We start from the raw sequence: 139,249 nt of genomic DNA on the forward strand, positions 1-139,249 counted from the left end.
TCTGCAAACAGCCTCAACCCTCGCCCAGTTTTCAGGAAACACGTTGACCCTTCACACAGCTAGTTATCTGGCCAATGGAAAGTCAGATGTGTTTCATATCTCTATGTAGCCTAGTGTTGTTGCAAGAGGAAGGAAGGGACAGCAATTACATACTGTACGCTGTTTGTGTACAGTTTGTAAGAGTGTGCCGGATACGTATATTCAATAAATAGAAACACAATCTATTCACCTCTATTAATCTGTCACGGAACAAACCTTTGTAAGTCTGAAACAATTCATAATTGCAACTTTTAAAATGTATTGTGATGTTATTTGAAAACAAAAAGTGTAGACTCTCCCGTGAAATATTATCTTACGAGCCCTTTCCCAGTTCAAAATTAAAGAAACATAGCAAAAAATGTATTAAAAAGAAATACAAAATAGTAACAATAACGAGGCTATATAGAAGGAGTACCGGTACTGAGACAATGTGCTAGGAGTACGAGGCAGGGCACGTGATTGAGGTAATATGTACAAGTAGGTAGGGTAAAAGTCACAAGACAATCATGACAGATAATAAACAGAGTAGCAGCAGTGTGCGTGAAGAGTGTGAAAGAGTGTTAAAGTGTGTCTATGTTTGAGTGTGTGTGTGTGTGTGTGGGGGGGTCATCAATATGCATGTGTGCGTTTTGTGTGTCTGAGCGTATATGTGTGTGTGTTGAAGTGTCAGTGTACTATGTGTGAGTTTGTGGGTAGAGTCCAGTGAGTGTGCATAGAGACTGTGCAAGAGAATCAGTGCAACACAAAAAAGTGGGTCAATGCAAACAGCCATTTGATTAACTGTTCAACAGTCTTATGGTTTTGGGGGTAGAAGCTGTTCAGGAGCCTTTTGGTCCCAGACTTGGCGCTCTGGTATCGCTTGCTGTTCGGTAGCAGTGAGAATAGTCTAGTCTATGACTTGGGAGGCTGGAGTCTTTGAAATGTTTTAGGGCCTTCCACTGACACCACCTGGTATAGAGATCCTGGATGGCAGGAAGCTTGACCTCAGTGATGTGCTGGACCATACGCACTACCCTCTGTAGCACCAAGCAGTTGCCATACCAAGCGGTGATGCAGCCAGTTAAGATGCCCACAATGGTGCTGCTGTAGAACCTTTTGAGGAACTGAGGGCCCATGACAAATCTTTTCGGTCTCTTTATGTTGGTGTTGGTGTGTTTGGACCATTATAGGTCCTTCGTGATGAGGACACTAAGGAACTTGAAGCTCTCGACACGCTCCACTACTGCCCCATTGATGTGAAGGGAGGCGTGCTCGGCCCTCTATTTTCTTTAGTCCATGATCTTTGTCCTTTGCTGACGTTGAGCGAGAGGTTTTTGTACTGGCACCACACGGCCAGGTTTCTGACCTCCTCTTTGTAGGCTGTCTCATTGTCGTCGGTAAACAGGCCTACCACCGCCGTGTCGTTGGCAAACTTAATGAGTATTGGAGTTGTGCGCATTAACACAGTCGTGGGTGAATAGCAAGTACAGGAGGGGACTAAGCACACACCCCTGAAGCGCCCCTGTGTTGAGGGTCAGTGTGGCGGATGTGTTGTTACCTACTGTCACCACCTGTGGGCAGTCTGTCAGGAAGTCCAGGATCCAGTTGCAGAGGGAGGTGCTTAATTGCAGGGTCTTTATCTTAATGATGAGCTTGTAGGGCACTATGGTGTTGAACACTGAGCTGTAGTCAATGAACAGCATTTTCATGTAGGTTTTCCTTTTGTACAGATGGGAAAGGGCAGTGTGGAGTGCAATAGAGATTGCGTCATCTGTGGATCTGTTGGGGCGGTATGCAAATTGGAGTGGGTCCAGAGTGTCTGGGATGACGGTGTTGATGTGAGTCATGACCAGCCTTTCAAAGCATTTATTGGCTACAGATGTGAGTGCTACGGGGCGATAATAATTTAGATAGGTTACCTTGGTGATCTTGGGCACAGGGACTATGGTGGTCTGCTTGAAACATGTAGATGACAGATTGGGTCATCGAGAGGTTGAAAATGTCAGTGAAGACACTTTCCAGGTGGTTAGGGCATGCTCTGAGTACATGTCTTGGTAATCTGCCTGTTAACCTGGTTAATGGTCATACTCGCATCGGCTACGGAGAGCGTGATCACACAGCAGTCCAGACAAGCTATTGCATAAAAAGGCATTTCGCGTCACTGGGCAGCTCGCGGCAGGTTTATCTTTGTAGTCCGTGATAGTTTGCAAACCCTGCCACTTCCGACGAGATTCAGAGCTGGTGAAGTAGGATTTGATATTAGTCCTGTATTGACCCTTTGCCTGTTTGATGGTTCGTCGAAGGGCATAGCGGGATTTCGTATAAGCGTCTGGATTAGTTTTCCAATCCTTGAAAGCGGCATCTCTAACTTTTAGCTCAGAGCGGATGTCGCTTGTAATCCATGGCTTCTGGTTGGGATGTGTACCTACAGTCACTGTGGGGACGATGTCGTCAATGCACTTATTAATGAAGTCGGTGACTGATGTGGTAAACTCCTCAATGTCATCGGATGAATCCCGGAACATATTCCATTCTGTGCTAGAGAAACAATCCTGTAGCTTAGCATCAGCTTCATCAGACCACTTCTGTATTGAGCGCCTCACTGGTACTTCCTGTTTGAGTTTTTGCTTGTAAGCAAGAATCAGGAGGATAGAGTTCTGGTTATATTTCCCGAATGGAGGGCTAGGGAGAGCTTTGTACACATCTTTGTGTGTGGAGTCCAATCAAAGCTCAAGTAATGTCAATTTACCTCAAACATATCTGACTGTCAAAAAAGTGTTTAAATGTCATACTTTGTACATTGCAAATTAGTCCTGATTATCTGATAATCCCTTGCAAACCACACTATTTCCAGGTAGTAGGGGATGTCTATGCTTTACGACTGTGATACTTAACGACTGTACTGTATGTGAATATACAGTGCAGTGCTGTGTCTATGTGTGTGTGTGTGCGCATGCATGATTGCCTGTGTGTGTGTGTGTAGTTGACCATGAACTTAATGGTCTCTGTGGCGCCAAGACTCACACTCTCCACTGGGACCCTCTATTAGCTGCAGGCTGCAGGGCGCGCACACACACATACACACACACACACACACACACACACACACACACACACACACACACACACACACACACACACACACACACACACACACACACACACACACACACACACACACACACACACACACACACACACACACACAACCCCTGGCGATGAAATCATCCTCTGGCTGAGCACATACTTAAGTGTGCCCTCCCTCTTCGAGGAATCCTGGCTTTCCTCTCTCTTCTCTTTTTACTTTGACAAAGTATTTTTCAGGCAAGGTTTTAGCCGTTTAAGGCAATAGTTTTACTGTGTGCATTGGAAACACTAGAGGCCGAAGAGAAGGCTCTTGATTAGTTCTTTATTAGATTTGACACAGCACTGGATCGGCCTGCTCTACTAACCTTTTCCTCATTTCCCCATTTGTCTGTTGTCTGTTTGCTGTGTGGAGTATCACATGATAGCGCCTGAGGGAGGTCCAACGGAGAGGCGCGAGGCCGTTGTTACTGAGAACTATGGAAATGTGACTCGCAGGAAAATGTGACTTCCTGGAGTTGAGTTTAACCCTTTGTTATTATAATTACTAGATGTCTCGGCTGAAAAGGATGCCGTAGTTTATTCCAAACAAATATAAAAAATATTCCGCTTATCTGATTGAACATCTAAAAAGTGTGTGTGTTTGTGTGGGGGGGGGGGGGCCTTGCACCCCTACCCAGATCGTTCACTCAACAATCAAGAATGTGTACGTTTACTTCCCTCTCATTGGCTGTGCTTCGCGGCACACTGTCTGTAAACAGAGTGCAGAGAGGAGAAGTGCATCTCGGGTCATAACGACCACACCTCTCCTCATGAACAGACTCATGTTGGCATGGATCTTTCTTCCTCTAATGGACTCACACAGCCAAGACCCTAACTGGCTGAGTACATACTATGTTTTATGCTAGTAAATATACTAGATGTACCGCCAACCATGGCTGGCATATATTCTCCACGGATGTGGCAGCTTGCTCCGAAATTATACACTACTGCTGATTTCCAAACAGCTTACACCCATCCAATCGTTTCAGAGCTACAGGAGTGGCTATAGAGGGGTAGGGAGGTCTCGTGGTTGAATTGGAACCTAGCGTATGAGGAAATGCTCCAAGCACAACGATCGTAGATCAGAGAGTCTTGTTGTGTATCATTATTCTATTATAGTGGCCTGAGAGCCTGGTTCTTGTGTTTGTAGAACGTCATGTTGTTTATAGTGAACCCTAAAGAGACCTCCTGCCATTGTCCCTGTCTTTAACCCTTTCCGAAGCAGCAGCTCCCTCGGGGCCTGGTTAATTTAGCCCACATTTTCCTGTTTCGTCTTCATTGTTTGCCCTTCCTGAGCTACGGCATTTCTCTCTCTGTGTACCATTTAACAGGCTTTACAGTGCACCGGGTTCAGTGTCCTCAACTACGCTGCCTGCTGGGTCAGCAGTAAAGTGGCAAAATGAAATATTTTGACACTTCAGACCTGGAACTTGAGCTCTAGGTCACTGCCGCCACCTCTGGAGTGGGTGTATTACCACTCGCTGGCTTCAAACCAAATCAAATGTTATTTGTCACATGCTTCGTAAACAACAGGTGTAGATTAACAGTGAAATGCTTACTCAACGGACATTCCCGACAACGCAGAGGAGAAAGAAAATACAGAAATAATAGAAAAGTAAAACACGTAATCATAAATACACAATGAGTAACGATATCTTGGCTATATACACGGGGTACCAGTGCTGAGTCGATGTGCAGGGGTATGAGGTAATGGAGGGTAGATATGTACATATAACTAGGAATAAAGTGATAGATAATAAAACAGTAGCAGAAGTGTGTGTGATGAGTCAAAAATGTTTGTGCAAAAAGGGTAAATGAAGAACGTTAACCAAATAGCTACCCAGACTATTTAACTAATTATTTAGCAGTGTTATGGCTTTGGGGTAGACACTTTTCATGGTCCTCTTGGTTCCAGACTTGGTGCATCGGTACCACTTGCCGTGCGGTAGCAGAGTCTATGAAATTCTGTGACTTGGGTGGGTGGAGTCTTTGACAATTTGTAGGGCCTTCGTCTGACACCACAGTGGAACTTAACGTACCCCCCCCCACCTCAATGTTTGCACAACCTTTAAAATGTGTCCCCTTTTCTACCCTTTTATTTTGTTCTGATGTTGTTCTGTTTTGTTGTTACAATTGTTAATGTATTAAGAATGTTGCTTTAACTAGCATTTATTGTGATGTCTTTTCATTTCTGGATGCAACATTTACCCCCATCCTGTCACCAAATGCATAACTACAACGTTCAGCATGTTGTAGTGATGCACTTGATTTGATAACAACAGTAGGTCTATACGTACAATTGTTGTGAAGACACACAGCACCACATCCCTCAGTTACAGTCAGCTTGGTGTACTGTCTCTTTAAAATCTTGACACCCTCTCCCCAGCCCTGAGGTCATTGGCCTTCCTTAGGCCGTCTGCCAAGTGCTGTGTTACTGTCAAGGGTTTACAGAAATGCCAGCAAAGCTATTAGTCTATACTTCTTTCAACAGGCAACGGGCTGGCCAGTGTGATGGGGCATACGGAGAGGAGAGGCGAGAGAGTCTTTCATTCAATAGCTTGAATACTGATTTACTGTTGAGACACAGACAGGTGCAGTCTGCAGATGTATACTGTGTGTGGCCTACAGCACTGTATACCGCAAGGGCTGAATCACAGGGGGTTGGTGGAACTTTAATTGGGGAGGACAGGCTCATAGTGACGGCTTGAATGGAATCAATGGAATAGTATCAAATTCATCAAACACATGGTTTCCATGTGTTGGATACCATTCCATTCACACCATATGAGCCGTCCTCCCCTCGGCAGCCTCCTGTGGGCTGTATACTGTACAAGTGATACTATCATAACTACAGCACAACTAACTATGCTATGAATACTGCTAAAACTACTAAGAATAATATTACCACGAGCAACACATTATTACAACTACTTCATCGTCAGTATTATATTGACTTACAGTCATCTCCGAAAGTATTGGCATCCTTGATTAAGATGAGCAAAAAAGACTGTGTGAAATAAATTATACAACTACTGAGCTACATCCTCACTATCCTAGCAAGGGGAGAGGGTGCCAGAGTATTGAAAAGTGGGGTGCCAATCATTTTGACCTCAATCATTTTGAGAGAACAAAAGTATTACTTCACAAAATCTCTCTCTGAGCAATTGTATTAGTATATAAAATATATATAAATATAACTGAGAGAATAAAAGTATTACTTAAAATCTCTCAATTGTTGTTGTATAAAAAAATATATAAAGTTCAACTTCTTTAGAGCATACAATAGTCAGTATTTGTATTATTTATTTTATACAGTCATATTTGCTCATCTTTATCAAAGGTGCCAATAATTTCACAGTTGACTATATAAATAGCACAACGAATGAAAATCGTGAAAATAGAGCCTGTGTTGTTACACGGTAGTCGACAGTTAGTGTAGCCGAAACGCAATGTAAGTACACATTGTTACAATGAATGACACATTATCGTCATGCAATAGGCTTATAAAAACATCTCGCAGCAACGTAAAATCGATTAAAATGGCTGTATACTCAAATGATTGTGCAGAATCTCTCCTAAATCTGATGTGCGCCCCCATGTGCTTTCACTGGCTCCTGCAACACTTGTGGTCTACTGATATTCAGCAGCATCTGGTGGTAGAAAGTAGGAACTACAACTATGCTTCATGTGACTGTTGCACGATCACGAAACACCACTCCTCCAGCAATGGTAAACACACACTGGTTCTCGTTCATATACCAGAATGTATGTTGAATCGTTTTTTTCCTTATGCTGGTCCGGTTAGGGAAACTCTTATAATAGAGGTTGACAATCCAACCCTATCAGATCTCCCTCTTTCTTCTAAAAAGGATTTTAAAGTCCCCAGATGGTGTAGAGCTGATTATGTTAAACCGTAGTGTGTGTATGTGGGGGGATGTCTTGTCGTGTCCTGGTGGGGTGGGCAGTAGTGGAAGGGACAGGTTGCCCTGCTGGCAATCTGATTAACAAGTAGTGGTGGAGAGGACTAGTGGAGTTGTTGAGTGGACCAAATCCTTTGTCTGCAATCCTATTAAGAGGTAGTAGTAGTAGTAGTTGTGTGCAGTGGAATAGAGTGGAGTGGATTAGTGAGGTTGAGGGGACCTGTTTCTCTGTAGACAATCATCTTAGTGAAGTGGTCATATGAACCAGCCCACATAGCCAGGATCAGTATGAACCCCTGTGGGCAGTCACACATTGGTGGGCTAAGGGGAGACCACACTGACCACAGCACAGAGCACATCCAAAGATCAGCATCTACTTGGAGCCAGTCAAAGGTACATACGTGTGTGCATGCATGTGTGAGTCTGAGCTTGTGTTTATGCCTGTGTTGAGGGCTCTAAAGTGCGACCATATGTGACAAAATATTTGTCTGTGTGACTAGGAGTTGTATTTTGGGAGCACCGTGCGACTAGGAAAGCAATATTACACATAATAATTGTTGTGCTAAGGCATTGCTGTACCGTGGTTTCCGGGTGCCCTAGAGAAAAATATTTGATAGCGTCATGGTTGCGCTATTACTACAGGGAAAAACGGCTTGCTTCTAGCACAATCAGGTCAAAAGACCTGGCCCACAATTGATGCCGCAACATTTCTTTCTTCCTATAGCAGACCACGGACCGCATTTTACATTCATAAACCATGTCGTGGGCAGTTCTGAATTTACTAGCGCATCGTTAACCATTTGTTTACACTTTGTTCAGTCATGTTACCTCATTGGCTAGCTAACATTACCAATATATCCAAACATTTGGGGCCACAGAAAGAAAGAAAACTGGATTTATACATTTATATTTTCTGGTTCCCCTAAATTTCATGTGGTGCTCCTAACTTTAAAAAAATAATAATAATTGGGAGCACCAGTGTTATCAATGAAACATTTGAATTTAGATCCCTGCCTATGTTTGTCTGCCTACATGCATGTGACTTTATTTACATGTAAAGTAAGATTTTGTAAATTTAACTAGGCAAGTCAGTTAAAAACAAATTCTTATTTACAATGACGGCCTACCCCGGCCAAACCCTAACACGGAAGACGTTGGGCCAATTGTGCGCCGCCCTATGGGGCTCCCAATCACGGCCCGGTTGTGATACAGCCTGGAATCAAACCAGGGTCTGTAGTGATGCCTCTAGCACTGAGATGCAGTGCCTTAGACTGCTGCGCCACTCGGGAGCCCACTAAGATTAAGCACCACCATTTCAATTGAAAAACACTTTCTGTAAATCAATGTATTACATTGATGAAGGGATCATATTTTGAAATCATAGGCTTACAAACAAAAATGTGTTCTTAAGAAGGGTTCTTCCCTCCTTTTTGACACATGTCCAGAACAACCATCCACTCCTCGAACACAACCACTTTCTTTCTATGATTCCTACCCCTCTCCTCAGGACACTCATGCCTCTCCGGAAGGAAACCCTCAGAGACGTCTGGACAGATGACCGGTAAGATCTTGGTGCATGTCTTAATATACAGTACCTTCAGAAAGTATTCATACCCCCTTTGACATTTACATTACATTTAAGTCATTTAGCAGACGCTCTTATCCAGAGCGACTTACAAATTGGTGCATTCACCCTATGACATCCAGTGGAACAGTCACTTTACAATAGTGCATCTAAAACTTAAGGGGGGGGGGTGAGAGGGATTACTTATCCTATCCTAGGTATTCCTTAAAGAGGTGGGGTTTCAGGTGTCTCCGGAAGGTGGTGATTGACTCCGCTGTCCTGGCGTCGTGAGGGAGTTTGTTCCACCATTGGGGGGCCAGGGCAGCGAACAGTTTTGACTGGGCTGAGCGGGAGCTGTACTTCCTCAGTGGTAGGGAGGCGAGCAGGCCAGAGGTGGATGAACGCAGTGCCCTTGTTTGGGTGTAGGGCCTGATCAGAGCCTGGAGGTACTGAGGTGCCGTTCCCCTCACAGCTCCGTAGGCAAGCACCATGGTCTTGTAGCGGATGCGAGCTTCAACTGGAAGCCAGTGGAGAGAACGGAGGAGCGGGGTGACGTGAGAGAACTTGGGAAGGTTGAACACCAGACGGGCTGCGGCGTTCTGGATGAGTTGAAGGGGTTTAATGGCACAGGCAGGGAGCCCAGCCAACAGCGAGTTGCAGTAATCCAGACGGGAGATGACAAGTGCCTGGATTAGGACCTGCGCCGCTTCCTGTGTGAGGCAGGGTCGTAGTCTGCGGATGTTGTAGAGCATGAACCTACAGGAACGGGCCACCGCCTTGATGTTGGTTGAGAACGACAGGGTGTTGTCCAGGATCACGCCAAGGTTCTTGGCGCTCTGGGAGGAGGACACAATGGAGTTGTCAACCGTGATGGCGAGATCATGGAACGGGCAGTCCTTCCCCGGGAGGAAGAGCAGCTCCGTCTTGCCGAGGTTCAGCTTGAGGTGGTGATCCGTCATCCACACTGATATGTCTGCCAGACATGCAGAGATGCGATTCGCCACCTGGTCATCAGAAGGGGGAAAGGAGAAGATTAATTGTGTGTCGTCTGCATAGCAATGATAAGAGAGACCATGTGAGGTTATGACAGAGCCAAGTGACTTGGTGTATAGCGAGAATAGGAGAGGGCCAAGAACAGAGCCCTGGGGGACACCAGTGGTGAGAGCGCGTGGTGAGGAGACAGATTCTCGCCACGCCACCTGGTAGGAGCGACCTGTCAGGTAGGACGCAATCCAAGCGTGGGCCGCGCCGGAGATGCCCAACTCGGAGAGGGTGGAGAGGAGGATCTGATGGTTCACAGTATCGAAGGCAGCCGATAGATCTAGAAGGATGAGAGCAGAGGAGAGAGAGTTAGCTTTAGCAGTGCGGAGCGCCTCCGTGATACAGAGGAGAGCAGTCTCAGTTGAATGACTAGTCTTGAAACCTGACTGATTTGGATCAAGAAGGTCATTCAGAGAGAGATAGCGGGAGAGCTGGCCAAGGACGGCACGTTCAAGAGTTTTGGAGAGAAAAGAAAGAAGGGATACTGGTCTGTAATTGTTGACATCGGAGGGATCGAGTGTAGGTTTTTTCAGATGGGGTGCAACTCTCGCTCTCTTGAAGACGGAAGGGACGTAGCCAGCGGTCAGGGATGAGTTGATGAGCGAGGTGAGGTAAGGGAAAAGGTCTCCGGAAATGGTCTGGAGAAGAGAGGAGGGGATAGGGTCAAGCGGGCAGGTTGTTGGGCGGCCGGCCGTCACAAGACGCGAGATTTCATCTGGAGAGAGAGGGGAGAAAGAGGTCAGAGCACAGGGTAGGGCAGTGTGAGCAGAACCAGCGGTGTCGTTTGACTTAGCAAAAGAGGATCGGATGTCGTTTGACTTATACCAAATGTTGTTCTGTTACAGCCTGAATTCAAAATGGATTAAATATATTATTTTTCTCTCCCCCATCTACCAACAATACCCCACAATGACAAAGTGAAAATATATATTTTTTAATGTTGCAGCCACCACTGTGCTTGAAAATATGGAGAGTGGTACTCAGTAATGTGTTGTATTGGATTTGCCCCAAACATAACACTTTGTATTCAGGACAAAAATGTAATTGCTTTGTCACATATTTTTCAGTATTACTTCAGTGCTTTTGCTTTGCTGCAAACATGATGCATGTTTTGGAATATTTTTATTTTGTACAGGCTTCCTTCTTTTCACACTGTCAATTAGGCTAGTATTGTGGAGTAACTATAACGTTGTTGATCGATCTTCAGTTTTATCCTATCACAGCCATTCAATCCTGTAAATGCTTTAAAGTCACCATTGACCTCCTGGTGAAATCCCTGAGTGGTTTTCCTTCCTTAGGAAGGATGCCCGTGTTTTTGTAGTGACTGGGTGTATTGATACACCATCCAAAATGTAATTAATAACATCACCGTGCTCAAAGGGATTTTCAATGTATGCTTTTTTATTTGATTTTTTACCCATATGCCAATAGATGCCCTTCTTTGCAAGGTGTTCAGGAGGGTGGAATGTTACAGATATACATCATGTAGAACAGACATTACACTATTTCGCGAATAATAATAAATAATGTCAGCACAATGCATCTCAATGTCATATATGTCTTGTCCAAACCTATGTCTGAAGAAATGAATTATTAAAAAGTGTCATGATTTTTTAAAATGGATTCCACAGGTCTCAAGAAAGTCAAGATATGTCCACTCCACATAAGGTAAAAGACAATCATACCAAGTTTTAAAATACGAAAAGATACCTACAGCAGGGTGTGCCTTTGCGTACATTTTTAAGACACTTGTTGTCCATTTTACATGTCTATTTGTATTTGTGTGTGTGTGTGTGTGTGTGTGTGTGTGTGTGTGTGTGTGTGTGTGTGTGTGTGTGTGTGTGTGTGTGTGTGTGTGTGTGTGTGTGTGTGTGTGTGTGTGTGTGTGTGTGTGTGTGTGTGTGTGTGTGTGTGTGTGATTTAGTTCCTGTGTTGTGTCCGAGTCAAAGTTGGTTAGTAATGAGTCACATCGACCATTACATTCACAGGGGGGGTCCGTTACCACATGTGTACAACGGACCTGCGTTTGTCCTCTGTCCTCTAACACACCTCCTCCCCCGCCATGTTGGTTCGTCCCGTTGACGTGTCTCTGCCTTTGAAGAGCTGATGACTTTACACATAAATCCTATTAGCAACTTTCTGCTGATTGCCAGCCATTGAGTCCCAGGCTACTCACTCGCTTTATTATCTCCATTGTGTTGAATTTCCCCCCTCCCTCTTCCTTTTAAACTAAACACTTTTAGGGAAAAGAGGAGTCTGTAGTTTGTTAGAGAAGAAGTCACTGGCCACACCATGTCTGCAGAGAAGGTAACGTTATCGAAACTGTTTTGAGGTGCTTTTCTTGTCGAAGGGACGCCGGAGAGAAGGAATACTCGCGATGGGTCCTATAAAGTTAATAACATTTCTCATATCGCATTTTGATTCATTCGGATATACTGTAATGGTGTTTACGATGACTACGGGTTATATTACTTGCCCTCTTGATTGCTAGACAATTCAGTGGATAGAAAACCGGTTGAGTGATTGAGCATGCTGCTGTGGTATTGTTACAGTTCTAAAGTGGCTGGTTTATCCCAGCCTGTTGTGCGTCGTGAGTTGCCTTTGCTCACAGGAGTAGGACGGGAGCCTCCTGTTTCGTAGCGTGAGGCAGCTTCAGTTAAAAAGGACACCCTCTGGATGCGAGTCTATGACAAGGCCCCAAATCTATCATCTTAACGCAGAGTGCCAAGCAGAGGTGCATCGGGTCCCATTGGTATCACTCGGCCAGCGATCGAACTATTACACCTCCAATCGCACTTTAACCGCAAGGCCAGAGTCGGTGTCTGTTGCGTATTGATGGTTATGTAGAATTGGCCACTGGGCTGTGATGAGGCTCTGGTACATTTGTGAGGTGAAATATTTGCTGTGATGTGGGAAAGGGGGTGGGTGGGGGGGGGGGTCAATGTTGACTGTTATTCATGAAATAGCAGTCAATGTTGACTGTTATTCATGAAATAGCAGTCAATGTTGACTGTTATTCATGAAATAGCCAACAATCTATTTGATGGACATATTCAGATTTCTCTTGAAAAAAATCCATGATGACCGCTTGGTCTGCAGGCCGCTAGTGGCAGCTGGTCTGAGGTGAGGACAGAAATAGAGCCACATCTTAATCGGATTACTGTGGCCATCCATCGCTGCACTCCGTCGTCAGTCCGTGTTTAAATGAACAGAATAACAGTGACTGACCTTATTCCAGTTTTCTTGGGATGCTGTGGTAATAGTTGGTTTCTGGTCAGTTGTCACGTGAAAGGGATTGCTGGTAGTGTTGGGAGGCTGACTGACATAATACCAGAGCGAGTGAATAAGACTGATTCGGAGAAAAACTGAATGTGCTTGCGTGTTGAATAGAGTTTGGTTGGTCGGTGCACTTCCAACCCCCCCCCGAATTGGCCACTCTCTTTCCTTTTTGAAAATGAATCGGTTTTAAGAGAATGTCTTGACAGTAGTAAAAATATATAATATGGGATAATCAAGTACTGTGTTTATAGAAGTGTGATTTTCAATGTACGGTGCTTTACTTGTTTCTGTCTCCATACATTTCTGCTTGCACCTTACTGTCTTTTGGATGGTAAGTCACTCAAATCTTCATGCTCCTGCAACATTTACTATTGGCATACACTGAGTGTACAAAACCATTAAGAACACCTTCCTAATATTGAGTTATATTTGCCCCCAGAACAGCCTCAATTCGCCAGGGCACGGACTCTACAAAGTGTCAAGTGTTCCACAGGGATGCTGGCCCATGTTGACTCCAATGCTTCCCACAGTTGTGTCAAGTTGTCTGGATGTCCTTTGGGTAGTGGACCATCCTTGATACACACGGTAAATTGTTGAGTGTGAAAAACCCATCAGCGCTGCAGTTCTTGACACACTTAAACCGGTGCACCTGGCACCTACTATCATATACCCTGTTCAATGGCACTTAAATATTTGTCTTTCCCATTCAGCCGTTGAATAGCACACATATACAATCCATGTCTCAATTGTCTCAAGGCTTAAAAATCTTTCTTTAACCTGTTTCCTCCCCTTCATCTATACTGATATAAGCGGATTTAACAAGTGACATCAATAAGGGATCATAGCTTTCAACTGGATTCACCAGGTCAGTCTGTCATGGAAAGAGCAGGTGCTCTTAATGTTTTGTGCACTCAGTGTAAAAGCATGGTTCATGCAAAAGGCTGTTACGCACATACAGTAGATCTTAAACGTAGGATTTTGTCCTTACTGCACAGCTGTGTCATCTCTCTCCGGTGTCTGCCCCGCTCTCCTTGTCTCCTCTCTGACTCTTCTTCCTGCAGATAATGCTTTCTATAAGCCAAAGAAGAAGGCCGAGTCAGCCAACCCAGCCGCCAATGGTGCCGATGCCAAGCCCAAAAAGAGCAAGAACAAGAAGAGCGAAGAGCTGTCTGGAGAAGAGAATCCTGCTGTTCAAAGTATGGACTGCTCTGCACAGTTTAAATGACATATCTTCAAATGAGACCTACGCAAATGATTGGCAAAATGCTGGTGATCCACAAATAAATCATTTCTATCTGAGATAGTGTGCAGTATCCAAATGTAATGAATTAATATGGCTATCGCTCCAAAGGTATATTCATTTCTTTTGGAGGTCATCTCTCAATTCATTTTTTTTGTTGTCAAATAGGTGGGAAAAAGGTCAAGAAAAAGAAACCAGACGGAGAAAAAACAGAAAAGGAAAAAGTGAAAGGGAAAGACGAGCCAAAGAAGAAAACAAAAAGTGCGCCAAAGAAAAAGAAAGGTAAGCAGTCGGCAATATATAACTGAGATGATGCTCTGCGTGTTAAAGCATCAACATTTATTTCAAACCCAAAAAATAAATAAAAAGTCTCCTTTTCTGCTCAAGGTTCAGATACAGAAGAAGATGATGATGAGGAAGAGACCCCACAAAAGAAGGCAAAGAAAAAGACCACAAAAGAAGGTTCTGACAAAGATGGCACGGAGAAGAAATCCAAAGCGAAAGGTGGGCAGGAGTTACTGAAACGACAAGAATACGACCTGGTTTAAGAGGATTCGGTAGGAGATTTCTTTGCGAAATGTTGAGTGAGAGGAAACACTAGTCCCGCACGGCCTTACGTTGTCATCACCAAACGAGCTGTTGCACAATACACACCAGACAGAATGCAAATATGTATACAAAAATACAAAACACGTTTCAGAACATCTTTTTGTATAGCACTGGTGAGAAAATGGCATCGCTTGAGAGGTGTATTTTTGCCTCGCGCCTTTTTTTCAGATGACAAAAAAGCGAAGAAAGACACCAAGAAAAAGGAACCGGCTTCTCTGTTCTGTGTAAATGGGGATAAGGATAAGTCAGACTCCAAGAGCAAGAAGAAAGGTAAGTGTTAACACTAGCTTTACCTATTGATTTTAAACCGCTGCAATTTTAGGGACAAATAATGATCAATTTGATGGCTGACAATCTCTAACCCATCGTCGTGTATTACTTGTGTCCCACACCCATTTTGGAAGAGAACACATGGCAATAATGTTACAGCACTGTAGGTACACTGAGATATGATCATAACCTGGAGTGCATTCTCTAAAACCAGCAGCCAAATCTGATAGTGATGACAGTGAACCAGAAACCAAGTCCAGCAAGTCAAACTCAAAAAAGAAGGAGAACGCCAACCCGGCATCCATGTTCGCAGCAGGGGGAGACAAGGACAAGGACAGGGGTAAAGACAAGAACAAAGACAAGAAGAAAAAGAAAGGCAAGTGTGTTCTGCTTTAATTAAATACAGCCCAAGTGTTTGGGTGTCTTCCTGCCAGTTTTCCTAATGTTTTATTTTTCTATCAGCCAAAGCATCAGAGAGTGACGATTCTGACTCCGAGGCAGAAAAAGGGACACAAAAGAAAAAGGGAAAAGGGAAGAAGAAGAAGGTGGGTTTGTGTCTGCAAGTCCCCGTTTAGTGACTAGGGTCTCGATTCAATCCGTATCGCATAAGTTCAGCACTATAGCACAATAACAATTGGACTGTAAATGCTGCCTATGTCGGTTCAATCAGAAGTGACCTTTTACATTTCAAACGACACTATAGTGCTGAACTTCTGCGATTATGGATTGAATCGTGACCTAGGTCACAGTGTTGCTACTGCACCGTGATGGTTTGTAGGGTGGAGTATACAATGCTGCATTCTTCTGATCAGGGCTCCAAAAAAAGATTACTCCTTGCCGCATCAAACACGCTGGATAAGAAAGTCTAAGGTCTCTCCCCTCTGACCTTCTCCAATGCATTTAAGAAACCGGCAGAGAGAGAGAGGATGAAAATGTAGATAGAGCCATGTATAAATTAACCTACTGATAATCCAGTTTTTCTGTCCCACATCCAGGAGGAGAGGCCTCCATCCCCGGACATTGAGTTTGACAGCCTGGAGGAGTTTGTCCTGCAGCCAGCCCAGCAGGGGGTGACGGTCAAATGCAAGATGACCCGGGACAAGAGGGGCATGGACAAAGGCTTGTACCCCACATATTATCTCCACCTCGACAATGAAAAGAAGGTGAGGCACTCCCGGAGGTCCAATTTAGGGGTTTGTGGATCTCTATTCTGTCTGTCAATGTATTATAACCCACAAATGTGGCTTCAGATGAGTCACACACCGCTTTTGAAGTTTTGTTTTCAAAATGAATCTCAATCTGAGATGGAGCCAACGTGAGCTTAAAACCAAGTTGTGGATTTACGTTATGATATGCTTTTGAGGAATCATTGTCCAGGAGATTTATTCTGTGTTTTTACAGATCTTTCTACTGGCTGGGAGAAAACGAAAGAAAAGCACAACCTCCAATTACCTTATCTCCATTGACCCCACAGACTTGTCTAGGGATGGAGAAAATTTCATTGGAAAGTTGAGGTATCCGTAACCTATAGTCATAGATCAACACTGTAACTTGTCTATAAAATACATAGTATTACACCTGGAATCATGCATTTCATAAGCTCGTTGCATTCATGGATTGATTATTTACACTCCCATAGGTCCAATATGATGGGCACTAAGTTCACAGTGTTTGACAATGCTCTGCATCCAGACAGAGCTCTACCAGACATGTCCAATGCTCGCCAAGAACTAGCAGCCATCATTTATGTAAGGCTTTGACATTGAAGTACCCTTTATGAAGGTTTTATAAGTAGTTTACAAACTGCTAATTATTTCTGTATAGTTGAGCCATTCAATGACTCTTTAATGGGTTACAAAGGGTTATTGAAGGGGCTATAGGTACTTCAAAGAATGTTCATTATAAGATTAGAATTAGAAAATCTTATGTTAAATTGATAAATGGTGGACTCCCAACTTCCATGACAATGTAATTCCTATTTCCGCGTATCGCTCTGACCTTTGGTTGACAGGAAACTAATGTCTTGGGAATAAAGGGCCCCAGAAGGTTGACCGTCATCATCCCAGGAATGGGCAAGGACAGTGAACGGGTACCCATCCGACCTCGCAGCGTAAGCAAACCATTGTTTTACAGATGTCATTCTGCTTGTGTTATGGATGAGGATGAACAACACCATTGTCCTGATTTTTAAAGGTCTTAAATGAGCAATCTTTTGTAGGAGGCCACATAGTACATCGGATGGTCTCCTTTCACCGCAACATTCCTCGTTGTCCATATTGTTAATGTGACCAGCCACACTGCTGCGTTTCTCCCACATCCCTCTTCCTCAGGACAACAACGGTTTACTGATGAAGTTCCAGAACAGAAAGATGGACAATCTGATCGAACTCCACAACAAGACCCCCACGTGGAACGACGACACGGCATCACATGTGCTGAACTTCAACGGCAGGGTCACACAGGCCTCCATCAAGAACTTTCAGATCATCCACAGCAAAGATGGTGAGAAGCTGAAAAATCATCCACAATCATAACATTGTGTACATATTGCTTATTTCTAGTAACTATCATATACAATACCGGTGGATGAAATTCCAAGAACAAAATAAGGTGAATAAGGTTGAATAAAGTCAAAGCTCCCAAATACAGTATATTTTCTGGGAGTTTTTTTGTTGCAACAAATGTAAATGTATAACTGTGTGTACATTGTTATAATTTATTTTATTTTTCTAGAGGCCTATATTGTGATGCAGTTTGGACGAGTAGCAGATGATGCTTTCACTCTGGACTATAGCTACCCCATGTGTGCGGTGCAGGCCTTTGCCATCGCTCTATCCAGCTTTGATGGCAAAATAACCTGCGAATAACAGGAAACCATGGGCCCCTGTGCCGCCTCAAGCTGCTGCAACTCGTTATATTACACACTACCAGAAAGAAGAATTTCCTTCACCACTCAACATCAGTGCAAGGTACACAGAAGGATGGACGTCCTAGACGAGATGGGAATCCAAGTGCATTTGATAACACATGGACTGCCTTCTGGGATTGTTTGGTTTGTTTGCGTCTCATGCACAGGAGGCTGCTGAGGGGAGGGCGGCTCATAATAATGGCCCGGAACTGAGCTGACGGAATGGCATCTTGAAGACAGCTTGGCTGTCAACGTTGGTAATTAAATTTTTGCATCTGAGCTCCTAGAGTGTGCGGCTCTCTTATTTTCAGGAATGGCATCAAACACCTGGAAACCATGTGTTTGATACCACTCCACTAATTCCACTCCAGCCATTACTACGAGCCCGTCCTCTCAAATGAAGGCGCCACCAACCTCCTGTGGTCTCATGATAATGATAATCATAAACTTTTCTGGGAACAACGTTACTTTGTCCATAGGAGATCCTTGCTGATGCTGCATGCAAGGCTGAGCACTTGAGATGTGGTGTGCTTTGGCATTACACCATTTCAGTTTCGGGGGATGCAGACCAATTGGGGGATGAAAGTAACATCTGAAGACTGAAAGCCTATCTCCCTCCCATCTACATCAAGGATTGTCCAATTCATGAATGTCCAATTCATTCTGTTCTATTCCGTTTGGAAGGCAAATTCAATCATGTGTAATCTCAAGTCCATTGGTAGAAAAACTGGGTCTACGTGGACTTATTTAGGCATACTTGTTCTTATTATCAGTAGGGTTACGTTTGTTTCCATGCATTGTGTTATGTCAACATTATGAAATTGACCTTATTTTAGCTCGATGTGTGCTTATCAGATGTCTACTGTATGTTCATGTTAGGGATTTTTATCACCAATATTATGACAAATTAGAGGTTTCATTGTGAACACTTAAGCGGCAGTGGCACAAGGCAATATGCTTGTACCAATTGACTGTCGACAGTCAAGTATTTTACTAATCTCATTTGCTGTTCTCATTCCACTCAAGCAACAATTTTGTTGTTCTGATACCTGCCTTTTTATGTTCTCTCTATGTACAGTTGAAGTCGGAAGTTTACATACACCTTAGCCAAATACATTTAAACTCAGTTTTTCACAATTTCTGACATTTAATCCTAGTAAAATTCCCTGTTTTATGTCAGTTAGGATCACCATTTTATCTTAAGAATATGAAATGTCAGAATAAAAGAGAATGATTTATTTCAGCTTTTATTTCTTTCATCACATTCCCAGTGGGTCAGAAGTTTTCATACACTCAATTAGTATTTGTTAGCATTACCTTTAAATTGTTTAACTTAGGTCAAACATTTTGGGTGGCCTTCCACATTAAGTTTGGTGAATTTGGGCCCATTCCTCCTGACAGAGCTGGTGTAACTGAGTTAGGTTTGTAGGCCTCCTTACTCACGCACACTTTTTCAGTTCTGCCCACAAATTTTCTATAGGTTTGAGGTCAGGGCTTTGTGATGGCCTCTCTAATACCTTGACTTTGTTATCCTTAAGCCATTTTGCCACAACTTTGGAAGTATGCTTGGGGTCATTGTCCATTTGGAAGACCAATTTGCGACCAAGCTTTAACTTCCTGACTGATGTCTTGAGATGTTGCTTCAATATATCCATATCTCTCCTGCCTCATGATGCCATCTATTATGTGAAGTGCACCAGTCCCACCTGCAGCAAAGCACCCCCACGTTTTGAACCAGACTTGTGGAGGTCTACAATTTCTTTTCTGAGGTCTTGGCTGATTTCTTTTGATTTTCCCATGATGTCAAGCAAAGAGGCACTGAGTTTGAAGGTAGGCCTTGAAATACATCCACAGGTACACCTCCAATTGACTCAAATTGTCAATTAGCCTATAATTTTCTGGAATTTTCCAAGCTGTTTAAAGGCACAGTCAACTTAGTGTATGTGAACTTCTGACCCACTGGAATTGTGATACAGTGAATTATAAGTGAAATAATCTGTCTGTAAACAATTGTTGGAAGAATTACTTAGGACATCTACTTTGTGTATGACACAAAAGACTTGCCAAAACTATAGTTTGTTAACAATAAATTTGTAGAGTGGTTGAAAAACTAGTTTTAATGACTCCAACCTAAGTGTATGTAAACCGAGAACTGTATGTTCTCTCTTAGGCTAGATTCTGACTTTGTATGAATCATGTGGACAAGAGACTTATATTGACAGCTATTGACAAACATAAGGCTCCATTATTGTTGATTTGATAACGATTCTTAATGAAGGTAACAATGCATTTCAGTGTCTTGCGAACCAAAGTGCAGGCTTGGAGATAAATTCATTATTATTTGAGCATGTTATCTGCAAATAAAGTATGACATGTTTAAAACAAATTCTTACAGGATAAGCGTATTGTTGCACAAACAATTTTATTTTACACCTGCTACATTAGGTTGCACAAATCCAAAAAATGACGCTGTAGTTTACTGTGCATTTGACAGCCCTATACTAGTGTTTACATTAAAACTAATTGGAAACTCAATGCTAACTGTGGCCTGCAGTGATTTGACTCTTGCTTTTGTCTGACATCAAAATATTTGTAATTGGAAAATGTTTTTTTTATGACGAGAGAATTGGTTACAAATGTATCAGCTGTTGGTTTTCTAGTTGTGGACTATGGAGTGAGATGTTTCTTTATTCTGTAAATATGTCTACCTCGATCTGTGCATATTCAGCATAACTCACAAATAAAACTGGTTATGAATTAATAAAAATATCTGTAAATATGTAAACATGTCACTATAAACAATCTGTGGATATGTAAAACATTAAATAAATTAAACCATAACCGTGAATACGTAAAACGATTTAACAAATGTTCACAATAAGTCATGAATAAATCGATCCGTAAATATATTCAACATAGCTCACAAATAAAACGATAATTTGTTCAGAAATCTAACCCGGACGATGCTAGGCCAATTGTGCGTCGCCCCACAGACCTCCTGGTCGCGGCCGGTTACAACAGAGCCTGGGCTCGGGCCCAGGGACTCTGATGGCACAGCTGGCGCTGCAGTACAGCGCCCTTAACCACTGCGCCACCCGGGAGGCCCATTTTCAGCAAACTTAACATGCGTAAATATTTTTAATGAACACAAGATTCAACAACTGCGACATAAACTGAACAAGTTCCACAGACATGTGACTAACAGAAATGGAATAATGTGTCCCTGAACAAAGGGGGGTCAAAATCAAAAGTAACAGTCAGTATCTGGTGTGGCCACCAGCTACATTAAGTGCTGCAGTGCATTTCCTCCTCATGGACTGCACCCGATTTGCCAGTTCTTGCTGTAAGATGATACCCCACTCTTCCACAAAGGCACCTGCAAGTTCCCGGACATTTCTGGGGGGAATGGCCCTAGCCCTCGCCCTCCGATCCAACAGGTCCCAGACGTGCTCAATGAGATTGCGATCCGGGCTCTTCGCTGGCCATGGCCATGTCTTGCAGGAAATCACGCACAGAACGAGCAGTATGGCTGGTGGCATTGTCTTGTCCAGCGACAGTGAGCTTGTGCCCATGGGCGACGCTGTTGCCAGTGATGTCTGGTGAGGACCTACAAGCTCTCAGTCCAGCCTCTCTCAGCCTATTGGGGCGACAGGGTAGCCTAGTGGTTAGAGTGTTGGACTAGTAATCGGAAGGTTGCAAGTACAAACCCCCGAGCTGACAAGGTACAAATCTGTCATTCTACCCCTGAACAGGCAGTTAACCCACTGTTCCTAGGCCGTCATTGAAAATAAGAATTTGTTCTTAACTGACTTGCCTAGTTAAATAAAATATTGCAGACAGTCTGAGTACTGTTGGAGGGTTTGTATATTCCTGGTGTAACTCGGGCAGTTGTTGTTGCCGTCCTGTAGGTGTGATTTTCGGATATACCGATCCTGTGCAGTTGTTGTTACATGTGGTCTGCCACTGCGAGGACGATCAGCTGTCCATCCTGTAGCTCTGTCTTTTTTCTTTTGGTGTTTTTCAGTCTGTAGAAAGGCCTCTTAGTGTCCTACGTTTTCATAACTGTTACCTTAATTGCCTACCATCTGTAAGCTGTTCGTGTCTTAACAACCGTTCCACGGGTGCATGTTCATTAATTGTTTATGGTTCATTGAACAAGCATGGGAAACAGTGTTTAAACCCTTTTACAATTAAGATCTGTGAAGTTATTTGAATTTTTACGAATTATCTTTGAAAGACAGGGTCCTGAAAAAGGGGCGTTTATTTTTTTGCTGAGTTTATGTTGAAATATTCAACAAATTACTTTAGAATTCATGTTAAATTCGACCGTTGGGGCATGCAATGGGAGTGTGGGCTTTCGACATCAGCCCACTAGCCAAGCAGCTAGTGTTGGACTACCGATAGCTAGCAGGTGATCTCGTCAGGTGTTTATGCGAACAACCAAAGTTAACGTTAGTTTAACTAGTTCATTGTTTATTCAGGAATGTGTCAATTATGAAGCACCTCACAGTTTTAAAATCCCGTATTGGTGATCTTTCAGGGACTCTTTCTAGACTGGTGCGGAGGTAAGAAATTGTAACATTATCTGATCAAATGTTTTTCGGCTTCATGTAGGTTTGCTTGCTAGCTAGCCAAGTCATTTGTTGTGCATCCTTAGCTACATGAATGTTGTTTCCTTGTCAATACATGCATTCCGTGTCTGATTAATGCCAGTTCAATTCCTCTGTATTGTGTTGCACTGTTGGATTGAGGGGATGGGCAATGTTACCAGTTAAAAGAATGGCCAGGTTATTCTACTCATAAGGTCAAATGTATTAACCTGACAATAATAACGTGAGAGTTTAATTGTGTACCAATGCACAGGTCATGTTATGATGATGGTTCAAGATAATCCAAATAATTGTTTGGAAGACAATGTTTTGAAGTACGACATGACCAAACGTGTGACGACTTGATCAACCTTCAGAATATGTAAAACTGCACAATGATGGCACATTAAAAGTGCAGACACAATACATGAACCAATTCACACACCCCGTCATCCATCCACACACACCGGGAAGTAGTTTTAAAAAAGTTGTCAGGAAGAGCAACTGTGTTATTGGCTTGGGTTCCAGCATGTGGTCCTCTTTCTTGCCTCCTTTTATTGAGTGACTCCTGTTTTATACAAGTTTGATCAAATAGCTTAATAAGATGCTATTTCAAAATGCCTTGTCCTGTGTAACAAGTGGTGTGTGCTGCCCAGTTGACGTCAAACTCAATGTTATTATTATATTCCTACTGTTCCCAGAGCGGTCCATTCTGAGTCGGCCTAGCACCGGGACCCCGCTTGGCTGGTTTTACCACTGACCAGCTGCTTTTGGACCCTACTGAATCTCCCCGCTAGTCAAGCTCCCGTTTCTTTCAGGCCCTTCCTGAGTCGTTCGATCTGACTGCTGACTCAGCAAAGGATCTATAGCGGTATTTCCCAAACTCCTGGGGACACCAAGGGGTGGACAAATTGGACATTTAAATAAATAAATAAATAAAAATCCGTAGCACGACTACACAACTGATTCAAATAATCAACTCGTAAATCTAGATTTGATTATTTAAATCAGATGTGTAATGAAGTCAAAAACTAAATTCGCACCCCTTAGGGTCCCCAGATTAGAGTTTTGGAAACGCTGACCTTAAGAATATGATGAAATGTCATTAGTGTGGTTCGGCATATCATTTTTTGGGATGTTTTGCTCATTGTGTAAAAGATGGGCACAGTCAGACAGGATGGATTCCCCTATATGGATTGATTATAGGATTTATAGAATATAGGATGGATTCAAGACCAACAGATTTCCATGTGAATATTCTAATATCCGCATAAATAAAAAAAGATGCACATTTTCCCACCTGTGGTGTGTTTCCACCAAACTGATTTGCTGCAGATAAAAATCAGTGTGTGATGACGTAGTGTACACAACATTTCCTTTTCCGCTTAAATGTTCATGTACCGAGCAATAATTGAAGTTCAATGTGTTTACATTGCATTTTCAACTCGAACGATAGTTTTGTCACAGAATCTGTTGCGTTAAAGAGCTGTGAAATATTTGTACATATTTACAGAGTATGGTTTGATTTACGAAATATTCCAATATAATTCACAGATCATAGTTTTATTTGTGAGTTATGTTGAGAACATACATATTTACAGAATAAAGAAACAAATCTCACTCCATTAAGAACCTTGCATTTAGGATGAAAAAAACTTGTGGGTTGAAGATCCTGAGAGCGAGGGGGAAGGTGTGTTCTCTGCCCGAACCTGCTCTGGCAGTTGTCCAAACTCGCAGAGGCAATGAAGCTTGAAAGACTAGGTGTTCTGGACAGATGCAGGGCAACGATGCACAGAGTTCCTCGCTGAATAGTTCTCTCAAGAGTTGTCTAAAGGAAGTGTCCATAGTTAACAGAGCGAGTTAATACTACAACGCTGTTATTTTACCCACACATTGTTGTTGCCTACACTTCACTTGTAATTTTTGGAACACGTTTTCAGGAGCAAACAAACCCTGTACCGCCAAGGCCAACAATCGCAATCATGGGTTTGACCAACAGACGGAGCTATTCTATTGTCGGATGTGAATGCTAGTACATGTTCACAAAAAGCTTTTTAAAAATGTTATGAATTATGAGCATACCTCTAAAGGGTTACATCATGGAGTTTGACACTCTTGAGATGCATAATGACATGCTCGACCTACAGTACCAGTCAAAAGTTTGGACACACCGAATCAATCCAGGTTTTTCCTAGATTTTTTACTACTTTCTACATTGTAGAATAATAGTGAAGACCTCAAAACTATGAAATAACACACATGGAATCATGTAGTAACCAAAAATATATTTCAGATTTGAGATTCTTCAAAGTAGCCACCTTTTGCCTTGACAGCTTTGGACACGCTTGGCATTCTCTAAACCAGCTTCATGAGGTAGTCACCTGGAATGCATTTCAATTAACAGCTGTGCCTTGTTATAAGTTAATTTGTGGAATTTCTTTCCTTCTTAATGCGTGTGAGCCATTCAGTTGTGTTGTGACAAGGTAGGGGTGGTATACAGAAGACTATTTGGTAAAAGACCAAGTTCATATTATGGTAAGAACAGCTCAAATAAGCAAAGAGAAACAACAGTCCATCATTACTTTAAGACATGAAGGTCAATCAATCTGGAACATTTCAAGATCTTTTAAAGTTTCTTCAAATGCAGTCTCAAAAACCATCAAGTGCTATGATGAAACTGGCTCTCATGAGGACCGCCACAGAAAGGAAGACCCAGAGTTTCCTCTGCTGCAGAGGATAAGTTCATTATATTTACCAGCCTCAGAAATTGCAGCCCAAATAAAAGCTTCAGAGTTCAAGTAACAGACGCATCTCAAAATCAACTGTTCATAGGAGATTGCATGGATCAGACCTTCATGGTCAAATTGCGGCAAAGAAACAACTACTAAAAGGACACCAATAATAAAAAGAGACTTACTTGGGCCAAGAAACACGAACAATGGACATTAGACCGGTGGAAATCTGTCCTTTCGTCTGATGAGTCCAAATCTGGGATTTTTGGTTCCAACCGCTGTGTCTTTGTGAGATGCAGAGAAGGTGAACGGATGATCTCCGCATGTGTGGTTCCCACCGTGATGCATGGAGGAGGAGGTGTGATGTGTGGGGGTGCTTTGCTGGTGACACTGTCAGTATTAATTTGGAATGGAAGACTCACTTAACCAGCATGGCTACCACAGCATTCTGCAGTGATATGACATCCCATCTGGTTTGCACTTAGTGGGACTTTTTCAACAGGACAATGACCCAACACATCTCCAGGCTATGTAAGGGCTATTTGACCAAGAAGGAGAGTGATGAAGGTCTGCATCATATGGCCTGGCCTCCACAATCACCCGACCTCAACCCTGTTGAGATGGTTTGGGATGAGTTAGACCACAGAGTGAAGTAAAAGCAGCCAACAAGTGATCAGCATGTGGGAACTCCTTCAAGACTGTTAGAAAAGCATTCCATGTGAAGCTGGTTTAGAGAATGCCAAGAGTGTGCAAAGCTGTCATCAAGGCAATGGGTGGCTACTTTGAAGAATCTAAAATATATTTTGATTTGTTTAACACTTTTTTGGTTACTACATGATTCCATGTGTGTTATTTCATAGTTTGTCTTCCCTATTATTCTACAATGTAGAAAATAGGCCAAAAAAAAAAAAACGAAAGTGAATAGGTGTCCAAACATTTGACTGGTACTGTATATTCGACCTTACTTCAGTGAAATATGTAAATTCCTCAGGAGGAAATATACAGTAATATAATATGTTAATGATACTGTTAATTGTCTGTGCACATTTCTGTGATAATTATAACAATATCATAATTATACTGTTAGGCCTATTATTATTATTATTATTATTACTTTTTTAAATGTAGCCTACGGGTTCTCATTTAACACACATAACTTTCTATTCACATCTATTCCACTTGCTTTATAACACAGCAAGTTTCACACCAAGCAATACAAGTCATCCTGTGATTTGAGCCGTTTAATTAAAAAACAACAACATTTTACTGCGTTTCAAGTGGCACAGCCAGAGAACGAAAGGCGACTTCAACGAATTATCCGCTCTTGATAAGACTTCTCTGAAATCGGTAGGATCGACACCCGGTAACGTATTTTCAAAATCGTGGGGGGAGATTTCAATAAAGTCACTGCCCCCAAGTATGTTGATTGACGTTACCCAATGGCTCCTCCCTGAAATATTTTTTTTCTTCGTTTTCCAGTGTAGTGCGTTGATTTCATACCAAAGTCATACCTAACATTCCACTTACACTGTCAAACCAGGATAAATATTATTGAAAACGATAATGCGCCCAAAAATTAAGTATCAAAATGAGTAAATTACCTTCGCTTTTGTCAGGAGGGGTGACGACCAAATAAAAAGGTGAGTAACCATTAATTTGTTCCCTTTGTTTAAGCGCTTTCGGTGAAGTTTTCATGCTGCGCTCGGTGAAGTTTTCAGATCATTGTCATTTTTTGCATTTTTTCGTGGAACTCCCTGCGTTGGGAGGGAATAAAAGAATACGGGATTGATCGCCTATATTGTGTGTGACTTTCTCTGTGTGCAGGAAATCTTTGCTAAGCTTTTAACTATATTGACCATACTCACTGACAATAATAAGCCATTAGTATTGCTTCTTTGTCAATACTATGGGACAACGACCATGTTTCCTTTCTTTTTCGTACAGCTGCTTGGATCTGGACCACTTTCCTCCAAACTTGTTCTCCAGAAGAATCAAGTGGTTATATACCCAAGAATTGACAGACAGTGAAAGGAAAATTGGAGGAATACATAACTCGACATTTTACGCGCTGTTTTGCTGCACTCCATAGGTAAGTGAATCACCGAATTTGGTAACATCGTGTCCAAGGAAAGATACGACCCCCCCAACCAATTTATAGAAGTTTAGATTTACGTAGGTCTAAAAAAAAGAAAGTTTATTTCATATTATTCTTTATCATATTACAGTAATATGTTATGTGTTCAATGGATGTTTACCTTTTTTGTTTTACCAGAAAATGGCAACACTGACAAAACAAATCTGTTTCAATCAGTTTCACGCAAAACAGATACGCTGTTGTTCTTGCTACAATTTGACATGGTCGTTTATGCGTATTAATATATGTATAAATACAACAGAGAGAACATGAAGCTATCGTAACTTCAGTACGCACACACCACTGCAGCCTCTATACTGTTGTTTACGAAATGCTCAGATTTACTTAGGACAATTGGAAATGGTTTATTTTTCATTGTCTAATCAGTCCTCTGACTGTATTCCCTATGATGAAGAGAAACAGTCAGTTTTTATTTTAATATGTCCTCATGAATGTTGTATTATTCCTTTGTGTGTATCCCTTACTGAATAATAGTTCAACAGCCAAATTAGTGCAGATTTTTAAATCAACAATTTTCGCATTAGCCAACTATTTACATTTCTTTCAACCTTTCTTTTATATGGGTAAATCATGTATAAGTAAGGGTTTTGTGCTTTCTTTGAGTTGTGGATCCTTCTTGATCTTCTCCACAGGAGCCAGTGATGTTTCACCGGAAATCTTTACTTAAATATTTAATCCTTATATTAGCATTTAAAATGGATGGATCTGTGTGCATTTAATTGTATATCTTCATGACACACCTGTTCATGGTGTGCTATTGGTTACGCTTGGGAAAACAGACCATTCTTGCTCCAAATGCTTTCCTTATTAGAGAAATACAAAAAAAGTGTGATGCTTTGCAAGGTTTATCATTTTTATTCTCTCTTAACCACCCTGTAAAACAAGTGTACACAACAATGTTACAGTCCAGTCAATGCCATTCAACAGGTAGAACAATATAATGTCTTTCAAGTTCATCACTAAGTACTGTTAGTAGACCAGCCAGAAAAGCCTGTTTAGGGTTGAGATTATAGACATTTAGGGTCACATTCAAATTGTAAACAAGCCATTCATGTTTACACCACTGTAAAGATAAGTCAGTCGCCATTTCGTCAAACTATATGAAACAATATGTCGTTCTGCCCCTGAACAAGGCAGTTAACCCACAGTTCCTAGGTAGGCCCTCATTGTAAATAACAATTTGCCTAGTTAAATAAATGTTACATTTAAATAAATAAAAAACAGTTGAAAAAGTTAAAAAGTTAAGAAATAAGAGAGAAAGTCACAAACACAAAAAAATAAAACATATTTAGAATCACACCAAATCACAATTTACGTTAGTTTATAATTGACATAATTGATCCATACAAACACTAGCCCCAGGTCATCTGCCCAACTGTAAATCTTTCAGACGGACTCAGAAGTGTCGCTAAGTTGTTGAAGCACTGCAGGCACTCCTGGTTGCAGCTGCACATTCTCTGACTCTTGAAGAGATAGACCAATGTTTGCCTATAACAGTCTCCCGTAACGATTGAAGCTAACATATGGTATTTGGTTGATAATGTGATACAAGTGTTGTCCATTAGAATGAGTATGCTATAGATAATGTAAAGGTAATATGTGATGTCTATATTGTGGCAATATGAGTTTCAGTATAGGGTAACAGTACTGACTGAGGTACATAGGCGAAACAGGTAGTTGAGTTGACATTGTTGGAATTGTTTATACCCGAAAATAGGTTGTATTCTAATAGTGCTGCCTGTTTTGTATCATATTTTTGTGCAACCAAACAAAGAAGCACGAAGGCTTAGATAGTATTGGACATTTCAGGAATGACTGAAATTTAAGGATCTATATGCACAATAAGTTAAACTGTTTATGAATTAAAAAAAAAAGGCTGCCATTAATTTCTACACTTTACTGCAAAAACATGCCGTTAGTTTTACAAGTACGTTGTGGAATTAAAAAAGGGGAATAGACTCTTGTCTCTATCCATTTTTATTGTGTTTGGGTGGTCCGTACAAAAAAAAAAAAACAGAACCCATCAGACCATACTTTGAAGTTACACATTGTTGATGTCCTGTGTTGGAAGTATAGTACCGTCCAACATAAACATTTGGGAGACTAAAGATGAATCACACTTAGATGGAATCCACAGTAGGGGTAGGGGGAAACAGTGCCACTGGCCATCCCTAGCACCTTTATTATTGTTTTGTTGCCGAGTTGAGGAGCACCATGCAGCATGGTAAAAAAAAAGAAGACTTTGCCCTCTTATCGTGTGCAGTGATGTCCGGGGGGGGGGGGGGGGGGTGGTGTTTGTCGTGTTTGCAGTAACTCTGTTGTTGTAATATGGCAAACGGACGTGGCTGTTTCTCCTTTAAGGATTCTAGCTTTAAATAAATATGTCATCGTCAGTAGGGGCAACAGTGCCACTGTCTGCCCCACGGCCGTCGTTATTGTTTTTGTTTTGTTTGACGGCGCGGTAAAAAAAGGTTTAAAAAAAAAAAGAAGAAAAGATTGCACTACATATGCTGCTGTTCTATTACGCATGTGATGATATCAGAGGAGGAGGAGGGGGGGGGGACTGTATCCTTTAACATCTACAAAGCTGGGCCAATTTACTTTTTCTGAGAATGTGGAAATTGTGTGCATGTGAAAAACAAAAGAAAGCAGTGAAAGTATCCTTTGTGAATGAAGGTACTCTAATATTAGGTTGTGATGGAGTAATGACGAGAGGGTAAATCTGGGAAGGATCAATATTCTGCTGCTCTGACAGATTCTCCCGCCGTCCTCAGTGTGTTTATGCAACATGCATGTAGCAGACTAGCGCTATGCTTTGCTCTGCTCTGCTCTCAGTCCCAACACAATCAGCTCTTTCTCAAACAAATTGCAACACTGCAACTCATACTCGGAGTTTACTCTGTGGGCTAAGTATATTTTGTTTATGCCTGGCAGCTTTACTTGTAACGCAAAGGCCATAGCTGTCTGCCTGCTCTAATGCTTTATTTGAACAATATTCTTTTAAAGTGGGTAGTTTATCTTCTGGTCTCCCTAGCTGTAGTTCCCCAGGCCATCGGTACAAACAATAATTTCATTAACCTGTTCTATCCCAGCTTAGTGTACGTACGGGCACTGGGCAGGGGCTTTTATTTCAGGACAGAAAGGGTAATAAGACAGTCAAGTGCAGATGTGAACTTACAACACCTTTTCCAAAGCTAATAATATAGGTTGATGAAGTCGAAAGTGCAATTTAGGAAAACTTTAGAAACTCTGGGGCGGGATGGTGCGGCTATTTTGTATTAAATAAACTGGGTGGTTCGAGCCCTGAATGCTGATTTGGCTGACAGCCATGGTATATTTAAGCAATAAAGGCCAAAGGGGGTGTGGTATATGAACAATATACCACGGCTAAGGGCTGTTCTTATGCACGAGGCAACGCGGAGTGCCTGGATACAACCCTTCGCCGTGTTATATTGGCCATATACCAAACCCCCGAGGTGCCTTATTGCTATTATAAACTTATATACCAACATAATTAGAGCAGTAAAAATAAATATTTTGTCATACCCGTATCTGATATATCACGGCTGTCAGCCAATCAGCATTCAGGGCTCGAACCACCCAGTTTATAACAGACCGTATACCTCGGGGGTTTGTGGTATATGGCCAACATACCACGGCTAAGGGCTGTGTCCAAGCACTCGTTGCGTTGTGCTTAAGAAGAGCCATTAGGCTGTGGTATATTGGCCATATATTGCTTAATTATAACACAGCTACTATCCAGGCATTGACTCGGACCTTCATCCATTGTGCATTGGCATGGCATGGATAATAAATGTGTCCCTCTCTTTAACAATATAATCAGGGAATGTTTTTTTTTATGTTGCCACCACTGTGGTTTTCATGGTCGTGAATAAAATGGTCTATTTGGTGTACTGCAAAAAAACATCAGAGTGACAAGCCTATAATATTTTTAAGGATTCCAAAATTCTACTTGTAAGTAGGCTTACTGTTAAAATGTGTCATTTATCTGACTGGGTTAATTGCTCTTCAGATGATATTATCTTATGTCAGACAGCATATAATTTTAAATGTTTACATTTTGTATACCATCCATTTCCTACTTTCAAACATACTTTCCTTTAAAATACTATATATGTTTTGTGTTTGTGCTGGAGAGTGCTAGAAACAACCCAGCATATCTTCACTGGCCATATGAGAGCAACTTCACTGGTTTGTGCTAAAAACCCATCAGAAGACCGGCTAATGAGCGCTGCCCATTTTGTGCAGACGTTGGTTGCCTTTTTAGCACCATTGCCAGAAGTGGTCTTCCAAATGGTGGCCACATACCCCAGAGATCTGAACAAATACCACTTGTGACTGTTGCAGACACACAGAGAGAGCCTCAGAGAGAGCCTCAGAGAGAGCCTCAGAGAGAGCCTCAGAGAGAGCCTCAGAGAGAGCCTCAGAGAGAGCCTCAGAGAGAGCCTCAGAGAGAGCCTCAGAGAGAGCCTCAGAGAGAGCCTCAGAGAGAGCCTCAGAGAGAGCCTCAGAGAGAGCTGGCCTTCACAACATATGAGTATAATATTTAACTCAAGCGCGCATAAAAAAATATTCATTTGGGTAATGTTTCATTTATAGCCATGTACAATGCACTTTAATGTGGTTCTAAGGCATTGTTAGATTTGTCTTAAGCATATGTAATGCTATCCTTATTTCCAGGATCAGAGTCAATGCACCCCTTAAGCAATTACCATGTCTTAGCCTAATTAGAATACCATGAATAAACCTTTGATTAACATTAATGCATTGAGTGCATGGGCTTGTTTACATGTTCTCCTAATGTAGTAAGGCCCTAACTAACAGATACGACTTCTGGCCTCCCTGACTGCTCAAGGGAGGAGCTTGGGAGTGGCCTAGAACAGTATAGTCTTTGTGTCCATCTTTTTCCAAATGGCTTAACTTTTCAGTTGCTCTTGTTGCAACCAATTGTTGATAGTGATGAACTTCACAAACCAACCCTCTATTGTATCGAGAGAATGACAACACAACTCTGTGGGCTCATGCTTTATGCAGCAGTAAACAGGAAGTCTATTTGTTAGTTTGTGTCTCAGGTGGTGTCCATTATGGTGTCCATTATCAATGATGGCGGCAACAAACCAGGCCTGGCTTTCTGGGATCCTGTCTTATGACTGATGTAGTGGGCATCGTGTTGGAGTGGGGCTCCAATGACTTAAAAGGGGCACTCGTATGAAGCCTCGCTCTTAATCCCTGCCTTTAGAGTGGGGAGTTGGAGGACGACCTCTCCAAAACCAAACCACACACTTACTGAAGAATTTAGAGCGTACTAAGCATCATACACATCTAAAAGTGTTGTGTAAAGTATCAACCGGGCTTCTTATGCTTTGTTAAATGAGTTGTAGGCTACACAATGACAATTCATTTTGAAAGGATGATCGCCTCTGGGTTTTGGGTTCGAAAGTTAGTTCCTTCATAAACATTTTTTTTATGTATATATTTTTTTTAAACTTTCCTGACCTCATTTTTCTTGCCATGCAACAAGTACCACATATAGATGACCCTTTATCGCCAGGCTATATGAGTAACTGTATAAGCTTTGCGCACGTCTTAACGGTTTCACAGATTAAGGCACCAAACCGCTGGCCTCACCACAGAGTGAACAACTCAGGCGAGGAGGAGAGGATGACTGCTCTGCAACGCTCCCTGGAAAATGTCTGATTAAACTGCTGAATCAGGCTGTAAAATAAGCAGTCTGGCGCGCTCTCTCCGCTTTGTGTCAGTCTTTCCTCTGTTGGTCGGCTGGATTAAAGCTGTACTCCATGGAGCTGTGAGATGCTGGGGTAGAACCTAGTCTGCAGGGTCTGTGTTGTAGGAGGACATGGATTAGTCAATCACCCGCCATTCGGGCCCTGGGTCGATGTTTTATACTAGAAGGAAGACTTTTTTTGATGTCTCATGGCAGATTGGGAAAATTTCTAACATTTGTTTCTCTTTCTGTCAGACTTGGAAATAATTCAGTTGATTTCAGCCTTTCCAATTCAAACATGCCTTTTTGTGGGTATCCAAATAGAATCAAGCTGCTTAGAGTGCGACTGCCTTACTGACTGAATGTAAGCCCCTCTCTCTGTTTCCTTCTGCCTCTATTTCGCCCTACTCTTTCCTCCTCTCTTCCAACCTCTGTCCTACACTTTCCATCTCTCGCTCTCTCTCCCCCCTTCTGTCTCCCCTTCAATTTCTCTCCCTCTGCCTCTTGCCGTGTGAGCTGTCGGTCGTCCAGCCCTCCGCTCACTCTCAGCTCTGATTGTTTCCTGAGCGCCGTGCCAGAGAGGAAGTAGGAGGAAGTTATTGGAGGAGCTGGAGAGAATTTATTAGGGGCAAACACAGACAGGGGAGAGGAGGGGGAGGGGGAGCTCCTCTAGTGCTCTGAGATGGGGCTCTCATACACTTGGGAGTCTAGGAGGGGAGGGAGGACTGGCAGTGTCTTGGCCCTCTCTACCTCAGATTTAAATCTGATTGCATACTGTAACCCAGTGGTAAAATAAGCTGCATTTGAGTAAAGAGAGAAAGAGCAAGAGTGTGTGTGGGTGCAAGCACGTGTGTGTGTGTGTGTGTCAGTTGGTCAGGGGTAAGGAACTGTCTCCAGCCCTGTGAGAGAACCGATCTCTTGGCCTGAGTGTATTTAAAAAAAACAAAAATCTGTAATCTGACCTTAGAGAGCAGCTGCTCCTTCAATCGCCAAGTCCTGTTGTTCTCCTTGTCAAGTGTGTGTTTGTCAGGCTCTGAGTGTGTGGGTGTCTCAGAGAGAGAGAGAATGTGTGCATCTGTGTATAATTGGCCCTTCAGCCATGATAATGGGATTTTCTTTGGGGTTGTGTGCAGAAAGAGAAACATATTTAAATAATTATGTGTGTGTTTAGATGGGTGTGTGCAGGGCTTAGGCTAGGGGTTGGGGACTGCCCTCGGGGGGGGGGGGGGGGGGGTACCTCTCTTGGAGGCCCTCACCAGCAAGTGTCCCAGCTGCAATAGCAGCCCTAACAAAGCCTACATTCTGACAGACAGGAACAATCTGACAAAGACATTATGATATTATAAACAGATGGGAGGAAGACTATGCAGTCCACCAACCTGTACCCATTTTGTTTTTACAGTCCACCAACATGTACCTGTTTTGTTATTGTTACAGTCCACCAACATGTACCCGTCTTGTTATTGTTACAGTCCACCAACATGTACCCGTCTTGTTATTGTTACAGTCCACCAACCTGTACCCGTTTTGTTATTGTTACAGTCCACCAACATGTACCCGTTTTGTTATTGTTACAGTCCACCAACATGTACCCGTTTTGTTATTGTTACAGTCCACCAACATGTACCCGTTTTGTTATTGTTACAGTCCACCAACATGTACCCGTTTTGTTACTTTTACAGTCCACTGACATGTACCCGTTTTGTTATTGTTACAGTCCACATTTTGTTATTGTTACAGTCCACCAACATGTTATCGTTTTGTTATTGTTAGTCCACCAACATGTACCAGTTCTGTTACTTTTACAGACCACTGACATGTACCCGTTTTGTTACTTTATTTGTTCTAAATCTCTGAGGTTAGGATTAACTTATTGTTTACGGGCATGACGGTGAGAAAAATGCATGAGGTTGAGCGAAATGCATATCTCTTCGGTATGATCCCATTCAATTTCAATGGGACATCTGCTCAGAGTGGGAGTTAGGCTACTTAGCTCTCCAATGCCGTTTGCTTCCTAGTGTCACAGTTGAGTGTTTGTCGGGGGCATTTTACACCGACTTGAAACGACTTCATGTAAAGATGACCTCATTTGATTGACAGCATTGGTTGGCTGTCCAGTCAAGGATTACTTTGGAGGATGGTGTCTGTCTGAACCATGGTTTCCTCATCAGTTACACCATTGTCCCAGCTCAATAGGCCAGACTTCTCCCTCTCAGGGGATGTTTAGTCTCTGTAAAACTATTATTTATTTCTGAAATCCATCCTGTTTGTATCGAAGTGCAACATATGAATGAAACGTTACTTTCCCACCACTTTTGGAATGGAACACGGATGACCCCATGTCATAGTGTAGGGTCTGTCATTTTTCACTTCGCCATTGCCCTACTCCACCAAATAAAAGACAAATGGATCATCTTTTGAATGCATCAGGGTGATGTCCTCATTTTATAAAACATTGGTTGAGTGTATAAATCACTGGTTATCCCTCTACAATCGTCCACCCACAGCCAAAATACACACAACCTCTACTTGTTTTCCTGTCTGTGGCAGTCTCTGTGAGGGTTTTCACATGTTGACTGTGGACAGTTAAACGCATAATATAACACACGTACTCTCAGGAGTCACATGGAATTCCTTCCTGTGTTTATACCGACAATTTCCCATAGAAGAAGAGTGGGCCAGGACATATAATGACTCAAACATATTCAGCATTACATGGGATGTATTATTATAAGCAATGCTGGGAACAGTATAGACCAGCAAACCTGCAAAGGGGCCGGTGCAAAGATATGTCAAAGTCCTGAAAATGTAGGATCTTAATTGGATCACTCTTTAGTTTTGAATTTTCTTGCACAGCAAACTTGTAGTGTATTTGAGTTTTAAAAAGGCTTTTAAAGTTTGAAATTGCAGACAAAATGTGTCAACCCCTACAGAAATGTCCAGTAATTAATAATGACGTAATAATTCACATTCCCTGTTGCTCCAGGATTATTTTCCTGCTGTAGTAAACTGGCTCAAATTAAGATCCTACATCTGTAGCTTTATGAGGCCTGGGAAAACAGATTGAGAGGGTTTCTAGGCTGTGAATGGTGGAGTTTGAATGAATGTGCGAGGTGCATAGCTCTCCACTGGTATTTACATTCCTGCTACGGCTGTACAATTAATTGAATTCACATCAAAATCACAATATTGATATGTGCAATTTCCATATCTTAACAGATATCCATATAACAATATTTTGAACCTCCACTCAGCAGTTTTAAATTTTTAATAGTTTACTCATCTCTCTCTCCCCTTCTCCTATTGGGGCTGCTTTCCACACACACAAAGCCTCACCTCCTGTCGCTCAAGCGGCGCAGTTCCTCCTCCCTGCTGTTAGTCACTATAAGTTTGCATGCTGTTCTGTTAGGTTAAATGCAGTCAACAGATCGTTCCAAACAAGAAAAATCTGCTTTCCACATTGCTTCTTAATACCATTATATACCCAAGTATTTTGATCTATATCAGAAGCCAAATCACAATATTTGGTAGATAAATTGCAATTAGATTTTTTCCCATATCATGCAGACCCAATTCCTGCTGCACATTAGAATCTGTAGCATGTTGGTCTCAGTCAGGTCTGGCTGGACCTACTCCCAGAGAGTGTGGGAGGGGAAGTCTGGTTGTCACTAGTTACCACAGCCACAAAGTTAAATGGCCTACTGTAAAAATTCATGGAAACTACAATTTGCTTTTTGGACTTAATTTAAGGTTAAGCATACAGTTAACCACACTGGTAAGGGTAGGGTTAGTTTTAAAATCTGATTTTAAGAAGATAAATTGTAGAAATAGGCTCAGTTTAGCCATTATTATGACTTTGTGGCCGTGTTAACTAGTGACGACCGGGAAGTGTGTGTCTCGCCTAACTTTGTATTCAATCTGTTTAGCGTGTCATTCAATCTTATCCCATCTGGCAACAGGTGAAATACGCCATTCATCGAAAGTCTATTTGTTTATATGTTTCTGCCTGCTTGTGTGAGTTTATATTTGTGTCCGTATTAGTGTGTGTGCTTGTGCATGATGCTAAATCTGTGCTCTCTGTTGTCAGCCTCCCATCACAGATGTGCTGTGTTTCACCCATAAGGAATCAAAGGGCCTTTCGTCTTTGTGAGTAACAGCTGATTTGATATATAGTCTATCTTCTGAGGGTTTTGAATATTTTACATTTGCGGAGCAAATGTTTAGGCGAACCAAACGTGTGCTTACATACACCCTTAAACGAGAAAATATTACCGTTTGTCCACCTTAGCCAGTAGTCACTTGTTAAACCACTGTTCCTAGGCCATCATTGAAATTAAGAATTAGTTCTTAACTGACTTGCCTAGTTAACCTCTTGGGTCGACCCGGGACGCATGCGTCCCATCTAGACATCTGGAAATGCAAATGCGCTATGCTAAATGCTAATAGCACTCGTTAAAACTCAAACGTTCATTAAAACACATGCAGGGTACTGAATTAAAGCTACACTCGTTGTGAATCCAGCCAACAAGTCAGATTTTAAAAATGTTTTTCGGTGAAAGCATGAGAAGCTATTATCTGATAGCATGCAACACCCCAAAAGACCCGCAGGGGACGTAAACAAAATAATTAGCATAGTCGGCGCTACACAAAACGCAGAAATAAAATATAAAAACATTCATTACCTTTGACAATCTTCTTTGTTGGCACTCCTAGATGTCCCATAAACATCACTATTGGGTCTTTTTTTTTCTCTCGATTAAATCGGTCCATATATAGCCTAGATATCGATCTATGAAGACTGTGATCAAGGAAAAAAAACAGCGTTTTATAACGCAACGTCATTTTTTTACATTAAAAAAGTTGACGATAAACTTTGACAAAACACTTCGAAATACTTTTGTAATGTAACTTTAGGTATTAGTAAACGTTAATAATCTATCAATTTGATTAAGGGGCGATGTATATTCAATAGCTCGACGTCTTCAAATCATGTTCAGAAATTTCTACTCCAAAACATCCTGTCGGAGACCGGAGGAAATGGGCTGTCTCTTCTTCGTTTGACCAAGAAACAAAGCCTAGGCAATTGACAAGACTGGTGACATCGTGTGGAAGCTGTAGGAATTGCAATCTCGGCTCCAGGTAATGTGGTGTCCATTCAACAATACAATACTTCGGCTTCCAAACTTCAGGTTGCCTCAAGAAGAAATGTGCGCATGAACAGCCCCCTCCCAAAATTGCCAAAGCAAACAGAAAGGTGCACAAACTACTCCAAACTTTTTTGGATGGGAAGCATGCGGATGTCTTAATGTAACCTTACAGATGTAGGATCTTAATTTGGGCCAGTTTACTGCAGCAGGAAAATAATCCTGCAACAACAGGAAATGCAATTATTTATGTGGATTATAATTTAGGGAATTTTTTTGTAGGGGTCGATGTCTAGTCTGACATTTTAAAGTGTAAATTACAAACTTTTGAAGCCTTTTTCAACCTTGAGTACACTACAGGTTTGCATTTCCTGTTGCAGGAAATTCTCAGCAACAAAAGAGCGATCAAATTAAGATCCCACATCTGTATGTACCTAAACTCCTTATGGTTTGGTGTTTTAATAATGTTAACACTGTCTAATAACTAACATTTAATAGGTTGATTGCTTTGGTCCCAGGAGTTCCCAATTATCGTAGTAGAAATAGCCATAATGTAGCATCTGACATGTTTACTTTGTAAAACCATTGTTGATCGTTAAATACACAATTGCACAGTTGTATGCAAGTGTCTCATTTCCGTTTGCTGTGTCATAGACAATTTAGACTTTTCTGCACTGTTTTACTGCATAATATTGAATTACCCAGTAACATAGTGAAACAGTCCATATAATCATAGCGTTGACAATGCCCTCCCTCTTTGGTGGTTAGCGTCAGGCAGCGTCATAGAGAGGCTGTGAGTGTGGTTGTGTGTCTCTCTCTCGCTCTGTCCATGCTGATGTTGCATTCCAGCAGAAACAATCCTACTGTTCTCCAGACCCCGAAGTGGAAGCCTAAATTGGACAAGCCGCCCCCTCCAACCCCCCCCCCCCCCCACATGTATCCCTTGGTCTCCAGTCCTTATTTGGGCAGAGACGTTCTGAGCGCTGGGCGTAGGGTTGGAGTGGGGGGGGCGTCGGGTTGACACAAAAGAGGCAGGAGGAGGAACAGTGAGCGCTCACAGCCCTTTCTTAATAAGGACATGTCTGGAATGTGAGCCTCGCTCTCCATGAGAGCTTCTCTTTCACACACAGCACAGCAGCACCATACTAAACAGACTCCTATACTATTATAGCCCATTACTCAGGGATCCTGATCGGTACTGTCAAATCCCCATGACAAAACTTAAGAAACTCAGAATCACTCGCACTATTCAACAATCTCCTCCTATGATCCTGCTTGAATGGGAAAGAGACAGCTGTGTCTTCACTACTAGGATACAGCTAGGGATTAACACTGGGACTGCCTCCAAAAAATGTACACACCATTTGGACATACTTGACCCAACATTGCTGGTCTTAAGAGACCCCAACACGTAATGGATTCCACTAGATACTTGCATGTGCATTATGCAATATGCACCTACACCTTTCTACTGCAGTGGACTTTGACTGCGGAAGTTTCTGGTCATTGGATCTGCTCATCTGGAGTGGTGTTGATGAGTTGGGGTAGATGCATAGCTGCAGCCGGATCTCGGTGGACTTCTACGAGCACTGCTCAAATTCGGCCGTGATCTCCACATTCAGTCGGCGATTTAACACCAACCTTTGTCCTGGGGGGCCCAAAGCTCTCAGGTTTACCTCAATCTCACTGTCCCTCTACCAGACTAATTAGACTGCTGAACATTTAAACTGACTACCTGCACCTTAGCACACGCCACACTTTGTTCTTATATCCTCCTAGGGACATTCAAAATCCTATTTTCCCTAACCTTAACCCAAACCCTTTACCCAACCCTTTACCCTTATTGTTGTTGCATTGTCGAGAAGGAACCTGCAAGGAAGCATTTCGTTGGACGGTGTACACCATGTGTATCCCGTACATATGACTAATGAAACTTGAAACTAGGCATTACACTTAAGTTATGGATGTTAGCTAGAAACTAACTCTGCTGTTTGTGACTAGCCTAGTGTGTTATATTCAGGCCTAGTCAGACTGGATTGGAGGGTTTTCCCTTCAGGAGGTAGAACTGGTTTTCCAGGCAGTTCTATATCCCATCATGCTTAGGGAATGAAAAATGGCAAGTTGCCCATTATTTTGGCTACCATGGCTAGAAGAAAAAAAAGATCTCAGAGACTTTGAAAGAGGGGTTTCAAAAGGAGCGTAGGGGGTTTCAAGTGTGTGTGTGTGTGTGTCAGTCACCAGATCTCAACCCAATTGAACACTTATTGGAGATTTTGAAGCGGCGCCTGAGGCAGTGCATTATACCAGCATCAACAAAACACCAAATAATGGAATTTTCATGAAAGAAATGGTGTTGCATCCCTCCAATAGAGTTCCATACACTTGTAGAATCTATGCCACGGCGCATTGAAGCTGTTCTGGCAGCTCGTGGTGGCCCAATGCCCTATTGAGACAGTTTTATGTAGGGGTTTCCTTTATTTTGGCAGTTACTTGTACATATTCTTATTGTATTGTAAAGAGGGGTAAATGGAGAAACAATGCCCATTTTCTGCATCTTTGGTCTTTTAGTGAAGAAAAATGTTTAAAAAATAAATAAAAATAAAACTTTGTACAATGGGGTAGTTGTGATTTTTAGTAAATAATACTTTAGCTTTTCTTTTCACATCTGTCTTAAAGTCCTCCGATTCATATTTCTGAAGTTGCATTGTGGAAGTTGTCAAAACAGCAACTTTAAAATGTGCAACGATGCCCTCGTGAATTTGTTTTACAGAGGAACCTCAAAATGTTCTTGCCACGTGAGGAGTTGAGTTTATACCCATAGGACCATCCCAAGTGACCTTCCCCATATTTGTCCAATGTGTATTTTTGTCAACAACTGCACAATTTCAGATATATAAAACACACGCATCCTGGAATAATGGATACTTCAGGGACGCTTGTTTCAGAAACAATACAATGCCGAAGAGGCAGCTTGAAAAATACTTAAGATCTCGGCCTGCTCTTTAGTCATGAGCCAACCACATTTGGACACAGTCCCCTAACCACAATAATTCTTTGAGGCCACTGCTGATTAGTGTGCTCTTTACACTAGGTTTTTATAGAATAGCTTGAATTCATTTGGCAATTTTAGAGACAAAGGCTAGGAAATGGTAATAATTAGTGGCTGAATTGTTTATTTATACAGATTTTATGATTTCAATGAAAACAGACAGCCGAGACCAAATTAGCCTACTTTATAAGGCAGAATTTGAAATGCACTTGCCAGCTAATGGTGATGGTGATTGTGTCGACAAGGATTACAACATACCTTTCTCATACTTTTTCGTAATGAAAGTACCAAAAAAAAGTATGAATCTGAATGCCTCACTACTGTAATTCACTCTGGATAAGAGTGCAAGCTCTATATCTATTTCTATGGGCACAAGCACTGTTCACGACACGAACTGTTCACACCCCTCTTGTTGGCGGAGAGAACATTTTCCAGGTTTAAAGCTTATTTCCTGCAATTCTACACTTTTTGTCATGGGGATCAGAGAAAATATTGCTGTTTTTAAGCTACTTGTCTTGCAATTCTCTACTTTTTGCCTTGTCTAATGTGTACTCATGTGATATTTTAATGACAAACATTACAACAAAACAAAAATTGCGCCTTGTGCATTCTACTATTACAACTTTCAAGAGGAGGAAAGCTGGACTGAGTTCCTCTTTTTTTGTGTGTGTGTGTGGGGGGGGCGCTAAATTACTAAATTGATAAAAATGTTAATGAAGGTCTCTCTCTCTCCCAGATCCTCTGACTGTGGGGCTCGGGGTCGGGCCCAGGGTGAGCCGCCACCATTGCTTCCAACGAGTGGAGTGCCAACGGTAGCCCGGGGGATGGGCTGGACGAGGGGAACGATGAGCTGGACAAGGCCATGGACGGGGACGCCGAGGGGGTGTGGAGCCCAGACATAGAGCAGAGCTTCCAGGAGGCCCTGGCCATCTACCCCCCCTGTGGACGGAGGAAAATCATCCTCTCAGACGAAGGCAAGATGTACGGTGAGTAAAACACATACGCACTGTAAAAAAAATGTATGATAAATGTTTTTCATCATCAATGTAGATGCCAAAATAAGGTGCTGTGGTTTGATTGGCTCCATCAGCCACATTGTTAATGTTTTACCTCTCAAGAGACATTCGTCGTCGTCAACCAAACCAGATTCAGTAGTTTGTCTAGTTATACCTAACATGATTCATTTAAGCTTTTAGATACAGAGCTAAGTCATTTATGTACTTCTGTACTATTTGGTGTGTAACAGTATAACTTCCGTCCCTCTACTCGCCCCCACCTGGGCTCGAACCAGGGACCCTCTGCACACATCAACAACTGACACCCATGAAGCATCGTTACCCATCGCTATTAGCGCGCACCACCGCTAACTAGCCAGCCATTTCACATCAGTTACAGGTGCGCGCACGCGCACACACCAAACTTAGTCCACGTGTTAATTTGGCCTGCATCCCTTTCTGGCTCATTCATTGAAAACGCCTGTGGCTCAATGTGTTTGGATCCCATTCCCTTCTGGAGTGAGGGAGGGAAAACACCTCAGCAGTTTGTAGTCTATAGAAAGAAACATGTTTCTTTGATGTACATTATTACTGTTAATGGATATTTGTTTCATCATTCTGATCACCACAGAAAGCTGTCATGTTAAGGCTCTAGTTGTTCTTGCACAATCCATTAGGCAAAGAAAGCTAAGTTTCCCGCCCCTCCCATACGATTGTGTCATAGGCTAAGATGTAGCCTATTTTTTTCTGAGAGTGCTCTACAGAACAAGTCTGAGCTTGTCTTCCACTGACCCAGGGGCTGGTTCTTCCAGTCTCACTAGAACACCGCAGTGGAGCTGAGCTACCCAGAAGACACAAGAGGCAGCTCCCCTCAGCTTGGTTTTCACCTGGCTTTCCTTAGAGCTCCAAACTGGTTCTTTCATCACCTGTCTGTGCCGTCTCCAGCTATGCCACCCATCATGTATTACTCTGCTCTTCCTCATCTGCAGAACAGTACATCTGCAGCCTACTGTGAATTAGGAAAGTGACAAAACCCAGTGGTGTAAACATACTTGAAAGTACTATGAAGTACTTTTTTGGGGTATTATTTATATACTTTTCCAATTTTTAATATTACTTCACTACACTCCTAAATAAAATATACTTTTTACTCCCTACATTTTCCCTGACACCCAAAAGTACTCGTTACATTTTGACAGCCCTTTTTGTCTGGTTTTCTTAATTAATATAAGGAATTAAAAAAATATTTATACTTATACTTTTGAACTTAAGTACATTTTAGCAATTTCATTTACTTTTGATACTTAAGTATATTTTAAACCAAATATATATTTTTTAAACTTTTACTCAAGTAGTATATTACTGGGTGACTTTCACTTTTACTCCAGTCATTTTCTGTTAAGGTATCTTTCCTTTTATTCAAGTATGATAATTGAGTACTTTTTCCACCACTGGCAAAACCTGCTCTCTGCTTTTGCAGCAAAACCAAGTGCCATTCATTAGACTCATGTCAGTCTAACACTAAGGTGCTTCTTACAATAAGTAGTCATGCTCACCTGGTCTCAAGAGTAGCTTTTGCTGCTTCTTGAACCAGTTGGACAGCATTGTAATGATTTTCTCAACACCATAAATCAAACCATGGAAACAAAAAAACACTGCAAAAAGCGTTTGAATCCTTCACAAGGTCCTATAGGGGTCTAAGCTATTTCCTCCACCAGTATGTTCATTAAAATCGCAGGTGGAGAGAGCGCAATTTAGGTGCTGAATTCCTCTGCATCCAGATGGAGGAATTGGCAAGTTGCTGAGTCGAATCGTGAAAGATCCAGGTGTTCGAAACGGGCTGCATTTGTCTTAAGTTATTTTGATCTCCCACTCTCTCCCTCTGATGGGTGAGGAAGAAGAAAAAAAAAAGGGCCTCGGCAGGCTGGGCTGCCGGTTTGAATCAGACAGCCAAGGAGGACCTAAAAACAAATTTAAATGTGAAATTGTCAGGAAATGCATGGGGCACGGGCTGAGATGAGGCTTATTCAGGGGGTTTGACTTCACATTCTCCTCACACATTGTTCCCCAAACCAAAAGATGTTATGTAAACCAGCCTGATGATGTCGGCCGGGTCTCCTCCTCAAGTCCAGTTGTGCAAGTCCTTCAATTATTGTTAATGTCTCAAAGTTTAATCAAAGCCTGTACCGTCAACCTTTTTAAATCCACCATTGGCTTCTATCAGAAAGTATTTCAAGACTATATATTTAGGGGATTCTTTTCATGACTCAGTTGTTTTTCTGTCCTTGCTGTTGTAAAATGGAATGTTTTCGCATGCGTCTGTCAGGAATCTAATTCTTTGGGATCTGAGAGATTTTAAATGTTCGTGGATAGACACGCACATACCTCAGATGACTCGGCTGCTACGCTGCTGTGCTAGCTGCTGCTGTGCTACCTGCGTTTCTGCACTGTTTCAGAGAACATGGAGAACATACCAGTATCATAGGCTAAGCTGGCTGGGATCTAAACAAAGCCAGAGCTCTGATTAGCTCGCCTCTCCAGGCGGGATGTGGTGTTGAGTCTGCCACCAGTTCCATTTACATCATTTCAACTATATCTGATTTGACTGGATGGCTAGCTAGCTTATGAGCGTATTCAGTGACCTGGCTATATGTCAGAGGGACCTGCGGCTAAATGCCATTTCATATTTGGCTTACTTGGTGAGAGGTTCTTGGAATATGAACGGACCAGTTTAGCACCACTTCCATGTGTCTGTGAATTTGTTTATGTATGGCCTATTAGTGATAATGCATTTATTGCAGTGCAGAACTGCACAGTTTGCTCTGACCACATTGCCATGGTTTGACCTTGGTTTGACCTTCCCCTTGAGTCTATTGAAGAAGAGACATTAATGGGAAAACAAGATGGCAGCCCCTCTCCTGGTTTGGCAGGACAGTGAGTGTTCAGAGCCTGTAGCTCAATATTGTTCGTCAGAGAACGAGCACAACAGAAGTGGCAGGTCAACCCCACAGTGTGTTTCCTCTCTTCGCAGCACAGTGTCAGGACCCCCAGTAGAGGTCAAAAACAGCGCCTGCTTTTTTCCAGTGCAGTAAACACCCTATCCAGTCATCTGAAGCCCTTCTGGCAGCGCCGAGGCATGCCCCCGTCCCTGAAGAAGCCTTCTCACAAGGCGATGACCTCAGACATCTAAATCCTGCCCTGACGTGAGGCCGGGGGAATTTTAACGATTGCACTGCGTGTAATGCTTTCTACTTCACACAGTCTCAGACTGCTAGCCTAACACCGTGGCCTCCAAAACCAAGCAAGTCATCATTATCCCTACCATTGGGAATTATATCTGGATTTTTCCACAAGGAATGTTCTTGTGGGAAACCTTGGTATTCCATGATGACTATTAACCCCGGGTATCATGTGGCGCTCAGAATTGACCAGATTTCCTCAATGGTCAGAATATCAGATGACCTTGGAATGGAAAATATAATGTGGAATATATATATTTTTTAAAATCAATAAGTGGAAAACCCCCAAAATGGTAGGAACATAGATGCCAGGCCATGGTTCATTCCTCTGTGTCTGTTGGGGCAACTGAGCACCCAGCGCATTTTAAGGGGACAGACAGGTGGAAGACAGGGATCTTTGGTGGATGAGTGTGTGTCAAAAGAAATGTGGCCCGTCTCGTTTTGTGGTGGGGCATTGCTGACATGTTGTTCACCTGTGTTATCGCTGGAGGAAGACGTTGCCAAGCCCTGAGCACACCTCCGCCTCGCCGAGCCCTGCAGCTGTCACAGCTGCAGTGCACTCTGGGTAATATTTTTTTATTTTTTTTTAAAGACAGCAAATGGGGCGCTGGAGGGAAGCTCATGTCTCTTAGTGACCTTCGCGAGCTGCCAGGAATGAGCGATGGGTTCATTGCATGCACAGAGTTAGTAGAGGGACAGAGTAATATAAGCTGCAGTGGGTGGACGAGTATTCTACACTGTGCATCGGTTTGATAGATGGGAGAGGATAGACTGACTGAGAGGGCCTGGTGTTTCCCTGTTAGCCTCTAGCTGAAATGTCAGGCATGTTCTCTGATGGCCGAACAGTATGGTAGCAATTTTAGCATTACCTCAATGTGAAAGGTGGGAGAGAGTTATGGAGCGAGAGAGAGCTTGATAAGAGACAGCAGGAGGGAGGGAGAGACAGTGTAACAGCGAGTTACCTCCGCTCCCCATCTCAGTGTTCAAGTGGAAAATTCCAGTGGACAGGCAGTAAAAGCAAAGGATAGGCGTGTCCTGGCAGGGAAGAGGTTAAAACACAGCTAAGTCAGCCTGCGGGGGCTCTGCAAACTGCACTGAGTGGGTGTTGAGCAATCTGAGAGAGCGAAAGAGCTAGAGAGAGGTGATGGTAAACAGGGCGAGGAAGAGGTGGGGGGAGATGCGATAGAGATAGGAGGGAGAGAGAGGAAGATGTACAAAAAGTCCATCCTCTGTGTGTGTGTGTGTGTGTGTGTGTGTGCGCGCGCACACACACCAGTTGTATTTCTCGGTGGTGTGTGTGCCAACCTGTCCACCACCTGACTTGGGGCCTAGGAGGCCCCTTCCCTTCCGCCTAGCTGACCCCTCTGTTTAGTCTGAACAGGCTTAGCCAGCCTGCCTCTCAAACCCAATATTCTACTTTGCAATAGTCACGTCTGGCCCGGCAAAAGACAAGCTTATTCCATGGTTTTCAACCCAAGATAGTTACAACATTTAATGAAGACACGCAGAACACAACATTTCTTAGAACAGCCTCTGTAAATTAAGCTCAAGTCCCGTTATTTTTGTGCTGACAATCTGTATTCAGTAGGGATGGCACAGATTTTTAGAAGCAATTACATGTTGACCACAATGGTCACGTTGCGTGTGCAAGCTTTGAAAAATAAAATGTACACATGCATGTTATTCAATAATTTAATCCAAACTGCTTGCGCGCGTCTGAGTGGCCAGGTTCTACTTTAGACGCTTGACGTGCTGCAAGTCCTATGATAATATAGCCATGTGGGTGATTGAAAGATGAACGAGGTCCACACCTTAAAGTTAGTTGCCAACCGCTATATAAAATCCGCAGAAGAACAAAGATGAAGTAGGAGAGATTAATCAAATGAACAAAAAAAATAACTAGGTTTCTCCATTTTATCTGTGGATTAATTGTCAGAGTAGAAAACACACGATTTTGTATGACTATATTGGTACAAATTCTACAAAGATTCAGCAAAAAAAAAAGGAACATATTCATTTCAGACAAAACAACAACCTAATGATTATCTCCCAGGACAAATTACCTAGCAACAGTCGTGTGTGTTTCGATCTGTCCCCAAATAATATAGTTGGTTCAGTTGTTTTTTGGTACTTTAACCTGCGTGTCATGAGCGCATCTGGTGGGGATAGACAAAATCAACATACCCACGATGGCGCACGCTGACGCACGCAGCCGGTTTGGTCAGCATGTTAGTTAGTTCCACTGCTCCCTCAGTCCAGGAGATTGAGAGAGGCAGTTGGGCTAAGGAGAGTAGGGGTCAGTGGGCCAGGCCAGGGGGTAGGGGGGGTTATAATTGTTCTCTCCCACCTCCTGACTGCGACGGTCAGTGGCAGGTGTTACTGTCCGTTGGGTAAGGGGTCACACACATGGGTTGTTTTGGGAAGTGAGGGGTGTGTGGTGTGTGGGCAGCCTTGATGCCAGGTGGCAGTTTTTGGCAAAAACAGTTATGGCTTTGTGTCTCCTTCCAGAATTATACCCTCAGCTGCCTCCCCCTCCCCCATACCTCCCACTCCAATACCGTCCCCTCACTCCACCCTCTCCCACAGCCCTACCAGCCAACCCTCGGACGTGAAGCCCATTAGCTTAGTGCTGTGCGCATGTGTGTCCCCGCAGTCCTTACAGGCACTGGCTGCGCTCGCAGGGCCCTGGCCAATCAGACTGGCTAGCACAGATGTGACAAGCTGGGAGGAATGCTAAGAATGCGGAGGCGCTGGGGCAGGCGTGTCCCTCCTGAGCCTGGGGGAGAGGCAGAGGGCTGGCCGGCTGCTGAAGTTTAGTGTCGGCAGAGCAGGCAGCTCAATGGCGAGAGAAAGATAGAGAGAGGCCAGCTAAACTCAGCTCAATGGAGAGAAAGTGAGAGGTTGGAGAGAGAGAGAGGCCAGCTAAGCTCAGCTCAATGGAGATAAAGTGTGAGAGAGAGTGAGAGTGAGAGAGGAGAGAGTAATTACACCAAGCAGAGCAGAGCCTAAAGGAGGCCAAGGGCCAAGGAGTGTGTGAAAAAGGCACAATGTTAGCTTTTCTCCTGTCATTATGTCTGAGGTGCTGTCTGTAGTCAGTTGGTCTGGCCTGTCACAGGGCTTTTTTTTATCCTTGGTTTGCGATGTGAAGCTTTAGCTGTCCTTTGTTCATAACCTGGACTGTGTGTGTGTGATTTAGAGAGAAGTGTAATGAACTCATGGCTGGCGCTCAGTTACTCTCAGTGAGTGAGGGAGTCATTATTCATGATGGTGCAGCTGTTGTCTCTTTCTTCCTCTCTCTCTCTCTCTCTCTCTCCTTTCACATACATATACACACACTGATGCACATTCACATCGACCCTCTTGGGGAAAATTCCAATAATTTATCTTACCAGCAAATGTCAAAATGATATGTTTTGAAATGCAGACTCCCCTACCAAGGACAAAAATACAAACTGTACTGGGCAAATCCAACAAACATGACCAGACAAGGCTGGTAAATACTAATTGCTTCGAGCATTGACAGATTCCATTGTTCTGTTGCTCTCTCATTTGAAAAACATCCAGAGAAGTTGCATTCAAATAAAAAGTAACCCTTTTGAAGCCCCTATCATCTGTCAGGACTAAAGCCTTTCAAAGCCAAGAATAGAAGGCACTTCGTTGCCGACCTGTTTGTGCAGAATGTTGAGTGTAGATGTTACAATACTTTTTTTTTTTTTTAAAGAGAACAAACACGTTTTTCAAGTACTGCGTCTGTAATTATGTGACTGCTTGATCTAAAAGTCAAACACTAATGAAATAAAGAAAAAGAAAGCTGTTGAAACAGTCAGTCGCAGTTGTATTATAAGCTTGTAAAAAAAAAAAAAAAAAAAAATACTAGCTATGTCTCAGTGGTATATAGCAATGTTCACCCACTGACTGAAAGGTTGGGTAATCTGTGTGTTCCTAAGAACCACCTTTCGGGAGCTGAATGGTGTGCTTCACCTTGTATTTTGTTCAGCCCCTGTAGATATTTAGCCGCATACCCTTTAGCTCCACCTTGTGTTTGTTGTGTAGAATCATGGGCAACTTTTATCCGGAGCCATGATAAAAGTTGCACCTAGACACAGATCTAGGATCAGTCTTTTCCTTTCCCGAATCTGAACAACCGTAGGGTGGAAAATGCTTAGCTGATCATAGATCATGCCCACTCCTTGATTATTTGTGTACCAGCTCTAGAAAAGCCAATGTTTCACAAATGAACGCCTAAAATGTGTGAATCAGATTTGTCTCTTTTGCATGCTGTATTTTTTCATGGAATTCTTCTCCCTATTCCAGGTCGCAATGAGTTGATAGCCAGGTACATCAAGCTGAGGACAGGCAAAACCCGCACAAGAAAGCAGGTATCAATATTAGATTTTTATTTTTAGAGCAATGGGCTGATAAAACCAATTAACCATTCAGACTCAAACATTTATACGGACTTCATTTTACCTCAATTTATTGTTAGAAGTCTTGAGGCTGGAGAAACTACAAGACATGTTAGATATACTGCAGATTTAACATGTAGAAACTGGGAACTAAACAAATATGTTTTGCAGTAAGAACTCAGCCAATTGTGCACTTTTAGTTTGTAGAAATGAGATTGGACTGGCTTTTGTATTAAAGACATAACACCATCCAAAACAAATCATATATATATATAAATAATGTGTATATATATTTTTTAAAGTAGCGTGTGAATTGCATTAATTTAATGTTTGAGTATCTGTATAATATTGTGTGTTTGTGTGTAAGCGCGCGAGCAGGCATCCATCTGTGTGTGTGTGTGTGCGTGCATGCTCTATGATGCTTAAAACTGTCTCGCACCCCTTTAGGTATCTAGTCACATACAGGTGTTAGCACGGAAGAAAGTTCGAGAATACCAAGCAGGTATCAAGGTAGGTGCTACCGAACGGGCTTCCAGCCAACTGTGACTGGGCATCTCTTTCCTCTTTGGTTATGGCCTCTCTTCTCTTCTCTTCTCTCTGTCTCCTTTTCTCTTTCCCTCTTGGCTCTTCTCCTCTGCAGGTTTCTAGCCATTTGCAAGTTCTCGCCCGGAGAAAATCTCGCGAGATCCAGTCAAAGCTGAAGGTATGCGCTTCTCTGCGGGCTGGGCAGGGCGGGGCTGGTCAAGGCTTTGCTTTGCGCTAACCAATTAGCTCCATTTTGTGCACTTTAGTTCCTATTACAGCCATACATGGATTGGTGCTCCATGACTAGAAAATACCAGTGGTGGCAAATAGCACAGTGCGAGACTCTCAGTCTGCATAGGAGGGTGTATGGGCTTGAGGTCACTGCATGACTCATCATTTAGGCTAACGTGTTTGGGGGAGAATCGCTACCATGCTAAAGCTAGTAGCTACCATGCTAAAGCTAGTAGCTACCATGCATGCACGGCACAGAGAGCTACAGGCTAAAAACATGGTCATCTTTTGACCATTGAAATACATCAACGTTTAGTACAGTACAAAGCTGTAAAGAAATTATATTATAGCATGAGCCGGCTTCATTCTACTGCTCGTCATGTATACAGTAACTCAGCCTGTGGGGTAGCCTAGAGCAATGCTATGAGCAGTATGATCTGTCTATGGTGAAAGGTGTTGGCACATGATGGCGTTGTCGCTACAGCTCCACGTCTGTCCCTACTGTACCTACGCCAGCCATGCTTCTGCCGATAGGCTTTCCTCAGCTCTTCCTCTGCCTTCAACCCTTCTCTCCGCTCTGACCCCAATCTCCATTGGATCTATCGGAATGTCCTCCTGTATGAGAGTTAACTACTCCAACTGTGTGCAAAGACCTAGAGCTAAATGTTATATTGAAACCTGCATGCATGTTTACACTACTAGAGCAGTATGCTTAGAACAACTGTGTTAGCTGTATACTTCTATTCCACTTCTAGACCATATGGAGTATAACCTATTCCTTCGAACCCGATTCTCCTTTGAGTTTGATGTTTCTAAGCTTCTATTCAGCAGAATATATGCCACTTGTCTTTCGTCCATTGGAGGATGGCAGGCAGGTGTTTGTTATATCAATCCTCATCCAACTCTAGGTCTGTAATCTATCCCTCAACCCGAAAACAACTGCAAACATAACACAAAGTGAATCAACGTTTAGGGGCGGCAGGTAGCCTAGTGGGTAGAGTGTTGGGCCAGTAAGCGAAAGGTTGCTGGATCAAATCCCCGAGCTGACAAGGTCTGTCGTTCAGCTCCTGAACAAGGTAGTTCACTGGTAGGCCATTGTAAATAAGAATGTTCTTAACTGACTTGCCTAGTTAAATAAATAAAAAACAATAGCGTGCCTGAGGAAATTGCGTTAAAGTGTATTAAATGAATAATTTAGCAAAAAATGCAATTGGTAGTTCACCATTTGCCTTTATTGGAAGTTTATTGGACCTTTAGACTTCTCTATTTATTAAGACAGGAAGTATTCTAGTTGACCGTATCTAGTAGAGAGAATCCCATTATTTTATCACCCCAATGTTTGGGCATTTCTTTTTCCCATGAGGGGGATATTCCCTACATTATTGTCCCTACTTGCGTAGTTCCTGTCCCATAGTTAAATTCGGCTCCCCTTTGATGTCGATATCCCTTGATTTATTCATGGCTCCTTCTAGGTTATTTAGCGATAACTATGTAAGTAATGCCATAGTTGGTATCGTGTTCTGCTCTAGTCTTTGTAGTGAGTTTAATGATATGAGATATCTGCAGCTCACAAACTAAGAACCAAAAGATATAATAAATGATTACCTGTTATAAGTGCTTATGATGTTTTATTATTAACTCGTACTATGTTCTGCCTTGTATGGGGAAAAAAAATATACATACATACATACACTGCTCAAAAAAAATAAAAATAATACATCCTAGATCTGAATGAATGAAATATTCTTATTAAATACTTTTTTCTTTACATAGACAACAAAATCACACAAATTATCAATGGAATTAAAATTTATCAACCCATGGAGGTCTGGATTTGGAGTCACACTCAAAATGAGTGGAAAACCACACTACAGGCTGATCCAACTTTGATGTAATGTCCTTAAAACAAGTCAAAATGAGGCTCAGTAGTGTGTGTGGCCTCCACGTGCCTGTATGACCTCCCTACAACGCCTGAGCATGCTCCTGATGAGGTGGCGGATGGTCTCCTGAGGGATCTCCTCCCAGACCTGGACTAAAGCATCCGCCAACTCCTGGACAGTCTGTGGTGGTGGATGGAGCGAGACATGATGTCCCAGATGTGCTCAATTGGATTCAGGTCTGGGGAACGGGCGGGCCAGTCCAAAGCATCAATGCCTTCCTCTTGCAGGAACTGCTGACACACTCCAGCCACATGAGGTCTAGCATTGTCTTACATTAGGAGGAACCCAGGGCCAACCGCACCAGCATATGGTCTCACAAGGGGTCTGAGGATCTCATCATCTCGGTACCTAATGGCAGTCAGGCTACCTCTGGCGAGCACATGGAGGGCCGTACGGCCCCCCAAAGAAATGCCACCCCACACCATGACTGACCCACCGCCAAACCGGTCATGCTGGAGGATGTTGCAGGCAGCAGAACATTCTCCACAGTGTCTCCAGACTCTGTCACGTGTACTCAGTGTGAACCTGCTTTCATCTGTGAAGAGCACAGGGCGCCAGTGGCGAATTTGCCAATCTTGGTGTTCTCTGGCAAATGCCAAACGTCCTGCACGGTGTTGGGCTGTAAGCACAACCCCCACCTGTGGACGTCGGGCCCTCACACCCTCATGGAGTCTGTTTCTGACCGTTTGAGCAGACACATGCACATTTGTGGCCTGCTGGAGGTCATTTTGCAGGGCTCTGGCAGTGCTCCTCCTGCTCCTCCTTGCACAAAGGAGGAGGTAGCGGTACTGCTGCTGGGTTGTTGCATTCCTACGGCCTCCTCCACGTATCCTGATGTACTGGCCTGTCTCCTGGTAGCACCTCCATGCTCTGGACACTACGCTGACAGACACAGCAAACCTTCTTGCCACAGCTCGCATTGATGTGTCATCCTGGATGAGCTGCACTACCTGAGCCACTTGTGTGGGTTGTAGACTCCGTCTCATGCTACCACTAGAGTGAAATCACCGCCAGCATTCAAAAGTGACCAAAACATCAGCCAGGAAGCATAGGAACTGAGAAGTGGTCTGTTGTCACCACCTGCAGAACCACTCCTTTATTGGGGGTGTATTGCTAATTGCCTATAATTTCCACCTGTTGTCTATTCCATTTGCACAACAGCATGTGAAATTTATTGTCAATCAGTGTTGCTTTCTAAGTGGACAGTTTGATTTCACAGAAGTGTGATTGACTTAGAGTTACATTGTGTTGTTTAAGTGTTCCCTTTATTTTTTTGAGCAGTGTATATACACACATTCAACAGGCTCAAAAGGAGATAAGTCATTATGAAGTCTTATAATGCATTTGAGTGCATCATAATGCATTCCACCTATTGTCTTTTAGTTAAAGTATCAAACTTTTCTTCAGGGCTAAGAACATTTTTATTTCAACATCCTCATGGCCTACAGTGAACTTTATTATTGCTGTATTTAGTATGTACTGACACAGCCTATAAGCAAGCCCATAGTCTATCAGCATATCCATTTAGGTATATGCAGTTAGATGTGTATACTAATCGTTTCTCTTTCCTTTGATTCAGGCCATGAATTTGGTAAGTGGATTTGACTTTTGCGATTTGCTTCCCCCCTGCTTGGCGGTGCCAGTGCATTGTCCACTCTGCTAATGCCCTCTGCTGGCATGGCAACCCAACCCCGACTGCTATCCCATAATAAAGAAATGCTTAGGGGGGGGAGAAATAAAATGGGGAATGTGTGTGCTTGGAACCACATTGCTGTGCATCGTACCTGATTGTGCTAAACACTGAGCAGCTTGCTTGTGCAGGGGGATTCTGCTTCTCCGGGGGCTGCGTCTTCTGAGATACACTTTCCTCTCACAAGCCAGGCCTTCTTTGTAATGCTTGTTCAGTGTCTGCTAAATACATAAACACAAGGAAGGTTTGCAGCAGAATTAGCAACCATTTCATGTCCATAGGCTCTATTGTAATCCAAGAGAACGTTAAGGCATCGGCCTCATTCAGATAAACATCACGCTTTGATTCCATTGAGCGTCACTTAGATAATATTGGAATTCATTTCAATGTGATTTTCTTGTCTAATTCTGAGGCAAAGCATTTGTAGCGCATAAGTTCAGGGAGCTTTATATTAGAAGATTCACCACCAATGTGTACTGTGCTAGTTAACCTAGGGATGCACTTACACCATTTAGTGCTCGAATCATCACAGTACATTGTAATATTGTAGAGAAAACAAACGTTGCCCGTGTTCCCGCATCTGGCCGGAGTCTATAGTCGGTTATAAACTGGGTGGTTCGAGCCCTGAATGCTGATTGGCTGAGAGCCATGGTATATCAGACTGTATACCATGGTTATGACAAACCATTTATTTTTACTGCTCTTTATCACATTGGTAACCAGTTTATAATAGCAATAAGGCACCTCGGAGGTTTTTGGTATATGGCCAATATACCACGGATAGGGGCTGTGTCTAGGCACTCCGCGTTGAGTCGTAACCTAAAGAACATCCCTTAGCTATGGTATATTGGCCATATAACACACCCTCTTGGGCCTTATTGCTTAATTATACTGCACTGCAAATCACCACTACCGAATGAAGGAACAAATTAATTAATGCAAATCACTGCTACCTGTTCCACACACGACCTGTGTTTTTGTGACTTTAATTTTACTTTGTTAACGCTAAAGATTTTGCATTTGAAAACTCTTTAGGTCAGATTTCTTCTGCTTTTACAGACACATTTCATTCCCATTTCAAGGCATGTAGTAATACTACCCAACAAGGCTAATGTAGGATATGCTGTTTCTCACCCTAGAAAATGTCAAATTCTCATCCCTGTGCAACTACACCAAAAGGCGTTGGCCTTTCAGATCCACTTTACTCCCCCCCCCCTCTCTCTGACAGGGGTCCTGATATCACTTTAATTCACAGCTCCCATACCAAATAATCGTGGGGAGTGTAGTGCAACTTAACTGTCCCCTCTGTACTTTGTGCCGTGACACTAGTTTCGTGATATTGCTATAGTGTGTCAGATACTGGATCTGTGGAAGTTGTGAGACGCACACCAAAAGTGACGTTTAAGCATTATTGTTGGGGTAAACGTACAAGTAGGCCCGAATGCTCTTGAATGTCCAGGTACAAACATGCCAAACTTAACCATATCCATCTACGCTTGATTTTTATATCTCTGGCAATTACAAATCAGCAGAACATTCCAGACAAATCAACTGCAATCTGACCAAATACAGTGCATTTGTCAATGCAGCGTTATGAAACGGAGGATTTTTTTCTATTGCAGTCGTATTTCCTATTTTGTCTTTTTCCATAATGAGAGTGGTGGCGTCAACCAGATTCTCTCAGAGACAAACTCTTTCTGAAGGATGTTTTCCTTCAAGGTCTCGGCTAAATTAGAATCATGTGACTCCTGGAATGTTCTGTTTGATTATGTGGCTTGAAAGCTTTTTCATCTGCGCATTGTTGAATGGTATAATTAATCATACCAGTGTATAGATGTTCTCTTCACGGCTTCTTTTTAATTACTGTAGCCAAGTAGTACTCCAAAACGTTGTTGCTGCAAAGTGTTCATTTTTCAAGACTCAGATGTGTTGTATGTTTATTTAAGAGCCTAATGAGAGTACATAAAAAGCTCAGATATTTTAGATTACAGTATAAATGTTGTGATAGTAGTAATAAACTGAGCAAAAAAAGAAACGTCCCTTTTTCAGGACCCAGTCTTTCAAAGATAATTTGTAAAAATCCAAATAACTTCACAGATCTTCATTGTTAAAGGGTTTAAACACTGTTTCCCCATGCTTGTTCAATGAACCATAAACAATTAATGAACATGCACCTATGGAACAAACAGCTTACAGACGGTAGGCAATTAAGGTCACAGTTCTGAAAACTTAGGACACTAAAGAGGACTTTCTACGGACTCTGATAAGTGGCTGTTCCACTGGATGTCATAAGGTGAATGCACCTATTTGTAAGTCGCTCTGGATAAGAGCGTCTGCTAAATGACTTAAATGTAAATGTTAAATGTGAAAAACACCAAAAGAAAGATGCCCAGGGTCCCTGCTCATCTGTGTGAACGTGGCTTAGGCATGTTGCGAGGAGGCATGAGGACTGGCCAGGGCAATAAATTGCAATATCTGTACTGTGAGATGCCTAAGACAGTGGTACAGGGAGACAGATCGGACAGCTGATCGTCCTCGCAGTGGCAGACCACATGTAACAACAACTGCACAGGATCGGTACATCCGAACATTATACCCGCGGGACAGATACAGGATGGCAACAACTGCCCGAGTTAGACCAGGAACGCACAATACCTCCATCAGTGCTCAGACTGTCCACAATAGGCTGAGAGAGGCTGGACTGAGGGCTTGTAGGCCTGTTGTAAGGCAGGTCTTCACCAGACATCACCGGCAACAATGTCGCCTATTGGCACAACCCACCGTCGCTGGACCAGACAGGACTGGAAAAAAGTGCTCTTCACTGACGAGTCGCGGTTTTGTCTCACAGGGGTGATGGTCAGATTCACTTTTGTTGTCGAAGGAATGAGGGTTACACAGGACTGTACTCTGGAGCGGGATCGATTTGGAGGTGGAGGGTCTGTCATGGTCTGGGGTGGTGTGTCACAGCATAGCAAGAACTGGCAAATCTGGTGCAGTCCATGAGGAGGAGATGCACTGCAGTACTTAATGCAGCTGGTGGCCACACCAGATACCGACTGTTACTTTTGATTTTGACCCCCTCCCCTTTGTTCAGGGACACATTATTCAATTTCTGTTAGTCACATGTCTGTGGAACTTGTTCAGTTTATGTCTCAGTTGTTGAATCTTATGTTCATACAAATATTTACACATGTTACGTTTGCTAAAAATAGTTGACAGTGAGAGGACGTTTCTTTTTTTGCTGAGTTTAGTTGTAACTGTTTTTGTATGACTATTAAACCAACTGTGTTTCTCTTGGGGCACTGTGAGTAGCCTAGTAGTTATGTCACGCCAGTGTACAAAACATTAAGAACACCTGCTCTTTCCATGACAGTCCGACCAGGTGAATACCTGTGAAAGCTATGATCTTTTATTGGATGTCACTTTTTAAATCAACTCAATATTAGAAAAGGTGTCCTTAATGTTTTGCACACTCAGTGTATGTACTAGGTATTAGATTGCCCCCTAGTGGTGCATCTCCCTCACCTCTCCCTTCTCGTCCACAGGACCAGGCGTCTAAAGACAAGGCCCTCCAGAACATGGCAGCACTGTCGTCTGCTCAGATTGTGTCACCGAGCCTGATCAAGAGCCAGCTACCCCCGCTGCCCCATTCCCCCTACCCCCCGCAAGCCAGGGTGAGCCCTTCTACGCTGGGTTTGAGATTTCAATGATTGCTCTCTCTGCATTGACACTATTTACAAGTATTTAAACATTATTGTTATACTAGTAATTGATGCAGGCTGTGAAAACAGTACAGTAAAGTACATTACCTGAGCAACTGATTCTGTCATCTTCGCCTTACAGTTTTGGCCAGGCCCTATCCCAGGACAACCTGGCCCCTCTCAGGAGTGAGTATGACTTAACTATCTGTTGAGTGACAGGTTCAGGTTATATGTTTGGACTGTGCGCTTGATTGATTGATTGACACTTGGTGTGGAGTGGTGGGTTCTCTTTGGCATGTTTAACGGATCGCATTTGTGCACATCAGGCTGGTTCTAGAGCTCAACCCGGGAAGGATTCCTGGGCTTGGCCGCAACAGCTATGCGTAAGTTCCTTCCTAGTCTAGCTATAGCACAAGGCAGCACTAACTCTGCTTCAGTATGCTTCCCGCTCTCATTCGACAACCAGGCCACAGCCAGCTTCACGCCCGAGAGCGAGAAGACCAATCACAATGCTGGAGTTGTGACCATTTGGAATGTAAATCACAAAGCCATTCGTGATGTAAAAACGTCACACAAAAAGGCGATTTCAAGACAAACTGGCAGCAGAATCAGTCCCTGACATCACCTAACTTTCATATTTATGTTTGTCATTCCAAATTTAAAGAAACTCTTCCATTGACTTCAAAGCATTACTTGCACACAGAAAAAGCATATGGATTTGTACGGAATTGGCCCATTGGGAACGTTGGTGTGACACTCAAGCAGCCCTCTGAAATGATGGGTGTCACAAATGAGCTGAGAATGTCCTCGTGAAGGACAAACAGGTATCAAATTAATCGATCAATCAGAGTACGTAAATAGCATCACTAAGTGTATGACGTAGTGCAATATGACAGAGTTAAGCAGGGGTGGACTTACACCTAGCTGGTGCAGCCACATGCCTATGTTGAGACACTAGTCATAACACTGTGGATCCACGTCTGTCTGACATGCCAATGAAGCCCAAAGCCACATGCCACTAGCATAACCAGGTTTCACTTGGAATTTCAATTTCGGAAATGTGTTTTTTCAACTAAGAGTTGGATAAGGAATACTGAAAAGTTTGACTCATAAATGTATAGTAACAATGATGTGATGTGACGATCGATCTCTTTCAGTATCAAACCTTTTGCACAGTCCCCATACCCAAACCTACCAGGCCCTGCTCCCCCACCTATATCAAGTGAGTATAGAGCACAATTTAATTCTCATTCATTCACGCTTCATGATTTCTAAAAATATGTTTTACACATGAGACCAGTCCCAAGTTGGCAGTAATGAAACTCAATTTAATAAATAAAATAATATTTAACCTTTAACTAGGCAAGTCAATTAAGAACACATTCTTATTTACAACGACAGCATACCGGGGAACAGTGGGTTAACTGCCTTGTTCAGGGGCAGAATGACAGATTTCGGTTACTGGGACAACGCTCTAACCACGAGGCTACCTGCCGCCCCAATATAACATACAGATCAGCAATATATCTGGTGCCTAACATTAATGCAGAAATTAAACATCTTCCCAAGACCTCTGCCGGACTGTCTCTCTCGCGCTCTGTCTCTCTCTCTAAGCCTATGAACCCTTGGCACCCCCCCTTCCCCCGGCTGCGACGGCAGTACCCGTGTGGCAGGACCGGACCATCGCCTCCTCCAAGCTGCGGATGCTAGAGTACTCTGCCTTTATGGAGGTGCAGAGGGACCCGGACAACGTGAGTCACCAAAACACGTTAACCAAAACTGTCCTATTTGCATATAAAAGCCTTTGTTTGTACGGTACACATAGTCAAGACGAGCCAGACTATGTCTAGCACTAACTCAATATGGCCAAGCTAGACTACTGTCATCGCAGCTGGTCTGACCATCTTTCTCTCCCTCCGCCCTGCAGTACAGCAAACACCTGTTTGTCCACATTGGTCAGACCAACCCTTCCTACAGCGACCCTCTGCTGGAGGCAGTGGACATAAGGCAGATCTACGACAAGTTCCCAGAGAAGAAAGGCGGACTCAAAGAGCTTTATGAGAAAGGCCCCCAGAATGCCTTTTTCCTAGTCAAATTTTGGGTGGGTAATCACTATTGTATTTATTACTGATGGTTTGACAAATCTATTTTATTATTCTTTGATCCTCACCTTGAATGCTTTTACAGCAGGGTTCCCAAACTGGCGGCCCGAATTTGATCCGTGGGTAGATTTATTTGGTCCCCCAAGTTGAATCCAGGCGAAAACTATGATCCCTTATTGATGTCACTAGTTAAATCCCCTTCAATTAGTGTAGATGAAGGGGAAGAGACTGGTTAAAGAATAATTTTTAAGCCTTGTGACATGGGATTGTGTATGTGTGCCATTCAAAGGGTGAATGGGCAAGACAAAAGATGTAAGTGCCTTTGAACAGGGTATGGTAGTAGGTGCCACACTCAACAGTTTACCGTATGTATCAAGAAAGATCATCCACCCAAAGGACATCCAGCCAACTTGACACAACTGTGGGAAGCACTGGAGTCAACATGGGCCACCATCCCTGTGGAACGCTTTCGCCACCTTGTAGAGTCCATGCCGCAATGAATTGAGGCTGTTCTGGGGGCAAAAGGGGGTGCAACTCGATATTAGCAAGGTGTTCCTAATATTTTGTGCTCTCAGAATTTTGAAAATCTGTTCAAGTATTTCCACGTACAGTATAATAGACAGGCGTGATCGTATACAAATGTAAGCAAGGTTTGAAACGTTGATGTTTTAGTAGAATATTATCTGTTTGGGCTTCTTGCAGTCTACAAATGATTTGTAATTGTGTGTCGGGCCCCCTGACCATTAGCTCAAGAAAAAAAAAAAAAAAAAAAATCAGCCTGCAGCTGAATCTAGTTGAGGATCCCTGCTTTACAGGGGAATGTGTGGTTTGAAAACATAATTGAAAAAACAGAAAAATACATCTTTCACACATTTAAACCTACACTGTCACACAGTCCCTTTTGGTGGTTTGATTATTCTAAAGTAGAATAAGGAAAAAAATACATTATTTGAGGTTTTAGGCCTGTTAGCTGAGCGTTTATCTGACTCGTCCGGTGTGACCCCTCTCTGCAGGCGGATCTTAACAGCAGTGGCATGCAGGACGGCCCAGGCTCATTCTATGGAGTCAGTAGCCAGTACAGCAGCTCTGAGAACATGACCATCACCGTCTCCACCAAAGTCTGCTCCTTCGGCAAACAGGTGGTCGAGAAAGTAGAGGTGAGGCCATTTTCAACTGGGTCTGCATTACGGTCACAAAAACAGCCGTCAGGCCGTCATGGTAAATTAGGAGGTGCACTTAAGTGACTTAACTGGTTAGATTAAGGTTAAACAAAGTGGGAATTCAATTGTGTCAATTTACTCTCTGAAATTATACGGTATATATTATACAGTTGAAGTCAAGTTTACATACACCTTAGACAAATACATTTAAACTCAGTTTTTCACAATTCCTGACATTTAATCCTAGTAAAAATTCCCTGTTTTATGTCAGTTAGGATCACCATTTTATTTTAAGAATGTGAAATGTCAGAATAATAGTAAAGAATGATTTTATTTATTTCATCGCATTCCCAGTGGGTCAGAAGTTTACATACACTCAATTAGTATTTGTTAGCATTGCCTTTAAATTGTTTAACTTGGATCAAACTTTTTGGGTAGCCTTCCACCATAAATTTGGTGAATTTTGGCCCATTCCTCCCGACAGAGCTGGTGTAACAGAGTCAGGTTTGTAGGCCTCCTTGCTCGCACACGCTTTTTCAGTACTGCCCACAAATGTTCTATAGGATTGAGGTCAGGGCTTTGTGATGGCCGCTCCAATACATTGAATTTATTGTCCTTGAACCATTTTTCCACAACTTTGGAAGTATGCTTGGCATAATTATCCATTTGGAAGAACCATTTCAGACAAAGCTATAACTTCCTGACTGCCTTGAGATTTTGCTTCAATATATCCACATAATTTCCCTGCCTCATGATGCCATCTATTTTGTGAAGTGCACCAGTCCCTCCTGCAGCAAAGCACCCCCACATGATGCTGCCACCCCCACATGATGCTGCCACCCCCGTGCTTCACAGTTGGGATGGTGTTCTTCGGCTTGCAAGCATCACCCTTTTTCCTCCAAACGTAACGATGGTCATTATGGCCAAACAGTTCTATTTTTGTTTCATCAGACCAGAGGACATTTCTCCAAAAAGTATGATCTTTGTTCCCATGTGCAGTTGCAAACCATAGTCTGGCTTTTTTATGGCGGTTTTTGAGCAGTAGCTTCTTCCTTGCTGAGAGGCCTTTCAGGTTATGTTAATATAGGACTCGTTTTACTGTGGATACTTTTGTACCTGTTTCCTCCAGCATCTTCACAAGGTCCTTTGCTGTTGTTCTGGGATTGATTTGCACTTTTTGCACCAAAGTACGTTCATCTCTTGGAGACAGAACGCATCTCCTTCCTGAGTGGTATGGTGGCTGCGTGGTCCCATGGTGTTTATACTTGCGTACTATTGTTTGTACAGATGAAGGTGGTACCTTCAGGAATTTGGAAACTGCTTTTTCTGAGGTCTTGGCTGATTTCTTTTGATTTTCCCATGTCAAGCAGAGGCATTGCATTTGAAGGTAGGCCTTGAAATACATCCAAAGGTAATTGACTCAAATGATGTCAAATGATGTCATGGCTTTAGCCTATCAAAAGCTTTTAATGGACATCATTTTCTGGAATTTTCCAAGCTGTTTAAAAGGCACAGTCAACTTAGTGTATGTAAACTTCTGACCCACTGGAATTGTGATAGTGAATTAAGTGCAATAATCTGTCTGTAAACAATTGGGAAAAATTACTTGTGTCATGCACAAAGTAGATGTCCTAACCGACTTGCCAGAACTATAGTTTGTTAGCAAGACATTTGTGAAGTGGTTGAAAAAAAAACTTGTTTTAATGACTCCAACCTAAGTGTATGTAAACTGTATTTACCTCAACTAAGATTGTTTGCTGTTTTGGGGTAAGAGTTTTAAAATATCTCTGTGTGTGAATTGCAGACGGAGTACGCCCGAATGGAAGGAGGGAAGTGTGTCTACAGAATCCACCGCTCTCCCATGTGCGAGTACATGATCAACTTTATCCACAAGCTCAAACACCTGCCAGAAAAATACATGATGAATAGTGTTCTGGAAAACTTTACCATCCTTCAGGTAACATACTGCATTGCAAGATACTAACTAAAATTTGGCAATGCACTGACATTTCAACTGTGGTCATAGGACTATAGCTGGGTGATCCGTTTTTGACCTCATGTTGTTTTGCTTTGCTAATTGATTGATTGATGATATTTACTGTCTCTCACCTGCTGCAAGACCATAGCTGGATCACGTTTCTTATCTAATTTTGACGCACTTTCTCCTTCAGGTGGTGACAAACCGTGATACTCAGGAGACCTTGCTGTGTATAGCGTTTGTGTTTGAGGTCTCAACGAGTGAACACGGGGCACAGTACCACGTCTACAGGCTTGTCAAAGACTGACCCACCCACCGTTCTGCAGGGAGGTTTGGGAATCGGCTTCCAAAGTACTGCGTGACACAATCTGTACAGTACACACAGACTGCTCAACTGCCAAGAAACATTTAAAAACGACGTTAGAATGAACTGACATGAACAGATTTTATACTTCCACACATGTTTTGGTAAAATAGGAAAAAGGATGAAGTCTCAACAGACAGGAACGGCAACTTATTAACCATATATTTAAAATGTGCTAAGACAAAGTGGGTCATATTGGTAATGACAATAAATGTACAGTAGCTTGAGATGTTTTCACTGAGGGAATGAGAAGGTGTCCAAGGTTAAGAGAGTTGTCTCCAAGGGAACACACTCTAAGCAATATGGGAATAAGTGTATAGATTGGAACGGTACAGCTACAAGGACCATTGAAGAAGAGCAAACCCAAAATAATCAAAGTAGAACTTTCCTACTGAGTGGTGTTGATAAATTAGATAGCCAAGAGCCTTTCTCCAAAGACAAGTATTGATTGATTGCCAGCCTCTCTGGAATGCCTTATTTACTACCTCTGGTCTTTAAATAAAACAGAAAGAAACCAGACAGATATAAAATGCAGAAATTAATTGGAAACTGAACATTACTATGCAGCTCACCCTTATCTAGATCCTCGAAGCACACTTCTTATCCAGGCACATTGTGTGACGGACAGAGATGGATGAAACTCTTATTTGTTTTCAATTGATGCGTTGTCATGAATGGTTACACGTTTGGCTGCAGTCCACATGTACAGTAAGGGGATAGCGCGATCAGATCATTCAGTTTCGAAACCCTTGGCTTATTGGGTCTAGACAACAACACATTTGTGCTGTGGTGCACTTAAAATATCAAGAAAGGGTGAAGCAAAAAATATGTTTATTTTCTGCCTTTAGTTATGATATTGAAATTAACTGTTTCTGTACTGTGAGTCAGTGGATGCTACAGGAATATGTGTTACATAGGAGTATTTTGGGGACGTGTTTATATTTGTGATTGACTTTAACTCGGCACAGAGACTATAGCTGTTCTCTTAGAGTGGAGGGGATTCAACACTGTTTTCTTAAAAACATGGCTTGAGAATTCGCCCGATTAGAACTTGCCAAATTGTAACTGACCAAATGTACGGGTGAGTTCAACTAATGTAAGAACTTCAGGTTCTCTTATCTAATCTCCCCATTTGAGCAATCCCAATTGATGGATTTCACATTTAGTCTGATTGTAAAACCTACATGATGTAAGAGAAGTTTATCTTTTGTAACGTAACCAATAAAAACAAAAGCTCTCTCTTATCTTATGAGCATATCAACAAATTCTACTCTTAATTTGTCAATGCCATCAGCCAATGAAAAACAGTTTTTATGTTTCTAAAAATACCTATCCTCTCTGTGCTGTGGTGTGTGACCATTGATTGTTATTTATATTGAAACAGATGGTGGGAGGGCTGGGCTGGGCTATGGGCGATGTGTTTATCCTTTGCCATGGCAATGGAGGTGTTACAAGTATTGCTGAGCTAAACTTTATACTAAAGACAAGATAACTGTCATCCCATGGATCTAGATAGGGGATAGTCTCTGCCTTGGATGGTTCACTGGGCTTCTGTCAGAAGAATTCATACATCAGACTTTGTATGGTGGATTTAGTACACCAGGATTTGAATGTCATACTTTAAAAAGCTAGACTTAAAACAACTGCTTAATCTTTACTAGCGGATGTCTCAATTGTACTTTTTTTTTTACAGGCCCCTTTTTTTATTATCATAATTCATAATTTTGTTTGTTGTTTTCTTTTGACTTTCATTGGAAGCCATATGCATCCATTGAAAACGTGTTTTTGTTGACATTGATGATGAGATATTATGTATCATAATCTGAATGGTGTGGGCAAATTTTTTTGGTTAATAGGTGGTTTACTGTGGCCTTGGTTACCAATTGTGCATTGCATTTTTTTTGTATGTTATCTTTGAAGTAAGGGGGGGGGTTGTATTATATAATCCAATCAAAAAATATGTATAATCTAACAATAAAAGACGCATTGTGCCTTTGGGGCCATTTTTCCCCAGAATACCCATTAAAACATGTTTGTAATTTGAGTGGTCAATGCAGTTCTTTCCAGATTGGATACATTGTCTCTTAACTGTTGTAGATGGCACCATTGTTAAACTGTTTAAGTCAGTGAATGTGCAATATATTGTACAGTACACTTCCCTTGGTCCTCTGTCACATTTCTAACTATGATGTAATTTCACAATTCCGTAGCCTACTTGAGGACAAGGACAAACACAAGAGTAGGCCGCCACCAACCTCCTGTGGAGAAGGCTTTATTCAGGTATATTGTCAAGATACAGTATTTTATCATATTTGTATGCACTGACTGGAGAAATCAATGTTTGACACAGCCTTTTAGGGAAAATTAATGAACCCAGATGTCTGTGCATTATGATGCTTTTAATAGGCATCATAACTAGCATTAGGCTAGTTGAGAACAAGTTCTCATTTACAACTGCGACCTGGCCAAGATAAAGATAAGCAGTGCGACACAACACAGAGAAACACATGGAATAACCAAACAGTCAATAATACAATAGAAAAAGTCTATACAATGTGTGCAAATGAGGTAGGATAACGGAGGGCAATAAATAAGCCATAGTGGCAAAATAATTACAAATATAGCAATTAAAACACTGGAGTGAAAGATGTGCACAAGATGAGTGTGCAAGTAGCAATACTGGGGTGCAAAGGTGCAAAATAAATAACAGTATGGGGATGAGGTAATTGGATGGGCTATTTTACAGGTGAGCAATGTACAGGTGCAGTGATCTGTGAGCTGCTCTGACAGCTGGTGCTTAAAGCTAGTGAGGGAGATATGGGTCTCCAGCTTCAGTGATTTTTGCAGTTCGTTCCAGTCATTGGCAGCAGAGAACTGAAAGGAAAGGCGGCCAAACGAGGAATTGGCTTTGGGGGTGACCAGTGAAATATACCTGCTGGAGTGCATGCTATGGGTGGGTGCTGCTATGGTGACCAGTGAGATAAGGCGGGCTTTACCTAGCAAAGACTTATAGATGATCTGGAGCCAGTGGGTTTGGCGACAAATATGAAGCGAGGGCCAGCCAACAAGAACATACAGGTCACAATGGTGGGTTGTAATATTGGGCTTTGGTGACAACACAGATTGCACTGTGATAGACTGCATCCAATTTGCTGTGTAGAGTGTTGGAGGCTATTTTGTAAATGACATCGCCGAAGTCAAGGATTGGTAGGATAGTCAGTTTTACGACGGTGTTTGGCAGCATGACTGAAGGATGCTTTGTTGCAAAATAGGAAGCTGATTCTAGATTTAATTTTGAATTGGAGATGCTTAATGTGAGTCTGGAGGGAGAGTTTACAGTCTAACCAGACACCTAGGTATTCGTCCACATATTCTAAGTCAGAACTGTCCAGAGTAGTGATGCTGGACGGGCAGGCAGGTGTGGGCAGCGATTGGTTGAAGAGCATGCATTTTGTTTTACTTGCATTTAAGAGCAGTTGGAGGCCACGGAAGGAGAGTTGTATGGCATTGAAGCTTGTCTGGAGGTTAGTTAACACAGTGTCCAAGGAGGGGCCAGAAGGATACAGAATGGTGTTGTCTGCGTAGAGGTGGATCAGAGAACCACCAGTAGCAAGAGCGACATCATTGCTGTATACAGAGAAAATAGTTGGCCCAAGGATTGAACCCTGTGGGACCCCCACAGAGGCTACCAGAGGTCTTGACAACAGGCCCGAGGATTTGACACACTGAACTCTGTCTGAGAAGTAGTTGGTGAACCAGGCGAGGCAGTCATTTGAGAAACCAAGGCTGTTGAGTCTGCCAATAAGAATAAAGTGATTGACAGAGTCGAAAGCCTTGGCCAGGTCATTCAAGACGGCTGCACAGTATTGTCTTTTATCGGTGGCGGTTATGATATCGTTTAGGACCTTGAGAGTGGCTTAGGTTCACCAATGACCAGCTCGGAAACCAGATTGCATAGCGGAGAAACGGTGGGATTCGAAATGGTCGGTGATCTGTTTGTTAACTTGGCTTTCAAGGACCTTATAGAGGCAAGGTAGGATAGAAATAGGTCTGTAGCAGTTTGGGTCTAGAGTGTCTCCCCCTTTGAAGAGGGGGATGACCATGGCAGTTTTCCAATCTTTGGGGATCTCAGACGATACGAAAGAGAGGTTGAACAGGCTAGTAAATAGGGGTTGCAACAATTTCGGCTGATAATTTTAGAAAGAGGGTCCAGATTGTCTAGCCCGGCTGATTTGTAGGGGTCCAGATTTTGCACTTCTTTCAGAACATCAGCTATCTGGATTTGGGTGAAGGGGAAATGAGGGAGGAATTGGGCAAGTTGCTGTGGGAGGCACAGGGCTGTTGACCGAGTTAGGAGTAGCCAGGTGGAAAGCATGGCCAGCCGTAGAAAAATGCTTATTGAAATTCTCAATTATCGCAGATTTATCGGTGGTGACCGTGTTTCCAAGCCTCTGTGCAGTGGGCAGCTGGGAGGAGGTGCTCTTATTCTCCATGGACTTTACAGTGTCCCAGTACTTTTTGGAACTCTTGAAAAAACTAAGTAAAATCATGATGTCAGTGATCTTCAGGTCGTAAAGTCGGAGCTCTAGAAAGATGACAGAGTTTCTGACGTGGAATTCCGCATTGAGTGACTGTTCAAAACGATTTTTCCCAATCTGAGCTCCCCCTTCCCCCAGAGTTTCCAGTTTTCTTGAACACACTGAAGTCGGAAGTTGGGATTACCAAGTTCTCAGTAGTTTTGAACGTGGCGACAATGAGTGTCTCTTTTCATGGGGTCATCAGTAGTTACCACAGCCACCAAGTCATAAACCTTGCCTATTTCAACCATTTCTCTTCTTAAAATCGAATTTTATACCCAAACTTAACCGCACTGTTTATCTTATGCCTAACCTTAAATTAAGCATATTTTTGTTCCATTAAATATTTACTTCGTGGCTGTGGTAACTAGTGGAAACATGCACAGGAAGCAATGATTTAAACTCCCAAAGATTACCACAGTACAAGTCAAAATACCCATAAAACTGAGCAATCAAACAGGGAAATGGTTCTAATTGTTTTTCCCATAGGGGATGTCAGAAACACTTCAAATAAGAGCTGTGTTTGGTGTAGGCTTACCCTTGTGTGACGTTTTGATAACCATGTAAAGATCTCAAGGACAAGGTGATTTTAGGCAATATATTTGCTTTGTTTACCCACAAAGAAATTAAAATTAGCTGCTAATGTGGCTATCAAAGAACTACAAATACCATAGTGATCTGGACAAGACTACCAAAGGAGACAAAGGTAAGAATCTCTGGATTAACTATCTAATATTAGCTAAATGTAGTAATGAATAAATTAGCAATTGTGTGAACTGCAAGTTTTAAATTGACACAATACCTGTTTAGGGAAGGTTTCAGCTGGAGACAACGTGCAGAAGCTTTGTGGGATTTTTAGTCTTGCAATGATGTCTACTTTAATACTAAGTAGCAGTTTCGAATGTGAAAGTAAATAGAGCCGAATATGTAACCTTTATTTCACTAGGCAAGTCACTTATTTTAAGTGTTTCTTAAATCCCCTATGGGAAACATTTATGGTGGGAAAGGATTGAAACCATTTCCCGTTTGACCGCAGGGTTTTATGGGTAATATGGAACGGTCACTGTGGGGCTCTATTAGACAGTTCGGCAAGCATTATAATGTCAATATACTTTTGATACTCACCAAATATTAAGTTTCGCTGAGCAACTATCTTCATTTTACTCCCAGTACAGCCAGTATGTACTTCCCCAAAAAAATCGGAATAAAAACGTACAAGCAAACAAACAAATTCGTCTTCGGCACCAATGTATTGAGCTGTTGTAGACCTCCGACCTGTGCGTGGCAGTAACTAGGGATTTAGGCCTACATTGGCGGTGCCGAAAAGTCATTTTTTTGTAAATTTGTATTTATTTTGAGAAGTCACACATTCTCTACATCTGTAACGCACAAATACTGTTGCAGGTTTCGTAATGCCTACGATGTTACGAGTGTACTGATATAAGTAGGACACGTGACATCACGACAGTTTTGAAAAAAAAAAAACACTTTATATCGGAGTTGTTTCGAGATGGCTATGCATATTAATGACACGCGGCTAGTCGCGTAGCATCTCTCTCTCTCTCTCTCTCTCAATTGAATACTGGTAGTTGACGTCAACAGCCCTCATCGAATAATATTCCACCCAAAATTACAAGATTGCGATGTATCCACCAATCAAAAGAAAGGATAGGCGGTCGTCTAGACAGCCCACAGTGCCGCCTTGTGGACGACTCCCATTGTTAGGGCGGAGAGACATGCATCTTGTCAGAATATTCATCATCTTTGGTCAAGCACAGCAGCGATGGGAAAACTGCCTTGCCTGGAAACAATCTATTTGTCAGTAAATAATACAAAACCCAAAGTAAGGTATTATGACGAACAGGGTTGCAAAAGTATCACCCTGTTTTCTTGACCTGTCAGCACGCGACATGTGACCAATTGCAGCCACACGGAACTTGCTAGTAAAGCCTGCTTGTAAAGGTTGGTAAATTCATTGAAACCATTGGCTATCTAGCTAAAATATATGGCTAGCTTGATAACGTTGGATCATTGTTAAAGTTAACTCGCACCAAATTGTCACCCATCTGCTCCATTTATGTAACTAATGTTAGCTAGCTAGAGTCTATAAACAGTTAACAGTAAGGGTCTGTTTCTGTGTCATGAAAGTCAAAGCTACATAAAGCACAACATAAAGCAAAGCAGGCTTTAGCTAGCTAGCTAAAGCCTAGCTAATGTTGTGTTAGCTAGCCATGTTGATGGTGCACTAACTTCGATAGATTGTCTCTGGTTGTCATTGCAAACAAGCTGTAAAACGTCTTCTCTTTTCAGCAATATATATTGCTATCTGGCGCCGAGGGGAGGCTTTAGGATCATCAACGTATGTTTCCTGCAAGGTTATCTGTTTTGAATGCATAGCTAACGTTAGCTAGTTAAATTATTGCATGCGCAAATTGACAAATCAGGTACTTTGTGTGTTTGGTAACACATTTTTTTATTAACATTGGTTTCAATTCACTTAGGCCAATCATCACATATTAAAACATACATAAATTATGGGTATATACAACCATTTTTGGATTCACCTGTTTGTATGGCCTACCTATTAAACAAATTAAATACCTCCTTTAGGAATCTGTTTTTCTTTTTTTGACTATGGTAATGAGTATTGACACTGGGTTAAGCTTAGGCCCACCCTTTGTATTCAGTGGAAGGCCTCTCATTCTAACGTAACCCTCCTGGTCTTTTCACCGGCTGTCATTCCTCTGTCCTGTGTCAGTGTGTCTCCTATGTCAGCAGTGTGTTGGCTTAGGCTAGGTCAGTCTGCTATACCCCCCTGCAAGAGAGGAGACAGACAGTGAGTGTGGTGGCCCGCTGCGTTGTTGGACTGTGTGGGTTAATGATTGGGTGCTGCCAGGTATATTTACATAGCTGTTTTATTGAACTTCCAAGTAATGTTCTCTCCTCTCTCACATAGGATTGTGAGCATACAATAAAAGTTGCTTAGGCAGGCTATAAACACTTATCGAGCATTCGCCTCAAAGTTGATTCGCTCTGCTCTGTCAATGTTTTGTCTTGTTGGAGTTCCAGTCATAGACCTCACTGCTGATTCTAACCAGGGATGTGGCTTTATCCACACAGCAGGGACTAACCTCAGCTGCCACACAGGGACTAGCCTAACCACACAGGCAGGCATTGACCACCGTTGAAGTGTGCCATCACTGTTCATTTATTCCTATAACCATGGCTGACAGCAACACCATCAGGCTCCGAGTCTTCTCCCTCAACTGCTGGTGAGTGCTGTTTTTAGTGTATGCACACTAAGCACATATTTTTTTGCACCGCACACATACTAGGGCTATAATGTTGTCTGTCTGTCCTTCCTGTTCTCAGGGGTATCCGTTACCTCAGCAAGCACTGTCGGGAGCGCTACGCCATGATCGGAGAGCTTTTGAGCAGAGAGGAGCACGATATTGTCCTGCTGCAAGAGGTTGGTGCACACTGGTCTGTTCTGCTCATATTTTGGTGAAGGAGGTCCACTGTGTTACACTCCATTCCACCACTCTCTCAGCTGTCTCAGCTGTCTGGGCATTTTCCCAAAGCTGTGGAATTTTTCCACCCTTACATTCCTACTATATATATATATATATATAGTAGGAATGTAAGGGTGGAAAAATAACACATGCTAGATCTGAATGAATGATATATTATTATTAAATACTTTTTTCTTTACATAGTTGAATGTGCTGACAACAAAATCACACAAATTATCAATGGAAATCAAATTTATCAACCCATGGAGGTCTGGATTTGGAGTCACACTCAACATTAAAGTGGAAAACCACACTACAGGCTGATCCAACTTTGATGTAATGTTCTGAAAACAAGTCAAAATGAGGCTCAGTAGTGTGTTTGGCCTCCACGTGCCTGTATGACCTCCCTACAATGCCTGGGCATGCTCCTGATGAGGTGGCGGATGGTCTCCTGAGGGATCTCCTCCCAGACCTGGAACTAAAGCATCCGCCAACTCCTGGACAGTCTGTGGTGCAACGTGGCGTTGGTGGATGGAGCGAGACATGATGTCTCAGATGTGCTCAATTGGATTCAGGTCTGGGGAACGGGTAGGCCAGTCCATAGCATCAATACCTTCCTCTTGCAGGAACTGCTGACACACTCCAGCCACATGAGGTCTAGCATTGTCTTGCATTAGGAGGAACCCAGAGCCAACCGTACCAGCATATGGTCTTACAAGGGGTCTGATGATCTCATCTCTGTACCTAATGGCAGTCAGGCTACCTCTGGCGTGCACATGGAGGGCTGTGCGGCCCCCCCAAAGAAATGCCACCCCACACCATGACTGACCCACCGCCAAACCGGTCATGCTGGAGGATGTTGCAGGCAGCAGAACGTTCTCCACGGCGTCTCCAGACTCTGTCACGTCTGTCACATGTGATCAGTGTTAACATGCTTTCTCTGGCAAATGCCACACATCCTGCACGGTGTTGGGCTGTAAGCACAACCCCCACCTGTGGACGCCGGGCCCTCATACCACCCTCATGGAGTCTGCTTCTGACCGTTTGAGCAGACACATGCACATTTGTGGCCTGCTGGAGGTCATTTTGCAGGGCTCTGGCAGAGCTCCTCCATGCACAAAGGCGGAGGTAGCGGTACTGCTGCTGGGTTGTTGCATTCCTACGGCCTCCTCCACGTATCCTGATGTACTGGCCTGTCTCCTGGTAGCACCTCCATGCTCTGGACACTACGCTGACAGACACAGCAAACCTTCTTGCCACAGCTTGCATTGATGTGTCATCCTGGAGGAGCTGCACTACCTGAGCCACTTGTGTGGGTTGTAGACTCCGTCTCATGCTACCACTAGAGTAAAAGCACCGCCAGCATTCAAATGTGACCAAAACATCAGCCAGGAAGCATAGGAACTGAGAAGTGGTCTGTGGTCACCACCTGAAGAACCACTCCTTTATTGGGGGTGTCTTGCTAATTGCCTATAATTTCCACCTGTTGGCTATTCCATTTGCACAACAGCATGTGAAATGTATTGTCAGTGTTGCTTCCTAAGTGGACAGTTTGATTTCACAGAAGTGTGATTGACTTGGAGTTACATTGTGTTGTTTAAGTGTTCCCTTTATTTTTTGAGCTGTGTTTATTTGTGTGTGTGTGTGTGTGTGTGTGTGTGTGTGTGTTAGTCGGAAGTTTACATACACCTTAGCCAAATATATTTAAATGACATTTTTCAAAATTCCTGACATTTAATCCTAGTTTAAAATCCCTATCTTAGGTCAGTTATGATCACCACTTTATTTTAAGAATGTGAAACATCAGAATAATAGTAAAAATAATAGTTTATTTCAGCTTTTCTTTCATCATATTCCCAGTGGGTCAGAAGTTTACATACTCTATTAGTATTTGGTAGCATTGCCTTTAAATTGTTTTGGGTAGCCTTCCACAAGCTTCCCACAACAAGTTGGGTGAATTTGGGCCATTCCTCCTGACAGAGCTGGTGAAACTGAGTCAGGTGTGTAGGCCTCCTTGCTCGCACACGCGTTTTTAGTTCTGCCCACAAATTTTCCATAGGATTCAGGTCAGGGCTTTGTGATGGCAACTCCAATACCTTGACTTTGTTGTCCTTAATCCATTTTGCCACCACTTTGGAAGTATGCTTGGGGTCATTGTCCATTTGGAAGACCCATTTGCGACCAAGTTTTAACTTCCTGACTGATGTCTTGAGATTTTCCTTCAATATATCCACATACATTTCCTTCTCATGATGCCATGTATTTTGTGAAGTGCACCAGTCCCTCCTGCAGCAAAGCACCCCCACAACATGATGCTGCCACCCCATGCTTCACGGTTGGGATGGCGTTCTTTGGCTTGCAAGCGTCCCCCTTTTTCCTCCATTATGGACAAGGAGTTCTATTTTTGTTTCATCAGACCATAGGACCTTTCTCCAAAAAGTACGATCTTTGTCCCCATGTGCAGTTGCAAACCGTAGTCTGGCTTTTTTATGGTGGTTTTGGGGCAGTGGCTTCTTCCTTGCTGAGCGGCCTTTCAGGTTATGTCGATATAGGACTTGTTTTACTGTGGATATAGATACTTTTGTACCTGTTTCCTCCAGCATCTTCACAAAGTCCTTTGCTGTTGTTCTGGGATTGATTTTCGCACCAAAGTACGTCCATCTCTAGGAGACAGAACGTGTTTCCTTCCTGAGCGGTATGGCGGCTGCGTGGTCCCATGGTGTTTATACTTGCATACTATTGTTTGTACAGATGAATGTGGCACCTTCAGGCATTTGGAAATTGCTCCCAGGGGTGGACCAGACTTGTGGAGGTCTACAATTTTCTTTCTGAAGTCTTGGCTGATTTCTTTTGAATTTCCCATGATGTCAAGCAGGCAAGAGGCACTGTATTTGAAGGTAGGCCTTGAAATACATCCACAGGTACACCGATTACGTTTTTTTTTTAGAAATGTTTGGCCATAATGACCATCGTTATGTTTGGAGGAAAAAGGGGGACGCTTTCAAGCCGAAGAACACCATCCCAACAGTGAAGCACAAGGGTTTCAGCATCATGTTGTGGGCGTGCTTTGCTGCAGGAGGGACTGGTGCACTTCACAAAATACATGGCATCATGAGGCAGGAACATTAAGTGGATATATTGAAGCAACATCTCAAGACATCAGTCAGGAAGTTATAGCTTTGTCGCAAATGGGTCTTCCAAATGGACAATGACCTCAAGCATACTTCCAAAGTTGTGGCAAAATGGCTTAAGGATAACAAAGTCAATGTATTGGAGTGGCCATCGCAAAGCCCTGACCTCAATCCTATAGAAAATTTGTGGACAGAACTGAAAAAGTGTGTGTGAGAAAGGAGGCCCGCAAACCCGACTCAGTTACACCAGCTCTGTCAGGAGGAATGGGCCACAATTCACCCCAACTTATTGTGGGAAGCTTGTGGAAGGCTGACCCAAGTTAAACAATTTTAAAGGCAATGCTACCAAATACTAATTGAGTGACTGTACTCTTCAAGTACAGCATGTAAACCGCTTACCCATTGGGAATATGATGAAAGAAATAAAAGCTGAAATTGAATGATTTATCTACTTTTATTCTGATATTTCACATACTTAAAGTAAAGTGGTCATCCTAACTGACAGGGATTTTTTTACTAGGATTTAAATGTCAGAAATTGTGAAACATTTAAACTCAGTTTATTTGGCTACGGTATTTGTAAACGTCTGAGTTAATATATATATATATATATATATATATATATACAGTTTATCCCTATCTATTGAACAAGCTTTTCAACACTTGTCTTGATGCAATTAATTAGCATGGTGTGAAGCCTTCGCTAACTGAGCGCTTGTAATTCAATATCTTCAAGTACAGTGCCTTCAGAAAGTGTTCAGTCACCTTGACATTTTCCATATTTAGTTGTGTTTCAGCTTGCATTTAAAAATGAGTACATTTAGATTGTTTGTCACTGGCCTACACAATACCCCATAATGAATTGTTTTTCCAAATTCATTAAATTAAAAGCGGATGTTTCTTGAGTCATTAAGTATTCAACCCCTTTGTTATGGCAAGTCTAAATAAGTTCAGGAGTAACCATTTGCTTAACAATACTAGTGTTTAACACCTCTGTACCCCACACATGCAATTATCCGTAAGGTCCCGGAGTCATGAAGTGATTTTCAACCATAAAGACCAGGGAGGTTTTCCGATGCCTCACAAAGAAAGGCACCTATTGGTAGATTGGTGTCAAATAAAAAGCGGACATTGAATGTCCCTTTGAGCATGGTAAAGTTATTAATAACACTTTGGATGGTGTATCAATACACCCAGTCACTACAAACATACAGGCTTCCTTCCTAATGCAGTTGCTGGAGAGGAAGAAAACCGCTCAGGGATTTCACCACGAGACCAACAGTTACAGAGTTTAATGGCTGTGATAGGAGGAAACTGAGGATGGATCAGCAACATTGTAATTACTCCACAATACCAACCTAATTGACAGTGAAAAGGATGCCTGTACAGAATAAATCTGAATATTCCAAAATATGCATCCTGTTTGCAACAAGGCACTAAAGTAATACTGCATAAAATGTGGCAAAGTAATTTGTCCTGAATACATGGTGTTATGTTTGGGGCAAATATAACACATTACTGAGTACCACTCTCCACATTTATAAGCATAGTGGGGGCAGCATTATATTGTGAGTATGCTTGTCATCGTTAAGGACTGGGGAGTTTTTCAGGATAAAAAATAAATGTAATAGAGCTAAGCACAGAAATACTAGATGAACACATGGTTCAGTCTACTTTCCACCAGACACTGGGAGATAAATTCTCCTTTCAGCAAGACAGTAACCTAAAACACATGGTCAAATCTGCACTAAAGTTGCTTACCAAATAGACCGTGAATGTGGCTGAGTTACAGTTGTAACTTAATTCTGCTTGAAAATCTATGACAAGACATAAAAATAGGTGTCTAGCAATGATCAACAACCAATTTGACAGAGCTTGAAGAATAATGGGCAAATATTATAAATTCCAAGCATCTTAGATGCTTACCCAGAAAGAATCACAGCTGTAATCACTGCCAAATGTGATTCTAACATGTATTCACTAAGGGGTGTGAATGAGATTTAATTTTCAATAAACATTTCTAAAAACATGTTTTCACTTTATCATTATGGGGTATTATGAGAATAAAAAGCCATTTTATTTAACGTTTTATTATTATCTGGACCAGTCCAGTGACTGCTGTGAAAGGATAGCTGACAACATAGGAAAGTCTGTGTGACAGCTTGGAGAGACAGCTGACCGGAGGGAATAGACCCCACTGGGGCTGTCATGGGTTAGCTACCCATGTTGGCAGTCTCCGACGCTGTTTCAGTATGTTGGAGACACCCGCTAAGTGCTACTGAAAGTCAACAAAGGAACATACCCCTAGAGCCTGCGAGAGCTGGGGCGCAAGATGGCTCAACGACTGATCACACGGTTACGGACCCAGGAACGGAAACGACTACGAGTAGGAACACAGCACATGAGACAACCATAACAGCAGCAGGACACACACTTCAGGTGTGCAGCTGTGGTTGGGAGAGAGTAACATCGGCAAGGGGGTTAAGGATCCATCAAGGGAGGAAAAGGTGCTTGTTAGAGAAGCAGAGACAGGGACCTCGCATTGACCAGTACTTCTTACGAAGCAGCCAGTCAAATCAGTCGAATGAAGCACAGCGACGGGACGCAAACCAAAGTTCGCAGAGCATCAGCACCCCTGTAACTGAGGAGGATAACACAAGCACAGAAATGCCGGTGGATGAACTCACCCAACCACAGAGACCTCTAAAAGAGGAAAAGATCAAAGGGCACAGACCGAGTGTGAAGTGGCCCAAAGCCGTTGAAAAGAGAGAGTGGGAAACAATCAACAACGACCTGACAAAAATCTTGGAACAACAGGTAGGAAAAGCAGAGAAAAAGCTTGAAAGGATGGGAGACATTATCTACCACTACGGAGAAGAGCGCTTTGGCGTAAACGAAAGGAGAAGTGGCAAGACACCTCCCGCACCAGCCAAATCTAGGAGACAGCAGGAGATCAAGATACTTGTCAGAGAGAGAAGGCAGCTGAGGAAGCAGTGGAAGAAGGCCTCTGATGCAGAGAGAGAAGGTCTCATGCTACTCCAAGCAGACATTAAATGTCGGCTGGCAACCTTGCGAAGAGCGGAAAACTTAAGGAAACTTCGTAGGAAGAAGGAACACTCAAGAACACGGTTCTATAAAAACCCCTTTAAGTTTGTCAAAGATCTCTTCGCAAAGGAAAAGTGCGGAATCCTAAAAACTACAAAGCCTGAACTGGAAGAACATCTGGAAAAGGTCCACCAGGACATGAAAAGGCATGAGCAGATAATCATCCCACATGACATCCCACCTATTCAACCACCAGAATTCAATCTGACACTGACCCTCCAAAATGGAGGGAAGTAGAGAACGTTGTCCGAAGAGCAAGAGCGGCCTCGGCTCCTGGGCCTAATGGAGTACCATACAAGCTCTACAAGAACGCCCCGGATGTTCTACGCTTTCTTTGGAGGCTCATGAGGATAGTGTGGCAGAAGGAAATAATACCAAAGGCATGGCGAAGGGCTGGTGGTGTGCTAATCCCGAAAGAGAAGGATGCGACAGACATCAGTCAATTCCGACCAATCTCCCTTCTCAACGTCGAAGGGAAGATCTTTTCAGTATAATAGCACAGAGGCTGTCCACTTATCTGGAAAGGAACAAGTACATTGATACATCTGTACAGAAAGCAGGCATTCCTGGTTTCTCTGGTTGCCTGGAACATACTAGTATGATTTGGCACCAGATCCAAACAGCTAAGAAGGACAAGAGAGACCTCTATGTCATCTTCCTCGACTTGGCCAATGCCTTTGGCTCAGTTCCCCATGAACTCCTCTGGGAATCCTTCAACATTTACCACGTACCAGAACCCATCACTACACTGGTAAAGGCCTATTTCCAAGACCTGCAATTGTGTTTCACAACACCTGACTTCACAACAACATGGCAGCGCTTGGAAGTAGGCATAATGGCAGGCTGTACAATTTCTCCTCTGGCCTTCACTATGGCCATGGAAGTCATCATCAGGGCATCGAGAATGAGAGAACTAAGGAAGGGCTCCGTCTCCCACCTATCCGAGCATACATGGATGACATGACTACACTGACCACCACTGCAGCATGCACCAGGCGGCTACTTGCAAAACTGCAGGATAACATCAAGTGGGCACGGATGAAAATCAAGCCAAGCAAATCTCGAAGCATCTCCATAGTCAAGGGACAGCTTAAAGATGTGAGGTTCTGCATTGGAGATGACCCGATACCAACGGTGTCTGAGCAACCCATCAAGAGCCTGGGTAGATGGTACAACGAAAGCCTCCGGGATAAAGATCAAGTGCAGCAAGTAAGGCAGGACATCGCCGACGGTCTTGAGAACATCAACAAGCCCCTACTGCCTGGGAGGCTCAAGCTCTGGTGCCTACAGTTTGGACTTCTCCCCCGGGTAATGTGGCCACTCACCGTCTATGAGGTCCCAATAACAACAGTGGAGAAGATTGAGCGAACCATTACCTCATACGTGAAGAAATGGCTGGGTGTCCCACGATGCCTGAGTAACATCGGCCTCTATGGCAAAGGGGTCCTTGAACTACCTCTTACAAGTCTAACGGAGGAGTACAAGTGCTCTAAAGTAAGACTTCAGATGACATTGAAGGACTCCAAAGACCAGACCATTAGCAAGGCTGCACCTCCCCTACAAACTGGACGGAAATGGACATCATCCAATGCTGTGCAGCAAGCAACATCAGCCCTGAGACACCAAGACATTGTGGGGAATATCCGGCATGGAAGAGGAGGCTTTGGCCTGGCAGCAAGCAAACCAACATTCCATAAGGCAACAACATCTGAACGCAGGAAGCTGGTGGTCGAGGAGGTGCGAAGACAGGAGGAGACTGCAAGAAGTGCAAAGGCTGTCTCTCTTGCTAAACAAGGGCAATGGACGCGGTGGGAAGGCCTGGAGAGGAGAAAGATCAACTGGAGTGAGCTTTGGCAAATGGAGGCAAGCAACATCAGCTTCATCATAAGAGCTGTTTATGATGTGCTTCCATCACCAAAAAATCTACATCAATGGTATGGCGAGGACTCGACCTGCCCCTCTGCCCAGCTCCAGCGACTCTCAGGCATATAATGACAGGTTGCAAGACCAGCCTCTCACAAGGCCGCTACACCTGGAGGCACAATCAGGTCCTCAAGAGCCTGGCTGCAGCACTTGAGACCAAGAGGAGTGCAACCAATTCATTACCTCCAAAAACAAGCAATCCCGTCAAAACAACAACATTCATCCGGGAGGGACAGAAAAGGCCCAAGTATCCTCCTACAAAGCCAGAAACTGGACACCTAGCTATGGCCCGGGACTGGAAGATGCTTGTCGATATTGGCCAGCAACTCATTTTTCCACCTGAGATTGCTTCTACCAACCTTAGGCCAGACATGGTACTCTGGTCCCCTTCACGAAAGGCTGTGTACATCATAGAGCTCACAGTCCCGTGGGAAAACTCTGTTGAAGAGGCCTACGAACGTAAGAAACTGCGTTACACAGAGTTGGCAGCAGACGCAACTCAGCGTGGCTGGAATGCAAAAGTCTGGCCAGTTGAAGTGGGATGCAGAGGATTCGTGGCTTCTTCCATCATCAGGTTGCTGAAAGAACTTGGAATCCATGGACAGGCTCTGCGGCAGACCGTCAGAGCAGTTTCTCAAGCAGCTGAAAGAGGTAGCCAGTGGATCTGGATCAAACGGAAGGACCCTTGCTGGGCTATAACTTCATGACCCCTCACCCCCACCTGAGAACTCAATTCAGATCCCTCCAACTTGAGGAGGGCATATGAGGTATGCGGTCAGCTGTATGGCTGGCTCAGAGAAGAGGACGCCCCTGCCTTGCACAGTCCTGTGGGACATCTTAATTGGGCATGGGACACAAGCTAAGGCTTGATCACCCTTTAGCTGGCCACCTTTGATGAGGGTGTTTAGTGATTAAAGGCCGAAACACCCACTGATTCGAAGGCACACTACTGAGGATGTGTCCCAAAATTGACATCTTACCCCAGTCTAAGAAATAAACCTCCCATGCCACTCTGTCAACATCACGGCAAATCTCATGCGAGTGCATTCCATCTATTGGCACAATGGACAGTTTTTAACATCTCGTCCCGTGTTTTATGATTCAGGCTGTAACACAACAAAATGTGGAGTAAGTCAAAGGGTATGAATACTTTCTGAAGGCACTGTGTGTTCTCAATGTTCCCCTTGGGTTTATTCTTCAGGTCTGGAGTGAAAAAGACTTCCTCTGCTTGAAAAGGAAACTTTCCTCTACCCATCCGCACTCTCATTACTTCAAAAGGTAAATTAGAAATCTGGTTCAATCTGTTGGTGTTGCTGGCCCTATAGGACCTCCATGTAGTTAGTTTTCCTAGTAATCCCTTCATCAACTCTCAGAACATATGTGGACTCCCACGATTTCACTCAGTTTCTCAATCAAACCTTTCTTTAAGGACTTCATTTAATGGGAACACAGCAAACACACAGTGATCCCTATGCTCTGTATTGTATACTGCGTTTTCATGTCAACCACACTGTTAATTTGGTAGAATAATTTTTTTCAGAGAATGACCTCAAAGCAGGAAGATTAGCGAGCTATTGCACAATGGAATTTCTCCAAGTTAAGCTTAATACTTGCTTGACCTCCCATACCAAGGCACAGAGTTGAGATGAGTTCAAAAGCCTTGCTTTTCTAATCCTCTCAGTAACTCACTAAAAGAGTGGAGGAGATATTTAAGTCTGCAGATTTGAGTGAGTTGGTTCTTACATTTTTAGTCAGAGGTCGCACACACTTTTCAGCGTATATACTTTATCTGGACTGGTGTAGTTTGCAGTCTTATCATGTCTAACAGTATGCAGCTTTTAGACACCAGAGAAACAGGACTAAACACTTTACTTGAACAGTAGGACTTCAAAACCCATGCATAACACATTCATAAGCAGTGCATAGGTATGAGTGTGTTATAAAGTCCTTCTGTATGTAGCCTGCCCTTAAAGTAAAGTGTGACCAAACAAACTCTAGTAACATGTGGTAGCCTACACATGTATCTTAATGTTGTGTTTGTGTGTCCACAGTGGAGTCATAGGCAGTGGAATGGCCACGTTCTCCAGACATAGAATCCATGACGCATTTCTCTACCGCTATTCGTTAAACGGCTACCCATACATGGTAAGTCATCTAGTCCTCAGACATTTGTGTGTACAGTATGGTGAGTTTGTCTTTGGTAGGTAGTCAGGCATTCTCTTCAGTCCTCACTATGTATCCTGTCCTCTGTTCCAGGCCCACCATGGAGACTGGTTTGGAGGCAAGGCTGTGGGGATGGTCATATTAAACATAGGCAGACTGGCAGCACACGTCTACGTCACACATGTAAGTGTTTCTATCCAGACTTCTCATCCACACCTGGGAATAAGACAATGGTGCCCTGGTCCAAGGGCAGTTTAGTTAATTTCTCCATAATGGTTTAAAGGGAAATCTGTAGTTGCTACATACATTTTTTTTTTTTTTTAAGAAAATGACTGCATTTGGAAAGTATTCAGATCCTTTGACATTTTCCACATTTTATTACATTACAGCCTTATTCGAAAAATGGATTAAATACATTTTCCCTCATCAATCTATACACCATAATGACAAAATGGATTAAAAAACAGAAATACCTTATTTACATAAATATTCATACCCTATGCTATGAGACTTGAAATTGAGCTGAGGTGCATCCTGTTACCATTGATCATCCTTGATGTATCTACAACATGATTGGAGTCCACCTGTGGTAAATTCAATTGATTGGGCATGTTTTGGAAAGAAACACAGCTGTCTATAGAAAGTCCTGCAGTTGACAGTGCATGTCAGAGCAAAAAACAAGCCATGAGGTTGAAGGAATTAACCGTGAGATCTGAGGCACGATTGTGTCGAGGCACAGATCTGGTGACAGGTACCAAAAAAATGTCTGCAGCATTGAAGGTCCCCAAGAACACAGTGGCCTCCATAATTCTTAAATGGAAGGAGTTTGGAACCAACAAGATCTTTCCTAGAGCTGGCTGCCCAGCCAAACTGAGCAATTGGGGGAGAAAGGACTTTGTCAGGGAGGTGACCAAGGACCCGATGGTCACTACTTATGTAAATGTGATAAACTAGCAAACATTTAAAAAATAACGTTTTTGCTTTATTATGGGGTGTTGTGTGTAGATTGAGGGGGGGGTAAACAATATAATCAACTTTAGAATAAGGCTGTAACGTAACAAAATGTCAAGGGGTCTGAATACTTCCCAAATATACTTTACATGACTCATGAGCTTAGTTCAACTGTAGTATCCTATCAGAACCCAAAATATATATGCTTTTTCAAATCAAATGTATTGGTCACATACACATGGTTAGCCCTGTCAATGAATTTGAGTGCTTACATTTCTCCAAACCCATCCCTCAGCAGTGGTGGGGAGTCCGCTTAGTTGTTTGATCTGCGGAGTGCCCTTTTAAGGTTAGGATTTTGGGGAGTTTGCTGATTCTGGATCTGTGCCTAGGGGTAACTTCTACCTGAAGCAGACATGCATATGAGATGTATCTATCGCTAATGTGGTGTCCTCTTCCTGTGTGTGTTGTCCAGCTGCATGCAGAGTACTGCCGGGAGAAAGACTCTTACTTACCTCATAGAGTGGTACAGGCCTGGGAGCTGCAGCAGTTTATTCGGTAAGGAGGCTATAACACACAATGCACACTGCCTCTTGCCATCTTAATTTCGGTGCCATTTTAATGGGTGTTATTCTGATCTATTCTGTTAGTCATACCTCCAGTGGAGCAGACCTGGTGATTTTGGCTGGAGATCTGAACCTGCATCCACAGGACCTTGGCAACCGGTTGCTACGGACATACACTGGCCTCCGGGACAGTTACACAGAGACTGCTAAGTTTGATGTATGATGATCAGTCTAGTGTCATTCTTTTTTTCATTTGAAATCAAACTGAAATATCTTGCAGAGGAGAGATTGATTGTTTTATTAGTTGCGGACATGCCTCGAATGCTTTATTAAAATGAACTGAAAAGCTTTTAATCATCTTTTCTCTGTAGGGCTGTGAGGACGGCATCACTCTTATAGCAGATAACCCTTTCATCAATCCCAAAGAGCTCTGCCCCTTCGAGAAGGGCATCAGAATAGATTACATCCTCTACAAGGTGACTGTGGGAAGGATTGTTGGATATCTGGCTTTTGTTGTAGTTTCTAACAGTCTGCCAATATGTACTGGATGTTAAATGTGCCTACTTATTATAAAATATACATCGAAGAGACATTGATCATTGTATTGAGGGTACATCTTGTACACTAAAATGTGTTGTCATTCCTAGGGGTCAGGAAGAGTGTCCATCCAGTGTGAGTCTCTGTCAACCACCAAGGGTTCTGTCCCTGACCATCCCTTCCCTTACTCTGACCACGAGGCCCTTAGCGCAGACCTGCAGCTGCAGACTCTGACCCAACAGGCAGGAGGAGATGAGACCAGAGGTGAGCAGGACTGTGCTGCAGGTACTCATTCTAAGCCTGGATGTGGTTCACAATGATTTGAAGTGTAACGCTTTGTTAAAGGAATTACTTACCAATATGTTCATTAACCAATTAAATTATAACAAAAGCAAAACACTTTGTCCGTTTCTAAGAATTTGTAAGGTTCTTATTTGCATAAAATAATGTTGGTTGGATCTAGTCACCGTTCCTGTCAACCTGGGGTGTATACCGGCCTGTTATAGAGCCTCAATGTCAGGGGACAGGACTTTATTTTACGGGACCACGGCCCGCCCGTGCACGGTTCTCGGCTTGTTACCTTCAGATGACCGGGACAGATATTTAGATCCGGCTTCGAAGGACCAAATATTAGATTAATTTAGTTCATATGTGTTCATTAATCAATTCAATTAAAACTCTCTGTCCATTTCTAAGAATTTGTAAGGTTCTTATTTGCCTAAAAATGGACAGAAACCAGCCATCAAAATTAATCAATAGCGTTTATTCTCGAGAGCTCTACCCATCATTTCATGTACATTGGTTTATATACCTCTCATTTCGTCATAAATGTCCCTCCGTAAGACTATGACAAAGCTGCTTTTCAATTCCATTCCAACACATACATATTGCTTAACATATGTTACCACATGTTACACAATCTACTGCAAGCTCAACGGTTTCTCCCCTCCCTGGTTGGGGACCAGATATACTTCCTGTTGTTAGTTTCACTGTGATCACAAGTTGTCTGTTAACCCTTCCTCTTGGCCTATGTACAAACATTCTTCATCAGACAGCATATAAATCTGTACATTATAACTCTACGCCAAATGTATACATTATTTAGTCATTATTGATAGAAATCCTTCAACATATTGGCTTTGTCGGCAGGATGAGGGACATTTTTAATTGAATTGATTAATGAATACATATGAACTAAATTCATCTAACACTCTTACAGGTTTTTAATATTGTTATTATGACTCTTAAAGCTGATGTATGCATTTTGTCAGTAATCTTCCAAATGTGATGGCCTAGGATTTGACTTGCTATTTCCCTTCTTCCCTCAGGTAAGCTGGCTGAGCTGGTGGACATTGTGACGGAGGCCCGTACTGAGGTGAAGGTGGGCCTGTACTGTGCTGAGAGGATGCGCTACACGGCAGCTCGTACCGGGGTGATGGGCATGGCCCTGCTGCTGTTGGAGCTGGCCATCGCTGCTGTTCCCTGGCTAGCCCTGAGAGCTGACCAGCCCTTCCCCCGGGCCTCCTTTTACCTATTGGGGGTGCTGTGCTTTGCCATCCTGATCACCACCTTCCTGCTCTACATCTTCTACTCCATGGAGGTGAAGGCTCTACAGGGGGCAGAGGACCAGATGAGGCTGGCTGTGGGGAGCCTCCAGGAAAGGCTGAGGGGATTCCCCCTTGCCCAACCTCTGAACCGCCTCTGTAGTCCACTGGACGGACAGGTTCCCTGCCCTCTGGAGCCAGAGGAATAGAGGCAGGAGGAGGGTGGGGGTATAAAATGAACTGTGAGGAACTGATATTAAAGATGGAATCTGCTGTAGGGGAAATAATGCCTCATGGCTGTTTTTGTTGATGAAGCAGCGGTGGGGAGCGTCGAGGATTAAGATCAAATAAATGACAGTACATATGCAGCTGTTCTATCGCTTAGCGAATGATGTCCGATGGGGGGAAAGTGTTTGCAGTTACTTATTTGCTGTTGTAATATTGCAAACGGACGTGGCAGTTTGACATTTAAGGATACCAGCTTTAAAGAGGTCCTGAGACTCTGCATCGACTGAATGTACTTTATGCTATTGAGGATCCACTGCAGTAGAAGCATGCAGCATAAGGTTTGACTTAATGACTTGAGCCAGAAGAAAAGGACATTTCTTTAAGTGGTTTTGCTCATGTGCTTAGCTGCTATGTTTTGTTTAGTTTTAACTTTGTCTATCTGTAAATTCCACTCTGCGATCTTTGGATTGCTTACTTACTCATCTTCATTCTCGAACAATGACAGCTTCTCGTGACAATTGGCCATGAGACAATCAGGTGATAAACACATTCTTAACGTACATCTTTCCTATAGTCCAGACTTGAGGATTGCATTGGCACTAGGAGGTTCCTCAGGTCTGGCTTGCATTCCACCACTCAGGGTCTTGGTGGGACCAATTCTTTCCTCTGTTTCATGACTTCCTTTTACAGTGTATAGCAGCTTAGAGCCTCTTTAGCACAACTCGGGGACCGATGTATGACGTCTGCTTTTAGTTGGAGCCATGTTTTGTTCAGTTGTTGTGAATGTTACACTAAGTTCCAAATTGACCCCCCTAGCCCTTACACTCTAGGCACTCCTGGAGATCTGAAAGGCTTGGATAGGTGGATGCATTGCTGTCGTAGCTTTGTATACTGATTGGATGGGTGGAACTATTACCATATTGCTTCCACCTATCAAAATCCTCTCAGATCAGCAGGAGTAGTCTTAAGGATTCATTTGGAATTCAGCATCTGAGTGCCCTTCAGGACAAGAGCTCCTGTGACATGGCCAGTTTCAAATGGACTGTGGGGCGACAAAGCACAGTTCCCCCTCTTGAGCTGTACATTAGGCTTTTATTTCGTAGACGTGTTGGGAGGAGATGATCAGATCTCTTGAGCGGTGGCTGCACTGTCCCAAAGAGAGAGATTTGAACGCATTCGCTTGTCTTGTGTAGTGTTTTTAGAGACTGTTGATTTTAATCATAGTCATTTGCTCTAATGATTTTTATTTAGGATGTTAAATAATTTTGGTAACCAATCAAGGCACACTTTTAAAGACTCATTTAGAGTTGAGAAGATCAAGTTGTTTGGGTACCTGCACGTGATTAGCAAGATACATTTTTTAATGTACCTACCTTGTAATTGAATGTACTGTAAAACGAAGGCCAGTGCAACCATTGCTGCCATATGCTTCTTTCAGGGGTTCAGTTTAGTGCAATTAATGATGGGAAAAGACTGAATCATTTGTTTTTTTAAATATTACACATAGATACATTAAATTATCATCACAAATGTGGGCTAGTTAAATGTATCTTGTCACTCCTTTGAATCATCTTGGTTAAAATGGAACTCTAGCTAATAGTGTGTAGTTACTAACAATCCATGGTAACATTTCAGGCAGTATTCAATCCACTTGATTATATGGATTGTTATTGACAATTTGAAGGACATTATTGTAAAGTAAATAATAAACAGTCTATACTAATATTTGGATTTATGTGAACTGTGTTTGTTATCGTGTGATTACTTCTTAGGATCTGCAAATTAATGACTCCACTTTATAAAAAAATAAAAAAACATTTTGTCATTTTAGCAGATGCTCTTATCCAAAAAGGACTTACAGTAGTGAGAGCATATACTTTTTCAGACTGATCCCCCATGGGAATTGAGCCCACAACCCTGGTGTTGCAAGTGCCGTGCTCTGCCAACTGAGCCACACGGGAATCAACACTCAATGACGCTGCAGCTTTGGAAGAGCCTACAGTCTTTCAGACATTCTGTTCATATCATCTGCTAAGCTTAGTTAGTTACTTAATCTGTAGAGTATGGTGCTTGCAACACCAATGGTTGTGGGTTCGATTCCAGTCACAATGCACCATTCACTTATGAGTCTTGCGGTATAAAGATATCTCCATTTCGTTGTGGTTCTAATTGACCTTTTTTTACCACCAGAGGGCAATGTTGCACATGTAGCAGATACTAACCACCTGAGGATGGCAATACAATTCTAATGGCAAACCAAACAAATAGACAGGCAAGATAAGGTGACCCATGTGATATACCTTTCAAAGATTAACCATGTGATGTCTCCCATCTGTGGTATAGTCTTTGCTGGAAATGCAAACACTTACACACAAAGATCTTCAACTTGAAAAGAAATAGATGTATTTTGAAATATGGACCTTTAGAACATTTACTTACCATATATAGGTATTGTTTATTTGTTTACACTGGCATTTTGGTTTATTACAAGGTAATAATCATAGAGCCGACCACTGACTTTTGGAAACTACAAACCGTAAGTGTGCATAGATAGTATGATAGAAGTGCTGTTACTTCAACACAAAAGTTCAACTCTGCTCTAATGAGTCATTTAACATGTCTGAACATCAACACCTAATTCCATTTTAGGGTTTCCTGAGAAGTGGGAAATGAATGCTTGGTGCAGATTGCCAGGTTTAGTTTGGCCACCACCCATAGCAATAACTGCCCTAGGGCGCCAAGCTGTGCCCATGGGTGTGGTGCTGCTTTGTTTTGTCTACACCAGAGCATTTGGCCAGTGAAGAGGAGTTGCCTGGCCTAACAGCATACAATCTGACAATTGAAATGGGTATTTTCCCAGGGTATTCTCACGGGCTTTGTTCTTCAAAATAGGTTATGTTTGATCAAACTGTCATAAAGAGATAAGAATCATTAGACAAATAGGTTCACCATATTCAATATCACATTTGGGAGTGTTTTTTATATTTATTTTTACAAAAGACTCCGTGAAGGCTTATATCCAATGTAATGAATTTCAATTTAATTCCTCCAGAGTCTGGCCTTTGCTCTCACACGTTCCTCATATAAAATCAGATTGTCGATCACACCTAGCTTTGCCTATCTCACTTTGTTAGAAATGTGTCACCGTCTTGAGCGATATTGAATAAGGCGGTACAGAACGATCTATTCATGATCATCTTGAGGGTCAAAAGGGGTAAAGAGTAGTCACAGTGCAGAAAGGTGTGAAGAGCATAATTATTCATTCCACCAGTTGCCTGACTATTTGACCTTGCTCTGGGTCTGGTCTTGGGTGGAGATCACATCATGGATGTTGGCTACCTTAAACAGTCGTATGATGAATGCAGTGATCACCAGTGAATTCAGTTTATTTATCGAATGTTATTATTGAGCATATTGTTATCATTAACATATTCTTGCCTGGGAGGGGGTCCCTGGGCAAGATTCTACAGATTCTTAAATCAGCAGCCGCACAGGAAGACATAATTACTAGTAAAATGAACCCTTACTTTCATTCACACCCACACGCACAACCGTGTTATTGCTTTGTAATGGGCGTGGTTCATTGTTTAGGGCAGGGCAAGGTGCATTGTATATTCGATTGCACGTACAAACGCCACCTGTACAGACCAAGGAACGGACTGTCGCATTTGTTAATTACAGCTGGAAACGGACCTTCATGATGACAATGGACCCGTTGAAATCGGCCATGTCCATCGGGAATGTGGATGAGACATCTCTTGCTTTGCCATCCGATAAAAAACTTCGGTCCAAACAGCAGCGAGTCTTGGATCAGGTGCAAACCATCAAGAGGGGCAAATCGAAGTACAGTAAACATGGATCTGTGTCGTCGCCAACGACATCCCCAACGAGTAAGCAGAGGCCTAATTATTATTATAGAAACATAGATAGCCTAATAAGTTATTTGTATGCTATTTGAATTGACCTAAAGTCAAATCTGGTTATGGTTTCATTATTATTATTGTTTTTTACATACGATGTGCATTGTTGTGAATGATTTAGCGTATTCATTGTCAAATATGAAAACCGCACAAATACAATTTCTGCAACTCCACTTGTGTAGTCTGTTAAGTAAACAAAGTGCATCATTTGTCATTTTAATATCAAAATAACCATATATTTAGGCCAACTGATATATATTTCGAATCCTTTACTATTGAACCAATACAAACATCGACTTATTGATGGCTTTCTTTTCCTCATTGTGCTCCTCCTGCTTAACTTCAAAAAGTGGAAGAAATTGTCAGGAAACACCTGAAATCAACCTGTAGACCTCTCAAATGTTGTTGAACTACTACACGAATCACCTCAACAAATGTCTTTAAAGGGTTAAAAACCTGTTACGTTATCAAGTAAAAAGAATTGCCAACACACCCAAGGAGTTACCATATATAGCAAATATTTTGAGAACATGGCTTGTTTCCTCTGAATATGACCTTAAACTAACATAGGCTTTTACATTACACTACGATTTATGTAATATCACCTTGATATGAAACTGTTACCCAGTGGATTTAAGCCTTACGTTTGTATGAGATACTCTTTGGGATGTGTTAATTGCTATTAGAATGGATGCCCAAAAATTGGGGCATGGAACCCTGATTCTTTTTAACATAATAATCCATTATAATCGCCAATACTGAATCAGATTTTGGAAAGAGGATATTACTGTTGAATTTTTGTTGCCATTTATAATAAAACATATTGTGGATTTGTGAGTAATGGACCAGCCTTCAACAATATGCCATTATATTTAATAAGCAATGTGACCTAAGTGCCAATAAATCTATCTATAAACCACTTTTGTTGAACTACATGAATCGCCTTAACAAATGTCTTTAAAAAGGTTAAAGACATCATGTTATCAAGCTTTTAAAAATCCCAACACACCCTGGGAGTTTCATTATTTAGCTAATTGATTGAGAACAAGGATCATTTCAAAATGACTTTAAACCGGAGATGGTCGTTCTGACATAGGCTTTTACATAACCCTAGCCGTGTCAAGAAAAGCTAGCCACAGTTTTTGTTCACTTAAAATATTATTCTTGTTGGTTACCTAACTAAAGGAAAACAACAGGCAACATATACTGACCAAAAATATAAATGCAACATGTAAAGTGTTGGTCCCATGTTTCATGAGCTAAAATAAAAGATTCCAGAAATGTTCCATATGCACAATCTTATTTTGTTTCAAATTGTGTGCACCAGTTTGTTTACATCCCTGTTAGTGAGCATTTCTCCTTTGCCAAGATAATCTATCCACCTGACTGGTGGGATATCAAGAAGCTGATTTAAACAGCATAATAATTACACAGGTGCAACTTGTGCAGAGGACAATAAAATGTGCCGTTTTGACGCAAAACACAATGCTACAGATGTCTCACGTTTTGAGGGAGCGTGCAATTGGCATGCTGACTGCACAACTGTCCACCAGAACAATTTCCAGATAATTGAATGTTTATTTCTCTACCATAAGCCGCCTCCAATGTCGTTTTAGAGAATTTGGCAGTACGTCCAACTGACCTCACAACAGCAGACCATGTGTAACCACACCAGCCCAAGACCTCCACATCCGGCTTCTTCACCTGTGGGATCATGTGAGACCAGCCACCTGGACAGCTGATGAAACTGTGGGTTTGGACAACAGAATAATTTTTGCACAAATTGTCATAAACTGTCTCAGGGAAGCTCATCTGCGTGCTCGTCATCTTCAACAGGGTCTTGACCTGACTGCAGTTCAGCGTCGTACCCAACTTCAGTGGACAAATGTTCACCTTCAATGGCCACTGGCATGCTGGAGAAGGGAAATCTTCACGGATTAATCACGGTTTCAACTGTACCGCGTAGATGGTGTGTATGGTGTCGTGTGTTGGCGAGCGGTTTGTTGATGTCAACGTTGTGAACAGAGTGCCCTATGGTTCCGGTGGGGTTATGGTATGGGCAGGAATAAGCTACAGACTTTGAACACAAATGCATTTTATCTATGGCAATTTGAATCCGCAGATATACTGTGACGAGATCCTGAGGCCCATTGCCATGCCATCACCTCATGTTTCAGCATGATAATGCACAGCCCCATGTTGAAGGGATCTGTACACAATTCCTGGAAGCAGAAAATGTCCCCAGTTCTTTCATGGCTTGCATACTCATAGACGTGTCACCCATTGAGCATGTTTGGGATGCTCTGGATTGACGTGTATGACAGCATGTTCCAGGTCCCGCCAATATCCAGCAACTTTGCACAGCCATTGCAGAGGACTGGGACAACATTCCACAGGCCACAGTCAACAGCTTGATCAACTGTATGTGAAGGAGATGTGCGGCACTACATGAGGCAAATTGTGGTCACACCAGATACTGACTACTTTTCTGGTCAATGCCCATACCTTTTTTTAAAGGTATCTGTGATCAACAGATGCATATCTGTATTCCCAGTCATGTAAAATTAATATATTAGGGTCTATTGAATTCATTTCAACTGACTGATGTCCTTATATGAACTGTGACTCTTTGACATTGTTGCATGTTGCATTTTATATTTTTGTTCAGTGTATAATATTAAATCTAGCTAGCTACCCAGCTAACAAAATGACGTCCTTAGGGAAATTGGTAGGGGACAAACAGGGAATGTTGTGAGGTGCTGGTTATTATTATGCCGGGGTGGAAACTTCACTGTAACTTCACCTATACTTTACTGTATAGGCAGCACACTTTACCAAAACAGGCACAATCAAGTTACTTTGCTTTCATTGTCAAAACTCCTGAAAGATGCTTGGCTGTTGGAGTCCACAATGCACTTCTTTCGATACATAGAAAGAAGCAAGTATCAAACCTTCCAGTTCTGGAACATTGTTCTTGAATTTTAAAGACTTGTGATGATTTTTCTCTGTGTGCACAGAACTAGAGATTTTGGTATTTCTATTGAAATATTAGAAGCCTTGGCACCAAGGTTCTTTGCACTGGACAGAGCAAACTACGCAAGGTGGATTCCTATCCACATTCAAGACATGAAAGCTCTACCGGTTAACATCAGAGAAGCATTCTCAGACTTCTGGGTCCTGCCAAAAACACGAAACAAATTCTCATTCATGCAACTTGACCAAGCCCATGAGGAAAATCATTAGCTGGTAAAAGGAACATGGGGGAGTCATTGGATTAACAGAGAACCCCACTGCCTTCTGGAGATGGATAGTAGCGGGACCTGAACAGGCCAGACTACCGGTTGGTTTTGAATTCCAGATTTTGAATGTAGATTTCCCCCTTCAACACAATCTTCAACACAAGCAAAGTTCATCGCACAAAAACCAGGAAACCACCATCTCAAGCAACTCAATATTAGGAAGGTGTTCTTAATGTGTTATACACTCAGTGTATAGCTCAAGGAAGTAATTGTGGATAGGAACACATCCATCCATCAGAGCATTAAGAGGAATATTGTACAACTGCTTAAAAATGCTAAGGTAAAGCCAGTCACAAAATAGAAAAAGCAAATATCAGCATTAAAAAGTGATTGCACACTTTTCAGCCAACTTTACATTGCCAGCAAGTTCCAAAATGGAAACCTGGATGAGTTTTTCTCTCATGAGAATAACCCATGTACTCCAATCCTTTTTAAATACCATATTGCTTAACCTGGCAACCCCAAAATCTGCTAGGCATGATCGCTGTAGATTCCTACCTACCTGTGCCCCTCTTCTTTTGATGCCAAAATCATTGACAGAGCTGTCATTGTCTATTCCTTACCTACCCACCAAGTTTACACATTTGGAGAATATGGCAGTAGTGTCTTCCTGCTTTGGGTAGAGCACCAGTTGAAAAACTGCAATAGAATTTATATTGTGTGGGACACTCAACAAGAGAGAATCTAGGAGAATGTGTCCAAATGAAAGTTGGGAGACAATCATGCTTCCATGTAAATTATCAGATTTTCTTAGAAATCCTAATGATGACACAGACTGTGTGCCAATTAATTTGAAGGTAGAAAAGAGATCTACAATAGGTCACAAAGCAAGCAAGTATAGTGTAGAAAATCATTGGACCATCGAAACTTAGACTTGCTTTCAATGAAAATGACAGATCTATAAGTCACATTTCTATGTGAATTTGGTTGGGGCTCCCTAAAAGTTACATATTGCAGCTTTAATTCAAGTGAGCGTGCATTTACCACTTTTATTTGGTTAGCAGTGTTTCGGTAGCGCACACACACATGATGGAGTTTGCAAAACAAATGCCCACCTGGATTGATGCAAATAATCATGATTCTGCCACGTAGGCTTCTTTGTAGTAGATAGAAAGTCTTTCCGTTTACCCGAAGACGGTTATCATTAGCATCGCTAATGGCTATACGCACCGCACACACACAGACATGTGCCGTTGCCTCTTCAGAAAGTTGCAGGGAATATAAATCACTGATGCATTCTGTTCATGTTTTACGATAAACTTGGGCAAATTAATACATATTATAATAAATGAAATACATTTTGTTGGATACCAAAGATACCTTTGATAGATGAACCGAAAGGAACAAATTCCAGGTACCAAACCGTTTTTTCAGGTTGTAGTGTCGGAAAAGTACAGACGTTTCGGTGTACCGTGCAACACTAGGGGCTGCGAAAGTGAAGCCCCTCTGTTGTAGGAAATGTCAATGCCAGGATGCTGGATTATCATGCACTGCATTATGCCATTGTGCTGGCACATCTGAACCAGCACCCTAAATCTTTGATTTTCTAAACTAATTAGAAAACATTTGATGTATTATTACTCAACTTAATTTCATGAAAATGTTGTTACCATCTACAACAGAGCCCAATTTGAATTGTACCTCTTCAATATATTTGCAATGAGCACCCTATTGCACACCATGGAAGGCCATGTCCACACCCATAGAATGATGTCCACACCACTCAGGCCTGTTCTACATTTTCAAAAGGAAATTGAGAATTGACTACAGCTAATGTCTTCCATCACTAACTTGTCTACGTAGCCTACATTGTCAATCTTACTCAACTGTATGTATTATAATAAGTAGCCTACATTGGAAAATTTACTCACAAGAGCTCTCACAATAAAACAATTTCAAGAAAGCAAGTTCAAGACAAATATGTACAAACATAAGTAAAATCATTTCTTATTTGTTGTAAGTACTATAGCCGAACACTTTTTACATTACATTTGAGTCATTTAGTAGACACTCTTATCCAGAGCACTGTTTTGCTCAATTTTGAATTTAATTGAGAATGACTCGTAAATTCCAATTCAGTTATTGAATGTGAATTTAATTTGAATTGAAGTAGTAAACAGCACACATAGTTGCAAATATAATATGAATGAAAGGAAATATAATTTAATTCAGTGAAATTCAATGAAATTCAAATGCCTCTGCTATTCTATATCAGGTGTACCCTATTTACAGTGCCTTGCGAAAGTATTCGGCCCCCTTGAACTTTGCGAACTTTTGCCACATTTCAGGCTTCAAACATAAATATATAAAACTGTATTTTTTTGTGAAGAATCAACAACAAGTGGTACACAATCATGAAGTGGAACGACATTTATTGGATATTTCAAACTTTTTTAACAAATCAAAAACTGAAAAATTGGGCATGCAAAATGATTCAGCCCCTTTACTTTCCGTGCAGCAAACTCTCTCCAGAAGTTCAGTGAGGATCTCTGAATGATCCAATGTTGACCTAAATGACTAATGATGATAAATACAATCCACCTGTGTGTAATCAAGTCTCAGTATAAATGTACCTGCACTGTGATAGTCTCAGAGGTCCGTTAAAAGCACAGAGAGCATCATGAAGAACAAGGAACACACCAGGCAGGTCCGAGATACTGTTGTGAAGAAGTTTAAAGCCGGATTTGGATACAAAAAGATTTCCCAAGCTTTAAACATCCCAAGGAGCACTGTGCAAGCGATAATATTGAAATGGAAGGAGTATCAGACCACTGCAAATCTACCAAGACCTGGCTGTCCCTCTAAACTTTCAGCTCATACAAGGAGAAGACTGATCAGAGATGCAGCCAAGAGGCCCATGATCACTCTGGATGAACTGCAGAGATCTACAGCTGAGGTGGGAGACTCTGTCCATAGGACAACAATCAGTCGTATATTGCACAAATCTGGCCTTTATGGAAGAGTGGCAAGAAGAAAGCCATTTCTTAAAGATATCCATAAAAAATGTCGTTTAAAGTTTGCCACATGCCACATGGGAGACACACCAAACATGTGGAAGAAGGTGTTCTGGTCAGATGAAACCAAAATTGAACTTTTTGGCAACAATGCAAAACGTTATGTTTGGCATAAAAGCAACACAGCCCATCACCCTGAACACACCATCCCCACTGTCAAACATGGTGGTGGCAGCATCATGGTTTGGGCCTGCTTTTCTTCAGCAGGGACAGGGAAGATGGTTAAAATTGATGGGAAGATGGATGGAGCCAAATACAGGACCATTCTGGAAGAAAACCTGATGGAGTCTGCAAAAGACCTGAGACTGGGACGGAGATTTGTCTTCCAACAAGACAATGATCCAAAACATAAAGCAAAATCTACAATGGAATGGTTCAAAAATAAACATATCCAGGTGTTAGAATGGCCAAGTCAAAGTCCAGACCTGAATCCAATCGAGAATCTGTGGAAAGAACTGAAAACTGCTGTTCACAAATGCTCTCCATCCAACCTCACTGAGCTCAAGCTGTTTTGCAAGGAGGAATGGGAAAAATTTCAGTCTCTCGATGTGCAAGACTGATAGAGACATACCCCAAGCGACTTACAGTTGTAATCACAGCAAAAGGTGGCGCTACAAAGTATTAACTTAAGGGGGCTGAATAATTTTGCACGCCCAATTTTTCAGTTTTTGATTTGTTAAAAAAGTTTGAAATATCCAATAAATGTCGTTCCACTTCATGATTGTGTCCCACTTGTTGTTGATTCTTCACAAAAAAATGCAGTTTTATATCTTTATGTTTGAAGTCTGAAATGTGGCAAAAGGTTGCAAAGTTCAAGGGGGCCGAATACTTTCGCAAGGCGCTGTAAGTGATAATGCCAGAGAAGCCGGTGTTTGGAGGATATATTGGCATGGGGGTGTTGAGAGCTGGCAAACTGTGCCGATATATCCTCCAAACACCAGCTTTGAGGGCATTATAACGGGTTACCAACATATTCTAATAATGTTTTCATATTTTTTTATGTTGATGATTTTTTTCATACTATTTCATCCTTCCACAAAATATAGTCCCGATACAAATTTAGGGTTGCTACCCAAGCCAGCTGGTCGTTCAATCTATCGGTTCGGTTGCCAGAGACACAACCCAGTCTTTCAGTCTTTTTGTTCTGTATCTATGGAACAAAAATACTTGTTATGTATTTAGAACGAATGACTGTATCCAGTCATTCGTTTTCGTTCTAAATGTTCCATTACCATACTGGCTGGCAACGTTCTTATCCCTTGCTTGCTAGCTAGCCAACTACGGCTAACTTATAGTCACATTAAAAGTGCAGCCAGAATTACAGCAAAGTAACTGCATTTGCATTTATTTAAGCTGTTTTCTAGTGACATTTATTTGGATACATCCATAACAATGAGCTAAGGACACTGTTGTTCAGAGGAGCTAGCCAACAACACAGCTAACACAATCACTTCAAACTGAAGCTGGAAAGACTGCAAACTAGATGCACTTCATTTCGTTTGACCTTTTTTCAATTGACATTTCTTTGCATATATCCATAAAAATTATGCCAGCTGATTCATGGTTTCAATTAGCTGAGAAACGTTGCCTGGACTCCCGACACATTCTTTACAATGGGACAGCTGGAGATCGAATTTGAATATTGAAACGATGTTGAAAATGTTGGCGAGACAGACAGCAAGGTTTATACAAATCTCCGCTGTTGAAAACTAAATGTTTGTCTCAAAGAAATGTGAGATAATGTCTCGATGCTTTTTATAGTGGAGATCCAAGTTTTTAAAGTGCCTAGCTGGGCTGACGAGACAGCGGATTGCACAGTCAGATGAAACATAAATAGGCATTTTAATGTAATAGATTTATCCGGTGGTAACTTGTGGAATAGACAACGGCTGGAATGCACTTTTAACCAATCAGCATTCAGGATTAGACCCACCCGTTATATAAACAAATATACATACTGTAATGTATGTAATGTCAAACATGTCGTTATATGCATATAAAATATTGTTGAAACAACTGATTTTCAGAAACTCTTAAAATTAATAATCAAGGAAAACAAAATCAGAATGAGAATGTTCTATGTTAAAAAATGTATAATAATCTATATGGGGAAAATACTACCTCTCCCAGAATGCATTAGTTTAACCCTCAAGTTGACCCTGAAGCCTTCAAAAGAAGCCTAAGAAATTAAATGGTTGGTGGAAACATAATTGGGTATTCTAAGCACTTAAAATAGTTTATGAACATTGTTTCCAGAGAAAAGTGAAATATACTTTGGTAGCTGGAAGTGTGACTTGTCAGATTCAATGAAACTCTCTCATGTTTTATGACTGAGTGGAATTGATTTGAATTGCACTGAATTAAATTATACTTCATGTCATTCAAGTTATACCTCCCGTGGGGTGCGGCCAAATTCAATTTGAATTTAACTCGAGTTGAATGGTAGTCAGTTCCAAAGTTCTGAATTAAGCCTAACCCCGATCCAGAGCAACTTACAATACATATTTCACTAGAATGCATACGTTCCCTGTTTATTATCTGAAAGCATAAGACACTGTGGATGGCATGACAATGACGTTAACAGTACAATACCAATCATTTGTTTTTTGTCAAAACAGCAAATAGGTATAATGCTTGGTTGGCAGGCTCAGATGAAACATGTTCAAAAATGCATGTTGTCCCACTTAAACAAAACACATTTGATAGTTACTGCATCTCTCATCACAGTGCATCTCGTAATGTGATTAAAGATTTGAAACGTATTAGTCATTACACCTTGGAGACTTGCTTCCTCAAGCCCTCAATTTAATTTAGTCTCTTTTCTCGCACTCAATATTTTACAGTGATAACTAATATTAACATATTTTAAGAGCCATTTACAATCTCTTGTTTTTCTCCGTAGGTCCTGTGTACATCAACATATTCGCTGACTCCTTTAAGTCACCTACCAGTCTTAATGGAGGTGCCTTCTTTAATGGTACAAATGGCCTCTCAAAAACGGTATGAAGCTTTTCATATTTCACATCACATTCCCTTTTGTTTTAAATACAAAGATAGAAAACACTGTCCCATATTTTTGATAACTGTGCTTGGTTTATCAGTTGTATTTAGCAGTATATCATTTAAGGACAAATTATGGTTCAGTGGTGATCAACAACAACAAAAATCCCCTAAAATCCCTTTTACAGCTTTAGGCGAAGTGGATATTAATGAAAGCAGTGCCATGGTCATCATGGGGTAGTAAATCTGAGACTATTCTCGGAACCCAGAACCATATCTCACATGGCTAGCTACTCAATGTATGGGAACAGTCTGTCATGAGAGTCTGAGTCAGGTGTAACCAGGTGCTGGAGATGACTGACTAACCACAGAACTGGGTGTGAATGTGAGATACTGCCCAGTCATTATTGCTCCAGAAATCTGGGGAGTGTTGTTCAGCTTTCTCTCCAGCACAAGTGAGAAAAGTGAGGCATCCTCCCATAATGGCACCTGACTCATTGTTGAAACTGACATCTTTCTCTCAATCATGTGCTTTCACTTATCCACCTCACAAAGGTGAGGCATGATGAGTACTCCAAACGGAAATCTGGTCCATGCCAAGTTTCCACCTCAACCGAGCTCTGGAGGTCTTCATTCTTGTTCATGAACAAAGAGAAAGAAATCCATATTGACACTCAACATATTATGTAGATTATCGTCACACATTACCCTTACTATTACTTAATATGGTTACGAATTACTTTTGTCTGTAAACCATTGCTAACACATTATTTACAAATTATGTCTCACACAAATCACAGTCGGTGAGAAAAACAAGCATTCACAAAATGTTCTGTTTGTATGTAGTGTGTCTTGGCCTGTCCTGTCCAGTCATGATGATGCCTGTCACAACTGTTTATGTAACATAAATTTTATTCTGGAGAGGTGCCCACTACAAATCGTATATGAATAGTTCTGATTTCCCACTGCCCTCTGCCAATTAGACAAGTGTAGAATAGTTATCAATAAAAATAGATTGATTCAATGCAGTACACAGTATTTATCTTCATCAAAGTGGGTCTACGCCTTTGTGTGTATTATGATTTTGGAATGAAGTTGAAAGTGTTGCAATATTCCTACTTTGTGTCTGCTCACATTTACTCAATTCCTTCGTCCTGCAGCTCAGCTATGAGAAAAGCACCAAGCGAAGGGTCGTGGCCTCTAAGGAATCTACGGTCCAGAGGAACATGAGCAGCTCCAGCCAGTGGGAGAGACGATTCCCTCTCAGCCCCACCATAGGCAAGCACAACAGCAGCCGCAGTGTGCCTGATCTGGCCCCCTTCCGCACCACTACTAGTACCACCACCAACATGCAGCAGCAGCTACTGCAGTCCTCGGCCCCCGCCCGGCAGCTCCAGCCCAACAGGTCCAGCTTCTTCCTGACCGAGAGGAACAGCAGTCAGGTCATCTCAAATGGCAACAGCTCCTCTCAGGTCGCTGTCAAAGGCAACGAGGTGCAGAAAAGGAACAGCCAGTTGATTGGCACGCGTCAGACGAAAAGTAGTGGCCAGATTACCAGCAGCCAAGGTCGTATTGAGAGGGCACCCTCAAACCTCTCTGTGGCTGAGTCCAAGATATCAGGGATCAAGATCAAGGGTGAAGCGGGGTGAGTGGAATGAGTGAGTGTGTAAATGCTGCTTTGGGCTTTGATGAGTTGCATTTGAAATGTTTGTGAACAGGTGTTGATACATGTATGTGCTTTTCCCAACAGGATTAATGGTAATGGTCAGATAGCTGATATAACCATGAAGGAGGCGGTGGAGTACCTGTCCAGTGGAGATGAGAACTACCAGCTCTGTGGAGCCTCCTTCATCCAACACGCTACCTACTCAGAGGACAAGGCCAAGCAGGAGGTGAGGACACTCATCTAGGTCTCTTGGACCAGGATTAAACAACTCTGTCCTGTCCTGAAGGACACTGTCCCGAATTAGGATGTCTTAACAGTATTACATGTCTCTCAGGTGTTGCGGCTCAAAGGGATCCCCCCTTTGGTGAACCTGCTTAGGTGTCCCAGTCCCCAGGTCCAACAGACTGCCTCCGCCGCCCTGCGGAACTTGGCCTTTAAAGATGCGGGCAACAAGGAGGAGGTCCAGCGCTGTGGGGGCATCACTGAGGCACTGGCCCTGCTCCGAGACACAGACTCTACCGAGACACAGAAACAACTCACAGGTAGAGAACACTTTTCTATTTCTGTACACAACACTTCTCCGTCTAGTGACATCACAGAATGCTGACGCTTTGCAGACATGTGCCCCAGTGTGAATGCAAGCGGGTATGAAAGCGAAACATGCTTGTGTTGCTTTCTGATACCAAAACATGCATATTTACATTAAATATATTTGTGCCGTTGAGCACAGGAAATCACTCACTCTCACTAAACACGCTCCCCTTAAACCTGATCAGATCCTGCTGTCAGTCACAAGAGTTCTCTTGTGCTGCATTGTGCCAGGGGAACTTGATATAGGTGAGACATCTCACAATAGTCTGTGTGTAAGGGATCTCGTCCTCCTCTTCTAAGGAGGAGAAGCGAGAAGGATCGGAGGACCAAAACACAGAGTGGTAAGTGTCCATAATGTTTATTTTAAAACATAAACTGACCACTACGAAATACAAAACAATAAACGTGAAATGAACGAAACAGTCCCATGTGGCGACAAACACTGACACTGAAGACAAACGCCCACAACCCAAAACTGAAACCCAGGCTACCTAAGTATGATTCTCAATCAGAGACAATTGACAGCTGCCTCTGAGAACCATACTAGGCCGAACTCAAAAACCAACATAGAAAAACAAACAGACTGCCCACCCAACTCACGCCCTGACCATACTAAAACAAAGATAAAATAACAGAACTATGGTCAGAATGTGACAGTACCGCAAAACCTAAACCTATAGGGGAGGGTCTGGGTGGGTGTCTGTCCGCGGTGGCGGCTCTGGCGCGGGACGTGAACCCCACTCCACCATAGTCCTTCTCCGCCTCTCTATTCGCCTCCGTGGCCTCTTAAGAGCGGCGACCCTCGCCGCCAACCTCGGACTGAGGACCCTCTCCACGAGTCCCAAATGGATGGGAGATTCTGGCAGCTCAGGACAGGCGGGAGATTTCCGGCAGCGCCGGACAGGTGGGAGACTCCGGCAGCTCCAGAGTGAAGGGCGATTCTGGCATCGCCTGCGTGACAGGCAGCTCTGGCAGCTCCTGGCTGACTGACGTCTCTGGCATCTCCATGCTGACTGATGCCTCTGGCAGCTCCTGGCTGACTGATGCCTCTGGCAGCTCCTGGCTGACTGACGGCTCTGGCAGCTCCTGGCTGACTGACGACTCTGGCAGCTCCTGGCTGACTGATGGCTCTGGCAGCTCCTGGCTGACTGACGGCTCAGGATAGACTTGCGGCTCTGGCGGCTCAGGACAGACTGGCGGCTCTGGCGGCTCAGGACAGACTGGCGGCTCTGGCGGCTCAGGACAGACTGGCGGCTGTGGCAGCTCAGGACAGACGGGAGACTCTGGCAGCTCAGGACAGACGGGAGACTCTGGCAGTGCTGGAGAGGAGGAAGGCTCAGGCAGCACTGGACAGGCGGGAGCACCTGTAGGGAGAAGACATAGAGACAGCCTGGTGCGGGGGGCTGCCACCGGATGTCTGGTACGTGGAGGTGGCACTGGATAGACCGGACCGTGAAGGCGCACAGGAGGTCTCGAGCACCGAACCTGCCCAACCTTACCTGGTTGAATGCTCCCCGTAGCCAGGCCAGTGCGGCGAGGTGGAATAGCCCGCACTGGGCTGTGCTGGCGAACCGGGGTCACCATGCGTAAGGCTGGTGCCATGTATACCGGGCCGAGGAGAAGCACTGGAGACTAGATGCGCTGAGCCGGCTTCATGGCACCTGGCTCGATGCCCACTCTAGCCCGGCCGATACAAGGCGCTGGGATGTACCGCACCGGGCTATGCACACGCACCAGGGACACCGTGCGCCTCACAGCATAACACCGTGCCTGCCCGGTCCCTCTCTCTCTCCGGTAAACACGGGAAGTTGGTGCAGGTCTCCTACCTGCCTTCGCCACATTCCCTGTGTGCCCCCCCAATACATATTTGGGGCTGCCTCTCGGGCTTCCAGCCACGCCGCCGTGCTGCCTCCTCATACCACCGCCTCTCGGTTTTCGCTGCCTCCAGCTCAGCCTTGGGGCGGCGATATTCTCCAACCTGTGCCCATGATCCCTTGCCATCCAGAATCTCCTCCCAAGTCCAGGAGTCCTGCGATCGCTGCTTCTGCTGTTACCACGCTGCTTGATCCTTTTGTGCTGGGTGTTTCTGTAAGGGATCTCGTCCTCCTCTTCTGAGGAGGAGAAGTGAGATGGATCGGAAGGACCAAAACGCAGCGTGGGAAGTGTCCATAATGCTTACTTTAAAACGTAAACTGAGGGCTCTGTCGTAACCGGCCGCGACCGGGAGGTCCGTGGGGCGAAGCACAATTGGCCTAGCGTCGCCCGGGTTAGGGAGGGTTTGGCCGGTAGGGAAATCCTTGTCTCATCGCGCACCAGCGACTCCTCCTGTGGCGGGCTGGGCGCAGTGCGCGCTAACCAAGGTTGCCAGGTGCACAGTGTTCCCTCCGACACATTGGTGTGGCTGCCTTCCGGGTTGGATGGCACTGTGTTAAGAAGCAGTGCGGCTTGGTTGGGTTGTGTATCAGAGGACGCATGACTTTCAACCTTCGTCTCTCCCAAGCCCGTACGGGAGTTGTAGCGATGAGACAAGATAGTAGCTACTAAACAATTGGATGCCACGAAATTGGGGAGAAAAAGGGGTAAAATTAGAAAAAGAAAAAAACAAAATGAACACTACAAAATACAAAACAATAAACGTGAAATGAACAAAACAGTCCCGTGTGGCGACAAACACTGACATGGAAGACAAACACCCACAACTCAAAACTGAAACCCAGGCAACCTAAGTATGATTCTCAATCAGGGACAATAATTGACAGCTGCCTCTGAGAACCATACTAGGCCGAACTCAAAAACCAACAGAAAAACAAACAGACTGCCCACCCAACTCACGCCCTGACCATACTAAAACAAATATAAAATAACAGAACTGTGGTCAGAACGTGACACTGTGTTCTGGAGGCTAGAACAGCCTACTCTCACTATTGTTCCGTCTTCCAGAGGCTGTGTTCAATCAACCGGCTCTTGTGTAATCAAATATTTACCCTGGTTCTTGACTAGCAACAGTACTACAGTATCTGTGATATATATGAATCAAATCAAATTGTATTAGTCACATGCGCCGAATACAACAGGTGTAGACCTTACAGTGAAATGCTTACGTACAAGCCCCAAACCAACAATACAGTTTCAAAAAATATGGATAAGAATAAGAAATACAAGTAACAAGTAATTAAGAGCAACAGTAAAATAACAATAGCGAGACTATATACAGGGGGTACAGAGTTAATGTGCGGGGGCGCCGGTTAGTTGATGAAGTATGGACATATAGGTGGAGTAATTCAAGTGACTATGCATAGATGATAACAACAGAGAGTAGCAGAGGTGTAAACGAGGGAGAGGAGGTCAGAGACCTGGCCTTGTGGTGCCAGGACAACAATCTCGCCTTCAACGTGATCAAGACAAAGGAGATGATTGTGGACTACAGGAAAAAAGAGGACCCAGCACGCCCTCATTCTCATCGATAGGGCTGCAGTGGAGCAGGTTGAGAGCTTCAAGTTCCTTGGTGTCCACATCACCAACAAATTAAATGGTCCAAGCACACCAAGGCAGTCGTGAAGAGGGCACAACAAAAACCTATTTCCCCATCAGGAGACTGAAAAGATTTGGCATGGGTCCTCACATCCTCAAAAGGTTCTACAGCTGCACCATCGAGAGCATCCTAACTGGTTGCATCACTGCCTGGTATGGCAACTGCTCAGCCTCTGACCGCAAGGCATTACAGAGGGTAATGCAAATGGCCCAGTACATCACTGGGGCCAAGCTTCCTGCCATCCAGGACCTCTATACCAGGCGGTGTCAGAGGAAGGCCAGGTCTCCTCCCTGTCTCGTCATTGTCGGTGATCAGGCCTATCACTGTTGTGTCATCGGCATGTAATGATAGTGTTGAACGCTGAGCTGTAGTCAATTGATAGCATTCTCACACAGGTGTTCCTGTTGTCCAGGTGGGAAAGGGCAGTAGAGCAATAGAGATTGAATCATCCGTAGATCTGTTGGGGTGGTATGCAAATTGGAGTGGGTCTAGGGTTTCTGGGGTTAATGATGTTGATGTGAGCCATGACCAGCTTTTCAAAGCACTTCATGGCTACAGAAGTGAGTGCTACAGGTCGGTAGTCATTTAGGCAGGTTACCTTAGTGTTCTTGGGCACAGGCACGATGGTGGTCTGCTTAAAACATGTTGGTATTACAGACTCGGACAGGGAGAGGTTGAAAATGTCAGTGAAGACACTTGCCAGTTGGTCAGCACATGCTCGCAGTACACGTCCTGGTAATCCGTCTGGCCCTGCGGCCTTGTGACTGTTGATATGTTTAAAAGTCTTACTCACATCGGCTGCGGGGGAGCGTGATCACACAGTCTCCCAAAACAGATGGTGCTCCCATGCATTTTTCAGTGTTATTTGCCTCAAAGCGAACATATAAGTAGTTTAGCTCGTCTGGTAGGCTCGTGTCAATGGGCACCTCGCAGATGTGCTTCCCTTTGTAGTCTGTAATGGTTTGCAAGCCCTGCCACATCCAACGAATGTCAGAGCCGGTGTAGTACAATTCGATCTCAGTTCTTTATTGACGCTTTGCCTGTTTGATCGTTCGTCGGAGGGAATAGCAGGATTTCATATAAGCTCCCACTCCTTGAAAGCTGCAGCTCTAGCCTTTAGCTCAATGCGGATGCTGCCAGTAATCCATGGTTTCTAGTTTGTGTATGTACGTACGATAACGGTGGGGACGACATCATCGATGCACATATTGATGAAGCCAATGACTGATGTGGTGTAGTCTGCAATGCCATCGGAGGAATCCCGTGAACATATCCAGTCTTTGCTAGCAAATCAGTACTGGAGCCGAGCATCTGCTTCATCTGACCACTTTTTTTATTGATCTAGTCACGGGTGCTTCCTTCTTTAATTTTTGCTTGTAATGAGGATAGAATTATGGTCAGATTTGCCAAATGGAGGGTGAGCGAGAGCATGGCATGCGTCTCTGTGTGTGGAGTAAAGGTGGTCCAAAATTTATTTTCCTCTGATGCACATTTGACATGCTGGTAGAAATTTGGTAAAATTAATTTCAGTTTCCCTGCATTAAAGTCCCCTGCTATTAGGAGCGCCGCCTCTGGGTGACTCTTGTTTGCTTGTGGCGGAATACAGCTCATTCAATGCTGTCTTAGTTCCAGCCTCTGACTGTGGTGGTATGTAAACAGCTATGAAAAATACAGATGAAAACTCTCTAGGTAGATAGTGTGGTCTACAGCTTATCATGAGATACTCTACCTCAGGCAAGCAAATACCTTGATACCTCCTTAGTTATCGTGCACCAGCTGTTATTTACAAAAATACATAGTCCGCCGCCCCTTGTCTTACCAGACTTTCTATCCTGCCGATACAGTGTATAACCAGCCAGCTGTATGTTGATAGTGTCGTCGTTCAGCCACAACTCTGTGAAGCATAAGATATTACCATTTTTAATGTCCCATTGCTAGTTTAATCTTCCGCGTAGGTCATTGATTCTATTCTCCAAAGATTGCACGTTTTCTGGCAGAATGGAAGGAAGTGGGGGTTTATTCGATCGCCTACGAATTCTCAGAAGGCAGCCCGCCCTTCGGCCCATTTTTCTCCACCTTCACGCAAATCACGGGGATCTGGGATCTCAGTCCTGATGTCTAGAAGTTATTTTCGGTTATAAGAGACGGTAGCGGCAACATTAGTGACAATGACAGAGCTGTACTGTAGTTAAGTGAAAATGAAACACCTCGTATTTCGTGTCAACCCCGGTCGTGGAGACTCGAAGTGTCACGTTCGTTGGTTGAATTAGATCAAGGTGCAGCGTGGTAGGCGAACATGTTACTTTATTTAAAATGAACACCTAAAAACAGCAAAATGCAAAATGAACGTAAAGTTCTGCAGGCTACACAGCACCTATTCAAGTTCCCACAAACTAAGGTGGGAAAAAGGCTGCCTAAGTATTATTGCCAATCAGAGACAACGATAGACAGCTGCCTCTGATTGGGAACCATACCAGGCCAAACAAAGAAATAGGAAAACTAGATTGCCCACCCTAGTCAAACTCTGACCTAACCAAAATAGAGAATTAAAAGGATCTCGAAGGTCAGGGCGTGACACGAAAGGTGCGCAGGCTTTTGTTCTCTTTCCTAGTTATGCTTTGGGAAGTACACGCCGTGCCCGTGTCATAACAGTTTGATCAATGTGCACTGTGTTGGCTATCTAGTATTGCTTGTGTTGAATTTATTATTTGTGTTGAGCTTGCTAAGATCGATGGTAATAATGCCACATGAGTAGCAGGTATCAGCTATTTGAACAACTGCTGCTTCTACTACCACTGAACTACTGCAACTTTGTCCTTTCTCTTCAGGTCTCCTTTGGAACCTGTCATCTGCAGACAGTCTGAAGCCAGAGCTGGTGCGTAGTGCTCTGCCTGTCCTGACTGAGACTGTGGTAGTACCATACACTGGAGATGAGACAAACAACAACCAAGACCCAGAGGTCTTCTACCATGCTACGGCATGTCTACGGTGAGACGCATCAATCAATGCTGTAGACCAGGAGTGCACATTGCACAGATGGATACTGGCAGTTATCCAGGAAGTTAGAGAGACAGACTTATGAACTGGCAATGGGAGGGGCTAATGATGATAGATCCCAGGTACCATCTACGCTTGTTTTGGCATTGAGCGAAGCACTTAATTAGATTTGTTCCAGTAGCACTGCACTGGCTGAACCTGTAGCTTACTCTCGATACTACTCTGAGCCTCTTCAATTGTGTCTGTGCCAATCTCAGGATTGGGTGAATAGCATAATACAAATTCTTACTGTCACTAATGGATGAATGTACTGTTTTGTTCTAGTCTGTATTGTTATCCACTGTCAGACTACACAATGTAGGCCTGACCTGCCTTTACCTGATGTATGACAAGACCAGTTTAACTTCATTTTCCCCGACCGTCCCAACAGAAACCTGAGCTGTGCGACTCAAGGCAACAGGCAGGCCATGCGTAACTGTCGAGGCCTCGTCGACTCTCTGGTCAGTTATGTCCAGCGTTGTGTGGCTGCAGAGAGGCCAGATGACAAGGTTAGCATGCAACATTGAATTAATTAAAATAAAGTTTAAACAGGTAATGTTGAATTCATGGAATATAATTATTCAGCAATAATAGAAAGTCTAGCTCTAACTACATGTGAACGTTTCATGGAATACATTTTCTCCAATGGTTACATGTTTGTTGCTACCTACTTTCTAACTTGGAGTTGGATGGATCATACTATGAACATGTGTGTGCTCAAATGGAGATACAGTACATGTTAAGCTAACCAACCCTTTAATACTTTGCCTCTGTCTGTGTCAGTCTGTGGAAAATTGTGTGTGTGTCTTGCACAACCTGAGCTTCCAGCTGGAGAGTGAAGCCCCGGCCCTCTTCAGCAGGATCAATGCCCTGGCCAGGACCCCCAGCAGGGCCAACGCCCCCAGTGAGACCGGCCCCATTGGGTGCTTCAGCCCACAGAGCAGCAAGGTCCAGGACCAGGAGGTGAGACAGGCATATGGGTCAAATCAAATCCAGGGAGAGCAGAGAGAGACGGATACACAATAACAACATATAGTATTGAATGATCTATACATTTTTTTATCATTACACACGGCAATTACATGTACATCAACTTCCGTCGTACATTTTCCATTGCCTAAAAAAAATCGTCTTTTTTTAAACTCTTGTAGAGTCACTTTGACTACCCTGTGATGGAGGAGCAGAACCCTAAAGGAGCAGGCTGGCTCTTCCACTCCAAGACCATGCAGAGTTACCTGTCTCTGCTGGGGTCCAGCCAGAGAGAAGAGACCCTGGAGGCCTGCTCTGGAGCCCTGCAGAACCTCACTGCTTACCATGGCATTGTATGAACAACACTCATCATTTGGATTATTTCATTATATATTCACACAAAAAGTAATTTAAATGCAACAAATGTATAGAGAAAAACATGCACCACATGTGTGTAGAAAAAAACAACATTCACGTCCCACTTAACTTAATATGCTTCATAGACCCTTTTATAATGTCTTCATCTCTGTGTCCACAGGTATCTAGTGTGATAAGCCAGAGCATCGTGCAGAAGCTGAACGGCCTGCCTCACATCTCTCCCTTGCTGCAGTCCTCCAACCCCAGCCTCCAGAAAACTGCTGTGTCTCTGGTAGGGAACCTGGCCAAGAACCAACGTCTTCAGAGCACCATGGGTGAGCATGGACACCAATCATAGCCCTGTTCTTTGTAGAACAGATGGAACCTAGAATGTTTGGTCGGAGGCAACCTTGTTTCAATGATTGTGTAGTTTGCATTGAGCGCAAACATCTCGCAGGGCCAGTTTAGCTAAGCAAATTTTCTCCTGGTATTTTAAGGCTGCCCTCCCCCACCTCTCTGATTCTAAGCGGTTGGGTACTTGGGTTAAATGCGGAAGACACATTTCGGTTGGATACATTCAGTTGTGCAACTGACTAGGTATACCCTTTCCCTTCACTTTCCCCTTCCCTTCAGAGAGGATTAAACATTTTATTTACACCTGACCTTTGGTTGTTTTAGCTTTTAACATTTTGTGGTTGAATTAGCAACACTTCATAGAGTGCGTTTGCTGGAAGTGAATGACCTAATGGGATGTGTTTTTGTCTGAAGCCCGACAAACCCTACCAGAGCTAGTTGGCATCCTCAGCTCATGGACCAAGGAAGAGACAGAGTGTGATGACACCCTGGCCATGGCGTGCCAAACCAGCCACAGTCTGCTGATGAAGGAGCCCGAGCTGGGGAAACCCCTGCTGACCAACAAGCTGGTCAACTCAGTTAACGACCTGAGCAAGAACAGGTAAGGCCTGGTCAATATTCTGTATTGCAAAAAAATGTCATGTTAGCCGTAGTTAGTCCTGCGGCTAAGGAGTTGGACCCGTGGCAGAAAAATGGCCCGTTCGATCTGGCAAATGGATGGAGGGCTGCTGGATTCACATCCTCAAGGATACAGAGACTATGAGGACCATGGCAGCATCTCTGATCCAGTGCCACTATGGCTATGCTTGTATCTCATGGTTCAGTGGCATGACAACAAATCTGAAAGACAAACTTCAAACAGCCCAAAATAATCTGATGAGAATTATACTCAAGCTCTAGCCCTAGGATGCACATTGGTCATAATATTCAGGGAACTGAACTGGCTTCCTGTTGATCTCTGGGTGGTGAAAATCAAACTGAATGGTTTTTAAGGTTATACATGGCCTTGCCCCCAGTTACCTGTCTGGTTATTTTAATTACATTTGAGACTCATAGCCAGTTTTGTTTTTGCCATTATCAGGCCGGTGCGCTATAGAAGCATAGCTGAAAAAAGCTTCCTTAACACTGGTCAGGTGCACAGGAATGGAATGGTGTACCAATCCATATAAAATCAATCCCTACGCTAGGGAGTTTTAATTAAGGTAATCCTTAAGACATGTTTTATGGGGGAAACGCTTTAAAACTGCACATACTTGGTCATCTATTTGATTGCTTTTCCTATTTCCTCCCTGCTGATGAGATGTATTTGAAATGTATTTTGTTTTCGTGTTATAATATATTTGTTTTTTCATGTATTTTCAACAGGACAACAATGGAAATACGTGTTTGAATAATGATTTGAATGGCATTGTACTGTATCCACATGTGTGGTTTTATTGTGTTTAAAATTGTCCAAAAAAAATCAATAATAATCCCCTCCCATTCCCCTACCTTTTGGGCCCTTGGGCAAGGCCCTTAACCCTACAACATGCTCTCCATCCAGGTGCACTGCACTCACTGCAGCTTGACCCTGTGCTCGTTTCAACTGTGTATGTGCTGCCTGGGGCAGAATACATTTCCGTGGTTCACTGTAACTATTGGACAATACATTAGAGCAGTTTGCAATGTACAATACTATATAAAGAACAATTGGGGGAAAAAAAAAAAGCTGTGGGCAGCCACATTGGAGTCATTCTAAAGAATCCAGATAACAGAGCTTTGAGTTTGAGTATAATAGAAAGAATGCCCCAGTCTTACATGGATTGTTTTTTTCTCTTGATAGGGATTTCCCAAAGGCCAGCAAAGCTGCAGGTGTGCTCCTCTACAGCCTCTGGTCAGAGAAAGACGTACAGAGTTTCCTAAAAAAGGTACTGATTTTGGGCTGATATTTCAAACAAATTCTGTTTTTGCAAGACGCAACGTGATATCCCTGTTGCAGATATTGACCTCTTTTGTCGGATATGTGTTTTACCTACCAGTTTACTCCTCAATACCAAATGAAATCGAAGACAACATGTGATTGGGTGGGTTTTACAATGGGGGCAATAGAAAGGACAATCTGAATAGGCAGGCTCAGTCAGGTCAAATACGGTAATCTGTGTGATGACTCATCACCCCTTCCCTGAAGGTAGTTGCTATTATTTCTGCTGGATCCTTTTTTATGTTGTGAAAACACAGAATAGAGATCCACAGTATCTGTCTGTACTCGACTGGGTGGGGTGTGTCGAGGGTGTGTCGAGGTTATTTCCTCAGTTCTGTGAACCTAATCCACGCCCCAGTCAGGTAATTATCCAAAACAGTGGAGGATGGATGGAGAGATTATGTTCTGTTTGGTGGTATTCTGTACACCTGAAAAAGATTAGATGCATGGGAACCATAGGGGTGCTGAAATGGTACAGCCAAGGAATCTAGAGAAACAGGTTCGACAGTGCTAGGCTCTGCAGACCTAGGACAACTTATCCCTTGTCTTTTCTATAGTTTATATTGACTATAGTTGGGTCTTGATGTCTTCCATCAGTTGCTTGACATTTCAGCTTCACTTGGGCAACACTTGGTGAGAAACCTGCTGTGAGCTCGTAACTGTAACTATGCCATAACTTATTATTTTGTCAAGGGGAAAAAAAGTCAGTATCAAGGGGGAAATCTAATGTATATTTTAATAATGTGTCCTACAGCAAGGGATGAATAAGGGTTCCTTTGTGAACGACATCACCAGTGCAGCTCATCGGTCTGTGCAGGTCATTGAGTAACAAGACAACTGGCATGGATCTCTTGGCACAACCTCCGGATGTACTAATGGACTTGTGGGCCTATAAACCTACTACGGTACATATCAGATTGGGTCCAGTTAATCTGATTACAACATTTTTACGTTCGATTTTAAAACAATTTATAGCTAATCAGAATGCCTATCCATTATGTTTAGTTGTGTCATTCATCTTACGTCAGTACCAAGGTTTGATCTTGCACTTATATTTCTGTTATTTTCTAGGCTCTTTTGTGTTTACTAGAAATCATGTGTTTCTGTTTTCCACTGTAAACATGATGATTTTGTATTGATAATGTGTTGTTACTGGGATTGCTTGAATAGGGCCCCTTTGCTTGCATGGCAATTATGGTTGATTGCGTATTTTTCTAGCCAGGATAGTCCACTCAGTAACAATTGCCACTGTTTGTAAGGTAGTCCTGAGGGTATACTACAAAGCAGGATCAAGGAGTTAGCCAGCTAACTTGCCTGAATATATATATGAGAGAGAGAGAGAATATATATATATATATATATATATATATATATATATATATATATATATATATATATATATATATAGAGAGAGAGAATATATATATATGAGAGAGAGAGAGAATATATATATATATATATATATATATATATATATATATATATATATATATATATATATATATATATATATAGAGAGAGAGAGAGAATATATATATATAGAGAGAGAGAGAATATATATATATATAGAGAGAGAGAATATATATATATATAGAGAGAGAGAGAGAATATATATATATATATATATATATATATATATATATAGAGAGAGAGAATATATATATATATAGAGAGAGAGAGAGAATATATATATATATAGAGAGAGAGAGAGAATATATATATATAGAGAGAGAATATATATATATATATATATATATATATATATATATATATATATATATATAGAGAGAATATATATATATATATATAGAGAGAGAGAATATATATATATATATATATATATATATATATATATATATAGAGAGAGAATATATATATATATATATAGAGAGAAATATATATAGAGAGAGAGAATATATATATATATATATATATATATAGAGAGAGAGAGAAAATATATATATATATATATAGAGAGAGAGAGAATATATATATATAGAGAGCGAGAGAGAATATATATATATATAGAGAGCGAGAGAATATATATATATATAGAGAGCGAGAGAATATATATATATATATATAGAGAGAGAGAATATATATATAGAGAGAGAGAGAGAGAGAGAGAGAGAGAGAGAGAGAGAGAGAGAGAGAGAGAGAGAGAGAGAATATATATATATATAGAGAGAGATTTTTAATTAACCAGATAATCAATAGTTGCTTATCAAGATTAGCTGGCTAACTAATTGATCCACCATGCCACTCTGGGTTCCACAGAATCTAAAAAAAAATATATAGAAAAACATACACATCACAAAATGGACATATTGTGATGTCACCGATGTTTAACCTTGTGTAGCTACTGTGCTCCTCCATATGGTACATTCATACTTTAAGCATGTTTGCTACATTGATGTTTTTGTCCATCACTGCATGGTTTAGATTTTTGTTTTTGTCACTTGACATTTTAGTCACTAGCTAGGTTACCATCCAATTGGCGTCAGATTTTCATGCAAATATTCAAAAATCTGCATAAAAACAATATGCACATTTTCCAACCAGAAATGTGTTTCCCTCAAATTGACGCAGATAAAAGGCTGTGCGTGATGACGTAGTGCACATAAAAATATTGTTTTGCTTTAAATTCCCATGTACCTAATAAAAATACAAGTTAAATGGTTTTCCATTGCATTTTGAAATCTACATATGGTTTTCTCACCATTTTTCTTTTGTTATATGGGGAGTTTGTCCACTCTGGTATTGGAACGTGCTCTCTAGCCACGTATAGGCTACACGATGAGATTATTATAGGCAAAAGAGCAAAAATATTTTTACTTGCCAAACTGCAGCCAAGCATCGATGATCACGTCACCAGAGTAAGACCCTCGATAATTATTGGAAATGAGCATCAAGCTTATCACCTTGCACTTTCACCACCCTGTGAAGTTCAATGTATTTAATCTGTAGCCTAATAAACTGCATGCTTTCTCGACGAGTCGTAATGGAAGGACCACACGCCATGTCATCACGTGACTCCCAAGTTGACTTCGATATGATGGTTATTATATCAATAATTGCGCATGAACGCGTTTCCGCCGACATTTCTCGCATAATTCATTTTACAGACACAACTTTTGGAACGTTTACAGAAAAATGTTCTGTTTCCATCAGGCATGTCATGACATTTTTTTTATCCAACATGTACTTTACTCTCATAAAAAGGTTGGAAGGAAACCTGGTTACTGCTGTGTATTTAAATTCAAATTCAGATGAGGTATTGTTAGGGGGCGGCAGGTTAGCCTAGTAGTTAGAGCGTTGGACAAGTAACCGGAAGATTGCAAGTTCAAATCCCCAAGCTGACAAGGTACAAATCTGTCATTCTGCCCCTGAACAGGCAGTTAACCCACTGTTCCTAGGCCGTCATTGAAAATAAGAATTTGTTCTTTTGTTCTTTAAAATAAATAAAAAGTAATGTATCACCAAAGATATTTGCTGTTCTGTACTCAATGGATAAAGTATATTTTCAAAACATGTGTTCATGAGAACTCTTTATGCTTGTTAGCTTAGTGTTTTTTTTTCTCCCAAGTTCACTTAGATGATACATACCAGTACTCGTGTGAGTACATGCTGTACTTAACAGAACCATAACAACCATTGGCAGAGGTAGTAGATCAGCAATTGGGGAATGCAACTATGTGAAGCCTGAAGACAAATGTGTTTGAAACATGAAAATAGAAATTCCAGAGATGGAAAGTACATTAGGGGGCAACGGAGCTGACACCAGGTGAAAATTATTTTATGACTGATTATTTTATGAGGTAGTGTCGTGAGCAATGCACACACGTTGTGATGAGAAACCTTGGCAGGGATCTGAAGACTTGTCTTACCTTCGCAAGCTAATGCTTAGGCTTAAACTCAGTGTGTTAACATTGGCCCGGGATTCAATATAAGGTGTGGCGTGAAAGCTCTGCTTGCAATGTGCCTTTTAAATGCAATGTTCCTGACATTACGTTCACGGTAAACGCTGCAGATGCCGGCTCAAAATGGAAAAATAGCAATAAATGTCAAGCACTCTACAACACGCGTTGGATTGAATCCCGGCCATAGTCTCAAAGGCAGACGACTCGCGATACCCACTCGGTCAAACAAGGACGGTTCTGCTCCACTTGAATAACAGCTGGTGATGCAGCAGGAGCAGACACATACTGTCCCTCACTTTGTTTTGTTTCACTCAAGCTGCCTGTCTTGTCTGGTCTGCTGTGGTTGGTCTGGGCATAGGGTGCAATTTGTTTTGTAGGCAGATTACCAGGTTGTCTTTCATCAACTATTCACACTACTTAACTGATTTACGGTTTCGGAATTAGCAGGCGGTATTCAGGTCCTGCTTTAAATGATGTTCTGCTTATAAAGGCTTCATAAAGCCTTCATAATACCTCCATTAGCACTACATTAACATGTTACAAAGCATCTTCAACCGTATGTCATGTTTTATGAAGGTTGTATACATGCCAAATGTAGAATGTCACTATGTTAATTATAATGTAAACGTACTTTATAAAGGATGGCATGTTGTGCTGAAGGAGGGCACACACTCTAAAGTGAAGTCATGTCAGTCGCATTACACCTACAGTAATCTCATTCACAGAAACCTCCGCCCAAATGCGTGGAAGATATGGTGGACCAATGCATTGAAGTTGGCCTTTAGTTAGGGTTAGGTTTAAAATGTAATTTTAAGAAGATCAATTGTGTAAATGGGCAGGGTTTAGCCATAACTGTGACTTTGTGGCCGTGTTGACGAGTGATGATTGAGGGAGAATGTTTTTGCTAGCAAAGGATGACAAATACTTTACTCAGTAAGGTCACCTCCATAGAATTCTATGGTCACTCCCACTAAGGTCAACTTTGAAGGGTTGGTATCCCAGGCTTATGGGTGCTGTGTGCAATAACCTGGGGACGATGATACACCATGAAACACTTACCTTGATGAAAGCCCCCAACATCAGGAAAAAGAAAGTGGCTTTCTTCTGGCTTTCTACATGTTCCTCAGTAAACAAACACACACTCAACAATATAACGAGCCGTACCGTGCAGTGATGGGCCCAGTCAGGTCTTTGACACATTCACCCACTCCCCTGCTGAAAGATCAGCCACAAAATGTTGGCACCATTGTAACAGTTTGCAATCAAGCCCTGGTGTCCAGCATGGGAACACAAGAGGAATACCCGGTGTGATAGTTTCAGATTGGATTCATCCAAATCATCTTGGCTCTGACGCACACACACACACACGCACACACACGCACACACACACACGCACACACACACACACACACACAAACTTTGCAGGTCCATTAAACCATTTAAATACATCTAACACCCTAGAGTAACCTGTGGATCATGAGAGAACCTTCATCAATCAGCAGAATGTTAGTCACCTATTTATTGGCACTTTAAGTAGTGTCCTGTTATACTTTGTTGGAAGTGAGACACCTTCTGTCATTCAAACACATCCATTACAAGCATTTCGCTACATCCGCGATAACATCTGCTAAACACCTGTATGTGACAAATAAAATTGCGTTTGATTAAGACTCTATATCGCATAATGCTGTACTTCATTTAAAGTCAGACACCTTTGGCCATTCATAACACATATGGAATTATCATTAACAGCTAAAACAAATGAACATTTAAAGACATGTTAAAAACATAGATCACTTTTTAAATATATATATTTTTAACAATACAAATACATTAAGTTTAAAAGGTCCAGCAATGCAGTTACATTGAACATTTCACAGGGCTGTGAATAGTCTAGAATGCCTCTCTGCCTGCTGGAGGTACTGCATGTTGGTAATGTCACACAGTTATGCCACATTTATGAACCCTTTTATAGAGCCTGACATACAGTTATATATGATTTGTGACACCTTTATGTAGTGTTCATGAAGGCTTTATGCAGCCTTTTATAAACTGCACATAATTTAAAGCGAGACCGGTATTTGTATGGTAACAAACAATTGTGTGGTTCCTTTGAATTTATAGATTTGTGGACACGCTTTGTTAAAATAAACTATAGGGAATGTATATGGTTTGGCGGTGGGTAATGTTTAACCTTTTAGCGTGAGATACACTACTGTTCAAAAGTTTGGGGTCACTGAGAAATGTCCTTGTTTTTGAAAGAACAACAGTGAAGAGGCGACTCTGGGATGCTGGCCTTCTAGTTGCAAAGAAAAATACATATCTCAGACTGGCCAAAAAAAGAAAAGATTAAGATGGGCAAAAGAACACAGACACTGGACAGAGAAACTCTGCCTAGAAGGTCACCATCCCGGAGTCGCCTCTTCACTGTTGACGTTGAGACTGGTGTTTTGCTGGTACTCTTTAATGAAGCTGCCAGTTGAGGACTTGTGAGGTGTCTGTTTCTCAAACTAGACATTCTAATGTATTTGTCTTCTTGCTCAGTTGTGCACCGGGGCCTCCCACTCCTCTTTAAATTCTGGTTAGCGCCAGTTTGCGCTGTTCCGTGAAGGGAGTAGGATACAGCGTTGTACGAGATCTTCAGTTTCTTCGCAATTTCTCGCATGGAATAGTCTTCATTTCTCAGAACAAGAATAGATTGACGGGTTTCCGAAGAAAGTTCTTTGTTTCTGGCCATTCAACTAGTCTAAAGAAGACCATTTTTATTGCTTCTTTAATCATAGCAACAGTTTTCAGCTGTGCTAACATAATTGCAAAAGGGTTTTCTACTGATCAATTAGCCTTTTAAAATGATCAACTTGGATTAGCTAACACAAGGTGCCATTGGAACACAGGAGTGATGGTTGCTGGTAAAGGGCCTCTGTACGCCTATGTAGATATTCCATTCAAAATCATCCATTTCCAGCTACAATAGTCATTTACAACATTAACAATGTCTGCACTGTATTTTTGATCAATTTGATGTTATTTTATTGGACAAAAAATGGGCTTTTCTTTCAGAAACAAGGACATTTCTGAGTGACCCCAAACTTTTGAACGGTAGTGTATATTATTTGCATACAAAGAACACGATAGCTACTCTCTCACATGGTGTACAAGTACAAAAACACAGAGTCAAAAAATGCAGGATGAATGACACTTGCGAGACTTGGCACTGGCAGCCAGGTTGTCAATTATGGCCATCAAGGAAGGTGTGGTTGGTATTTTAATGCCATTGGCATTAATCCTTAACAGAGTAGATGCTTCAGGTTCCCACCAACTCAGCCATGGGTACAGAGTCATGGGTACAGTCACAAAGACATGAGGCAGAAGGAGCGCAGTGTACTGTCTGGATCTTGTGAAGAACCACCCTGTGACGTCATTCTTCCACCTCCAGTGTTTCATTGTCTAATTATGAACTAGGCAATATATTTAACTGGCAGAAAATCAACGGTGGCAGAAGGCGCCAGATAACCCAAAGTTAACTCCTATTCATTTACCTAAGCCTAACCCTTACCTTTAAGCTACAGTCCTTAGCTTAAACAATAACGAAGCAGTAACCACGCTTTTGTTTTGGCAAAAAATCTGAGGGATGGGCCTGGAGAAATAAACCACTCTTAAATTCATAAACCGAGTTATGGATGCAATGATATAGAAATGATAGTTAAAACTATGTGTTTGTTTACATTTACATAGTTTACAAACATTGAACTCTCTGGATAACATGAAAACTGCTTAACCAGCTCTGCTAGGGCGAGTAAAATGGCCAGAGTGGTCTCCGTTGTGTCTGGAAGTAGCTAGCAAGCTATCCAACATTAGCTTCGGTGCTTGACTGATTTTGTAAGGCCAGTACGCTCAAACCAACATTACTCCTCGGCCAGAGCGTCCAGTGTGCGCTCCGAGAGGTCTGAATTTACAAACGGACAATCTGACAGCGCTCTGAATTTATGTGTGTACTCTGGCACTCCAGATTGAATTAAGAACACACCAGAAGTCGTAAAATGTCTAACTCGTAATTTTGTATACTTAGTTGTATTAGTCGTATGTACGGGATACGCATGGTATACATCGTCCAATGAAGAGCTTACTTGCAGATTCCTTCTCGACAAAGCAACAACAATAGAACGTTCTAAAACATTTCGGCAAATCTGACCATGATTAAATTTTTTTGCTCCCAGCCTATACACAGAAACTAAAACAGGAAACGCCTGTGCTCAGGTCTGTTCAACGCTGGTCCGACCAATCTGATTCCACGCTTCAAGATTGCTTCGATCATGTGGATTGGGATATGTTCTGGATAGCATCAGACAACAACATTGATGCATACAATGATTTGGTGAGCGAGTTAATTAGCAAGTGCATTGGTGATGTTGTAGCCACGGTGACTATTAAAACATTCCCCAACCAGAAACCGTGGATTGATGGCAGCATTCACGCAAAACTGAAAGTGCCAACCACTGCTTTTAATCATGGCAAGGCGACCGGAAACATGAACAAATACAAACAGTGTAGCTATTCCCTCCGCAAGGCAATCAAACAAGCTAAGCGTTAGTATAGAGACAAAGGCCCGCTACCAAAACCTGCGGGCTCTCCTTCACCGCAGCCAATGTGAGTAAAACATTTAAACGTATTAACCCTCGCAAGGCTGCCGGCCCAGACGGCATCCCGAGCCGCGTCCTCAAGCATGCGCATACCAGCTGGCTGATGTGTTAGGGACATATTCAATCAATCCCTATCCTAGTCTGCTGTTTCCACATGCTTCAAGAGGGCCACCATTGTTCCTGTTCCCAAGAAAGCTAAGGTAACTGAGCTAAACAACTATCGCCCCGTAGCACTCACTTCCGTCATCATGAAGTGCTTTGAGAGACTAGTCAAGTATCATATCTCCTCCACCACACATGACACCATAGATCCACTCCAATTTGATTACCGCCCCAATAGGTACACAGACGACGCAATCACACTGCACACTGCTTTAACCCATCTGGACAAGAGGAATACCTATGTAAGTAAGAATGCTATTCATCGATTACAGCTCAGCATTTAACACCATAGTACATAGACCCTGGGTCTCGACCCCGCCCTGTGCAATTGGGTCCTGGACTTTCTGACGGGCCGCCCCCAGGTGGTGAAGGTAGGAAACAACATCTCCACACCGCGGATCCTCAACACTGGGGCCCCACAAGGGTGCATTCTCAACCCTCTCCTGTATTCCCTGTTCACCCATGACTGTGTGGCCATGCACGCCTCCAACTCAATCATCAAGTTTGCAGACGACACTACAGTGGTAGGCTTGATTACCAACAATGACGAGGCGGCCTACAGGGAGGAGGTGAGGGCCCTCGGAGTGTGGTGTCAGGGAAATAACCTCACACTCAAGGTCAACAAAATGATGATCGTGGATCGTGGACTTCAGGAAACAGCAGAGGGAGCACCCCTCTATCCACATCGATGGGACAGTAGTGGAGACGGTGGAAAGTTTTAAGTTCGTCGGCGTACACATCACAGACAAACTGAAATGGTCCACCCACACAGACAGCGTGGTGAAGAAGGCACAACAGTACCTCTTCAACCTCAGGATGCTGAAGAAATTTGGCTTCTCACCAAAAACACTCACAAACTTTTACAGATGCACAATCAAGAGTATCCTGTCGGGCTGTATCGCCGCCTGGTACGGCAACTGCTCCGCCCACAACCATAAGGCTCTCCAGAGGGTAGTGAGGCCTGCACAACGCATCACCGGGAACAAACTACCCGCCCTCCAGGACACCTACACCACCCGATGTCACAGGAAGGCCAAAAAGATCATCAAGGACAACAACCACCCGAGCCACTGTCTGTTCACACCGCTACCATCCAGAAGGCGAGGTCAGTACAGGTGCATCAAAGCTGGGACCGAGAGACTGAAAAACAGCTTCTATCTTAAGGCCATCAGACTGTTAAACAGCCATCACTAACATTGAGTGGCTGCTGCCAACATACTGACTCAAATCTCTAGCCACTTATTAATAATAAAAAAATGGATGTAATAAGTTTATCACAGGTCACTTTATATAATGTTTACATACCCTACATTACTCATCTCATATGTATATACTGTACTCTATACCATTTACTGCATCTTGCCTATGCCGTTCGGCCATCGCTCATCCATATATTTTATGTACATATTCTTATTCATTCCTTTACACTTGTGTGTATAAGGTAGTTGTTGTGAAATTGTTACCTGTTAGATATTACCTGTTAGATATTACTGCACGGTCGAAACTAGAAGCACAAGCATTTCGCTACACTCGCATTAACATCTGCTAACCATGTGTATGCGACCAATACAATTTGATTTGATTTGATTTAAAAGATAAGAATATGAACATAAAGTAAACGTAAACATTTTGGCATAAGTTTAACACAGGAATGCACCATTTATAGTCCAATATTTACATGTATATTGGGGAAGGGGGGATGGGGGGTAGTCTATAAACTGAGCATTATAATAAGAATCTGGTAGCAGCAGTTGTGATGTGTGTGTAATCCATGAATGTATACAGTGCCTTCAAAAAGTATTCATACCCCTTGACTTATTCCACATTTTGTAGTCTCAAAGCCTGAATTCAAAATTAATTGAATATTTTTTTTTCTCACCCATCTACACACAATTCCCCATAATGACAAAGTGAAAACATGTTTTTAGACATTTCCACAATATCGAATTTATATTCAACCTCTGAGTCAATACTTTGTAGAAGCACCTTTGGCAGTTATTGCAGCTGTGAGTCTTTCTGGGTAAGTCTCTAAGAGCTTTCCACACATATATTGTGCAACATTTGCCCATTATTATTTTCAAACATCTCCAAGTTCTGTCAAATTGATTGTTGATAATTACTACACAACCAGGTCTTGCCATAGACTTTCATGTAGATTTAAGTAAAAACTGCTCAGGAACATTCACTGTCTTTTGGTAAGCAACTCCCGTGTAGATTTAGCCTTGAGTTTTAGGTTATTGTCCTGCTAAAAGGTTAATTTATCTCCCAGTGTCAGGTGGAAAGCAGACTGTACCTCTGGGATTTTGCCTGTGCTTAGCTCCATTCCATTTTTTTTCATCCTGAAAAACTCTCCAGTCCTTAACGATTACAAGCATACCCATAACACGATGCTGCCACCACCATGCTCGAAAATATGGAGAGTGGTACTAAGTAATGTGTTGTGTTCGATTTGCCCCAAACTTAACACTTTGTATTCAGGGAAAAAAAGTTAATTGATTTGCTGTATTACTTTAGTGCCTTATTGCAAGCAGGAGGCGTGTTTTGAAATATTTGTATTCTGTACAGGCTTCTTTCTTTTCACTCTGTCAATTAGGTTAGTATTATGGAGTAACTACAATGTTTTTCATCCATCCTCAGTTTTCTCCTATCACAGCCATTTAACTCTGTAACTGTTTTAAAGTCACCATTGGCCTCATGGTAAAATCCCTGAGCGCTTTCCTTCCTGTCCGACAACGGCGTTAGGAAGGACGCCTGTATCTTTGTAGTGACTAGGTGTATTGATACACCATCCAAAGTGTTATTAATAATGTTACCATGCTCTACGGTATATTCAATGTCTGCTTTATTTATTTGTTTTACCCATCTACTAGTAGAATCACTTCTTTGCGAGGCATTGGAAAACCTACCTGGTCTTTGTGGTTGAATCTGTGTTTGAAATTCACTGCTCAACTGAGGGACGTTACCGATAATTGCATGTGTGGATTACAGAGATGAGGTAGTCATTCAAAGATCATGTTAAACACTATTATTGCACAGAGTGAGTCCATGCAAAGTATTATGTGACTTAAGAAAATGTTTACTCCTGAACTTATTTAGGCTTGCCAATACAAAGTGGTTGAATACTTATTGACTCAAGACATTTCAACTTTTAATTTCTTAATCATTTCTAAAAAACGTAATTCCACTTTGACACTATGGGGTTAATCCATTTTAAATTCCGGCTGTAACACAACAAAATGTAGGAAAAGTCGAGGGGTGTGAATACCTTCACACACACTGTATGTGTGTGTGTGCATGTCTATGTCGAAGGTGTGCATCTGTGGTATGGTGCAGAAAATTAGAACAGCTGGTCAGTCAAGTTCAAGTGTTCAGCAGTCTGATGGCTTGTAGATAGAAACTGTCTCTGAGCCTGTTGGTCTCATGCTGCATTACCATCTGCCAAACAGTAAGAGAGATTACAGCTCGTGGCTGGGGTGTGTGGAGTCCTTTGATGCTGCGCGCCTTCCTCAGTCACTGTTCCGAGTAGATGTCCTGGACGGGTGGGAACATGGTACCAGTAATGCACTGGGCCGTCGCTGGAAGGCCTTGCGGTCGGGGACAGAGCAATTCCCGTACGAGGCAGCGATGCAACCGGTCAGGACACTCTTGATGGTGCAGCGGTAGTATTTGGAGAGAAACCGGTGGTGGTATGCCTACTTTTTTCAGCAGCCTTAGGAAGCAGAGACGCTGTTGTGCCGTCTTGACAAGAGTTGTTCTACGGCAAGTCCTCAGTGATGTGGAGGCAGAGGGACTTAAAACTTGTGACTTGATGTGGATCGGGGCATGTTCCCTCCTCTGCTTCCTGCAGTCAACTCCTTTGTTTTGCTGATGTTGAGGGAGAGGTTGTTTTCATGAAACTACAATGCTAGTTCACTTACCTCCTCTCTATAGGCTGACTCTGCGTTGTTGGTTATCAGGCCTATCAGATGGTGTCGTCAGTAACCTTTATGATGGAGTTGGTGTCGTGCAAAGAAAGAGAGTACAGAGAGTACTGCAGAGGACTGAGGACACAGGCCTGGGGGGCTCCTGTGTTAAAAGTCAGTGTGGAGGAGGTGTAGTTGCCAATCCTCACAGCACCCTTTAAGGGGCAATAAGCAGTTGACTTATAATTTAATCATTTATTTGAGCTTAGTTCAACTGTCATGCCCCATTAGAACGCAAAATATAAGCTTGTATGACTCCAACGTTTGTAAACGAAGTAAATGTAAACAAACACTGTACAGCCTCAAAACATAGTTAAAACTATAATGTTGATATCATGGATGGCTAGGCCTTGCATCCATAGCTCTGTCTATGAATTTGAGAGTTGTTATATTTCCCCAGCCCCATTCCTCAGCTTTTACCGAAACAGTTGCAGAGAATATGCTTTGTTATTGTTTCAACTGCTGATTGGCGCTTCAAAGAGCCAATCTGCTGTTGCTTACATCCGTTTTTGGACTTATAAATTAAACATTGGCAGGAATAACCTTTGTTGTTGTTTCAACTGCTAATTGCCACTTTAACCTTAACCCTCATTTCTAAACCTGACTTTATGTCATAAGTTTGTCAGGGTGAATATTTAGAATATTGAGGTTACGTGTCCTTACTGAAAGGATAAGAGATTCAAAATGGATAAAGTTGCCATAACAATGTTCAACATTTTGTTTCCTCCATTGCAACACAAGGTCACCATCTTACCTTCTTCGTCATCTAATGCTGTTGCTCATCACACGCGAGGAGAGAGACTTGCAAACATATTTTTGTTGGTTTATTATGATACATTTTTCCCTAAAAATAACAATCCACATAAGTTCATTCCAAATATTTTTTTTTCGGAAAAATATTCCACATGTCACACAAGTCTTCCTTGTCTGTAGAGTACCAGGATGTCCATCGGGCAAAGTGGTATGAATGGAATGGACTCCTATGGTCTCAATTCTGATCTGCAACATTATTTCCTCAAGCCCCGTTTGCTCCTGGTCCCCTTGGTACTGAGAAGAGACAAGGTCAGCACTGTTATATCAACCAGGCCACCCACCACCCGAGAAGACAAGTATGTCTCCAAGTGAATCCACACTCAAGCCACCTAATTACATTGCTTGAGAGGTTGGCACTGCAAGGTATGAGTGGGAAACCCAGTAAAATACCAATAGGTAAACCCAATAGGGAAAGAAAGAATTCAGAAAACAAACAATCTTACCAAGTGTTTGGCTTTGTTGTCCTATGGCAATTGGTTTACCCTTCTCAGATACACTGCTATACTATACAAACATGGGTAATGTGTCGTATAGTAGTTAGAATGAAGAGTCAGTACAACCGTTGTGGTCTGATCCCCGAGATATGTGTACCACTCATGCGGAACAGCTTACAAGGGGAGGCATCCACACGTTTCTTATGCATTATCAACGGTACCTGCCGTGCCTTCTCCTCCTGAAATATGTTACCTTCATTCGAACCTTTGAATGAAGCCATGAAGCCATGTTCAGTGCTTTTTATGTGTGTAAGCCCCCAGGCATGTGTAGCATGGTGCAGATCATGTCCCCATACCCTGGCAGTGGTTGTTTGAATGTGATGCCCCTTTAGAGAGAAGCCAGTAAAGGCTGTTGAAAACAATGTGTCATGAGACAGGGATTAAGCAAATTCATAGAGCTTGACTCTGCGACTGAGAATAACTGCGTACTCATTTTATGTAGCTACTCTGGTGAGTGATCTTTTTGCTTTATGCTGGCAACCAGCCGGCCCCTTACTCCACATCGCCACATGTACTATGCCACAACGTGTGATTTCAGCATTCGGTTCACCTCCCCAGATATTACATTACACACTGATGTTTTAGACAATATCGATAGTATTGATTAACACCCAGATTGAAGTGGGATTAAGTCTGGCAAATTGGTGCAGGTCTGAAACCATTTAAAAATAGCAACAGTGTGGGGGTCCGCAGCCTTATGACAGCTGTTTCATGTCCTTCTTAGGACACTTACTGACATGCTCAGGCTAGTTTAAAATGGTCAGATCAGACCCAAATATAGTTCCTTCAGATATCCTACACGAGGTATCTGAAGGTAGGATATGTTTTGAATACCCGTGTTAAGTCTCCTGTATTGTATTATGGAGCGTATTACTAGTTGTGACCTCACAGGTAGATTTGGGGCCTTTCAGCTGTTGCAATTCCAGTGTGTGTGTGTGTGTGTGTGTGTGTGTGTGTGTGTGTGTGTGTGTGTGTGTGTGTGTGTGTGTGTGTGTGTGTGTGTGTGTGTGTGTGTGTGTGTGTGTGTGTGTGTGTGTGTGTGTGTGTGTGTGTGTGTGTGTGTGTGTGTGTGTGCGTGTGTGTGTGTGCGTGCGTGCGTGTGTGTTGATGTGCATGTTTGCATTTGTTGTTTTGGTTGTTCAGGCGCCCTATTGGCTGCTCTCTTCTCAGACCATTTTCTTTAATTAACCCCCAGGCCTTTGTTGTCTGGATCCCGGCAGGCTGGGTGTGCAACAACGCCAGCCCCCACTCAGTTCCTCTCAGCCTGCAGCTGTTCGTAGAGTCACTTCAAACAACTGGCAACAGGCGGAGGAAGGGTGGAGGGTGGAGGGGATGGAAAGACAGGAGGGGGCAGAAACCTGATTAGGCTCAAGGTGAGCCTCTACATTGGGACGGCTTATCAGTCTTAGCAGGGTATTATCACTACTGGAAGGAAACTAGGCATAGTATCGAGAGTTTAGAAATTACAAATACGATTAAGAAATGACAAGATAGAAAATATAGGAGGAAATTAGGATTCTTGGAATGTGTTGTGTATGTTTAAGAAGCATATAGAAGTGGAGGCTCCTCAGAGGAGGAAGGGCAGGACCATCCTACTAAGTGAATTTCAGGAACATGTATAGAGTGAAAGATTAAGAAAGTTATCATTTAAAGAGAAAACTATACTATATATATTAATGTCAGCAAATAACTAATTAAAAGACACTGTTTTGTAATGGTCTACAGTATCCTCAACAGCACCCTCAAGGGTAGCACCATAGTGTAGACGGAGGACAACTAGCTTCCGTCCTCCTCTGGGTATGTTGACTTCAATACAAAACCTACAAGGCTCATGGTTTTCACCCCCTTCCATAGACGTACATTGTAATCATGATGACTTCCGGAGGATGTCCTCCAACCTATCAGAGCTCTTGCAGTATGAACTGACATGTTGTCCATCCAATCAAAGTATCAGAGAATGAATCTAGTGCTGAAAGCATAAGCTACAATTAGCTAGTGCTGCAGTTAATAAAGTGTGGTGAGTAGTTAAAGAGAGAGAATTAATTTCTAAAAACATTAAGGAGAAGCAGTTTACCTTTCACTTACTTAGCTAATACAGGTAATTTAGCCGACTCAACAACCTGACTCAAACAGAGTGTAATACAATTTATGTCAGCTAGTTGGCTAAGGCTATCCAACACTGCAACTCTTCCAAGTCAAGGTAAGCTTTCAGTTTTATACATTTATTGCCCCGGGGCCCTCTGATGTAACTGGCAAACTGCTTCTGTACACTGTAAAATGCTTCAGTACACTGTAAAATGCTTCTGTACACTGTAAAATGGAACGAAACAGGGAGGGGACCTACCTTTGTCCATTAGAAACTCTTGTTTTAGTTGTCCATTTTGCAACTGTTAAGATGAAGGATTACTCCCCAGCGGGCTAGATGCATGCAAGACTGTGCAAGGCGGGATTGTGTGTGTCACTATCTGTCCCCTTGATGACCGCAATTTGTCTTTCAACCTGTTATAAACGTTTGTTTGTGGGCTAGGTTGTAGCAACCTCATGATCGGTATAGGGCAAATTGAAGTATCATGTAGTAACCTAAACCTACCAATGTTACATTGAGCTGGGTGAATGGAATATGTACGACAGTCATCCAATATGCTGTAATAGTAAGGTCTGCACAACGCATCACCGGGGGCAAACTACCTGCTCTCCAAGACAGCTACACCACCCGATGTCACAGAAAGGCCAAAAAGATCATCAAGGACAACAACCATCCGAGCCACTGCCTGTTCACCCCACTATCATCCAGAAGGTGAGGTCAGTACAGGTGCATCAAAGCTGGGACCGAGAGACTGAAAAACAGCTTTTATCTCAAGGCCATCAGACTGTTAAACAGCCACCACTAACATTGAGTGGCTGCTGCCAACATACTGACTCATCTCTAGCCACTTTAATAACAAAAAAAAATGGACGTAATAAATGTATCACTACTCACTTTAAATTAAGCCACTTAATATAATGTTTACATACCCTTCACTACTCAACTCAAATGTATATACTGTACTCTATACCATTTACTGCATCTTGCCTATGCCGTTCGGCCATCACTCATCCATATATATTTTTATGGACATATTCTTTTGAATTCTTTTACACTTGTGTGTATAAGGTAGTTGTTGTGAAATTGTTAGATTACAGGTCCTGTGTAGCTCAGTTGGTAGAGCATGGCGCTTGTAACGCCAGGGTAGTGGGTTCTATCCCCGGGACCACCCATACGTAGAATGTATGCACACATGACTGTAAGTCGCTTTGGATAAAAGCGTCTGCTAAATGGCATATATATACTTGTCAGATATTACTGCATGGTCGGAACTAGAGGCACAAGCATTTCGCTACACTCGCATTAACACCTGCTAACCATGTGTATGTGACAAATAAAATTGGATTTGATTTGAATAGAAATAAGGCCATGCTCCTCCCTAACGTTAAACGACACACGCCGCCACTGGTATCTAAGGTCATGTCTTTTGTACTTACACTTTCTGATGATCGCTGACTCGATTCCTGAGTACGGTGACCTGTATAAATGAGAGGTGTGACAGTGAACACAACCATCTACACACACACTACATGTTAATGTTTTTAAAGGCATGACAATTGTAAAGTCTTTATGTTGTTGTCTGTACTGTCTTTTTCGTTATGTGTCGGACCCCAGTAAGACTAGGTGTCGCCGTCGGCGTCGGCTAATGGGGATCCTAATAAATAAGATCTATAATCAACATCTAACGTACGTCTTGATATTTCTCTTGGATCACAGCCAATTGACTTGTCTATGCCTCCCTGTCATGTCCACTGAGATATAGTTACCAGATCTTGAATGAACTCTAGTTATAAAGAGGGCGAGGTTTTGTGGTGTTGTGCATGTTAATTTATACGAAAGCAGTACATCAAATCTCTACTCGTGTCACAGGAGGAGTTAGCAAGGCTGGTGTTTATAAAAAATATTTTTAAAAGCACGCTTATACTTTCACTTTCATGTGAATCATATGCACATATAATTTTTCATTTCAGTTTGATGCTGTAGCCTAAAGTCTAGAATGAAAAGAATCTTACATCATATTTCTGCCGGGAGTGTTTGTACTGGAGATCAAATTTCTCTGCCTCAAGTTGATGTATCCACTTCCACAGTTCAGTAGCCTTCTCTCTATATGAGGGAGAGAGTGGGAAAAAATGGAAAATTGCGGAAATGAGGACAATCCTATAATAATGCTCCTCAGTGGTTAACTGAATATCTGTAGCATAATGAGAGAGTAGTCATTCATCTCGTTAGGGTGAGAGTATAACATTATTAATAATTGGATTGGATAATACCCCTTTCGTACTGTATATTATCACTACATGCCAGTGTAAAGCTTTTTCTCAACCATGCCTTAGTTTGTCCTCTTTGAGATGGTCAATATTCAGCTCCTTATGCCGTTCACTTAAGATCGCTCTCTTCTTCTCTCGCTCTGTTTTCTTTTTCGGCCCACCTTTCTTTTCTGTCTGTAGTTACAGTATAACGAGATGTACAGATATTAGCTATAAATTAGACTATGGTAACAATTCAGAAAGTCTGGTGCTGTAAGGGTGTTTTTTGGATGATTTCTGTCACCTTGTACCCGCTGAACTGCAAGTTGGTGAGGACCTTTTTTTTCTTGGCGTCATCCTCTGCTTTCTTCTTAAATTCCTCTTCCTCCTTTCTTGCCTTTTCCTCCTGGAGATGAGAGAATAACTGCAATGTTGCCACAGTTGTCCTACCTTCTACTAATGTGCAGTGTTCACGCTGTCCACTGGCGATCCTGGTGTTGCAATGGGGACACTCACGTTTATTCTGTTCTGACGCTCCTTTTCTTTCTCCGTTCGGATCCTCACTTGCTCTGCTCTCTCAGACCTGCGCTTCTCCTGAGATACAGAGGGCATAGTATTAGATTAGTTATAACCCCATCGCACAGATATCCAGTGGTGTAAAGTACTTCAGTAAAAATACTTTAAAGTACTACTTATGTCGTTTTTTGGAGTATCTGTACTATTAATATTTATTTATTTAAAACAAATGTTTTAGGGGTACTATTAATATTTGGACTACTTTTACTTCACTACAATCCTAAAGAAAATTATGTACTTTTTACTCCATACATTTTCCCTGACACCCAAAAGTACTTGTTACATTTTGAATGCTTAGCAGGACAGGAAAATGGTCTAATTCACACACTTATCAAGAGAACATCTCTGGTCATCCCTTCTGCCTCTGATCTGGGGGGCTCACTAAACAAATGCTTCATTTGTAAATTATGTATGAGAGTTGGACCGTCTGCTTTGCTTAATATAAGGAATTTGAAATGATTTATACTTTTACTTTTGACACTTAAGTACATTTTAGCAATTACATTTACTTTTGATACTTAAGTATATTAAAAACCAAATACTTTTAGATTTTTTCTCAACTCGTTTTTGTACTGCGTGACTTTTACTTGAGTCATTTTCTATTAAGGTATCTTTAATTTTACTCAAGTATGACAATTGGGTACTTTCACCACCACCTCAGATATCCCTATTTATGTATCCATGTATCATCACCAAAAGTATTTGACTAGAACTGTATGTGAGGCAATGACAGAGCTCAGATCTGAACACAGAATGATGTATCAGTAGGCTGTCTGAACACAGAATGATAGAACAGTAGTCTATCTGAACACAGAATGATATAACTGTAGGCTGTCTGAACACAGAATGATATAACTGTAGGCTGTCTGAACACAGAATGATATAACAGTAGGCTATCTGAACACAGAATGATATAACAGTAGGCTATCTGAACACAGAATGATATAACAGTAGGCTATCTGAACACAGAATGATGTATCAGTAGGCTATCTGAACACAGAATGATATATCAGTAGGCTGTCTGAACACAGAATGATATAACAGTAGGCTATCTGAAAACAGAATGATATAACAGTAGGCTATCTGAACACAGAATGATGTATCAGTAGGCTGTCTGAACACAGAATGATGTAACTGTAGGCTGTCTGAACACAGAATGATATAACAGTAGGCTATCTGAACACAGAATGATATAACAGTAGGCTATCTGAACACAGAATGATATAACATTAGGCTGTCTGAACACAGAATGATATAACAGTAGGCTATCTGAACACAGAATGATATAACAGTAGGCTATCTGAACACAGAATGATGTAACTGTAGGCTATCTGAACACAGAATGATATAACAGTATCTCACAATACGATCAGTGAGGTTAATGAGTTCCTCTTCTTCCTTCTTGCGACTCTCAAAATGGGCCTCGATAAGCGTCTGCAGCTCAGTCAGGTCCTTCTCCATACGCTTGCGGTGGATATCCTACAGGCAGGACAGGTTCAAGGATGAGAGGTCAGAGGACATGGTGAGAAGACATGCAGGGAGGACATGGTCAGTTGCTCGAGGTAGAAGTTGAACTTAACCACAGATCTAGGATCAGATAACCCCTACAACGCCATCTTAATCTTAACCATTAGGTGATAAAAAATATCTGTCAGTGGTTAGGGGCAACTTGATCCAACTCCAGGTCAGTATAGGTCCTTATATTCAGTATACTTGTGTAGCTACAGTGAGGCAAACTGACATCAAAGTCCACTTTCTCGCCATCTGGGATTTTGGGAGGCACCATGCTGGTCTGAGGCATGAAGGCTGGTCTGAGGATGATACAAAACACAACAGTTTTCTCTTGGATGTGAAATATTTCCTAAACTGAGTTCAGATTATCCAAATTAATTTTGAATCTTACTTTGGTTTAGGTTTTGCCCAACCTTCTTCCCGAGTGGGAAAAAGGAGAACTCAGTTAATGACATAATTAAATGTACTTGACAGAACATTCCAAAACTGGCCCATGTTTAACTTTCACACACAAATGTAACTTTCACACATTCTTTCATAACCCGGTATTGATTGATAGGCCTTCACCTACCTCCTTCCTCTTGCTCCCCCTCGGCGTCTGGTAAAAGAAGCCAGGGTCAATACAATGTCAACTATGACAGATGTGAAAAGGTGCCGAGAGCAGAGACTGAAATTGAGCCATGATAAGACCCACGGAAGCCCAGGGGAACAGCGGTGCTAAGCCAGATTAGAAAAAGGGTCTGTGACCTGCTTGATCACCCCTCCCCACCCCAGGCCCTGCTCACATCTCTCCTCTGCTAGCTGTGTTGTACCTCATCCATACAGGCTTTTCTAACAAATTTGCCCCGTCATGCATGTCAAACAGTAATGTTTTTTCCCACCAAGAATGTGGTTTTTCAAAAAACAAATACTGTAGCTTCCATTTTCTAAATAAAGTTTGGGATTTAATATTAAATAGAGCAAAGTGCTCACTTTGTTATCTTTAATTTAACCTGACCTAATTTGTTTTTCAAATATCACCTTTATTTAACTAGGCAAGTCAGTTAGGAACAAATTCTTATTTACAATGACGGCCTACCCCGGGCCAAACCCGGACGACGCTGGGCCAATTGAGCGCCGCCCCTTGGGACTCCCAATCACGGCTGGATGTGATACAGCTTGGATTCAAACCAGGGACTATAGTGACGCCTCTTGCACTGATACTCAGCCTTTAGACCACTGCGTCACCCGGGAGCCCTGATATCAAGAGCCATGTAGAGCATTGAACCCTACTATCCTATTCCGTCTTGAGAATATACAGAATTACATTTCACTGAAACAGCCATGCTGTCAGGATCAATACAAACAGGTGAAATGTGTGTGTGTGCGTGTGTATACAGTATGTATAGTTGCTACTGTCAGTGTTACTAGGCTAGCTAGCTTGCATGCATGAGCACATGCAGTACTCCATTCTACCTCCTCCTTCTCCTCAGCAACCTCCTCCTCCGTCTGTTGCAAAGCCAGCGCATATTGTGAGAGCAGAGCAGTCATTCTCAAGCCAATACATGGGCATACAGAGTAGGAATATAAGCAACGCACTAACTAGAACGGCAAAGTAGTGATTAAAGACAGCAGTCTAATTTTCTGTTAATCAAAGTAATTATTTCTGCCAGTTTGTCAACCCCTTTTCTCACACTGTGAATTGACTGAGTGTAACCGCACAGCTGACTTTTATTCCCTCGTGAGGATTGGTGTCCTCAATGTGAGCAGCACTCCAGGTAGAGGGATACAGCTCTCTAAAGCTCTCTCGCTGTTGCCGTCAGTGGATTTCATGCCTGAATATCAAAGGTCACCATTCATTCCTCAGTCCGGGTGCCAGTCACAGCACAGCAGTCGGTAACAGTGACTCCGTTGCTCCGCTTAGAGGGAAACATGAACCGCATCACCAGGAGTTCTATCTTGGCCCGAGATATCTATCTTGGCCCATTGTGCGTCTTTCCCCTAGGGTCCCCTATTCTGGACTACCTGACCCACATAGCACTATAACACCAACTCGAACTCCACATGAGGATGAAACATGTGCTTGTTGAAGTCAGGGACAGCCGCGCTGAAGCCCTACAGCATGGCGACAAGACGGGACAGAAATAGAGATAGGTGATGGGTAACCCAGGCACCAGCATACCTTTCAAGTAAAAAATCATAATAAAACAATTCCCCAGGGAACATGCTTAGTGGGCAGGCGGAGACAGAGGCAAGGAAGGGAAGTGGGGTTGGGATGGTCGACCTGAGGGCCAAAGACAAAAGTGGTCTGTATGGCGCAGAAGCTTATACCACAGCGGTAGCTATACAGTAGTCCCATGGCTAATTTGTGCACTCTAGTGGAGATGCCAGGGGCTTAGTGCACTCTGCTTTTTTTGGTGACTCAAGCGCTGTAGAGGAAGCTGTGGTGTGTAAAAAGGGTAACAAAGTGGCAGAACTAATAATTGCTTCAAAGTTTTAATTCAGACAATTCAATAATGTCCTACTAAATTCATTGGTTCTGAAAGATATTGTTTGTATTACATACCAACAATATCCTCCTCTCCTTCTGACCACATGCACAGAGAAGGAAGATCATTAGGTTCAGTACCAGCCACATGTGAAAGCAGTACATGAACACAGCAGCAGCATGGACAACTACGTAAACAAACAATAATAAATCAGTATAAAGTATATTTTACACTAAACTGTATTTAGACACTCACATCAGCAATTAGTTGTGCCTAGATTATTCTTAAGCGTTCTGTAAAAATCATATACAGTGTATTGGCAATGGATGAAATAAAATTCTAAACGATTTTCACTATCCCCCATGATGAAACGTTGACATACCTGTAGCTGCACCTGAGCCCTTACTGCATAAAGTACGTCTTAATTCACAGTATTTAGTTATATCAGCATTTAGTTATGTCGTTTTTCCCCAAGATAATATTTGAATTGATGCCATGACTTACGTTCTTTCTCCCTGAAAGAATAACAGATCAAAATAATTGTGTTATGATCCAGTTCCATTATGGAATCACTCACAAGCATTGATCAACAAATAAATAACAACTGGTAGACAGAATACAGATGATTCAATTGATGAACTGGTCATTTACTTACTCATAGTCAACCTCTTCTGTGTCTGACATCTCTAGAATTTACCTGCGTAAATGTGTGTGGAGTACCATGGAAAAATCAAAGTAAATATTCCCTGTTATCTATAAAATGCATAGTAATTCATATTATTTGACATAGTGTACCACCTATAAGCAATAGAGCCAAAGAGTTAAATTGTTTCCTGCATAGAAATTGATTCTGTATGTAAACACACAACATGCAGACTTACCCAGAGTGGTGCAGTGTGGGCTTGAGATGAGGGGACAATGTGGGATTGTATTGTATACCAGTCTCTGTTGGAACCATAAGCTTTTAAACCCTGTTGAGGATCACATGGCCCTCTCTGGCTGTGTCTATGATGGGTGGGCAGATACCCGCTAACAGATGGTAGCCAGCATCACATACAATGAGTAAACAAGTGTTCTCCGTAGGCTTCACTTCAGTCTATTTTTACATAGACTGGGACTGAACAACCCTAGATGCTCCCAAATAGGAATGAATGTCAGGTTTGGCGGGGAAAGGGAAGGATTAAGTTTGTTCCCCCCTACATGCACGAATGTACAAAAGCAAGCACACCCTCCCACAGAAATGTACACTTACTATGTTATGTTGACCTCGAAGTGCACGTTACACACACACACACACACACACACACACACACACACACACACACACACACACACACACACACACACACACACACACACACACACACACACACACACACACACACACACACACACACACACACACACACACACACAGAGAGAGAGAAAAGCATTCGAACAGGAACATCTTAACATCTTACTTAGAAATATCAATTTACAAATTCAAAGAACAAAAGAGCATGGGTCAACACCTCTGACCTGAGTTGCTGCAGGGCCACTATCTTTCTGGTTAGGTCACCAGATACACTATTAGGTGCCATGTTGAACTTAAAAGGGTTCTTCGGCTGTCCCCATAGGAGAACCTATCGAGGCTCAGTCTAAGACGCAGATGCAGACACAAACGTTTCAGTTTATTATAGTACAAGGGGCAGGCAAAACGTAAGTCAAGGCAGGCAAAGAGTCGTAATCCAAATCAGAGTCAAGCAGGTACATGATGGCAGGCAGGATCAGGATCAGGACAGGCAGAATGGTCAGAACTGGGAAGACTAGGAGAAAACAAAAACTAGAGCACAGGAAACAGGGCAACACGCTGGTAGGACTTGACAGGACAAGATGAGACAGGTGACCAAGGGCTGTGAGGTAGAGGTTTAATCCTAGACACATGAAACGTGGCATGTATACGGAGGGTGCGGGGCAACAGAAGATAAACAGCAGAGGGGCTAAGGATTTTAGAGATGGGGTAAGGGCCGATGGAACAGGGGGAAAGTTTCCAGGACTCCTCCCGGAGGGGCAGGTCCCGAGTGGAAAGCCATACCCTGTGCCCAAGCTGATAGCAGGAAGCAGGTGTCTGGCAGTAATCCGTCTGTTACGATACCTGGATGTGGTCTTCAGAAGAGTGGCCCGGGCTCTCTTCCAGGTACGGCGATAGCGGTGGATGAACATCTGGAAAGAGGATATGCTGACTTCTTTCTCTTGCTCAGGGAAAAGGGGGGAATGATATCCCAAGGAACACTCAAAGGGTGAGAGACCAGTGGCCGAGCAGGGAAGTGTGTTAAGGGCGTATTTCACCCACACAAGTTGCTGGCTCCAGGTGGTGGGGTTGGCGGAGACGAGGCAACGAAAAACCGTCTCCAGGTCCTGATTGGCTTGCTCCAACTGGCCGTTAGATTGGGGGTGAAAACCAATTGACAGGCTGTCCAACGACCCACAACGGGTGCAGAATACCTTCCAGAACTGGGACAAGAACTTAGGACCACGATCGGAGACCATGTCGACCGGAAGTCGATGGATCCGGAAGACGTGCTGCACCATGAACTGAGCAGTCTCCTAGGTTGAGGTTAACTTTGGAAGGGGAATAAAATGGGCTGCTTTAGAAAACCTATCCACCACCATCAGGATTGTGGTGTTGTCATCTGACGGAGGAAAACCAGTAACAATATCCAGGGATATATGGGACCAGGGGCCGTGAGGAACAGGGAGTGGTTGAAGAAGGCCAGCCAGAGCTGTCGTGGAGTCTTATTTTGTGCACACACAGTGCAGGCTGAGACAAATGCGGAGACATCAGGAACCATGGAAGGCACCAAAAGCGTTGTTGGATGAAAGCCAGTGTCCGACGGGAGCCTGGATGGCAGGTCAGTCTTGAGGAATGTGCCCATTCCAGGACCGGGGAATTGGCAGAGTCTGGGACCAACATCCGATTAGCCAGACCTCCCCCATAAGGAAGTGGATCTCTATAGCCCAGATGAGTGCAGCCACGAGGTGGGAGCGGTGGATGAGCGAGTGTGACTGGGAACAGACCTCCTCTCCTTTCAACATTCCCGTAGCCGCACATCCGGAAGGTCAAGGTGATGAGGGAGACAAGGGCCATTGGAAGCTCCCGGGCTGCAAGCTTGTCTTTAACCTCCGATAAATCCATGAAGGAACGTGTCGAAAAAGGCTTCCGGTTTCCAGGCACTCTCAGCCACCAACGTGCAAAAATCCACTACGTAGTCTGCCACACTTGGGAGGAGACAACGTTGCGGAGCTGGTCCGAGTCTACTGGGTTAGTCTTGGCCATAACATACTATCACGGCTCAGGCTAAGACCCATTATGCAGACACAGGAGGCAGATAGTATGAGTAGTACAACGGGCAGGCAAAAGAGTTCTACCTGGAATTAAAAATGGTTCTACCTGAAACCAAAAAGGGTTCTCCTATGGGGACAGCTGAAGAACCCTCTTGGAGTAGCATTAGGGACAGCCCAGCATAGCCCTAATACACACACATTTCAGAACTAATTGGACATATCTAGATTTATGGGTCATTATAGTTTATGATTATGAATTGTGACTCTCATCAAATGGATAGTTGATCTGCTTAATCTGCTAATCAGTTAATCATTGGCAACAACTTGCATACTCTTATAAAAAAAGGCTTCCAAAAAGGTTTTTCGTCTGTCCCCATAGGAGGACCCTTTTTGTTTCCACGCAGAATCCTCTGTGGAAAGGGTCCTACATGGAACCAAAATGGTTCTACTGTAACGACTGTCTTCGAGTGAAAGAGAGGAGGACCAAGATGCAGCGTGATGATAATCCATATTTAATGGTAATACTTAAACACCGAACAAAACAACAACCCGGAACGAAGACGAACCAGTCCCGTAATGTGCACACTAACACTAGAACAGGAACAATCACCCACAAAATATGGCTGCCTAAATATGGTTCCCAATCAGAGACAACGATAGACAGCTGCCTCTAATTGAGAACCAATCTAGGCAACCATAGACTTACAAAAACACCTAGATAGGAAACACCCCCATAAACATACAAAACCCATAGACAATACAAAACACATAGATCATCCATGTTACACCCTGACCTAACGAAAATAACAAAGAAAACAAAGAATACTAAGGTCAGGGTGTGACATCTACCTGCAACCAAAAAGGGTTATTCAAAGGGTTCTCTTATGGGGACAGCCGAAGAACCCTTTTAGAACCTTTTTTTCTAAGAGTGTGTAGAATATTTTCCAATTTGGAACAAACAGTAAGATTAAACCAACAGTCAGATTAGAAAATAAATGTTCCAATTGGATTAAAGAGTATTGTTACACTGCAGTTGAAGGGCATAGGCCTATTTCTGTTTAGTAAACAAGTAGTTTTGCATCATACCCATGGTTTATTGTCTGATATACACACGGCTGGAATGCTGTTTCAGTCAATCTGCATCCAGGACCCAAACTACTCGGTTTATAATTAGCTATATATTCCATTTGGATTGGAGAGTATTGTAACACTGCAGTTGAAGGGTATAGACTTAGTTCCGTTCTTCACACACTTGAACTGCCGAATCCTCTGCTGCACCTCCATTGTTCAGTATCTTATTCCTCTCTGCTAACTTGCAACAACATGTTTACAGCACTCTTTATCTCCCTGGCAAACCTTTTAATAGAAACCAACATTCTATATTAATATCAGAT

At 42.6% G+C, this 139,249-nt stretch overlaps 5 protein-coding genes across 18 annotated transcripts; 4 read left to right on the forward strand and 1 right to left on the reverse strand.

The window, feature by feature from the left end:
• Positions 1–7,183: 7,183 nt before the first annotated feature.
• On the forward strand, positions 7,184–19,162 carry LOC124017237 (tubby-related protein 1-like). Its single transcript, XM_046332554.1, has 15 exons — positions 7,184–7,457; positions 8,572–8,625; positions 11,301–11,337; positions 14,027–14,144; positions 14,357–14,470; positions 14,576–14,692; positions 14,966–15,067; positions 15,282–15,443; positions 15,530–15,612; positions 16,063–16,230; positions 16,469–16,581; positions 16,707–16,815; positions 17,079–17,177; positions 17,398–17,569; positions 17,801–19,162. Exons 2-15 carry the CDS (start codon positions 8,579–8,581, stop codon positions 17,932–17,934), a joined length of 1,575 nt encoding a protein of 524 aa, XP_046188510.1. The 5' UTR covers positions 7,184–7,457; positions 8,572–8,578; the 3' UTR covers positions 17,935–19,162.
• Positions 19,163–26,785: 7,623 nt separating this feature from the next.
• LOC124031602 (transcriptional enhancer factor TEF-5-like) lies at positions 26,786–65,765 on the forward strand. Of its 7 annotated transcripts, XM_046343037.1 has the most exons (16): positions 26,786–26,936; positions 27,241–27,385; positions 42,127–42,376; positions 49,939–50,003; positions 50,478–50,540; positions 50,671–50,733; positions 54,306–54,317; positions 57,962–58,090; positions 58,260–58,303; positions 58,444–58,500; positions 59,275–59,339; positions 59,732–59,868; positions 60,045–60,218; positions 61,233–61,376; positions 63,184–63,336; positions 63,551–65,765. In XM_046343037.1, the coding sequence occupies exons 3-16, from the start codon at positions 42,253–42,255 to the stop codon at positions 63,662–63,664; spliced, it is 1,344 nt and encodes a 447-aa protein (XP_046198993.1). In that variant the 5' UTR covers positions 26,786–26,936; positions 27,241–27,385; positions 42,127–42,252; the 3' UTR covers positions 63,665–65,765. The 7 variants fall into 7 exon arrangements, with proteins under 7 accessions (XP_046198993.1, XP_046198995.1, XP_046198994.1 ...); XM_046343039.1 differs by lacking the exon at positions 58,444–58,500; XM_046343038.1 differs by lacking the exon at positions 54,306–54,317.
• A 4,232-nt stretch (positions 65,766–69,997) lies between these two features.
• smpd2b (sphingomyelin phosphodiesterase 2b) lies at positions 69,998–87,383 on the forward strand. 7 transcript variants are annotated; one of them, XM_046343046.1, is made up of 12 exons: positions 69,998–70,260; positions 71,057–71,194; positions 71,419–71,570; positions 71,671–71,767; positions 81,170–81,246; positions 82,020–82,113; positions 82,225–82,314; positions 83,555–83,637; positions 83,730–83,862; positions 84,017–84,121; positions 84,293–84,467; positions 85,511–87,383. In XM_046343046.1, exons 3-12 carry the CDS (start codon positions 71,521–71,523, stop codon positions 85,933–85,935), a joined length of 1,329 nt encoding a protein of 442 aa, XP_046199002.1. In that variant the 5' UTR covers positions 69,998–70,260; positions 71,057–71,194; positions 71,419–71,520; the 3' UTR covers positions 85,936–87,383. The 7 variants fall into 7 exon arrangements, with proteins under 7 accessions (XP_046199002.1, XP_046199004.1, XP_046199006.1 ...); XM_046343047.1 differs by lacking the exon at positions 69,998–70,260 and adding an exon at positions 70,642–70,657; XM_046343048.1 differs by lacking the exon at positions 71,057–71,194.
• Positions 87,384–89,572: 2,189 nt separating this feature from the next.
• LOC124031604 (plakophilin-1-like) lies at positions 89,573–113,007 on the forward strand. Its single transcript, XM_046343052.1, has 13 exons — positions 89,573–89,844; positions 99,090–99,187; positions 100,348–100,832; positions 100,938–101,079; positions 101,188–101,395; positions 107,805–107,964; positions 108,404–108,521; positions 108,796–108,975; positions 109,164–109,334; positions 109,520–109,673; positions 110,107–110,293; positions 111,515–111,599; positions 112,407–113,007. The coding sequence occupies exons 1-13, from the start codon at positions 89,652–89,654 to the stop codon at positions 112,479–112,481; spliced, it is 2,256 nt and encodes a 751-aa protein (XP_046199008.1). The 5' UTR covers positions 89,573–89,651; the 3' UTR covers positions 112,482–113,007.
• A 12,131-nt stretch (positions 113,008–125,138) lies between these two features.
• On the reverse strand, positions 125,139–135,487 carry tnnt2b (troponin T type 2b (cardiac)). 2 transcript variants are annotated; one of them, XM_046343053.1, is made up of 13 exons: positions 135,413–135,487; positions 135,187–135,228; positions 135,036–135,046; positions 132,635–132,661; positions 132,455–132,479; positions 132,293–132,362; positions 131,914–132,030; positions 130,492–130,569; positions 130,280–130,381; positions 130,058–130,170; positions 129,742–129,832; positions 129,166–129,206; positions 125,139–125,383 (listed from the first exon to the last, which is right to left on the reverse strand). In XM_046343053.1, the coding sequence occupies exons 2-13, from the start codon at positions 135,213–135,215 to the stop codon at positions 125,344–125,346; spliced, it is 744 nt and encodes a 247-aa protein (XP_046199009.1). In that variant the 5' UTR covers positions 135,216–135,228; positions 135,413–135,487; the 3' UTR covers positions 125,139–125,343. The 2 variants fall into 2 exon arrangements, with proteins under 2 accessions (XP_046199009.1, XP_046199010.1); XM_046343054.1 differs by having other exon boundaries at positions 132,638–132,661; positions 135,413–135,473.
• Positions 135,488–139,249: the final 3,762 nt, after the last annotated feature.

This window comes from Oncorhynchus gorbuscha, linkage group LG03 (genome assembly GCF_021184085.1).
Source record: "Oncorhynchus gorbuscha isolate QuinsamMale2020 ecotype Even-year linkage group LG03, OgorEven_v1.0, whole genome shotgun sequence".
Classification (NCBI taxonomy): Eukaryota; Metazoa; Chordata; class Actinopteri; order Salmoniformes; family Salmonidae; genus Oncorhynchus; species Oncorhynchus gorbuscha.

Excerpts from the sequence above, each read along its gene's own strand:
- LOC124031604 (XM_046343052.1), top strand. The coding sequence starts at position 89,652 with ATGATGACAATGGACCCGTTGAAATCGGCCATGTCCATCGGGAATGTG. Across the intron at positions 89,845-99,089 it reads GCCAACGACATCCCCAACGA|GTCCTGTGTACATCAACATA; the intron begins GTAAGCAGAGGC and ends TTTTCTCCGTAG. Across the intron at positions 107,965-108,403 it reads CATGCTACGGCATGTCTACG|AAACCTGAGCTGTGCGACTC; the intron begins GTGAGACGCATC and ends CCGTCCCAACAG.
- LOC124017237 (XM_046332554.1), top strand. The coding sequence starts at position 8,579 with ATGCCTCTCCGGAAGGAAACCCTCAGAGACGTCTGGACAGATGACCG. Across the intron at positions 16,582-16,706 it reads AATTTCATTGGAAAGTTGAG|GTCCAATATGATGGGCACTA; the intron begins GTATCCGTAACC and ends ACACTCCCATAG. Across the intron at positions 17,178-17,397 it reads TACCCATCCGACCTCGCAGC|GACAACAACGGTTTACTGAT; the intron begins GTAAGCAAACCA and ends CCTCTTCCTCAG.
- LOC124031602 (XM_046343037.1), top strand. The coding sequence starts at position 42,253 with ATGGACGGGGACGCCGAGGGGGTGTGGAGCCCAGACATAGAGCAGAGC. Across the intron at positions 42,377-49,938 it reads AGACGAAGGCAAGATGTACG|GTCGCAATGAGTTGATAGCC; the intron begins GTGAGTAAAACA and ends TCCCTATTCCAG. Across the intron at positions 50,004-50,477 it reads AAACCCGCACAAGAAAGCAG|GTATCTAGTCACATACAGGT; the intron begins GTATCAATATTA and ends GCACCCCTTTAG.
- tnnt2b (XM_046343053.1), bottom strand. The coding sequence starts at position 135,215 with ATGTCAGACACAGAAGAGGTTGACTATGA. Across the intron at positions 132,031-132,292 it reads GCGAGAAAGTGGACTTTGAT|GATATCCACCGCAAGCGTAT; the intron begins GTCAGTTTGCCT and ends TCCTGCCTGTAG. Across the intron at positions 129,207-129,741 it reads ACTCCCGGCAGAAATATGAT|GTCACCGTACTCAGGAATCG; the intron begins GTAAGATTCTTT and ends TCATTTATACAG.
- smpd2b (XM_046343046.1), top strand. The coding sequence starts at position 71,521 with ATGGCTGACAGCAACACCATCAGGCTCCGAGTCTTCTCCCTCAACTGC. Across the intron at positions 71,571-71,670 it reads GTCTTCTCCCTCAACTGCTG|GGGTATCCGTTACCTCAGCA; the intron begins GTGAGTGCTGTT and ends TCCTGTTCTCAG. Across the intron at positions 83,863-84,016 it reads CAGAGACTGCTAAGTTTGAT|GGCTGTGAGGACGGCATCAC; the intron begins GTATGATGATCA and ends TTTTCTCTGTAG.